The 144,179-nt window shown below is 43.5% G+C and overlaps 1 protein-coding gene across 1 annotated transcript; it reads right to left on the bottom strand.

Annotated features, from left to right (window-relative positions):
• Positions 1-60,061: 60,061 nt before the first annotated feature.
• On the bottom strand, positions 60,062-120,561 carry LOC103672533 (potassium voltage-gated channel subfamily H member 1-like). The gene is made up of 2 exons (XM_008701245.2): positions 120,127-120,561; positions 60,062-60,950 (listed from the first exon to the last, which is right to left on the bottom strand). Exons 1-2 carry the CDS (start codon positions 120,211-120,213, stop codon positions 60,438-60,440), a joined length of 600 nt encoding a protein of 199 aa, XP_008699467.2. The 5' UTR covers positions 120,214-120,561; the 3' UTR covers positions 60,062-60,437.
• Positions 120,562-144,179: the final 23,618 nt, after the last annotated feature.

Genomic DNA, 144,179 nt, shown 5'->3' with positions numbered 1-144,179 from the left:
CTCATCATTGAGAGACAAGGAGAGGATTTTTCCAGGTTGGCAGATGGACAAAGAACACAGATGGCGAGGAATTGAGCTAACAAATGGACGTGGTGAAAAATACCTGTTATACTCTAACCGAAGGTACAATGCTTCAATGAGGTGATCCTTCAGGGATGGTGGAGGGAATTCGAATTCGACTAACACGTACTGAGTGGTTACTAAGGTGTGGGGCGCAGGCCTAGCACCTCTAATCACGATATTTACTACTCATACCACCCTTGTGTGGTGTTACTATTTTCAGATTTTAGGTGACAAAATAGCTGGCATTTCAATAAGACAAGATGAAAAAACCCTCAGTGACGATGAGGTTGACAACTCTGACAGATTACCAGAACCCCAAGGAGCTGCTGTTTCCCAGCTGGGGATGATTGCCCTACCATCCACATCCCCTCATTCATTACATGTGTTCACAAGTCAACAAGCCAGAGTTAAGGAGAAAGTAGTTTTTCCTCTAAAATGCCATAAGGAAACAAATAAGGAATGTAGCCTGCAGAATATTCAAAATCATCCAATATGGACCTACCTACCAGACCTGAGAAGGTAGGAAGAGCTCTTGGAGGAAGAGAGAAAAAGGGTTGATGTAACAGTGTCTTGGGCAACGCTCGGCTTCTACTCAGGCTGAATTAATGTGCTTGCAAGAAATACGTGAGTGGCATTTCTAGACCACTGGACGATTCTGATGGACCCTTAATGGGGCTAACAGTGCTCAGTGCTCCACGTGCGGAGCAATCACCGTCAGGAAATGGACCCCCTAGAGCATCCTGTTGTATAATGTATTAGGAAACCAACCACTAATATGCTTACCTCTTTAGAAGGTGGAGAGACCAAGCTAACCATTTGACAAATGTTTATGCTCCCCCCATTCTTGCTGAACACTGACCTTTCTATTCTGTAACTCCGCTTGGGTAACTGTTATCAGCCAATCTTTGGGTTGGAATTCATACGTGTCTGCAATAAAGTCTCCCAGCACCTGACATACTGGGGATGAACTACCCGTTAAGTGGATATCATTTGACCTCTATGTGTTCTTATATCTTGGCCCACACTAAGGTAGTCCTGGGGAGGCCACGGCTAATTGAAAATAACCAACCGACGGTGTTTACCAGAGAGTCACAAGATCACATTCATTTAATGCACGTATGTGTCTGAAAGAGCACTGCATTAATATTCACATTTTCTATCAGGGATGGAAGGCAATTGTTCACCATCTATTATCACATTTTGTTTTAGGAGCACATTTACTACAATGTCACTTTTTTCTCTCTTTTTTTTCCTTCTTTTTAAGTAGGCTTCACACCCTGTGTAAAGCCCAAGGCAGAGCCTGAACTCATGACCCTGAGATCAAGACCTGGGCTGAGATCGAGAGCCAGTCGCTTAACTGACCGAGCCACCCAGGCACCCCATATTTTATTCCCCTTTAAAAGCAAGACACATTAAGGAGGCAACTTGCCTCTCACTTCTTCTTCACATACAGCTCTGCTTCAGAACCAGCTACCTTGGCTGGGTGAATAGCAATTGACTTAGAGTAAGTAAGGAATAATAAGGATTTGGTAGTTCAGTATGGCTTACTGCAAGTATATCATCTAGAAAATTGTTTTCCCAACAGGTAATGATTTAGTGATGAGACCACAAAGCAGGACTTCTGTTAAACCCATTTTTATCAACCCCTTCAGCAGTATCTGATGCCTTTAGGGATTTCCAGCAAGCCAAGGTGCAATTTCTTTTTTTGCTTCACCTGGCTTTTTGTTAAAATCAACCCGCTGCGCCAAGGGAAAAAACACTTTGATAAAATAAGACAATGTATGTGAAAGCTCCCAAGTCCGTTCCTAGCATAAAATTGGCCTTGAAACACAAAACTCCTCCTTTCTCCCAGCTCTCACCTGGCATGTAGATTGTTGTCTTGTTGATTATGCTAATTCATAAAATACGTGGGGATGGGAAGACTTACAAAGCATGTGTGTAGACTAGCAAATTTAGGCACTGGAGAACATGGAGAGTGAGTTTAAAAGCCACTGGAGTTACCAGCATTGATTTTCCAAACTATGTCTCTACATGTTTGATTCAATTCAACAAACATTTATACTGTACTGGGGAATATAAGGATGAAAAAACACGGACGCTGCCTCATGTGCTCACAAAACCACAGGGAAGCAGCTTCCAGATGCACATTTGGAGGGATGCAGGGAAGAAAAATGTCCTCTCCAGGACAAGAGTTTAATTAATATAATTGAAGCATAATGAAACTAATTATAGCATGCAAATATTGCCAATTAACCCACAAATGTCCAATTTTCCTACAAATTTAAAAATGACAGCCTTTTCCACTATGGAAGAAAGGCAAAGACAGTTGTCAACAAGAAAGGCAAGTTCTGGGGCACATGGCTGGCTCAGTCAGTGGACCATGTGACTCTTGATCTTGGGATTGTAAGTCTGAGCCCCACATTGGGTGTAGAGAGTACTTAAAAAAATAAAATCTTTTAAAAAAAGGCACATCATTTCCATACTTTTACATGGGAAAGTCAAAAGATAAACCTGCCCCTCGAAATCCCTGTATACGATAGGCACTAGATTTCCAAGCAAAATGATGAAATCTCATCATTTATGTGCAGAGTAACACTCAATCCAAAATCTAAAATGGCCTATTTTTCATGTCACAGCCAATGAGCAAATGTAGGCAAGAGCAAAGAAGCACAATGAATGTCTCCATTAGGTAGGGTCAAGGCACTCCCACTGCAAACTGTAATCACTGATTAGAAGTGAAGTTTCATTATGATTATTAGTGCCTATCAGGAAATTGTAATATACTTAAGCTTAAATTTCATCTTTTAATGTCTCCCACAGGGACCTAAATTATGTCAGGTTTCATGCAATAGTCTTGTAACCCATGAACCTATCCCTCCTTTTTCCATTTTTTAGAAGTTTTTTAGCATCTGCCTGGTGATTAAGATGACCAGGAACAAAGCAAGATGGAAAGTAGCGATTCCCCAAGATCTTACAGTACAGGACAGGGATGAAGAGTGGAAGAAGCAATAATAGGCTGGGCTGGATTCTGGAAGGCAACTGTCCTTGAAGGTGAACAACAGTTACGATTGATGGGTAATCTCTACCTGAAGTATATTAAAAGTTGATAATGTCCACCTATGAGTTTAAGAATTGTTGAGGCAGGATTGCCACAAAGCTGTAGGTTCTTGGAAGGCAGAGGCCACATCTTAGGAATCTCAATACCTTTTACACAGATGTAGCAAGGTACCTTTATATGTGGTAGACATTCAATAAATATTTGTTGAGTTACATTACTCAATGCATGATTTCTCCTGCCTATTATTTTACACCTTAGAAGATGACTGGACATAGAGAATTTGGGGCATAAATGATACAAATATTCCAAGGCTCATGTCTCTCTCACTGGCCGGTTGGTCATATGGCTGCTTTCACTTGACCCCTGTCTTAATAAGTTCAGTTCAATATGATAAGAATTTGAGTTGAGTTCTGTCAAGACTCAATAGCCCATATTAACCACCCAGGTCCTAGATCATTGATGCAAGAGTGATCTCTAGTCATCCCACCATATTAGTCAGCTCAGGTTGTGAAAACAAATACCAAAGATTAGATGGATTAAACAACAGAAATTAATTTTCTCACAATTGTTGCAAAGTTGAAAAGTCCAAGATCAAAGTCCAGCAACTTCCGTTTCTGGAGAGATCTCTCGCCCCAGCTTGCAGATGGCTACCTTCTTGCTGTGTGCTTACATGGCCTTTCCTCAGTTCATGCATGTGGAGAGAGAGGGCAAGAGATTGGCCTTTTTATAAGGCCACCAATCCATATCATATTAGGATCCCATCCTTATGACCTCATTTAACTGCCGTTGCTTCCTAAAAGCCCAATCCCCAAATACAGTCACACTGGAGGTTAGGATTTCAACATATGAATTTCAGAAGGATGCAATTAAGTCCATAGCATTCCATCTCCAGCCCCCCAAAATTCATGGCCTTCTTGCATGCATTAATTCCATCCCCAAAGTCCCTAAAGTCTTAACTCATTCCAGCATCAACTCTAAAGTCTTAAGTCCAAAGTTTTACCTAAACATCAGGTAGGTACACAACCTAGCACCTCTTTGGTTCCATACTCTGCCCCTAGGCTCACTGAGACGGCAGTGTCAACTTCACAGGTCTAGATGGCGTTCCCACCCCTGAGGCTTTGACAAGCTGGGGTCCCACCACCACGGTTCTACAGGGCGATCCTACCCCCAAGGTTTCAGGCAGAGGCTATCTGGGCTGGTAAAACTCAGGTGGTGGCGCTGAGGATCTCTGAATTGCCTTTGGGGTCATTTCCCTCTTCCTGAAGAACAGCACATCTTTGCTATCAAATAGCTCTCTCATCCTGTCAAATCTAAGAAGTCCAATAGCCTTCCATCATTTTGCCCCATCTCCGTTCCCATTGGTTCAAACTGGCAGTGTTTCTGTTCGTATAATCCCACAAATCCTTTACTGAGTGAGAGTTCACCCACACCCTTGATGTTCTCCTTAGAACATACTATCTCATTGTTTGCAGTCCGGATAGGCTGAGCATTTTCCAAATCGTCATGTTCTGTTCCTTTTAGCATAACAATTTCTTCTTTACCTCATCTCTCTCCTTTTGCATTTTGCTATAAGCAGGCAGGAGGAACGAAGCCGCTTCTTCAATGCTTTGCTTAAGAATCTCCTCAGCTATATATCCAATGTCATTGCTGGGAAGTTCTAACTTCCACAAAACACTAGAACACAGTTCAGTTGTTACCATTTATGGCAATTTTTTTCCAATTTCGAATAATGTGTTTCTCATTTCCATCTGAGACCTCACCAAAAATGCCCTTAACATCTATATTGCTAACAAGCACCTCAAAACTCTTCCAGCTTCCATTTGGTTCCAAAGCCACTTCTAAATTTTTAGACTTGTTATGGCAAGACCCCATTCCTTAGTACCAATATCTGTACAGATCAGGATTCTCAAGAGAAATGTAACGAAGAGGTTCCAATTAGCTCACACAATTATGGAGGCTAAGAAGTCCCAAGATCTGCAGTCAGACCGTGGAGAGTCAATATGTAGTTCAGTCTGAGTCTGAAGGCCTAAGAACAAGAAGAGCCAACCGTATAATTTCCACTATGAAAGCTGGCGAGCTCAAGACCTATGGAGAGCCAATTTTTTCAATTATAGTCCAAAGGCAAGAAAAGACCAAGGGTGGGAGGGACGAAGACCAATGGCCCAGCTCAATACACAGAGAACAAGTCCTTACTCATGGAAGAGTCCCTTTTTGTTCTATTTAGGCCATCCACACCAAGGAGGGCAATCTCCTTTCTCAGTATACTGATTCCAAGGTTAATTTCAACCAGTCACCCCCACAGACACACCTAGAAAGTCGTCTGACCAAATACATGGCCACCCAGTGGCCCAGTCAAATTGATACATAAATTTGATGCCTTAAAATTAACCATCACACCCACTTCCACGAATTCCCTTATAACACTAACATTCTTGGCCTCCTATAATAAGCCCCACAGCTAGAGTTGTTCTTGCAGTGATGGAAATTAATTTGCATGGAGTAGTCAGGGCCATCTTCTCTGCCCCACCTTGTGAATAACAGCACACATCTGTGAGGTAGATGGCCAGGGTACAGTCCATAGCCGTGTGGCATTTTTTTCTCTATGAAAAGTTAATTAGGTCCTTAAGAGGCCCAAGCAGGAAATTCTGACTTCATAATAAAGTACTATACTATAAAGTACTGATTACTTCATTGCATGTGCAGAGCACATGGCTACGTGTTACAGAGATTACAAAGATAAACAGTTCAGAGTTTCAAACCTGAAAGAACATAGAGTTTATAGGGGAGAAAAATGAACACAAGCCATTACAATTCAAGGCAGAGGGAAATTAAGAGGAAAAAAATGTTCAAGTAGCATGTTAAAAGGCAATGCAAGATTACTTCCAGATGGGAGAATACCAACTGCTTCTTTAGAGATGTGAGCACTGGAGCCCTGTCTTATACATATATATACATATGCATGTGTATTTTGTGCACATCTTAAAATATATGTATATATTAAAATATACCTATACTTGTACAGAATTCTACAAACATTCTACTACATGGATACAATTCAGAATTAATATATAACAATTAGAATTAAAAATAACATGGCATCTGCTGAAAGCTTGACAACTCCATTTAGGTGAAGAACTTCTCTGAGGATTCATTCGGATCACCACTGCTTCTCTGGAGGATTTGAACTAGAACACAGTTCCTCAAACCATGGTTTTAAGTCATGAGTCCTTTGATCAAGCAACATTTTAGATAGAGTTCAGTATGTAAAACAGGTAAAGAATGGCTGATAGGATGAGAAGGAAAGGGAGCCCCATCTGCCCTGCACCTTCCTCCCCCTTGCCAAAGACCCTAGGGCTCCATGTACCGCAAGATGGAAACCCCCTGAGATGATCACCAAGTCCTTTCCTGCTGTCACTGCCTGTGATTCAAGTCAAAGTCTCTGTGGATCAGTGCGTGGTCTAGAAGGAAGAGCATGCTGAGACTTAGGAGTCCTCCCTGGGAGTATTCCCTGCAGTTGAGGAAGGAAGCTGAACACATGTGAGAAGAAAAAAAGCAAAGTATTTGTTGAAGTGCCCATCCCAGGAAGAAGGCCTTTCAGAAAAGGAAGAGAAATCAAGGAAGACATTAGCAGCAAGGGGGCAAAGCAGGTCATCTATTTGTATCTAAAAGCATTTGGATCAGTGTTGAATGCAGAACCCAGAGATAAACTGCTGAATCCAAAGTAGGATCCAGAGATGGGCAGGCATATCGCCTCCCCTATAGCTCTGCTAGCTCGGCCTTGGCAAAGCAGGGACTCCTGAGGGATTTCAGGGCACCAGCTCAGGCCTGACGCAGCATCCCCAACAACAAGCCAAGAGGCAGAACAATGCCACTCTAATATCAGTGATTTACAATGAGTCAAAACCACAACAACAGCCTTTCATGGAAGGAAAGAGAAAATGGGCTCTGCTTGTCAGCATCCAGGGGCAGATCAAAAGCCCACTTTCTAGAAGTTGTTCCAGAGGTCTCTTCCATCTCTGTAGAGAACACTGGCCTCCAATAGCCATGTCCCCAGTGTTTCTCCTTTCTTGTACAAACAGGTCATTTCAGACCAGTAAGAGAGAGGCAGCTTTCTGCCTCCAACACCCACCAAATCAACCTTCTTACTCACATAGAGGGCTATTCAAAATCAGCCTTCCTGGCCTATGCATTCCCGTAAGACAAAGCCATGCGCTCTCTGCTCTGGGACACAGAAAAAGGAGTCAATCCAGACCTTTCTCTGGTCACAGGGCTGCCAGCCTTTGGACAGTGGTGACTCTTGAGCCCAAGGAGCTTCCATTTAATGGAAGATACTCCGTCGTCTCAGTCTGATGTATGCAAGTACCTCGTCCAGCACTTTCTCTAATCCCGAACTAGGACAAACTGTAATGGCTAAAAGAGTCTGTTTCTATCAGCACAATAACGAAGCAAGAAAGCTACATTTCTAAATAAAAGTCACACTGAACTGTAAAGTGAAGTGAGCACTGGAGTTGAGAATAAGGAACAAGAAGAGAGTCCTAGCTCTGACACTTACTAGGTGGGTGACTCTGAAAAGTCACTTCACCTCCCTGCCCTTCAGTTGCACCGACTGGGAATTATAATAGCCACTCCCAAATCAGTAAATGTTCTATTGAGTGCCTGCCTGCCATGTGCGAGGAAGCATGCTAAATGGTAAGGATATCCTGGTGAACGAACTTGGCCTTTGCCCTCACGCAGGTTAAAGACAGGTAGGGGAGAAAGAAACTAAATCAGTAAGCAAACAAATACATAATTACAAATCTGAAAGTGTTCAGAGGATAAAAACAGTATGTTTTGGAAGAAAGGAAGATGGGATGGGGGGCGGACTTTCTTCCAGCTGGGGAGTAAAGAAAGCATCTCTAACGGGAGGTATGTATGAGGCATGAGGAAAAGCCAGCTCAGGAAACTGGAAAAGGGGAATTACAGGCCAAAGGAATATCACAGCCAAAGGCCCAGAGGGAAAGAAGGCCTCAGCATGCTTTGAGAACTCAAAAAAGCTCAGATGTTTGGAGCTGGGACCTGGGGAGCAAGAGGAGACTGCGAGACAGAAGCTGGAGAAGAGCCCATCTAGGGAGGTATTGCACTGAGCACACAGTAGGCCCGCAGTTAACACGGGCTCCACACAAATGCTTTGTTTAGCTGGTAGGGTCCATTTTCATTTCCAAGCGAAGTGATTGCTAAGACCCCTTCTATTTCAATGATTCTAGTCCACAAACTGCTAAGGAAAGAAAAAAAAAATCTAAGAGAGTCCCTCGTCTTTCAGGAACCACAAAATTAACAGAACCCTTGTGGGAAGGGAATTCTACCCTTAGAATTCTCACCCACCGGTCTCATCCACCCAAAGGAAGGACGCACTATTTAAACGCAACTCAGGCAAACATCCTCAGCCCAAGGGAGACAACAAATGTTTCCACAGCTACAAATGTCCTGCAAGGTCAACATTATTTCATGGTTCCCTTTCTTTCATAAATAAACACTAGCCTCACACATCAAGAAAAAAATGCTGAAATTTCTCAGGTGTCCCATTAAAAAGACCCACACGGTCCAAAGCAATTTTGAACATTCCAGGCACAACTACACCATTTGTTTCTGTTTAAAAAAAAAAAAAGGTTTCACAACCACATCTCATCTGAGTGATGTGTTCTCTTTTGGGGATCACGTCTTCTCTTCTTTCTCTGGTTCCAACATTTCCATCATTCAGTGGCTTTCTAAGCGCCAATCAGGCATAAATGCAGGGCCATTGAAAGAGCAGGATTAAATACCACTAAGATATGCCTTTGGCCAGATAATGTCCCTCAGTTACAATAGAAAGTTTGGACTGAAACAGAGCTAGATGGACCCCTGACTCCCCTGCTCACTGGCCACATGAACGTTTGTCCCACGCTGAGTCTGTTTCCTTTTCTGCCAGACAGAGACAACATGTAGCCACCAGGGCCTCTGTGGCCTAAAAGAGATCACGTCTAAAGAAAGGCCCTAGCCTTCTGTATGGAGAATAGGCACGGAACAAAATGCAAGTTTGGAAGGGGGTCCAAGTGCGGGATGTGGCAAAGCCCTTGCTGGCTGGACTGCTCCCCAGAGGCCTGGCCACCGAGACAGAGGATGAACAGAGAGAGCTGGAGCTTGCCTTGAGAGACCTACTCTGCTGAGCCCACCAGTGTCAGAAATCCTCCAATGGACCTCAAATCCCCCAGGGGACTCTGTCCTACAGGAGTCTACAGAACAAGAAGACCAAGGTCTCCTGGGTGGTCAAGGGCACCAGGGACCAGGGTGTCCGCAGAGCCCAGACTCAGCCTAACCAGACAGAACTACACAGAGAAGTATTTGCCTTTAAGAGCTGAAAAGGCTACCACTACCCTAGTCCCGCATCACAGAAACACAATTTGGGGGGGATTTCTTGGGTTTTGCCAGATGAACCCACTGTTTGCTTTTCCTGTCTTTCGGATCAATACCCTTGTCTAAATTCTGCGTATAGACCCAACCATCCTGGTGAAAGTCAGCCCCGCTGTCTTCTGCCTCCTGTGAATGCTTTGTCTAGCATTTCAATCCTTTTACTAGGAGACTGACGAGCCTGAATCAGGCCACGTTTTAATATCCCTGGAAATAAAAGGGCTTCTCTAGTTAAAAAATTAGACCAAGTCTTACCTATTGATATAATGTGTTTGACGTTCTTGATAAGTTTTATCATATAGATAAAATAACCAAGGATCAAAAATCACTTTATTCCGGAAACATGTTGCCTCACATTTTTATGACTCTATGTGAAGTAGGAAAAATTCAGCAAATGATCAATTATTAGAACAGAGGAGCCTTTTTATGTGGAATCTACACATTAATTTAAAATCCACAATTTTATTTTATACAATATAATAATGGATTCTCCTAATCTCCTAATCTCATTTTACTATCAAGTCATAATGAGAAAGGTTTTCCTTCATTTCACAGAATAACGAAAATGGAAGGAAGAGCCCCTCCATTTAAAAATGAAGACATCAAGGCTCAGAGAACAATTTGCCTCAGACAATTCAGCCAGTCCAAGAGGAGGGAAGAATGGTCAGTGCCGGATTCCAGGACAGTCAAAAACAATGAAAAGGAAAGCGACCTAGACAATCCACAACCACTGCAGATTGAAAAGGAAGATGGCAGAGCTTTTGTCAGAGAGGCCTGGAGACCAGGCTGTCAACTGGTGGCTGTCCACCAGCACAACCAGTGACAACTAAGTACATCATCCACCTGGGGCGGACCATCAAGGGGTAAGACGCACCTACATGAGCCTTAATAAGTATGAGCCCGGGGAATCAAGCAATTGTCCTTAGCTGTGGCTTTAATATCATGACAACCCCTAGGAGATTTTTAGCTAATGCTAAAAATGCCTGGGGCTCACCCTTCAGCTTCCCCTTTGCAATTTCTTTCTCTTGAAAAGGATGCCCTCCTTATTCATTCTTTTTTTTTCTTTTAATAATTTTTATTTTGTTATGTTAGTCACCATACAGTATATCCTTAGTTCCTTATTCATTCTGACCCGACCCCACTTGATACAAATGTCTAGTGATGAAGGAGAAGGGTGAAAGTATCAATGTGGGGAAGTTCCGGAAGTCTCCTCTCCAGAGCATCCTCTAAAGCTTTATCCACCTCAAACTGGTCCACAGCCCAGGCCAGGGACATCACCAGCCAAGGGCCAAGGCACCCACTGAACCAGAGGAAGGAGTCACAGTAAGGAGGGATAGAAATTGCAGCAAAGTGACCAGGACTCTGACTTTCTCACACGATGTTTGAAACAAAGATTTTACAAGAAAAGAAATGTGAACTCACTTTTTCTCAAACCTCTCACTATCTTCCGTGAGCTTCAAAGCAGAGTCCGTTTTTCCCAAAAAATAATACCTCCCCCATGGTGGCCAACGGCTCCACCAAAGGTGTGAGCACTGCGGCCGTGGCTACAGGCAGCAACTGGGGAGAAGAAGTAAGCCCGGTTGCTGGATGTCTGCCGATTTTTAAGGGTATGACCTTGACCATATTCTCCCTCTGTAGACTGGGAACTAAACGTAAGACAGAGAGCACGTAAGAGTATCAAGAATACTGTTTAGCCAGAGAGCTGAGAGCTGCTCCGTTGGCACATGGAGAGCAAGTCCAGTCTCAGTGACCCTTATGGGCTTATTCAGGGACCCGGCCCTCCGTACCTACCTGCTGTTCTTCTGTATCAGAGCCTCGTGACTNNNNAGGAAATGCTGGCAATGCTTTCACACGTGGTCTAAGGCACTGGGCTCTGCTGCAATCTACTTTTCCCCTTAGCACTTTCTCCCTCCATGATTCATTCCACCTGCCAGTACTTGAACTGTAGTTAGATAGCTCATTTATTTTCAAAGAATAAGTTCACAAGCTTTTAAAAAAAAAATCAAGCAATTAACTTACTCTTGACTGCGATTTCTTGGCAGGTGATCTCATGCTCCAGGCAATGGTGCTAATGTTCTGAAGGCATCTTTTTACCCTCATCATCAAGACCCTTTCAAATCTTCCTCCTTACTGAATCTTTTTTTTTAAGATTTTATTTATTCATTTGACAGAGAGATAGACAGCCAGTGAGAGAGGGAACACAAGGAGGAGGAGTGGGAGAGAAAGAAGCAGGCTCCCAGCGGAAGAGCCCAACATGGGGCTCGATCCCAGAACTCCAGGATCACGCCCTGAGCCGAAGGCAGACGCTTAACGACTGAGCCACCCAGGCGCCCCCTTCCTTACTGAATCTTGAGTTCTTAGCTGAGCTTTGTTATGGAGCAAGAGTGTCAAACCCTTTGGGTAGCTGCCATCTAAAAACCCTATTTTCCATATTTAGCTAGAATCAAAATTTTTCATTGAACTCATTCTTAGCATGAGTACCAAGCACTCTTGAGAGAGAGAGAGATTTGCTGTGAGGGGTGTTTCATGTACCTTGCACAAACCGAGCCCAATTGGAGTGATCCCTACCCCTATTTCTCTAGGAGAGCCAGAAACACCCTTTTGAAGGAACTGAATGCCTGTTGCTTCTTTGTTCTTTGAATGGATGTTGAGGGAAGAACTATGCTGCCTATCCTCCATCCCAGCCCTGCTCTCCCCACTGACCCCTGCAGAAGCCTCCCTCGGGGATGAGGTGATGAGAAAAAGCCAAGCAGGCTGAAACATGAAGTCACAGAACACAGAGAGAGGCAAGGATCTTTGCCTGGCCTGTTCCTCCTTCCCCGACTCTGCCAGCCATGGGCGCAAGTCATCCTCTTGTTGAATCACTATAGAATTCTAACTTCTCTCTGTTAAAGATGGTCACCCCTCACCCAACCCCCTGCTGGAACATCCCACTAAAAGAAACTGGTCTTTGGGTTGTTCTTACTCAGGAGAGCACATCAGAATCCTGGGTGGGTCTTTTCACTAAGTTCTCGTACTCATGGCTCGTGGTCACTCTGGAGGTGCTCGTCCAGTACATCTAATAATGAAGGTCTTAAATCTAAGCGACACATCATAGATCATTTGGATGAACTCTCAGCTGAGAAACCCTGGCTGAGAGCCTGGATTCTGTTGCTAGGCCCGCCATAACAAAGTACCACACGCAGGGGGGGTTAAACAACGAGCCTTTATTTCTTTGCAGGTCTGGGGGTTAGAGCTCTGAGATCAAGGTGTTCGCAGGTTTGGTCTCTCCTGAGGCCTCTTTTCTTGGCTTGTAGATGGAACAACACGTGTCTCCACAGGGTTGTCCCTCTGTGTGGGTCTGTGCCCTAATTTCCTCTTCTTGTAAGGAAACCCGCCATATTAGATTAGAGCCCACCTGAATGACCTCACTTTAATTCATTATCTCCTTAAAGATTTTGTCTCCAAATACAGTGACATCTGAAATCCTAGGTGTTGGGATTCAACATATGACCTTTAAGGGGACACAGGTCAGCCCATAACAGAGGCTGCCATTCAAAGTATGGTCCAGAGGCCAGGAGCAGAGGCACCACCCGGGACGGTGTAAGAATGCAGAGCCAGGAGCTTCACGTCAACAAGATCCCCGGGTGGTCTGTATGTATATTAGCATACGGGAAGCTCTGGTTTACAGCACATTTGGGTCAACAGCTAACCATTCACACCAATAACTACATTTAATATTATGCATAATGAAAGGCTTTACTTCTATTAGAAGAATTTCTAGCATGTAGAAGCAGAAAAGAGGAACAAGTGAGGGGCCTGAGACCTTATCAGCAGTCCAGAAATCACACCAGGAGGATGGATGCCTGTTTTGCTTATCCATGAGGCCAGACCTTTGGATGAAATCAAGCCATACCGTCCAGACAGTTGAGCCTCTGATCAAGAAGGTTTGCCTGGATATTTTTCCAATAGAGACAGGATTGATGAGTGTTTCTTCATGCTGTACTCAAAATAACATCCATGGGCACCCATTTATGGGACAGGTACCATGCTAGGCATTGGGCATACGAGTAGAAATAAGACCCACTCCTTGCTCATGTGGACAGTACAACATGAAAGAAACACCCAGGGAACACGGAGGAGAGGTCCTTATCCCAACCTGGGAGGCTTCTGCTCATGGCCGATGGGCCGAACCTCAAAAACATATAACCTGATAGGAGTGCCCCCTTCCTCCACAAGGATTCCCAGGAGCCAATGGGCAAGAAAACCAAATGGTAACTGGAATCTACCCTGTTCTCATAGGCGGGAGAAGGAATCTCAGGGCATGCATGTTGCATTAGGCTGTGAGGACTTCAGTGGGAAGATTCACAAAGGGAGCAGCTGGCATGACTTATTTCCTACACAAGTAAAAAATGGCCAAGAGAACTTCCTTGACTCCATGAAGAGCTTCTGAAAAGGAAACTTGTAAGTTTGGAGCTGCCGAGGGCCAGAGAGGCCTGGTCTGATTTACGTGGTGAGCCTATCAGTGCATCCATTGAGCACATGCTTTTTACCGAGCAGGCTCCTGGGCATATACTCTCCCACTGTAAGGTTGTATGTGCCAGCTCTGGACCAAGTATTTTCATATGGCAGCTTGTTAATTTAGTCTTCACAATAATACTGCAAGGTAGTTTATTATCCCATTTTGTACTCGAAACCGAACTCAAAGACTTCAGATCACTTGCCCAAGGTCATGCAATTTTTAAGCACAGAAATAGTATCAAGTCCAGATCTAAATCTGTTAACAACTTACTCGAACTCAAAGCTGCTAATCTTTCCAGTATGTTGTGCGGCAAACAAAATGATCTTGGGTCCTAGGGTGGTGGGGACAAAGTTTTTTCAAAAAGGCAGCCTTTTATCCATCAAAAATTGTTCATTTAATGCCTCAATATTCACAGCGTACACACAATGCCATAGTTAAGCCTTGTAACTCATAAATGCTATTCCTCTTGCTGATAAATGCATTTTATGTAATAAGGAAAGATTTGGAAAAATGGTCTATCTCCAGATGGGATGGAAGCTATGCGTATGGGCTGCTCTGCTGGTCCCTTCCTAGTCCCCTCCGCCCCCATCACATTTTCCAGAGTGGGAAAAGAAAGGCACAGCTCAAAATCTGTTTTTCAAAGTGGAGCAAGGCCCCTCTCTTACTTTTCCCTAACCTCTTAAGATAGATAGTTTTGTTTTGAAATTTAATCTAGATTGTGGGGCACAGCATAATCCAATGAGATGGGAGAATTCCCATTTTGATTCTCATTGTTATTCTCCCTCTCGGGCAGATGATGGATGGATAGGCTAAATATGAATCAAAAAGAATGATAAAGGCCAGGTTTGGTTTTTTTTAATGCATTTATACCAATAAAATTCAATGGGGGAAAGAACTGTATTTTCAACAAACAGTGCTAGGACTACTGGATATCCACATACAAAAGAATGAAGTTAAGCCCTTTCCTCATACCATTACTCAAAATGGATCAGAAACCTAATTACAAGAGCTAAAAAAATATATAGGAGTATATCTTTATGGTCTTGGGTTAGGCAAAGCCTTCTTAATTATGCCATCAAAAGCACAAGAAACAAAGTAAATTGGATTATATGAAAAAAAAACTTTTGTGTTGCAAAAAATACCATCAAACAAGTGAAAATACAACCACAGAATGGAAGAAAATATTTGTAAATCGTGTATCTGATAAGGGATTTGTATCCAGACTATAAAGAACTTTTAAAACTCAGTAATAAAAAGACAACTTAATTATAAAACGGGCAAAAGAAATGTTTAGACATTTCTCCAAAGATATATAGACGGTCAATGAGCACATAAAAAGTTGCTCAACATCATTGGTCATCAGGGAAATGCAAATCAAAACCACGATGAGATACACCACTTCACACCACAAGGTGATAACCAAAAAGACAAGTGTTGGTGATGATGTGGAAACACTGGAACCCTTGTAAACCGCTGGTAGGAGCATAAAATGGTGCAAATCCTTTGGGAAACAGTTTGGCAGTTCCTCAAAATGTTAAATATAGAGTTACCACATGACCGAGCAATTTCACTCCTAGGTAGATACCCAAGAGAAATGGTAACATGTCCATTCAAAAACTTGCACATGAATGTTCATAACATTATTCATAAGAGCCAAAAAAGTAGAAATGACTTGTATGTCCGTCAATAATGGATAAATAAGACATGGTATATCCATATAATGGAATATTATTCAGCAGTAAAAAGAAATGAAGTACTGAGACATGCTATAATATAGATGAACTTTGAAAATATTATTCTTCTAATTCAAACAAGTAAAAAAGCCACATATTATATGATTTAATTCATATGAAACATCCAGAAGAGGCAAATCTAAGCATACATAGAGTGATAGTATACTAGTGGTAGTACTCTTAATCTACTTACGGCTAAGGGATGTGGGGAGAAATAGGAGGTGACTGCAAATTGGTTCAGGGTTTCTTTTTGTGATTATGAAAATGTTCTAAAATTGACAGTGGAGATGGTTTCACAACTCAGGGAATATACTAAAAACCACTGAACTGTAAAATTTAAATGTGTACGTTGTGTATATGTGAGCTCTATTTCAATAAAGTATATATACCTACGTGTATGTCTAATCTTGTATATCTCTGCACATACGTAATATGTACACATATACAGACATACGTATAAAATTTCATAGAAAACCTAGGCAATGTCAAGAATGAAATGAACCTCCCACAGGTGCTCTGCTTCAGCCTGGCATCTGGGTTGTGTGGCAGAGGTAGACTGAAAAGCAACTAGATGGTGCTAATTTTTTAAAAACACCTTTATCGAGGTATAATTTACGTGTGACACAATGTTCCCACTTGAAGTTTACAGCTTGATGAGTTCTGACAAATGTAACCACCAACACAATCAAGATAAAGAACATTTTAATTACCCGAAAAAGTTCCCTTAACATCTTTATCTGTGTCCCAGTGCCCAAGAGGCAACCAGTTATCTGTTCTAACCTCGTTGTAAGTTAGTTTCTCCTTTTCTGTAATTTCATATAAATTAAATCACACTGTATGTACTATTGTGGATCTGGCTTTTTTTTTTTTTTACAACTCAGCCTAATATATTTGATATTCAACCACATTATTATGTGTATCTCTCGTTCATTGCTTTTTTGTTGTTGGTAGGATCACATCATACGAAGAAGATACTACAATTTGTTTATCCATTCGTCTGCTTATGAACATTGGTGATTTTCCTAATTTGATTTATTATAAACATTAATGTAAAAGTTTTTTGTGTGGACATATGTTCTCATCACTCTTTGGTAGATGTACAGAAGTGGAAACACTGGGTCTTACTGTAAGGGCATACTTAACTTTATAAGAAACTGCCAAACTGATTTCCAAAATGTTAATATCACTTTTGCACACCCACCAGCAGGGCTGAAGTCTTTTTAGTTTTAGCCTAGTGGGTATTTCATTGTGGTTCTAAATTGCATTTCCTTGATGACTAAATTGAGCATCTTTTCATGTGCTTTTTGTCCCTCATATATCTGCTTTTGCGACATTCCTGTCCAAATCTTTTGCCTATTTAAAAAACTGAATTGATGTTTTTTATTACTGAGTTGTACAAGTTCTTTATAAATTCTGGATTCAAATCCTTTATCAGCTATTTTATCCTAGTCTGTGGCTAGAAATTTCATTTTCTTAATGGTGTCTTTCTTAATAGTGTTTTTGATGAAGTCCCACATATCCATTTTTTTCTTTTATGTTTCAAATTTTCTGTGTCCTAAGCAATCTTTGCCTATCCAAAGGCTGCAAAAACATCCTGATTTCTAGATGTTTTACTTGTCTATTTCAAGTTAATTTTTGTGCTTGGTGTGAAGCAAGAGTTGAAGTTCATTTTTGAATATGACTAACAAGTTTCTAGCACCATTTGTTGAAAAGACTATTTCCCCATTGAAATACTCTTAGCACCTTTCCCACCACAAGGATTCCTCATGCTTCCCTTTCCGTAGCCATAACCCACTTCCCTCCTGCACTCCTCCCATCCTCCCTCCCTTAAGGCCTGGCAACCACTAGTCTGTTCTCCATTTCTATAATTTTGTCATTTCAGAAATGTTACATAAATGGAGTCATAAAGTATTTACCCTCTTGGGGTCAGCTTTTTTATTCTTTTGTATTTATCCACACATATGCTCTTCTCCCATTTGTGTAGACTTAAGTTTCATTGATACTATCCACCTTGTATTTCAGGTCTCCTGGTGAAAAACTCTGGCAATTTTTGTTTCTTCAAAAAAGTTGTTATTTCATATTTATTTTTGAAGGATATTTTTACTGTATACAGAGTCCAAGGTGAATAGCTTATTTTGTTGTTGCTTTTGTTTCGACACTTTAAAGATACCATTTCATCTGCTTCTGGCTAAAAAGTATCTGACAAGAAGTATGTGGTCACTGGTATCTTCATTCCTCCACATATAATGTGTCTCCGTCTGTATGCAATATGTTTCCATACGTTCTGAAAATTTTCTCCTTATAAATTGTTTTCAGTAATTTGATCTGAATCCCATTGGTGTGTTTTTCTTTTGTGTTTATCCTGCTTAGGGATTGTTGAGCTGCTTGGATATGTGATCTATAATAATTTTCACAAAATTTAGAAAGCTTTTAGCTTTGATCCCTTTTATTTTTTTACCCTCCTCCCTTTCTGGGACTCCAATCACATGCATTTTATAGCTGTTCTAAAGGCCTGTGTGTTAATTCTTTCTTCTCTGTTATTTTGGGTCTGTTTCTATTAACTGGTCTCTCTCCTAATTATAGGTCACTTTTTTTTTTCTCTGCTTTAATGCATGCCTAGTAATTTTGGATTGGATGCTAGAAATTGTGCCTTTTATGTTATTGAATGTTGGATTTTATTGTCTTCTTTTTTTTTTTTTAATGGATTCAAATCCCACAAGAACTTTTTATTTATAAGACTTTTAACAGGTGAAAAAATGTTTCCAATATTTTTCAAAAGTTCAGAGATTAATATTTCAGAGCAAACACATTTATACCACATTCAGAAACAAAATATTTTGTCATCATTTAACAAGGAAAAATCTCTTAGCATCCTTTCTTAAAATGATTTCTCCATTACAAATATTTTGTTGTCTTCTTTAATAAGGGTTGGACTATGTTCTGTCAGGCAGTTAATTTACTTGCATATCAGCTTGATCCTCCTCTAAGCTTTATTAAAACATTATTAAGTACAGTTTACTCTAGGATTCATTTAGTCCTATTACTAAGCTGTGGCATTTTTGTGGTCTCTTTTGTAATGACCTTGATGTTCATCAAAGATCCTCCATTCTGGCTGGTTAGAACTCAAATTTCTACTAACTCTGTATTACCTCTAGGAATTATTCACCTTACAGGTATCTAATCTTCCTCTGCCCACTCTTGTGGTTTCACCCTATAGTTAGTACTTAGCTATAGACGCAAGAGGACCTCTATGCAAATCCTAAGCATTTTCTACATAGCACATTCCAGCCACCCGAGCCTCTCCAAACTCCTATTTCTATCTCCTCAGCTCAGCAGTACCACCATGTTCTGCTTGGTTGTCCAGGAAGTGCCCCAGACAGAAAGCTGGCACTTTGATGGGGCTTACTGCATTTGTTTCCCTTCTTTGAGGGGTCATGGTACTGCACTTCCTGTTGCCTAGTATCGAGAAAAGAGCTGTTTCATATATTTTTGTCTGGTTTTCTAGTTGTTTACAGTAGGAGACCACGTCTAGTCCCAGTTACTCTTCATATATGAAAGTAGAAGTAACTGATGCCATGAAAAGATCCAGTGCTGTCCCTCCTTCACCCCCCCACCCACACCTCCAAAAGTGTCTCTGTGTTATTCAATATCCAAGACTTGGTTTAGGTCTAATGGTCTTCTCTCTCTCTCTCTCTCTCTCTCTTTTTAAAGATTTATTTATTTATTTGAAAGAGAGAGAAAGTGCCCGTGAGGTGGGGAGGGGCAGAGTTAGAGGGAGAGAGAAACCTCAGCAGACTCTGTACTCAGCACAGAGCCTGATGTGGGGCCCAATTTCATGACCCTGAGATCAGGACCCAAGCTGAAAGCAAGAGTCTGACACCCAACTGACTGCACCACCCAGGCTCCCCCGATGGTCTTCTCTTAACCCAGAACAATGTGGACTTCCCAACACCAGGTTTGGGATGAAAAAGCATAGGGTGCTCTCCCAGCCAAGATTCTCAGCTCTCTTTTCCCATTGTGAGTGACGTCACCCAGCTGCCCTGCCCTACTTTAAATATACTCACATCTCTGCTAACAGCTGTAGCCTCTGTTAGTTAGCGAGGTTTTCCCCAGTGTTCTTAGCCTGGTCTTGGCATCTTCCTAGTCATACCTCATTAGCGGACATGTCAAGTCTCAAATCTTAGATGTTTTCTTTCTTAGTTTCTCTTGTCAAGCTGATCATTTCTGACAGGAGGATGAGAACCGGTCCAATACAGAGTGACCCTTTCTAATACCACCCTGCTCTTCTGTGGTATTTATATATTCTTTCTACTGTAGTTGTCTTTTTCTTTGCTTACACAGGTTACCCACCATATTCCCCCTACTCAGTATACTTCATACTTGCAAGATCATTAGGCTTCAGGGGACACACCCACCTTCACTTCAACTCATCACTCCTCCACACCCATCCTTCCTTAGGATGAATAACACTGCATTGGATTCTGGTACTTGTTCTGCCCCTTATTAGCTGGGCAGCCCTAGGCAATTTACTTACTTCCTCTGAGCTTGTGCCCATACTCTGGAATAGGAATAATACATTCTGTGTATCTCTTAGGGTTATTTTAAGGATTAAGTAAAATAATCCATGGAAAGTACTGTGCCTGGACCATAATAAAAGCTTAATAAATTTAGCTATGATACAGTGGTGATGATTAAAGCTGGCTCTTGCACACACTCTACCTACCACCCCTCTGCCTGACCTGACAATTACAATTATTCCCTAACTACCAATTAAGCAACTGCAATCTCCTTTCATTTCTGCTTCTACATTTTCCCAGGTTCCCCTATTTTTTTTTAAAGGCAGTTTGTTCTTTTCTTCCCTTCCCAGCTCTTCATAAATAAGGTTTATCGATTCTATAACTCTTCTACCACTTTATTCTTTTTTTTTTAAGATTTTATTCATTTATTTGACAGAGAGAGAGAGTGAGTGAGAGAGAGCACAAGCAGGTGGAGCAGCAGGTAGAGGGAGAAGCAGCCTTCCCCCTGAGCAAGGAGCCTAATACAGGGCCCAATTCCAGGACCCTGAGATCATGACCTGAGCCGAAGGCAGCTGCTTAACCGACTGAGCCACCCAGGTGCCCCTCTACCACTTTATTCTTAACTACCTTTAATCTATCTTTTATCCTAAACACTTCAATCTTCTCTAAAATCACCAGTGACCACTAAGCCACATTAAGTGGCCTTTTAAAAGTCCTCTCAGCTCTTGGCCTTTCTGTAGCACTTGAGAGAATGGCCCATTCTCTCATTTTTGGCTACTGAATTGTCCTTTTTCACTTCCTACCTGGTGTAAATTGAATCACTGGTCTTACTCCTTCATTCTCCTAAGCAATATTATTATCCAAACCCATGCAATGGCCTTACAGATGCGGGATTATTGAAACTGACTACTCCTTGACTTTGGACTTGACCATGTGACTTTACTTGAAAAATAAGATTTTAGAAAGTATGTGATGAACAAAGGCCTGAAATGTGCCTACATAGTTGGGATTTCCCTCTTGTGCCCCCGACTTTTACCATGAGAAGAACATGACACTGGTTCAAGGGCATTAAAAAAAGAGAGAATACAAAAATAATATATAAAATGAACAAGGAGAAATTTCTCCAGATAAAGAAGACAATAAATCATCACAGAGATTTATGATCATAAAAGATTTAAAGCAAAGAATTTAAAATATTCAAATAGACCAATACCTACAAGAGACACTAGATAATAGTCAAAAGTTCAGATAAAATATTAGTCACTATAACTCAGCTAAGTGAAATTGAGAGCCTATGATTCATTTTTTTAAAGCTTCCAGGTGATTCTAATGTGTAGCCAGGTTTGAGAGTCACTGGTCTAAACAACTTGTGATGGTTTTATTCTCCTGGCTGGGGAGAAGAGTAGGCCTCAACACGTAATAAAATTCTGGTCAGCGAGGCACAGAAGAGTCTGTTCAGGGTGAACGTGGAAGCTTCTGGGAAGTTTCCTCCCTTTGAAAAGGATTCAAAGAAAAGAAGTTGTCTTCTACTTCTGCTGGGCACGGTAGTTACCTGCATGTGAGCCCTGGAACCTGGCAGAGGGGAAACGCCAACGTGGAAGATGACGGAGCAGAAAGATGGCAGAAATCCCATGCTGCCTTTCAGCCACTGAATTAAACAGTGTTGAAGAAGCTCTACATTAGCACATCTTATAATGTGAGATAATAAATTTTCCTAATGTTTATTTAAGCCAATTGGAGTCAGAGATTTCTATATATAGCTAAAAGCATCTTATCTAGTAACCAAGTCGGAATTGTGCTAGAAATGTATGATTTGATCAATATTAGAAAACCTAGCAAACACACCACCCTTTCATCCATTTATACTCCAGAAAAACTCTCCCAAAGGTCCTATGGAAACATGACCAAGATTATTCAGCACAGCATTGTTTGTGGTACCAAGCCTTGGGAGGTAACCTAAGTCCATCACCAAGGGATAAGTAAAATGCAGTTTTATATAACACTGCATTTTGTGCAGAATTACATCAGTAGTAATATATTTCTATCATATTACTAAAAAAATTAGTGGATTTCTATATATTTCCATATAGCAGTATAAGTATAATGCCAAGGACCATGGAGTTGAAAGAGACAAAAAGAAACCATGATATTCATAGCACAATATGTTTTATGCAAATTAAACACACATACATATCCCTCCACATACACACAATACACACAATACTGTATATTTCTCAATCTACACATATTTCTAAATATACAAATAGAAGTTAAAATACTGAGTTAAAGGGAAATTATAATAATAATAATAATAATAGATAGGATCTTGATAGACCAAGGCTGTGAGTGTTCCATACTCTGGGGAATATGAGCAACTCAATTCCCTACACTTGAGATATAGGGAAGGAGGAAAGGAGCAGGGAAACAAGAGAGGAAGAAAAGAATGAAGGAAGGAAGGGGACAGATAGCTGTCAATGTAATTTACCACCCTAACAGATAGAAATAAAATATATATTCTTTTCAAGAGATACTGATGAAGTATTAAGAAAACATACTTTCAATTACTTGTAAGAAGCCAAGATTAGAGAAGCACTGGTTTAACCTATAAAGAGCATCTATCAGAAACCAAGAGTCAACATTAATTCTCAGTGGTGAAACTTCAAAAGCTTTCCCTTTAAAGTCAAGAACAAAGAAAACAAGCTTCCTATGACTACTACTACTGATTGTTATGCTGAATGCTCAAAAAATTCACTAAGAACAAGGAGTGATAATGATTAAAAAATAAGAATTAAAATTGTAGGTGTGAGTTATATATTTATCTATGTAGAAAATAAAAAAGAATCATCAGAGAAAACTAATTGAACTGGTAGGAGAGTTCAGGAAGGTTGCTGGATATAAAATCTGGAAGCAAAAATCAATAGGGGATTAAGAGTACACTCATCACTGATAAGTAATATATGAAGTGCTGAATCACTATATTGTACACCTAAAAATATAACACTATATGTTAACTATATTGGAATTAAAAATTTTAAAAACCAACAACATTATTCCCGAGCCATAATCAATTAGAAAACTTCACTAAAAAAAAAAAAAAAAGAGGGAGAGAGACTATGATGGAAACAAACAGTAGAAAACATCTAGGAATAAACGTAACAAAAATGTACAGAACATTAATGGAGAAAATTACCCAACCTATATCAAAAGAAAATTTTTAAATGCTTGAATAAGTGGAGAAATAAATCATTAAGTATGATAAGACTGAACATTATTAAAATATTAATTCTTCCCAAATGGCTATAAAGGTGATTCCACGCAAATTCCCAAGAGTTTTTAGTGCACTTCAACTAATTTTAAAATTTCAATGCAAGAATAACAGTATATGAAGAATTAAGATAATTTTTTAAAAGAAGAGCAAAGAAGAAAACTGACCTACTGGCTAAAATGTATTAAACATCTATATTAAAGTAGAAGTCAACACAGAGGTAGGGATTGGTAGATCAGGTTAACACTGGAAACATCTCTGTTTCGCATCTCAAATTTAACAAACCCAAAACTGAACCTCTCATCAGTCTCTCCCCTCCCCGCCCCCACCCTAAACCTATTCTTCCCCCATCTTCCCTTTTCATTTGACAGACACTCCCTGGAATCTGGTTGTTTACCCCAGGAGGAAAAGTGTTTCTGCCCATTTCCCTAGGATTCAATTCTTCACTCCTCCATCGATGGGGATGGACCATGATATGCTTCCTGAAACTACAGTGAAATGGCCAGGGGTAACGGGGACTATGAGAAAAACAGAAATCTTTTCATTGCTCTTCTCCCCACAGGTACAGAGGTCCCCTAAGGTTCCTCCTTCTCCATGGAGCCTTTGGTTTTATGGGCTGCTCTCAAGAGCCATAAAAATGCGGCAGCATTTAATGCCCGCAAATTAAAGAGGGTAACCCTATTCTTTCAAGAAGCGCTAAAGCAACAAGGAGCCCAAAGTACCCAGCTCCATATGGGACTGGGAAGGACATCTAGTTTTCTCACGGAATCCCTTGGTGTCCTTAGTGTCACTTAGCACCATCATACCCGTCTAAGTCCATGGCCAAATGCAGGCCTAATTTGCTCTGCCTTTGGCGAATCACAGCAAAAATCAACTCAAAATGGATTAAGTGCTTCAGCCTGCCCTCTCCACCTCTCCTTCCCCAGCATTTAACCTTAGCTCTCAGCCTGAGTTAACTTGCTCCCAGGTAATTTGGTGATTTTTCTTTCTTGGAGAAAATCTAAGTCAACTTAAGGTGTAGTTTTCCCCCTGAATTAAAAAAAAAAAAAAAAAAAAAAAAAAGCACCACCACCACCAAGCCTGATTTCCACCGTTCACCAGTCAGGATAAACGACTTGCTTTCGGAAAGCACCATTTGCTATTGGAGGGAGAAAGCTGCTTCTAGAAATTTAGAAGGATCCCTAATTAAAGGTATATTGATCTAGTCATGTGTGTGGAGAAGAGGGGAGCAGGAGTAGGGGCAAGGGGAGGGGCAGAAGATGGGGCTGCAGAGTCTGAAGCAGGTCAGGAGTGCAGCCCATGGGGAGCCTCCCTGGTGCATAAATCAGCCCGGAAAATGGCTCTGAGGCGACACAGCTCCCAGTGGGAAGGAATGAACCTGCATCCTGAGCAGCTGTGGAAGTCTTTAGTTAGCAGGGCACGTGATGCCCCATTTCCCACACCTGCATCAGGGCCCACCCGCTCCATCAGCAACAGCACTGACAACTTCCCAGCATTCACCCACTACCACCCAAAATTTCCTCCCTCCATCTGCTCCTATTTTCTCACTGCACGATTCCATACAAATTCTTCAATCCTTCTCTTCTGCAAAAGCTAAACAACTCCTATGTGTGTATCGCTGTATTACCTTCTGAGGAATATATAAAAGATAGCCACAGCTTGGGCACTCATAGCCCCCACCACGGGGACTAGTGACTCCTTAATTAATTGTCTATTTCCTCCACTAGACCAAAGCTCCAAGATGGCAGGGGCCTCGTCTATCTTACTCATCACTGTATTCCCAAAAAAAGAGTTACCTAGAACACAAATGGTACCAAAAGAATGAATGAATGAATGACCCCTTTTCTCCTGTCACTGACAATATAAGCCAAACATACAAATGCACAGAAATTAATTAAATGAATAATGAAGTCACTTTATTATCTTCCTGATTATAAGTCTGATGTATGAATTCAATACTGAACTAAATAATTTCTATGTATTGGTCATCTTTGGATTTCACGAAGCCTACAGCTAAAAGAACCCCTTTAAATATTGTTTTTTAAAAAAGGTGCCTAACAGAGCTAGTTTTCACAGACATGTGTAGTCACAGGTGCACACATCAAGCAGGTGAGTAACATTTCTAGAAAATAGGGACTCTCATGTGGGTATAAGAGAAAGACGTTAAATTCCAATCAAGGGAGGAGAAATCAGGACAGATTCAGAGAAAGTTAGCTCCTGAAGGAATCACCTCCCCCCACCACCCACGAACACTTCTCACCTCATTCCCCAGATCTCAAGATCAAAAATAGCCCTCAAGGGGTGCACCTGTCACGATGAGCACCGGATGGTGGATGGAAATGGTGAACCACTATGTTGTATACCTGAAACTAATATAACACTGTATGTTAACGAACCAGAATTAAACTAAAAACTTAAAAAGCCAAAAAAAAAAAAAAAGCCCTCAAGAATCTCAAGCGCTCCGACCCACGCCTGCAGATGATGAACAGGCTGAAATGGCAACCCCGCTGGCCCCTCTGTTATTGCTAAGCATGGAACATTCAAGATTAGAAGAGGAACTTGCCGGCTCCCATGGTATGAGTCAGAGAAGTTTTCGGTGTACTTGTGAGCCGTTGCGAGAAGGAAGAAAATACAAACATAAGAAGGATGAGAAGTAGGAGGGAAAAATCATTCCCATTTCAGGCGGAACGTGCTTGCTGGAAGGCTGCTGAGGTGTTTCCCTTTGTTTGGAAAGAAGAAATCAATGCTTGTATCTAAACTCCATTCTAATGAGAAGCCACACCAGGCAGAATCTCTAAACCTTTTCAGCCCTGAAAAGCAAAAACATCACCACATTATCACTCTGCAAAATGGAGTCATTAATACCCCATAAAACACAGAACTGTGAAAAAAGTCTGTGAAGCTCACAGCCACCGGCATTGAGCAGGAACGCATAGGAACGCGTTTCGGGAAGAGTAAGTCATAAGCTCCAGTAGCAATGGTGGGGTTAAAATCAATAAATCCTGCCCTAAAAAATGCAGTCACCTAATTTTCTTCCTAAATTACAAATCTAATAGACCAGAAACAAGCGCTTAGGTATGAAGTTAGGGAGAGGGAGCATTTAGAAAAACCTTCAATGGGAGGTCTTTTCAGAGAAATGAATTTAAATGAATTCAGACAGAGGCGGTAGGCTCCCACCCTTAGAGAAGTGAATCCGTGCTCCTGAAGACACAGGGCGCCATCGGGGATTTGCTTCCAATAAAGAAAAGCTCTTCCTTCCTGGACAGTGTGTGTGAGGCTCACATCATCATCGTCCTGCCTCGGGCAAGTTGGCACCGGATCTCTGGAGGGACCACACCAGATCTGGGAGCAAAGGAGTTTCTCTACAACCCACTGTCGGCGCTGGAGTCACAGAAACCACACATCCTACAAATGTTTGGCCTTCCTCATGCACAAGACACAACGGGCTTCATGTCCCGTGCTGGATGGCACTGGGATTCTAGAAACAGAAGCTAGGTTCGAATCCCGAGTCCACCACTTACCAGCTGTGCTACCTTGAACAAGCTGCTTCATCTCTTTTCATCCCAGCCAGCCTGACTTCAAGGGCACAGAAATTATATTGCATACCGGGCACTGGGTGGCTCAGTCGGTTAAGCGTCTGCCTTCGGCCCAGGTCATGATCCCAAGGTCCTAGGATCGAGTCCCGCATGGGGCTCTCTGCTCTGTGGGGAGCCTGCTTCTCCCTCTCCCTCTGCCTGCCACTCCCCCTGCTTGTGCTCTCTCTGTCAAATAAAAAAATAAAGTCTTTAAAAAAATTATACTGCACACTGCGTAGTGTTGTTTAGAGCATTAAGGAGGGCCATGCGAAAGCCTTTATAATACATATATATGTACACACAGAAAAGAGCTATCCAAATCACAGGCTTATGATGGTCTGTCTTGAGCAGCCCAGTTTCAACAATTCCAAGCAAGTTTGGTAGAGGCTGGCCTACTGAGGAAAAGAAATTGTCAGAACCTAGTACGGGGTCTGGAATGCAAGAGGGTCAAGAGGAATGTATGGCCCTGACAAATGGCTGCCGAACAAGGGGCATCAAAGGATTAAACGTGGATGGTTAAACCAAGGGCCTGGGTTAGACACGGTCTGATGGGAGCCTCCTCCTCCCAGCCCAAGCTCTGGACAGTGATTCATCAGCCTCTTGAGCTCTGCAGCCACTGACAGCTCTAAGCCATACCCCTGGATGCCCATGTCAGATCAAGGGCGAGGGAGGGACAGAAAAAGAACTAAGAGCAATAAAGAGAGGGCAGAGGAATTGTTGCACCCACAGGCACTGGCAGGAACAGAGCCAGGGCCATTAGCCTTTGAAAAGGAAAAAGCCCTCGATAAGCCCCACTCTAACTCCTCGCAAGGACCGCGCATGGCCATCCTCGGTTCCAACAGCAAGTCCAATAACATGTATCTACACCAAACGCAGGCTCCTTCTCAAAAGCCACGTGAGAGGGCTTCTCTTCCCCACACGAACAGTTAGCACCTGCACAGCATCTGAGGGTTTACAAAGCATCTCCTACCTTGTGAGCCTTGAGAATGCCAAGGTAGGTAGAAAAGTTCTTTCTGGCTCTACTGTATAGATGAAGAAGGCACAGTTCAGAGAGAGGAAGTGTCTTTGTCAAGGGCATACGACTTGTAAGTCATGACCTAGGCCCTCAAACCCAGACCTGCCTTCAGACCCCGAACTGTTCTCTCCTCCACCTCAGGGGTACTCCCACTATGGGTGAGGAAGAGCAGCAGCCAGGACACCTGCCTGCCACCCTCCACCCCTGTCCCCACTCCGCAGGCCTGGCTGGCCAGCCTCAGGGAGGTAAGCTCTCCCCCACCCACACTGTGCTTGGAAGAGCTGCTGGAGGTCCGTTCACCAGCTGCCCTGCTCTCAGCCATGCGCTCATGCCCGTTCACATCACAGGCTCTGAGCTGAGACTTAAGGCCGTTTTCAGATGTCTTCCACCCCTTCCAGAGGAGATGCTAGGCAGATGGGAAGAGGTCAGTCAGTGGCCTATTGTGAGTGAGCTTAATTTTTCCAGGGGCCAGCTTGAGGCCCAAAATAAACTCTCATCATAAACCCCTGCCCTCAGCCCTCATCCCTCACCATTCCCCGAATGCCTAAAATTCATCTGCAAACCGGGCTCACCGTTTCTGCAGACGCAGCGCCCTCGGCAAGGTGCAGCCTTTCTCCATTTTTCTGCTTAAGGATTTGCTTATTCCTTCTTTTAGAAATGCTCAAATGACACCTCATTCCTTCTTTCAGTCACCCACTCATGCAAACAATAGCAAAGTCTTCCTGGGCTCACAGAGGCTCACCACCCCCAATAATGGCTCCCCTATTCATGCCTCCATCCCAGCACTGGCTACAATGTATTCTTTCTTTCAAAAATACAGTGAGTTACATAAAAATGTATGAGTCGATTTAAAAATAATGTTAAGTAAATAATAATATATGTTGAACCTGGATACGACAAAAAGGGGTCCCACAAAGGACTAATGTCTTGGGAAACAAAGAAGTGGATTTCACTACTGCTTGGTCACCAACAATGTCTTACTGGTTTTTGCTCAGAACTGTGTCCAGACAGAGCGACAGAGCCCTTTCCGTCTTACTACCACTACCATGTCTTAGTTCAGAATTCTGATCCGCCCAATAAGCATCTGTTGGTCACTGACTTCCAGTTATCAGCACATAGTCTCAGCCTTCAAGGAGCTCGTAAGTTCCTGGAGGAGCTAGGTACGTGAACAGGCCATTACAATACCTACTGATGAATGCCGGGTAAGGGCTCACCACAGAGTGTCCTGGGAGGGACACAGACTCCAGCCGTGGAGGTTGGGGAAAGATGGCGGTCATCTGAGATGAGTCTTGAAAGACGGGTAGAAGTAAGTCAGCAAAAGAAGAAAAGAAAGTTCAGGCAGAGAGGCAACCATTTCTGGTGCTTTCTATTCTTTATGTAGATCCATACTTCCTCCCAGTACCATTTTCTTTTTTGTCTGAAGGGCCTCTGTGTACATTTTTTTATAGTGCTGGTTTATTGGTAATAAATATTTTTAGATCTTGTATGTCTGAAATGTCTTCATTTTACTTTTATTTTTGAAAGATGGTTGTGCCTGGTGATGGGTACTAAGGAGGGCACATATTGCAATGAGCACTGGGTGTTATATGCAAACAATGAGTCATGGAACACTATATCAAAAACTAACGAAGTACTGTATGGTGACTAACGTAACATAACAAAAAATAAATAAATAAACAAACAAACAAATAAATAAATAAATATTTTGTTGGATATAGAATTTTAGGTGGACGGAGTTTCTTTCTTCCTTTCTGTTTTTCAGTACTTTAACGATGGTGCTCCATTGTCTTTTGTTTGCATCATTTCCGGTGAGAAGTCTGGTATTTTTATTCCTCAGTATAGAACATGTTGCTTGAAAGATTTTCTTCGTATCACTGGTTTTGAACAGTTTGATTATGGTGTGCCTTTGTGAGAGCCTTTTTGGTCCCCCCCATGTTTCTTGTGCTGGGGGTTTGCTGGGATCTTGGATTGGCAAATTCAGTTTTTATCAAGTTCGGAATTTTTTCAGACGTTATTTCTTCAAATATTGTTTCTGTTCCCTCCTCTCTCTCAAGGACTCCAATTACAGGTATATCAGCTCCTTGAAGATGTGCCATAGTTCACTGATGCTCTGTTCATTTTTTCAAAATTCTTTACTTTCTCGGAGTTTCATTTTGGGTAGCTTTTATTGCTATGTTTTCAAGTCCATTAATCTTTCCTTCTGCAATGTCCAGTGTCTACTTCTACCATTAATCCTATCCAGTGCATTTGTTTAACCTCAGATATTATTCTTTTCATCTCTAGAAGCTTGATTTGGATCCAAAAAAAAATCTCCCATGTATCTATTTCATCTTTGGAACATATGGAATAGAGTTATAATTACTAATTTAATTTCTTTCTTAGAAGTAATTCTAACATCTGGGTTAGTTTTGATAGGTCGATTTTTCTCTTTCATCATGCATTATATTTTCCTCCTTTTTTGTGTAACTGGTAATATTTTACTGAATGTCAGTCTTTGTGAATTTGACCTCTTTGGATGCTGGTTATTTTTGCATTACTATAAATATTTTTGAGCTTTGTTCAAGAAAATGGTTAAGCTACTTGGAAACAGTTTGATCGTTAGAGGTCTTGCTTTTGAGATTTGTTACCTGTTTAGTCTAAAGTCTAGAGTAGTGTTTAGTCTAAAGTTGATTATTCCCCACTAGGAAGGACCCTCCTGAGAACACAACCCAGTACCTATGAATCCAGTCTGCCTGGTGGGAATAGGCACTCTTCTCAGCCCCATGTGAGCACTAAGCACTGTTTTCTTAATCCATCTGGGTGGTTCTTTCCCTAGACTTGGGTAGTTTCTTCATTCACATGCAGTGATTAGTGGTCTACTGAATACTCTAGGGGAGACTCTCTACATATCCTGAGTTCTCTCTCTGCACAGTCTCTCCTGTTTGCTACTCTATTCTGTAAAATCGGACTGCCTTAGTCTGTCCCAGACTCTCACCTCCATCTCCTCAGGCCTGGGTTCCTCCTCCTTGGACTCACAGCTTGGAAATTCTTCTAAGGCAATAATTTGGGGCAATCACAGGGCTAAGCTCCTTTATTTCCTGTGTCTCAGAGATCACTGTCCTTCATTGCTTGATGCCCAGTGTCTTGGAAAGCATCGTTTTGTATGTTTTGTCTGGTTTGTTTTTGTTTTGTTTTGTTTTGAGGCAGGAGGCTAAATCCAGTCTCTGTTACTCCGTCTTGGCCCAGTCAGTCACACGGTATTTTAATACTGGGTTTATGTGTCTATGTTCCCATTGGACTTGTAGCTCCTTAAATGTAGGGTCTGTGCTTTATTCACCTTCAAACCTTTATACACGCCAGCCACACAGTGGAGATGCAATAATAATTGACTAAGGGTAATTCAGTATCATGAATATATGCTGCCTTCTGCCATTGCTTTGACCACAATGAGAGTGATGGCAAGAAGGATCCACTCTATAATTATAGCATCTTGGGGTTAAAAAAGAACACACAGGCCCTCCCTTTAAAAAATATGAAGTTCTGCAAGACATCCCTAACAAAGCATCAGAAAGAGGTATAGAGAAGCTGAGAGATGAGGTACCATGTCTCACCTGCAGGTAGGATGCTTTGCAATAGAAGGCCTCTTTGGCCCATAATAATCTCCCTACACACACCCATTACCAGCATGGGTCTGCAGACAAAGACATCAGGAACACTAAGCACAGGGAAGGGATGAAAGTTGAGAGCAGAAAACAGGGTAGAGATGGTATCAGAGAAGAGACAGGCCCCAAACAGAACACAAAGTCTCCTTGGAGGAGACTACTGAAAAGGAAGAAGGGCAGGGGCTCCTCATTCCCCCGGTTTCATCCTCTTCCTCGGTTCTCGACACTGTACTAACTTAGCAGGAGACCAGCTCTCTGCCTTCGTTTTTCCAACACAGCCAAGCCACATGCAGGCACGCGCATGCACGCGCACACACCCTAAGCCACGTCACGGAGCTGAGATGAGCAGACGGATCACCAAGCAAGCGATCTGACAGTAAGACTGCAGACAGCCAGCAGAGATTCTGGGTGACGTAGAACGTCACCAATCGTTATTGGTATCGCTTATCACGAGGAGGGTGTGTGAAGAAACATAATGTAAACTACTACAAGGAACTTGGATACTAACCATCTCCATGAGTCCTCTTCATCCCTGGACCTTAGTTAAGATAGGCTCATGTTCCCTCCTTGTAAAGACAGGAACTAAAATCCAAAATGATTAAAGGACAAAGTCTAGAACTGGTTTTTCCAGTCCTTAATTCTAAGATCTTTGCCTCAACCACCCTAGATCATAGGTAACCGAAGAAGTTGGTGTCATCAACGTATGGGATCTTTTTAAAATGCTACCTGACAAATCCCTGCCATCAAAAACATATGTCCTAGAGAAAAAGCTGGCCAGTACCCAGGCTGTGGGCAGTTACCTTCAAACACTTCTAAGCAGTGCAGAGTAAAGTTGCGATAGATATGAGCTCAAAGACCACCCCAAAAAAGACTGGAGGTTTCTCCTCTTGTTTTTCTTGTCCCCAGCATGGAGAGATTGGCTGAGGAGCTGAGTCCAGTCAGCGAGCAAACGGAATAAGGAAAGAATAGGGTCCTGGACCCTAAACCTCCGCTAAATAAATCTCTAAAAGAACGGAGTTTGGATTACATTTAACCAAGGATAAATGGCTAAAAATGAAAGCCTTTTCCAGAAAGCTATGTGGGATCTGCCTAGCAACCTGAAGCAGGGACATTCTGGATTCCTGGTGTCCAGCATTCCAGGTAAAGTTCAGTTTTCTCTAGGAGAATTCATGCTGACTGGATACAGAAAGAAAGATAATAATGAAGGACAGAAGGGGATGAAGAGAACAGGGAAAGAGAGAGGAGGAAAGAACAGGAACAAAAGAGGAAAAGAAAGGAACAGAAGAAAAAGGAAAAGGTCAGGCTTTGCTTTCCTATTCCTATTAGCCCAAGCTGGGGAGGGTTGTGGATAACTGCACAACTATAAAATCCTATCTTTTTCTGAGTTCTTCCAGCAAACACAGAGCAGTAGCACAGGATCCCCTGACACCATGTCTCCCACAGCATTTCTAAACACGTTTATTTGGTTTTGGCAAACAAACCCTTGCCTGTGACCAGTCCACACCTTCAAATGGGATGGTCTTCTTGGGAAAGGAGCATTCCATGGTCCCAGAACTCTGCCCCATCACAACAGGATCAGAAATGAGCTCTCCCTAAGCCGGCAGTAGGCGGGCAAACAGCTGGGTGCTCAAGGCAACCTGAGCACAGAGGACAGAGAGGGGTTGGCCTTCAGAGGAGGGAGGGGCCATCTGAGAAAGATCAGCCAGGTGTGCTTCTTTCAGCAGAAAACCGAAGTAGAATATCTCACCCCTGGGAGCAGTACATGACCCTGAACAGACTGAACGCAAGACTGGGGAAGCAAGAAAGACTGTGAGGTGTGGCTTAAAAATCTTGAAAACCAAGACAAATAATTAGCCCTTCTGAGTGGGTTGGTTATAATCTCATCCGGAGCCTGGAGATTAGACAGGATCCACTTTAAAGACTGGCCCCATCAGGAACACTCTGTGGAACCCTGCACAGTGGGCAAGGAAGTCGACAGTTCTCTCCCAGACATGTGATGATGACATCCCCATCGCCATCCCAAGACTCCCGCAGACTCCTAGGGAGAAGGAAATCAGGCAAGAGCCCTATTATGATTCCCTAATGAGACAAGATAATTTACTGGGATATTAATTTGGATTTTGCATTTCTCTTGCTATGGTTTTTTCTTCCCTGGTCTAAGGAGGTGCGGGGCCCTTAGTGCACCTGTCTTTGCAGGCCTATAGGAGAAGGTAGTGTGCTTAGAAGGGCAGAAGCAAAACCTGCCTTCACCTTCTTTTCCTGGGCTTTTGTTTCCTGCCATTCTGAGTACTCTTCGGGGCGGGGGGAGTCAAGTTACAGAGGGAGCCAAGAGGAGAAGCAAGGAGAAAGAGCTCATGCTCCAAGACCAGAAGGGGACACAAGTCTGCAGGACCTAAGAAGAGAGGGTTCCTCACAGGGCTGGGGAGATGGTGGAAGCCCCTGGAAGGGCTGTTGGAAGTCGCTAGGTGGTAAGTGGCCAGGACCACCTTTCAGTTGCTTCTTCCAGTAACATCTAGCTTAGACTAATGCCTTTCTACATAACTCTAAGCCACTATGTTTATTTCTCTCTGTGAATTGCATCATACCAAAAAACACCCAAAATATGTCCACCATTGGCAAAGCCTTTGGCAATCTTCGTTAAGCAGATGTGTTTCCGGTAGCCATCTCTTGCCCATGGATCTGATCTGCCTGCTGATTGTCACTTGTTGATAATGTCAGTTTCTAAGAATGACAATATTTCCTCGTACAAACAGAATACGTCCTCCCACCAAACCATTCTTCTGGAAGGGCATCTTCTACTTCTTTTACACAAAGCAATAAATATCTATAGACCTCAGCCCCATGGAAGGTACAGAAACATTTACAGGCACAGTTTTGCCTCTCGTGCTTAACAATCTTTTTTTTTTTTTTTAAGATTTATTTATTTATTTGAGAGAGGGGGAGAGAGCATGCAAATGGGGGAGGGGCAGAGGGAGAGACTCTCAGGCAGACTCCCTACCAAGTTCGGAGCCCAAGGTGGGGCTCGATCTCATGACCCTGAGATCATGACCTGAGCTGAAACCAAGAGTTGGTCGCTTAACCAACTGAGCTACCCAGGTGTCCCATGCCTAACAATCTTGAGAAACTTGTTATGAAACAATACAACCTGGGGCGCCTGGGTAGCGCAGTCATTAAGCGTCTGCCTTCGGCTCAGGGCGTGATCCTGGCGTTCCAGGATCGAGTCCCACATCGGGCTCCTCCGCTGGGAGCCTGCTTCTTCCTCTCCTACTCCCCTGCTGTGTTCCCTCTCTCGCTGGCTGTCCCTCTGTCAAATAAATAAATAAAATCTTAAAAAAAAAAAAAAAGAAAGGAAGAAACAACACAACCTGCAAGTGAGTGGTAAATGCAGACAGTGGCTTTAGGTCCCGTGGGGGTTCAGAGGAGGAGGGGTTCAGTGATGCCCCGGGAGTGAGCTGGCGGAACTCACTGAGTCCCCACTGTGAGCCAGGCCCTGTGTCAGGTGTGGGGCATCGTGATCTCGTTTAGAACTACATGACTCCCTGAGGACAGTCCTGGCAACCAGCTTTCTTTTACAGATGGGCAACCAGTGCCTCATGGTAAATGAACCTAGAATTTTAGCCAGGTCTGACTCCAACATCACATGGTCACACCCAGGAGAGAATCCTGGGGTTCACTATTCAGGAGTGGGTTATTTGAGCCTGGACTCCAGTGGAGACTGGGGAGGATAAAAATGAAAGAAGGCCTTTCAGAGAGCTATCCACCTGCCTGGATGCTGGAGAGGGAGGAAAGAGTGAATTGAAGATGCTCCGGCTTTGAAATTCTCACAGCACTTTATGGGGCTCAGCTCACAAAGGTTTTCAGTCTCATTGATTTCCTCACTCAGATGAGCCCCAAATATCTGACTATGATCTTAATTTTTGGAACCCAATACTTAGAACAGCAGTTCCCAAAATGTGACCAGGAACCCCCGAGAATCCCCGAGACCCTTCCAGAGGGTCCTTAAGTTCAGAATATTCTCATACTAATACTAAGCCATTATTTTCGTTTTTCACCCTCAATCTCTCCCAAGTGTCCAGTGAGTAAAGTTTCCAGAGGTTACATGGTCTGCAATCGTGCAGTGGACTGAACACAGAGGCACATATGACTTTCCAGCTGTCATCTATTAAGGCAGGACTAAAAAGATGTGCAAAGATGTAAAACAACAGCACTTCTTTTACATTATTTATTTTAGACTATTTATTTATTTGAGAGAGAGAGAGAGCCAAAAGGGGGAGGGGCAGAAGGAGAGAAAGAATCTCAAGCCCACTCCCTGCTGAGTGCAGAGCCCAACACAGGGCTCGATCTCATGACCCTGAGACCATGATCTGAGCCAAAATCAGGAGTTGGCTGCTTAACCGACAGAGCCACCCAGGTGCCCCCCAATACCACTTTTGACACTAAATTTTTTTCTGTTTTGTTTTGGAAGATATACCTATTGTCAACATGCAATGGGTTCATTACTCCTATCTTTCAATGACAACAAATACTTTAAAATTTTTTCAGTTTTAATTTCCAAAACAATAACTATTAGTAGATATAAGTCATACGAACAAAAGCTCTTTGGGATTTTTGGTAATTTTTAAGATTATAAAGGAGTCTTGAGACCCAAAATTTGACAACCATGAGTCTAAAAGAACAATGGAAAAGACAGACTCTGAAAATGTATTTGTGTTTAACAATCACTAAAGGGTGGGCCAGACACTGCACTAAACAATTTATATTTGTGATCTCATTGGTTCCTCACAACAACATGTTAGGGTAAGAATCTTGTCCCCATTTTGCAGATTAGGAAAGTGAGGCACAGAGAGGTTATGCCACTTGCCCAAGGTCCTGCAGCTATTTAACGAGCAGAACAAAATTCAAGCCCATGTCTGCCCAGGCTACTAATGGCTATCCCGCTCTTATAAAACCAATACTGCAAAGACATTACATGTTAAAGACAGTTAAAAAAAAAAAAGTTAAAAAAAACAACAACCCATAGGCCTAATAGTAGGAATAGAGCAGACCCACTGGGAAGGAGGAAACTGTAGGATAAAGGGGTAGTAACTAATGCGTATCTAATGAATAACTGATGGGTAAATGAGTATAATTCTTTAACCCTAAACATGTATTGTCTGCCAGGTGCTGTCTGGTGCCTCGAGAAGACAGCAGTAAACAAGACAGACTCCTCCTTCCCTTTAAGGAGCTTAGAGAGCAGGGGGCCGACTTTAAACAAATAATTGCACAACTATAAAGCGGTGCACAAACACAGCGACGTCTGGATGGGAACCGAGCTCGCCCAGAGCCGTCCCCATTCATGACACACGGAGAAGCCGGGAGGGCAAGAGCGGGCAGGGCAGGCACCCGTCTGCACATGCCATCCCAGGTACTCCTGTCCGAGGCTGGCTGGGGCTGTTTACGCAGGGAGTCTGAGCACAAGCGCGTTTAAAAGTCCCTCTGTTTCCTTCTTTATTTTTCAGCTACAGACATCTCTGGACTATCGAATCTAGATAAGCCAAGATTACGGTTTCATTTGAAAGGACAAATATGTTTTGTGAGGCCTGGTGGGCTAGAGAAGTCTGTGGGAGGTGTGAAGCACTTGGGTATGTTTGGTCTGTTTAGAGAATTTCTGGAACAGGACTCTGGGCAGAAGCAGGAATAATAACTAGGCCGGTGGGTGGTATTGAGGTGGGTTTGATGCAATTAGCCATACTCCTAGCTCTGGTGTGCAAACACTGGGCCAAGGTCATGATGGAGTGAGGAGAGGTGTGAATGGCTCACACAAACTGCCTTTCCATGGGACTAAAAGAAGGGCCATGGTCGGGGCGCCTGGGTGGCACAGAGGTTAAGCGTCTGCCTTCGGCTCAGGGTGTGATCCCGGCGTTATGGGATCGAGCCCCACATCAGGCTCCTCCACTATGAGCCTGCTCTTCCTCTCCCACTCCCCCTGCCTGTGTTCCCTCTCTCGCTGGCTGTCTCTCTCTCTCTGTCGAATAAATAAATAAAATCTTTAAGAAAAAAAAAAAAAGAAGGGCCATGGTCATCTTCACAGGCAGTGATTAAAGAACAACGGGTTTCCCTCACTGATGTGCTTAACCAGAGACGGCCCCTTGTTTGCTATTCTCATCGTCCTTCTCCTGAACCTGGCCAGACAGAGAGAGGCCCAGCTTCAGTACCCTGTGATACACGGCTCACACGACCTACATAAAAATAAAACACACACACCACCTCCAAGACCTTTGGTCGGGAAGCTGTGTGTAACAGCATCTGCTCAGTTAGCATCCTGAACTAACTAGGAAGCTATATGCCAGTGGCTCCCAGATTTATATCTCTGGGCCAAACCTCCCTCCTTAGCCCCAGTCCCCAAGTCGACTCTCTACTATGTCTCTCGGATGCATCAAACTCAATATATTTGAACCCAAACTCATGATCCACCCTTAAATAACAGCCCACCCTCACTTCAAGACCTGGGCCACCTCCACGAACCCAGCCCCAGGTAAGGCACTAGTCTCCCAACGAGCCTAACTAGTCCAACGAAGTCAACTAGTCTTACAACCTCCACCCTCAACCCTTTCACAGCCAATCCATCACCTGCTCCTGTTGGTTCCACCTCCAAAGTCTATCCAGGCTTTTCCCACTTCTCTCCATCATCAGAGCCGACCTCAGCTCTCACCTGGACAACATAGTGCCCTCCTTACAGGACTCTGCGTTCAATTCGCCCTCAGTCTCCAATCCAATCCCTGATCGGGTTGGGTGGCCAGCTCTGGGATGGTTGCAAGAGAGAAAAGCAAGAAGTAGGTCAAATCAAGAGGCTCTTATGATATTCCTATGAGGTGTGAAGACGGAAAGGATTGGGGTATGGTAATGAGACCCTAAAGGAGTGGATGGACCCCAAGTTCTAGGGGATGCAACTTCTAGGCTCTCCAGGGAGGAGATGATGCAGAAAAGGATGGAAAAGGCCCAGGGACAGACAGCTGGTAGCTGGGAGTACAGTGGCACTATTAAGAGAGCTGAGGAAGTCAGGAGGAAGAGCTGCCTTGGTGATTTGGGGCAAACCCTGTTGATCCTGAGATAGTAGGGAACAGTTTCACTCAGTGTCTTATACCTCATTTATGCGTTTTACGTGAAAGGATCTAATAGTCACCTGGGTGATGAGCTGCCTGGGGCTGGGACCACATCTCCTATGGCTTGGAACCCCTGAACTCTGAAGGCTAGGGCTTATTTTCAAAATACCTTTTGTTGCCTCTTTTGCACAGCTTCGTACATGGTAGCGTTCCAGCTCAGGGCTCCCGGACGCCCTGTCTTATGCTGGCATTCCTCGGCTGTGAGCTACCCATATCTACTAGCTGCCCAGTCTGAATGTCTTCTAAGCCCATAACGTAGGCAGGACGGACTCCTGACCCGTCCTCTGCTGGCTTGCCTAAGGCCCATGGCATAGCTACACTGGCCAGATGGACAGACATGAAAGGTCCGTCCCCATATCCAAGTGACACAGAGCCTTCTTTCAGACTCCCATCAAATACTACATGGTCCACAAATCAACCTCTGCTTGCCCAGCGACAAGAGTAACAGACCTGTGAGGAGCACGCTAGCGTGAACCCGGTATTCTCACAGGCCCGCTCTTGCAGCCGTAGAAGATGTGTCTTCCTCAAAGTCATTTCTCATTCTCTAAACTCTAGCCCTCTCTCCAGAGATCTCTCTGCAGCATTTATCACACCCACTCTGATGGAGAGTTGTTCGCTAGACCAGCAGATTAAAAACTCCTCGAAGGCAGGCTCTGAGAATGATCCATCTCCGGGATCTGCAGTGCCTACACAGGACTCCAGGCGTGTGTGATTGATGAAGAAATAAAAAAAGCACAGCCCCCATAGACGGCTGTCCATGTAAACTTTAAAACCTGAGTAATGCTTAGAGCTTGGAACTAATGCCGCCGGGTAAAGATTAAATGACACTATAATACAAGTAAAAATCATTAAGAGGAGCACACCACAGGGTGATGACCCAGGGTGCCCTCACGGCCCCTGCTGATCTGGCTGGTCGCACCACCGAGGTGGGGTGGCTGTGCAGAGCAGACGTGCCAAGTCCTCCAGGAGCCAGGGTCCCCTCCCCCTCCTCCAAGGAGAGAGGGCACTAATTTGACCTTCTATGCATTGGGATGCAACCAACCCCAAAACAAACACAAACAAGGTCCTGCCAAGAAGAAACAGAGAGGAAGGGAAAGAGCAGAATGTTTGGGGTGGCAGGAGCCAGGGAGCCACACCAGGCCCTCAAAAGCTGCTGCTTCTGCCACCTGCGAGTTCCCAGTCAGGCCAAAGAACGCCACTGCTCCTGTCTGGCTCTCAGCAGCTGGATCTCAGCAGCCCACGAGACACAGCCAAAGCCACAATAAATACGTCCAACCAGCCCTTCCCTCCGGGGGCTCCCTGGCCTTAAAGCGCGGGAAGGCATTCACCATGGCTACTGAGTTCTTAGAAGCAGGCCACCACACAGAGCCCACACCACCATCCCCTTCTTTTCACACTAGAAGAGGCAATTCCAAAGCAGACCTAAGCACTTCTATTTCTAGTGACTCCAAGGAAGCTCCCAATTTGGGGTATCAGGGCTAGGAGTGGGATAGAGTGGGGAGGGACAAATGGGAGAGTTTCAGGAAAAAAATGCATCCACAGCAGCCCCTGTGTTATAGAAAGGAGATTGGGAGGGGAGGGGCCTCTCCCCAGAAACCGTTTCCTTCCCAAGGGGTCCTGCTGGCAGGCTGGTGTCAGAGCCCAGGATTTGAAGGCTGCCGGGAAAGGCTTCCCAGGTGTGAGGCCTGAAGCCCCCACGGTGGTGCTGAAGCTTGCCGCCAGCGACAGCACGCCATCAACTCTGAGCAAAGCAGCGGAGCCCAAAACCTGGCTGCGGAGAGGGCAGGAGTCTCCTTCCGAAGCCCGTGATGGTGCTGGGAAACATTTCTGCAGCCCAGAATCCAAGTGCTGGACTCGGTCTAGGAAGGGGAGATTGAGGGACAGCAGTGGGGAAGGCAAGGAAGGAGCCAGAAGGGAAGGAAGGCGGTGCTCAGAGATGGGAGCTCGGTCGTCCCCACAAGGCTGGAGGAGAGGAGCCCTGCATGGGAGGAGGAAGCAAGGAGACAACGTGGGTAAAGGACACACACGCCGGTTCAGCCTGGATCACGTGCAGCAAAGTCGTATGGCCCCAAATGAGAAAAACATGGATAGTGATTTCAGAGGAACAAACATCAAAACACCTAGACCTCCCAACCTCAGGCCTTCGGAGGACAGTGGGGAGGGAAGCTTCCGTCTTCCACATGCTGCCCTGTCTCAGCCAGGGCTGAGGGCTGGCCTCCCTAAGGATGTCGGGCACCTTCCAAGATGCACACGTGGGTGGCCCAGAGGGGCGGGGTGGGGTCAGGGGTGGGGGTCTGTCTGGCCAGACCGCGATGAACAGATCCTGAGAAAACATCAACCAGGAGCAAATGAACCAGTGGGGCGGGGGGTGGAAGAGGGGCTCACCCCCGCCGGCAGCCCCCCTCAGCCAGGAGCGGCTGCTCCCCAGGTCTGCAGAGCAGCCATCTGCACGTGGTGCTCGGCTAGAGTGAGCTGACCCATTGTTTCTTTAGTAAAATCGTCTCATAAAGACAGAGCAATTCTTCGGTTGTGCCCCAGAGGAGCTCAAGCAAAGGGCTCTGCAGGAAAAAGAGAAGAAACAAAGATGCTATTCTGCCGCTGACCGTGGTGTCTCTGCCACTGGGCACCCCCGGGCCTTTGCGCACAGCAGCTGGGGGAGGGAGGCTTAGAGGGAAGTCTTGGCTCCGGGAGACGTGCTCATTCATCATCGCTGCCGGCCAGCCCGTCTGTTCCCCACTGGCGCTGCCCAGCCGCCCACAGACCCTCCATATGGCTCAAAGTGGTGCTTTGGGGCATTGTTAAAATGCCACATCCATCTACCTGCCTGGCTGGGCAGGAAGCCCATGGTGAAGTAGCCGTGGAGTGGCACACTCTGTCTCCAAGCCCAGGCGGGGACATTGCCAAGAACTGCCCATCGACTTTCTTAATATTTCTGGAATCCCTCCATCTCGCCCCATCCTCACTACCACTGCCTTAGCTCAGATCATCATGATTTCTACACTAAAATAACACCAATGCTTCCTATTTGTTGTTTCTGCCTCTAGGCTCCCCTCCAATCCATTCTCTAACGGTGAATGTCCCTGCTGAAAATCTCTGGAGAGCTCCTCCTGTCCTCCAGCAAAAACGCAAGCTCTTACCACCTGTGACCCTGCAAGATTAGCCCCTACTTTCTGCTGGAGCCTTGATGCTTGCTAGTTGTTCTCTCTCTCCCTAAGGTCTGGCTGTGTGAACTCATTTCATTTTCTTCAAATGCACTGTGTTCCTTGGACTGCCTCCATGCTCTCCCATCTCCAATTTTTTTTTTCACGTGGCTAACCCTAGTCAGCCTTCAGGGCACAGTAAACATCCATTTCTCCTTGACCCCAAAGACTGGATTAGGAAACTGCTACCCATGTCTTCTTAGAACTCCATCCTCACCAGCAATCATGGAACTTCTCACACTGCATTAAAATTGTCTGTTCTCCTGCTGTCACCTCCTTGCAACTTTTTTATTGTTTTATTTATTCTCAGCATCTAGCTGCTCAATCTCTTCTCAAATGAATGAATAAAATATGCTTGCCAACCACAGGCAGTAAATCAGCAAACTCTCTGGGAAGATTCAGAAGTGCTGATGGCATTATGGAACAATGTCAAGCCTCTGGAAGCACAACTAAGCTACAGGACTTGTCTTTACTTGGGTAGTTCAGAAATACGGCCACCACTCACTCTGTGCATGGATGGTGGACACAGTAGGTATTTCATTCCACCAGCAAACAGCAAAATGTTTTTATCAATATGCAGGCTTAGAGCAAAGAAAGGTCTGCTTGCTACCTGGAGATACCTACGATGTGCCTTGCACACAGTAGGCATTAAATAAAAGTTTAGGGAAAAAATGGAATGCCATAACTAAGAGATGAAGCCCTGTACACCTTCTATACTAAAATAACAGACCTCACATCAACCCTCGATGTTGTCACTGAAGTCGTCTCTGAAAGATCTGGCCCGAGGTTACACAGCAAATCTCAAATGCACCCCATGCATCTACTCTCAGGAAGGGAGACAGGAGGGTTAAGGAGGCTTAGTTTTCCTGTCTCCAGGCGGTGAAACACAGGCACAGAAATGCAAGACTGCTCCTTGGGGGAAGAGACTGAACTGGCCCCTCCAAATATTTGTTGTCTCCTCATCCCCACCCCAAAGAGGGAGCACAGCTGAGCTCAGACAGCCCACCTCTGAGGACAGTGAGCGGCAGTCATCAGGGAAAGGGCTCAGGCAGGTTAGCAGGTCTCTTGTTCTCTCTGTCTCTTTATGTACCTGACCAGGGAACAAGCACTTCCAAGCGCAACTCCTAGCTTCCGAGGAACCGAGTGGAATGTCAGCAGGCAGCTAATACGCATAATTAAGGTCATTAAATTATGAATGTGAGAACATTCGACTAGAGGATATTTAAATAATGAGATAACAGCTTTGCAAGAAGCCTGATTAAAGGGGAAAGCAGCAGCTGAGTGAGCCTAGCAAAAAGGTGACGTCACAGAAGCTTGCACACAATGCAGAAAGGGAGCATCTCTCCTTTCCCAGGCCTCCCCTGTCCCCATCCCGCGCTCCAGGGCTACCGTCTCTAGCGGCTTGCAGCTGGGCAGGGAGGGCTGATCAACTCAGCGGAAGGTGTGGAGAAATTTTCGTTGGTGCACTATTATTTAATTTATCCCAAAGGCCAATGGTTTGAAAAAGAGAACAATGCCTGCCATTTCATACTAAGAGGAGAAGGCTCTGGAACCGGACTGGGTGAGAGGGGACCACCTTCTCCCACTTCACAGGCCTCTGTACCAATTTTGAAAGAGGGGCTGGGGTCAGATACCCTGCAGACAGTGCTCTCTGGGCAGCAGCCCCATCTCCATCTAGGGTGGGGATAGGAAGGAGAAGGAGAAGGGAAAATAATCATAGTGATTAATAACTCCAGCACTGATTTATTTGGAACTTACTACGTGCCAGGCCCTGTGTCAGGGATTTCAGACACCATGTCCTCTCAACTACCCTGCCAAGTAGACATCATTGTCTCCGTTTTGCAGATGAGGAAACAAGCTCAGAAGGTAAACCTTGGCTTTGAGAACTTCTCAAAGTCCCACAGGGAGTAGATAAGGGAAGGCAAGGTGAATAGGATAACACCTCTAAGGCCTATTTTCAACAGAGGGTCTACCCCACCGGGCCCCCCTTCACAACTTCCCACACCTGCAGCCCCGGAGAGAGGCAGAGGCAGGGGTAAAGATTCAGCAGAGCAGGAAGAAAGAGCCATGCCCTGGAAGCTGCCTGTACCCCAGAGATCTGGGTGTCCGGTAGGTCTCCAACCCACACTGAGTTAGGTGAGTGTCTGCGGTTGGAATCTGTGAATCCCAGCTCCTCCCCCTTCCTAGCTGATTTGAGGCTGATTTTCTGTGCCTCTGTTTTCATATCTGTAAAATGGGAATGATGGTAATAGTCCCATCTCATAGTGCTGTCATGATTAAACGAGTCCATATGGGTTAAGAGACCTGACCCGTAATAAGTGTTCAATAAATCCTAGCTCTTAATATTGTTGGCAGCACTGCCATTATCCTGACTAATCCGAACACAGAAAAGCAAGACATCTGAGGTGCCTGCGTGGCTCAGTCGGTCAAGCATCCGACTCTTAATTTCAGCTTGGGTGGTGATCTCAGGGTTATGAGATCGAACCCCACGTCAGGCTCACATGCTGGGCCTGGAGCCTGCTTAAGATTCCCTCTCTCTGTCTCCTTCTGCTTCTCTCTCTCTCCAAGGAGGGAAGGAAGGAAGAAAGGAAGGGAGGAAGAGCAAAGCAAAGCAAGCCATCCGGGTACTGATGTGCTTCTGTACACAGAGCGCCATGAGACTGACCAGGAGCTGAATGGCCACTGCAGACGCCTCCCCCAAAGCAGAGCACCGGCTCCTTCCCACAGTCAGCTATTCAGCCTTCAGTTCCTGACATGTGGCCCTGAGTCCACAGAACTGAGACTCTCACTAATAACACACCGTCCACATTGATTGCTGTGAGCCAGACAGCTCCGTGTGAGACTCATGTCTTTCATCGCAGTGAATGAAGAACAAGGTGGAACTGGCCCAGCCTAGCCTTGTTCTCAGTGGGGTTCCCAAAGGGGCAGCTGTGGGGTGCCGAGGGAACACCTCAGAAGACTTAGGTGTGAGCTCTGGCTCCTCCACCCAGTAGCTGTGCCACGTCAGGAAAACCAGTCAGCACTCCAAGCCTCGCTTCCTCAACTGCGTTACTATGAGGATTAAGTGGCATAATGTGTACGACACACTCCACTTGCTGCAAAGCATCACAGCCACGGAGGGAACTAGAATTCCTATTTTCATTCTCCCTAAATCAAATGCGCCTGCTCCGATGTAAGTTCTTACTTCCCTCCAATCAGACCTCACCTGCCCACTCTTGCTCACGCTTTTGTGCACTCTCTCAGCTGGCTTCAGGGTCTCCGGGGAGCAGCTGGTTGAAAGGGGCAACGTGGATGACAGATGCACAGTCAGGTCTGAACTCCCAAAGACAGAAGCCAGGGAGCTATTTTCAGCTGGGCTGGTGGTGGAAAGGTCAGCATGTGACCTCAGGCGAGTCTTCTCCCTGCCCCAAGCCTCATGCTTGGCTTCTAAGCCTGGGGATGAGAAACAGCCAGGTCTCTGGGACTGAGCTGACTGTGAAAAGCAGGTCGGTGGTTTAATACGGGGTGAGCAGCAGCCATTTTTGGCTGCCAGAGCATTATGGAGGCCAGGGGACCGGATGACAAGATGTGGCCAGGTCAGGTGCCACTGTTCAACACCACATGCCTCCTCCCAGACTCGGGTAACACTCAGGAACACCCACTGGAGAAGACTCCTGGGTGTCATTCCCCATAATGATGTTCTTCACTCCAGCTCTTAGCAGTATCCCAGAAAAATTAAGAGATTTTCATAACCATCTCCCATGACTCCCTTTCACTACATAGAAGAGACATCCAGTGAAATCCACAAAACGGTATTTCCTATCTACAATAAAGCTATGGGTTTATGAGCTACCTCCCTTGCTCTTAATTCCATGCCTTCCTCATATTCGCTCTGATCCCCTCTCTGGTAGATTAGGAAGTCCCCTGCAAGTTTCTAAGGTAGTGGGAGAAGGGGAGGGGTTCTAGAGCATGCATTGCTTTTACACAATGTGCCATGAACAAATGATGAAATGAACCAAAACACCTCAGATGGAAAATGTGTTGATCAAATACTTGGATAACTTTTGGCTAGGGAGGTAATAACCAAGAGGGCAGATTAAAGATTGCCAGCCCTTAACACGGCAAAAGCACAAGCCACAACAAAAACGCCCAGGTAATTGGGACTTCATCAAAATTAAAAACTTTGTGCAAAGGACACCATCAAGAAAAAGAAAAGGCGGGGTGCCTGGGTGGCTCAGTCAGTGAAGCACCCAACTCTTGATTTCGGCTCAGGTCATGATCTCAGGGTGGTGAGATCAAACCCTGCATCAGGCAACATGCTCAGTGCAGTCTGCTTCTCTCCCCTTCTCTCTCTGCCCTTCCTCCCACTCGCTATAAATAAATAAATAAATAAATAAGATCTAAAAAATGAAAGGGCAACCAACAGAATGGAAGAAAATATTTGTAAATCTTGTATCTGATGATCAAAAAGTCATAAAAATAAATCTAAAACTGTAACTTCGCAAAAACTACATCCACGCACATGGGGGCAAAAAGTTGCAATTTATTTATATGTGAGGTCCCAGGAGCCCTTCAGATGAGAGTGGTGCAGGGAACGAATGGGCGCTTCCCAGATAAGACCTCTAAGTAGCTAGTGAACAGTAGCCCTCTGAGTGCCAAGTTGTAGCCAATGGGGAAAGGCTCACCCTACCGGCAGTCATGGAGTTGAGTCCAAACAGCCAAATGCAAAAGCAGAGAACGGCAGAAATATGGTTTCTCCGTGTAGAGATGCTTACCAAGAACGAGCTTTGTTTATGAGCACTGGGATAGGGTGATGAGACTCTGTGAGTGCAGGAGAGGGAGAGCACAGCAGTACATGGTGTCTTCCAGCCCAAACTCAAGAGTCTGACTCAAGAGTCAAATCAAAGTGTTCTATAACTGGCAGCATGATGTGATCCTGTTCCATCCTGATGCCAGAGTCTAGCACAGGTGGGAGGAGGGCATTTCGCCCACACTGGAGTAGAGTAAGGAGCTTCTACGTGTCATTGTGGTGACACAGGAGTAACATCAGAACTTTGGTAGAGAAAAAGATCCACAGCCTGGCAGGGTGGGATTCACAATGGTAAGTGACAGGACAGGACAGGGAAGGAAAGTGGATATTGCCAGGTGGAAGAAGAAGGATCTATGATCACGGCAGAGTCAACGTGAGATCACTAATACCCCTTAAACCAGAAGCCAGGTTCTAAGGATCTTGCTTTAAGCGACAGAAGAAGGAGTCATTGTTCTCTTCCTACTACTGTGACTTGTTCGATGACTATATTCCCAGATTGGTATAGCCAAGGGAAATGGGGAAACACATCTGGAGAAATGTCAAATCACAGAGTTGGATCCAAAGAGCCAACTGGAAAAGCAGAAGATGATAGAAACATGGTTCATAGTAGAATCTATGAAATAATTTAAGACTTGAGCTGGGTGCCAGTGAAATTTTAATCAACAGAATGATGTAGTAGTCAAAAATACAAATTTGAATTGAGAGCAAGCTAGAGAGATGTAGAGATGTGCTAAGGAGTGATGGAAAGTATTCAAACCTTAAAGGATTGGGGCTTGGGGGAGACTTAAGTCCTTTTCTTACTCTGCCACAAAACAACTCAGCTATTTCCCTCTGGACCTCATCTGTTTACCTTCATAAGGATGCTGTTAGGACAAGTGGTCTCTAAGACCCTTTCCCATTCTGATGCTTGTTCAATCTATAAACGTGACTTCAAAGTGAGGGAAGCAAGAGTCCTACTCAGTTCTGCTCTGAACAAACCACAGACAGAAAACCGAGTTTAGTCCTGGGCCCCTCATGAGAGACACAGGGACAAAGGGGAGAGAAAAGAGATCATCACCAAAAAGTTCTCAGAAGCACATGGAAGAAGCTGGTTTTATCCATCTTGGAGAGGTGAAGCCTCCAGGCAGATGTAACGGGTTTCAAAGATTTGAAGCATTGTTGTGCAAAAGAAAAGCTAGATTTGTCACATGAAGTCCCAGGAGTAAAAAGGTAAGAAAACGGGATGGAATCCACAGGGAGGGAATTTTAGCTTTATATAAAGGGGAAATTCTCACCCTTGAACTTAGCCAGAAATGGAATGGTCTCATTCCAGGGACTGTTCAAACTTCAGGGAAAGGAGTCAAGGATCTAACAAGTAGGCTGACAACATCTTGAAGTCCTTCTCAATTCCAAAATTCTCTGAGTGCCCACAATGTAATTGGAGATCTAGTTAATTACCACAAAGAATGGCTGATTAGTCATCTGTCTAAACACCATTTCTAAGTGCTTGGCACACAGGGGTGTAATAAATATTTGTGGAAGGGAGGGAGAGAAAGAAGCAAAGATGGAAGGTTCAAATCCCATGTTCCACTGTGTGTCCAGAGAGGCCCTTGCTAAGAAATCCTGCCTCCCTTCCACTCAAGGCACTGGATTGCAGCCAAGGCCTCCCATGCAGGCGTGCGAGTGCAGCTCAGTGTAATTAAACACCTGAGTTCCCAGGAGGGATGGAATCAAAACGACAACCAGAAGAGAACCTGTGGCTTCTGCCGCTTCCCCCACTTCCCGCTTGCTGCTTGGCAAGGCTACACGGACAGGCAGTCCCACAACCTGAGAGTCCCCCCACTGTGTACTGTCTCTGCGGAGCGTAGTTGGTCTGCTGTGCTCTGTTAAGATGCACATTTGTGCCCTGCTTTGTAAGGACCCTTTAGTGTTTACTGCTGTTACTCCAACAGGTGCATTCTGCCTCCCTCATACCTAACGCAGGGAGCTCAAAGCCGGGGGTGGAGGGCTGGGGAGGGCCTGGCCCTCAGGTCTGTGGTTATGATCGGGAAGAGGGATCTCTCTCCCGGCTCTGGCTTTGCCACCACCCCCATTCCAGCCCAGCCCAACTCCTCTTCCCGCCTCCAGGGAGGAACAAAGGGCCACCCTTCTGAACAGGGTTAGCCCTACAAGCAGGGTATCTGCAGCTCTGCAGAACTCACTGGTGATTTCTCATATATTTGATTTTCTGTTTCAACCTCCAGCTCTTTCATTTTGCTCTTCGTACCAAGACCTCTCTCCCTGCCAAGCTTTCTTGTGGCAACAGTGGGTTTTTATCACCATGTAGCTATGATTCAGAGCCAGACCTCTAGCTGGTGAGAGCTAAAATTATTCTCTCTCTCATACACACTGAGGACCACAATGGGGAAAAGTGAAAATGGAAACATTTTTCGAGTGTGCAAAGTCACTCTCCGGTGAGGATTGGCGGAGTTGGCCCTGACAGCATCTCGTCTGTGGCAGCCTCACTAGCAAATTTTCATCTTGATATTTAGTTCCACAAGCAAACCCTTATCAAGCTTTTCCGTACGCAGAGCATGGTGCTGGCCCCATTCTGTCACCGCCCTCGCACACCTCCTCCTGCCTCTACACCCCCAGCCAACGCCCACCCAAGTCCCTTGCCGAGCTGTGGAACAAACAGCAAAGACCGAGGGTGCTGGAGGAATGGCGTCAACATCAACCAACAGGCCATCTGTGGCTCTGGGCTTGGCACCAGGCAGAAACGAGGGCTCTGAAAGGGGGGAACTTTTACTTTCGTGTACGTCACTGCATTGGTATTTTGTAGATGAAGACAGAGGCTCAGGAATTAAGTAGCTTGTTCACTTGACTATTAAGTAATGGAGCCAGGATTCATTCCCATGCTTATCTCTCCTGCTGCCATGGACGGTCTATGTTATAATGATTTTAGAAATTAAAATGATCTTCCTGACACAATGTCAGTTGCATGTGCAGTTTAACTGGTTTCGTTAGCAATGGAGCAGACTCTCAGAAACCATCCCCATTTCTGAGTTAGTCTCCTTTCTGGGGAGTGTTGATTGGAAAGGGTGGGCTGTCCAGGAAAAGGGGACAGGCTTGGATGGCAACAAGCTGGCCATTAACAGGACTATGGCATCTTTAGCTTAACAAACAGCTATTTGATGCAGAAATCACTGACAATGTCCTCCAAGTAAAAAAAATAAAAACTAAAAATAAATTTTAAAAAATAAAATAGAGTCTGCATTGCAATGATTTTCCTGAATGGTAGACTAAAAGACCAAGATCTGGGTGTTCAAGAAATTCAGTAAAATAGCCTCGCTGCGATTTGTCACCATCCCTGTCTCTTGGCACATGGCGGGTGGTTAGAGATGGTCCCTGAGCACGAGCCTACCGCAGGAAGGAGATGGAGAGGGCTGAGGAGCCAGGAGGCACAGAGCGGGCACGCGGCCCCTCTTGAATTAGCATATATTTCTTTCTGCTGTCCTGTTTGGCAGGAAGGGATGGTGGCTGCTTTCTTGGTAGCCTTCTGCTCCAGGCTATGTCCCCGGTGTCCTCAGGGCCCTTCTCACTGCTGCCAGTGACTGGGGAGGCAGCACAGGTGCTGGAGAGACAATGAACTTGGGGGCCAGGGGTCTGGCTTTGAATTCTGACTCCGCCAATCCGAAGAGGTTGAGCCACGGGAACATAACTGACCGCTCTGAGCTCCAGCTTCCTCACCTGGAAATCTGGGATAAACACACCCGTGACCCAAGAGTGCCAGGAGAGCTCACGAGGCGCGTATATAAAGCGTTCTACACACAGTGCATGCTGGGTAGCTTGCTGTTAGCACAGTTCTTACCAAGCCATCTCTGGAAGCCCTGCAAATCCTACCTCTTACTCACCGGCCAGTAAAATCTCTCTTATTTCAGGCCACTCTCATCTCCACTTTACAAAAAAAGATCACTGTCCTCCCAGAAGTTGGGACGCAAGAACTGGCTCACTGCTCTTCCCCGGACATCTACAGCGGTCACAATCCCACCCCTCCTTATCCGTGGTTTCGGTGACCCGTGGCCAGTCCCAGTCCGGAGGTGGAGGATCCTGCCTCTGACTGTTGCCAGCAGGTCAACAGCAGCCTAATGCTGTCAATCCTTCCCCTCACTTCACCTCGTCACATGGGCATGGTACCACCTCATGTCATCGCAAGAAATTGCGATGTGAGCACAGTACAGTAAGATACTTTGAGAGAGACCACATTCACAGAACTTGAAGTACAACATATTGCTATAATTGTTCTACTTTATTTTTTAATTTTTTTTAAAGATTCTATTTATTTATTTATTTATTTGAGAGAAAGAGAGTGAGCGAGCAAGAGGGTGCACAAGCAGGGGAGCAGGAGAGGGAGAAGCAGACTCCCTGTTGAGCAGGGAGCCCGATGCGGGGCTCGATCCCAGTACCCTGGGATCATGACCTGAACCGAAGGCAGACGCTTAACCGACTGAGCCACCCAGGTGCCCCAATCATTCTATTTTATTATTAGTTGTTGTCAATCTCTTACTGTGCCTCATGTAGGAGTTAAGCTTTGTCATAGGTTCATGTGGGCAAAGACAGTACACGTAGGGCTTGGTACCGACTGCAGCTGAAGGCATCCACTGGGGGTCTTGGAACACCTCTCCCGCAGACAACGAGGCGGGGGGCAGGGGACTATTGCACTACTGTCCAACTTCCCGTGGTCTTTCCTGCTGGCATTTCTATTTCCCAAATCAGATTATAAGCAAATCGAGGAAGGGATGATGTCTTCCCAGGGCTCTTCCCAAATAAATGGGGTGTGAACTCCCTGTCCTCCTCCTTGACCCCTGCCTGGGTGAGGGGCCCATGCTCCCATAATAACCTACCCTTTCCTTAGCAGTGACTCACCTCGCTTTGCAGTGATTTCTTATTTACTCATCCGGCTCCCCCAGCAGCCCATAAGCAACGTGAGAGCAGAGCCTGCATCAGTCTTAAGTCACTGCTCTATCCTTAGTACTTACACAGTGCCTGGCACATGGCAGACGCTCAAAATTTGTTTGTTACATGAACAAAGGGGGTACTCAGGTAAACTATAGACTGACTGGGGTTCCAGGGAATTGACAGGTCAATGTAACATTTGTTTTCTTGGGGACCACACTTCATATTTCCCTGGTGGGTTTTCCTCCTCTCACTGGTTTTAGAAAAGGAAAGGAAAGGAAAATGATTTCTCCCCAGCTGTCTGGAGTCATCAAGCCAGTGGTTGAAAGCCACAATAAAGGCTTGATAAAAAAGCAGCCAAAGAGGTGTGAAACTTGACGAATCAAGTTCTTTTGCTGAAAACAAAATGGAAAGCTTACCCATTCTTCACCCACTTTCACTTCTTCTCATCAAGCTTTGAGGACATCTCATCAAGGGCCCAGCCGCGATAACTTGTGACCTGTGGCTACCAGTACCAGCAACTAGCATGCTGATCTGGAAGAAGGAGAAATACTGAGCCGAGAGCAGTGACCTGGGCTGGAGGCCAGCTCTGCTTCTAACTGGCTGTGGGACTTTCGACAAGTGACTCCACAATTTCCTTATCCAAAAAATGGGGAAAATGCTCCCTGTCCTTTGGAACATGGAGAGTTGCAAAGGCAACAGAGACACGGAAGCAAAAGACTTGATTATAGCGGCGCCTGGGTGGCTCAGTCGGTGAAGCGTCTGACTCTTGATTTCGGCTCAGGTCATGATCTCAGGGTTGTGGGATCAAGCCCCGTGTCGGGTTCTGTGCTGAGTGTGGAGCCTGCTTGAGATTCTCTCTCTCCCTCTGCCCCTTCCCCCACCCTTTGTCTTTCTCTCCCTCCCCCCTCTAAAAAAAAAAAGACTTGATTATAGCAACAGCTCCACATGATCATTTTCACTTGCATGGAGATGATTATTTTTAAAAAGAAAGAAATTTCGCAAATGACATGGGTATCTCCAAGGTCTGAAACAATACCCCTCATCCGGTTGGCTTCCCACTGGCAGAGCTCCTTAGCATCTAAGACTTTTGTTGTAAATTCTTCTGCCCAGAGCAGTAATCCAGCTATGAACAAAGGTGATATCTTCTCACAACACACGTAATCAGATATTTTGTCACTATAATTATAATTCAAAATAATAGAGAAGGATTCCAGGGAAAGCACCCGCTCTCTGCAATCTTTCCACAGCCCCCTCTCTCCCCAGCCCTTTTCCCTGCCTCCCAACACCACACACACCACAGAGAACATTTTCTGCTCCCATATTCCAAAGTAATCAGCAATAGAAGCAACAAGACAAAGTGAAACTTCACTGTTAGATGAAACTGGGTTCAAAACTCAGTTCTGCCCCCTCTTAACCTGTGATCTCGTTACTTCATGTCTCTGAACCTAAGTATTCTTAGCTGCAAAACAGGGATAATAAAGCCTTTTTTGAAGTTACTGGGTAAGAGAAAGTTCCCAGCATGACATCAGGCTCATTTTGGGTGCTCAGTGCACCAGTGTTTCTAGCCCATTCTCTCCTGCTCCAGGGGGCACTCTCACTCCTCATGGTACTATTTCCTGTCCAGGGAAGATCCTACCAGTCTGGTCTGGACAGTGATGCCTGGGAGGCCTTCCAACCACACCGAATCACTTTCCCCTTTTTTTAAGAACTTCCTTTAACTTGTTCTGAAGTCAGGACAATTTTTTTTTTAAAGAAGCTTTATAGTGAAAGAAACTCACATCCAAATACATGTATTTGAGTGACCTGTACTTAAACAGTGCAATGCACCCGATATTCGAGGCAAGCTCCAATTCTCTTGTAGAGCACACCTGAGGAACCAACAAATGGCTGAGAAACATCATCACTTGGTGAGCCCAAGAGATGTGTAGGAAGAGAGGGGCTGGGGGGCCAGGGAGAGAACTACCACTGTTTGAACACCCCAGGTGAGAAGCACTGTGCTAGGGACGCTGCATCATTTCATTTTTTCATCTGCACACTTGGGTCAGGCAGGGCCTGGGGTCTCCATTGTCAGCGGGGTACCTGCCAAAGGGGAAAGCACTAACCAGGAGTAGAGGTGGGTCTGAAAACCAGAACGGCTCAGCTCCAAAGCTCGTGTTCTTCCCCACGTTCAAAACATGTGACCAGGCACAAAGGAGAAGAGGAAGGGCAGGGAAACACACAGGCCCTGCCTTCCAGAAGCCGAGAGTTTCAGAGGAGGTAACAAAATATACACGAGACAAGAAAGATAACTAGGAAGTCACAAGAATATTTAAAGAGCAGCGTAAAGCCTAAGTGCAAGTGAATAAACCCAAAGCAGAGCTCATTAGCCTTAGGGAGGACGAAGACAGCTAAGGGTGGAAAACCCAGATGGGGTAGCCAGAGAGAGTTTTCTGGAGGTGGGGGAGACAGGGATGCAGAAGACAGAAAGTAGCTGGAGGCTGTATCAGAGATGGGGATACCCACGTGAACTGCACAGTGGCGGGCAGAATTTCTTTTAAAAAATCAGGTTCTAGAGAAAAAGTAATCTGATTTGCTGGCTAGGAAAAAACTTGTAAGAAAAAATGAGAAAAGACTAGTTCCTTCTTCCATAGCAGTCAGGACAGTACCCTATTTCCCAGATAAACAAAAACCAAAGATGAAACTTAAACAGCTCCTGAGAAGGAAAGAATGATTTTTTTTCCCGAAGAACAGGAAAGAAAAAATTCACTGGGAAGAGTGAGAAACAATCCCTGCAACTAACAACAACAAAATCATGACATCTGAATGTAAAATTTTCAGCTCTTTCAAAGAGCTATCCTACATCGTGATCTCATTTAGTTCTTACAAGACTAAGTGAGATGTAAGAAGAGCCTCTTACCCCTAATCTGCAGAAATTAAAGAGTCTAACCCAAGGCACAGAGCTGATCCAGGACTTGAACCAAAGTCTCTCGACCAGCAATTTGGGGAATGAAGTTCCAACAGGGGGATGCGTATAATGTTTGCTGGTATCAATGGAAGGGAGGGAAGAGGGAGGGAGAAGAGGGAGGAAAGCTGAGGCACACAGACTCCGCGGCTTTGCTCTCCAACAGCTGTTCTCCTTGTCTACATTACTGACTTTCACCTGAGCACATGACCACCCAGAATAAAGACCATTTCCCAACCTCCTTTGCAGCTAGGTGTGGCCAGATTACCAAATTCCAGCCAAGGAGTTATGAACACAGATAATACAGTACAACTTCCTAGTCTTTCCCTTCCCCTTCTTTCTACTTTCTGGAAAAAGAACATATGGCTGAAGCCAGAACAGCCATATGGGATCCCAATATGGAAGTCATGTGCTGAAGACACCGGAGAAACCTGGGTCTCTGATGATTGCTGAGCAGCCAGACCACCCCTAAACTTGTAGGAAACATATCCCTTGTTGATGCTATTACTCTCTGTCTCTGTCCAGCAGCAGAATCCATATCCTAACTAATAAAGCTTTTGCCCATGGCACTAAAGACTACTTCCAAAACTCTAGAGCCTCAACAAATCCATAAATATGTATTGGGAGTCTACTATGTGTTTAACGTCTCCTAAGAGTATATTTACAGCCTCCTGGGAGATGTGTACCATCTCATTTGTGAAAAACCACAATATTGGTATAGAATGCAAAAAAGCATATTCAACAAAGGTGAAATGGAAAGAAATAAGAAATGTTTGAAAAAGATCACAAAGGAGGCGGGGAAAGTCCCTGTTTGCTTGCAAATAACAATTTCAGCTGAAAGGAAGCCATGAAGGATATTGTAGGTGGGTGAGGTAGTGGGGTCACATGTCCAGGTGTGCAGGTTACTAGTGTGACTTCCCCAGGAGAGAAGGTGATGTACAGAAGCCACCAGCAGTGAGCCCAGTTACTCTTGGGTATCTCCCGGGCTCAGGGGCAGCTTGACCGAAACAGTGACCAGGAGGAGACCTGGCCCAGCAGAAGAACTAGAAGGAGGGCTGCTGTGGGCTAAAAGGACACTCATAGGGTCCCTTCCTCACTGACATTCTGCTGTGGTTTTGAGGAGCTGAGGTAGGGGAGGACTGGCAAGAAAGAAAGGAATCCAAGGAGACAGGTATGCGGTGCTGAGGTAGGAGGCTGATGTTCAGCTGGGGGGGCGGAGAGTGTCTGGAGTAGGAGTACAATGTCTAGACCCCCTGCCATATCAGAGGGAAAGGAAATGAATGTGGCTTAATTATAATGACAGGATGACAGCAATGACATTATGAGGAAAGAATCAGAAAAGTGCAAAAGCCCATATTAGGAAAACGGAAACTGTCTCCTCACCATCAAATTCTCCCTGGAGAGCTCCCCAAGACAGGGTCGTGTCCCTAGGCTGACACATCCCAGATAAAGAGACTCTTTCCTCCTGACAATCCTTCTTCTTGGAGGGACCCCTCAGAGGCCCGGGCAAGGTCTGGCCCACAGAGGCGGCTCCATCTCCAGGCCTCAGTCACCAGCTGTTGGGTGATGGGACCTGTCTCTGTCCCTCCCACTGTCCCCATCCCCTTCAGACCTCGGACTCCCTGAGCGTGCCTCCCACAGCGTATGTGTCCGTAGCACACAGCCGGGGGTCTGCAGGGCAGGCCCTCAGTATGAGCTTGCTGAATGGGGGACATCCTCTCCCAGGCATCACACAGAAGGCTAGCGTGGCCTTGTGATTCTCTCAGCACCGCTGGCACACAGGAGATGTGCAAAAAGATAGAAGGAGTCCCTTCACCACACCTCATGGGGAGCCCTTGCAGGAAACCAAAGACCCACACGAGGAAGGCAGGGAGATCGGGTGCGGGCTGCCTTGCCCCTGGCCCGGGTCTAGATGCCAGAACAGAAATGAGACATCATGGATCACCTACAGCCACAGCTAATCACAAAGACTCATTTGAGCCAATGGTTTTCATCTCTTCCTATTGCGACTTTTTTTTAAAAAAAGATTTTTATTTATTTGAGAGAAAGAGTGTGGGGGGGGAAGAGAGAGAGAGAATCTCAAGCAGACTTCCCCCTGGGTGCAGAGCCTGACACAGGGCTCCATCTCACAACCCCAAGATCAGGACCTGAGCCAAAACCAAGAGTCAGACGCTTAACCGACTGGGCCCCCCAAGTGCCCCTGCAACTTTTTATCAGACCTGAGAAAGGTGGGCAAGCTTGAAAATAGTGTTCCTGCTTCCTAGCATTCTCTGGAGAACTGGCCAAGTTATAATGGATATTCAGTGCCAGAGAGCAGAGATGAGAATCAACAGAAGGCTTCTGAATAATCTGTATTATGGTTAATACAGTGCTATATAATAGCCAAGAAATATTATTACCAATACATACAAAACTCAATGCAAAGAAGGAAAATTCACAAAATACCATTACTTCAAAAGCCCACTGGCTTTTTGTCTCTCTCTACTCCTTAAGGACTTCCGGGCCTGACTGCCAGGGGACTGGCCAGGGAGCAGCATGACCCCTCGGCACAAATGCAGGCTGTGGTCCGTGTCCCCCAATCCCAGTTCTGGCATCAGCCCAACCCTGTGAGCGTGCGGTAAGGAGTCATGTGTGTGCATGTGCACCCACAGGCAAAGCAAGATAAAAGAGAGCCCCATAAATCCAGTAAGACATCGGCAGTTGTCCCGAACAAAGGTTGTTTAGAATGCGAGTTTACGAGGATAATTGCCACCACATTACACAGAGCGCAATAACTTTGTTGTTAGCACAACCATTTGTCAGACATGTCACACGGAAAGCGGAACAGCTGTAACTGTAAGTGACAGATTGATGAGAAATGGCTGATTTCCAAAGCACCCGGTCCCCTGAGTCTGTATCGTAATCTTGTTCTTAAATTAAAACAACGACAACAACAAGCATACAAAACTTTCCACTACAGGAACTATTGGCTTGTTAAAACCGATGGAGAGAATTTGCAAGGTGTCGGTGAGTCGGGGCCAGAGGCTGGCAGTCTGTGCTCTCAGACCACACGACCGCAGGTCGGCTCCATGGGAAGAGCCTGGCTTTTAATTCAGAGGGGCCTGGATCCAAAGCCTGTCTCTCCCGCTTACCAGCCCTAGGTTCGTGGGAAGGAAGTTACCTTTTCTGAGTCCATTTCCTTTCAAGATGGAGATAATACTCTCTAAAGTACAGAGCTGCCACAAGCAGCAGCAATCATGTATGGAGCGCTCATCACAGCACCCGGCACATAACGAGTGTTCGGGAAATGGGGTTACAGTTAAGTAGGCTTGTCTACCTAAACATCGCACTTGGTCGCATAATGCAGAGTGACTGCCTGTGCACTATTACGCTTTTTTAAAAAGAAATGGGAATATCATAATGCTCTGAGAAGATGCAGAGAGAAAAGAGGTGATAATAATCGTTTTGAGGTTTTCCTTGGGGATCATACCCAGGAAGTCATGTTCTCCATAGAATGATTTTGGAAAAATCTGCTTATCTTTTTTTTTTTAAGATTTTATTTATTTGAGAGAAAGAGAAAGAGAGAGAGAGCACACGCACATGTGCGCACACAAGTAGAGGAGGGGCAGAGGGGGAGGGGCAAGCAGACCCCACTGAGCACAGAGCCTGACGTGGGGCTCGATCCCATGACCCTACGATCATGACTCGAGCCTAAACCAAGAGTCAGACGCTCAACCAACTGAGCCACCCAGGTGTCCCTGCTTATCTTTATTACATGCCACCAGAACCATTCTCTTTCTTCTTTTCCTCAACAAAGTTGCAACAAAGTCTCTTCGTATCTGAAAGCCTTTGGAGAGCCCATGGCATGGGGCCCATTTCCCAACTGACCACTTTTAGCACATTTCCTGTCATTCATATAATGAGATATTTCGATTGACAAAATGTCTCCCCTCCCTCTCTTAGAGGCAGATTGGGCCCAGAGCACGGCACATCTGGTTGCTTACCTGGTGCCCCAAGGCTCACAAAAATGCTGCCAGCTCCACCTGGAAAACTAGTGCTGTTAAGGTTGAAATTGTCCTAGAAGAGCGAAGGTCTTAAATCCTTTTACACAACATGAGAAAGCACCTCAAGTCCTAATTAAGCGAAAGCAATTAGCCACCCACAGATACTTAACGCTGCTTCCCATGGTCAGGCAATCACCTCTATTAAGATCCATTTGAAAGTAAGAAGCAAACCCAAAAGCTCCATGAGCACACACTTCCCACAAATTAATTACACCTAGACACACTCAGTGACTACTCAGAAGCGAGCTCCGTGCCTTGCACAGGGGGCTCGTGCAGAAGAACCGCATCAGACACGATGAGCTAGTTGCAGAAAGGGAGGAGGCAAGCAGCCAATGTGACAAGTGGGGGTCATAAAGCCCATTTGCAGAGGGGGATGCTGGATCCCTGGCGGGTTGGACAAAGCAAGACCAACTGAAGCCTCAGGTCTCCTGGTCTTGGAATTCCCTGGTGAGTTTAACGACTGATGTGACAACTCCACTCTGAAGGAGCACAAGGAGCGAGACAGTCTCTGCCTGCTGTAACCAAAGCCCAGCTTCATCGTGTGTGACCAGACTCCTGTCCACACTGATACTTCACGGCAGGACTATCCTCGCCCACGTCACCATTTATCACTGAAATGCCAACAGGGTGCACTTGGCGGGTTCACGGTGAGTCCAAGGCATTTGAAGGCATATGCTTTCCCCAGCCCAGTAAGGCCTACCTCTCCCTACGACTCCCTTCAGTGAAGGAGTTCAATAATGGTTCCAGCCCCAGGCTGTGCCCAGAGCCCCCATTAGCAACAGCTACTCAAGGGTCAATGGGTAAATGACAGATTTAAGCACCTTCCTCAAGAACTAAGGTTGTTTTTGTTTTTCAGTCCAGGCAAGTTAAATCCACCAACCCATTACTTCTCAACTGACCAAGAGCCTTTTTATCCAGTGTGGGGTTTTGGGTTTTTTTGGGGGGGAGGTGTTTTGTTTTTTGGATTTGGGAAATTTCTTAATCATCAAGCAGACATCAAAGATGTATGAAAAATAGAAAATACAATAAAAATATTCCTAAATAAAATTCCTAAATAAAAATATTTCTAAAAAGAAACATGAAATTAATCATAATAGAATATTTTATTTAACCCACTATACGAAAATATTATCATTTCATTATGTAATCAATATAAAAGATAATTCATGAGATATTGCACATTTTTTTCCACACATTCTTTTTCTGGTACCGTATGGGACTGCACAGATCTGGAGCTATGTTCAAACTGACACAGAAAGACTTTCACAATTCACTGTTCTATGAGCAAGCAGGTTACCAAGTTGTATATATAGCACGATCTCATCCCAACTTTATAAAAGTCTGTATCTGTGTGTTCAGATATGGATAGAAAGTAATCTATAAGGGAGAGGCCAAAGGTAATCATAGTTATCTCTGATAGGCAGAATTATAGTTGGTCTCAATGTGCTCCTTTGTGCTATTTTGTATTTTCTAAATTTCTTTGCAGTAAACACTTCGTAGCAATGTTTTAATTATCAGGAGAACTATAAAGCTCATCTTTAAAAAAAAATAAAAGCCTTTCTTATTTGAAGTTATTACACTGATCCTGATCCTGCTAGCATTGTAGTCATTGCCCTATTTCCAGCCAATAGAAGGGATGTCCAAACGGTGTGCCTCCTGCCCATCCCCCACCCAGCGCCAGCAACTGTCATACTTACAGCCAATCATCATGATGGCCACCGCAAAGATTTTCTCGATGTCTGTGGAGGGGGCAATGTTGCCAAAGCCCACGCTGGTAAGGCTGGTCATAGTGAAATACAACGAGGAGATGTAGACTGAATTCTTACTGGGACCGCCTTCCCACTTCCCTGAGCCGGACCCATTAAACTGGTAAGGGCTGCCAATGTCCATCGCCAGTTGGTAGAGCCAGCTGTTGTTGCGGATGGTCTTGGTGTCTTCATCAAAGATCTCGTAGTCCCCGATGCTGTACCAAATGCAGGCCATCCAGTGAGCAGCTAGCCCAAACACGCACACCAGCAAGACCAGCACGGCAGCTCCGTATTCAATGTAGTGGTCCAGCTTACGAGCCACTCGCCCCAGACGAAGCAGCCGAACGACCTTCAGTGAGCTAAACAAGCTGCTGATGCCCTGGGAGAAGAGGAGCAGAGCGTGAGGGCCAAGAACCAAAGATACTACTACTTCTTGCCTCCTCCCCACCTGGGCTGTTTCCTTCAGCATAGTGTATTTCCACAAGATGCAACAGTATGCAACCCTTTAACAAAGGTTTTAAAATACGTCACAATATGGAGAAATGCTCATACATATTTGTATAGTTATGCACTATATAATTAGAATTTTATTCCAAGATAGATGAAAGGGAGATTTCAATTTGCTTTTTTCTACTTCCATTAAAAAGCAGATAACAAAACAAACAAGACAAAATTAGAATTTTATTCTAATTTATACTAATGATTGTGATAAGTACACAAATATATGTGAGCATTTTTCATATTGTTACTATTTTAAAACAATTTTAAGGGTTATATAATATTTCATACTAAGTAATATGAAATATTTTAAGAGTTGTATAATATTTATTTCATATTGTATAATATTTCATTCTAATTACATACTGTACATTAGTATACAAGTATTTATGTGTTCAAAAAATGGCTAGGAAAACACATGGAGAGAAATGTAAAATATTCATAGTAGTTACCACTGCATTGTCGAGTTACAGAATTACAGGAAATTTTTTTGTTATATTTATATATATTTTTGTTACACTTGAATATATTTACTTAATTTCTTAATTGAAATTATTACTTTTACAGTTAGAAAAATAAATATATTTAAAAGCAAACAGTTTTTAAGAAAAAGATAAAAATGAACTAAAGAAACAGCTGAGAAAATAAAGAACTAAGATTCTGTTTTCTCAGGAAAGTTGCAAATTCTTTGAAGCTACATCACTCCCATCAGGGCAGGGATTATACAATCAGACACCATATATTTAAACACAATCAATCAAGGGATCTCAGAGCTAGAAGGAAGCTTCCGATTTCGGCTGGTCAAGCCTCCTGCCATCCTGAAGACCCAGCCAGGGTGGGTCTCTCCTCCAAATGGTGATTCTCTAAGGGAATAGCAGTAGTGAAAAGAACATCAGAGTAGAAATCTGGAAAAGAAGGTCTGAGACCCAAGTAAACCACTATCCTGCTATGTGAATTTGGACAATTCAATTGCCTCTCTCATCTAGACAATGAGGGAAGTGAACTAGAGGAAACGCTAACATCACCGCATAATTCCTATTCCAGAGTGATTCCAAGGTGTAGGGAAGGGAGATTTCCATTAGCTTTTCCCATGTCTATTAAAAGTAAATAAACAAGCACACAAAATAGAGAAATTTCTTGGCACCACAACTTCGGACTCCCTTACACAGCAATAATCCCACAGCAGGAAGATGCCCTCTACCAACTAGAATGAATGACTTACACTACTCTAAACACTGGACAGTTTCCAGGTCACTGCTAGTCTCTCTTGTCCCTGTTCCCTTCATAACAACCCCCAAGGGTCAGTTTATGTTACAGACAGAAAGACAATGTGTAAACACTTTCTGATGAGCCTGTATCAGAGACTCACCCAAGGTTGCTTCCTCTTCTTGGACACCCAGCTAAACTATGTCTCCCAGTCTCTTCCCAGCTGGGTGAGTCTTTGAGACTGGTTCTCAGCAACGGATAAGAGGCAAAGTGTGTGTCATTTCTAAGCCAATGCAGTTAAAAGTAAGTGTGCTTTCTCTTCCCCTTGGAATGCCTTCCAGATGAGGCTAGGGAGACCCTGAGACCAAGTATTAAAGATGGTGGACGTAGAGCATGGAAGAAGCCTGGGTCCCTGAAAGACTATGTGGATGGAACACTGTCCCCACCAATCAATGTGAATCATATTATGATGTGAATGAACAATGAAACCTCTGAAATAAGCCACTGAAACTTCAGGGGATACTTGGTACAGTAGCTATTATTAGCCTTCCCTGACATGTGAACCCACAGACTGTACATAGCACAGCCTTGTCAACAAAGACCACAGATCAGGCTGCCACACAAATTATTTTTGTTAAGGTGAAGGTGGGGGAGGTGGGATTTATTGCACCTTTTAAAAAATAAAACAAATAGGGGCGCCTGGGTGGCACAGCAGTTAAGCGTCTGCCTTCGGCTCAGGGCGTGATCCCGGCGTTATGGGATCGAGCCCCACATCAGGCTCCTCCACTAGGAGCCTGCTTCTTCCTCTCCCACTCCCCCTGCTTGTGTTCCCTCTCTCGCTGGCTATCTCTATCTCTGTTGAATAAATAAATAAAACAAATAAACAACAGTTTTGTGGCCGTAAAACTTAGAACAGAAATAATCACTTCTTGTCCAACATACACCAGCTGATAAATAATAGTGGATACTTCTAGGCCAACAGACTATATCCCCAGGGTCAGCTCATCTGAACTGCTAACTCTGACAAAGTTTATCTTCAGCATGTCCAGTACTCCTCTCCTGGGTTCCCTTTTCCCTCCACATTCTTTTCTTTTCTTTTTTCTTTTCTTTTCTTTTCTTTTATAATAATTTTTATTATGTTATGTTAGTCACCATACAGTATATCCTTAGTTTTTGATGCAATGTTCCATGATTCATTGTTTGCCTACAACACCCAGTGCACCATGCAGTACGTGCCCTCCTTAATACCCGTCACTGGCCTATCCCAATCCCCCACGCCCCTCCCCTCTGAAGCCCTCAGTTTGTTTCCCAGAGTCCACAGTCTCTTATGGTTCATTCCCCCTTCATTCTTCCCTTCCTTCTCCTACTATCTTCCTATTTTTTATGTTCCATAAATGAGAGAAACCATATGATAATTGTCTTTCTCTGCTTGACTTATTTCACTTAGCATAATCTCCTCCAGTCCCGTCCACATTGGTGGGAATACAAGTTGGTACAGCCACTTTGGAAAAAGTGTGGAGGTCCCTCAAAAAGTTAAAAATTGAGTTACCCTATGATCCAGCAATTGCACTACTGGGTATTTACCCCAAAGATACAGATGTAGTAAAGAGAAGGGCTATATGCACCCCAATGTTCGTAGCAGCATTGTCCACAATAGCTAAATTGTGGAAGCAGCCGAGATGCCCTTCAACAGATGACTGGATGAAGAAGATGTGGTCCATATATACAATGGAATATTACTCAGCCATCAGAAAGAATGACTACCCAACATTTCCACATGCTTTTCTTGGCTAAGAAAACGCCCCATATTAAGTTGCAAAAGACTGATGAGGGTAATGGATATCCTCTCTCCAGAGTTGGTTTCTCAACAGAGAAACCAACCTCCAATAGTCGAATTTAAAGTACCCACAGCCTGGATGAAGCAGATATTTTGGGAGGCACAGGAGCCTTTGTGATGACTCAGAAATCAAACACATGTATGCAGCCACCTACTCTCCACCTGCTCATAAGGAGGTTCCTGAGATCATCTTTCAAAGCAGTTCTACTCTGAAGCAGAACTTATTACCCAAGGCAAAACTGCCTTGTCATTTTTCCTCACTCATATTTAATTCAAAGCAACATTTAAGGAGAACCTACTATGTACGCCTTGTGCTAACGCCACAGGGAAGAGGTTAAAATGATGCCGTCCTTCTATGGTGACTAACATAATATAATAAAAAATATTTTTAAAAAAATGATGCCGTCTTTGTCTTCTTGTTCAATGTTGTGGCTCCAGTGCCCAGCGTGGGGAAGAGGCCCTCTGAGTCCAGTGATGCCTTCCAGAGCTCCATTCAGCTTCTCCTCAAAGTCCCCCTTTCACCACTACATCTCTAAGATCCCATTCTGGCTGTCATTCATGGACATGGACGACTGGGCCTCTGGGACCTTTCTTTTTTTTTTTTTTTTAAAGATTTTATTTATTTATGTGACAGAGAGACAGCCAGCGAGAGAGGGAACACAGCAGGGGAGAGGGAGAGGAAGAAGCAGGCTCCCAGCGTAGGAGCCCGATGTGGGACTCGATCCTGGAACGCCAGGATCACGCCCTGAGCCGAAGGCAGACGCTTAACGACTGCGCTACCCAGGCGCCCCCCTCTGGGACCTTTCTTATCTGCCTCTGTTCCACCTGCACTTCATCCCTCCTCCGTTCTCCATCCCCTCCCAGTGGCCACTCAACACATGCGACCGCTACCCAAAGGCCTGCTATCCTCTCGCCGTACACTCCAGATGTCTTGAACACCTTGCACAGTGGACGTACACCTGCATCTCTGCGCCTGCTCAGACGAGACCCTCAGCCCAGAAGGCCCAGCCTCCCCCTCTCCACCAGCTTGTACACTGTTATCCTTCAGGTTGGTCACTACGTCTACCCTAAAGCCTTTCATGACTACCCTGGAGTCACAACCACTCCTCACCCCTCAATGTGTCTATGGTATTCTGTATCCATTACCAACTGAACACACTGCTTTGCTCTATAGTTTCCCCAATTACAGTAGATGCTACTTCTTCCTGAAGGCAGAAGCCATTTGCTATTCATTTTAGAAGGCTCCTGTATTGGGTTGACTAGTGTCCTCTCCAAATTCATGTCTTTCCCAGAACCTCAGAATGTGACCTTATTTGGAAACGGGGTTGTTGTGGGTGTGGTTAGTTAAGAAGAGGTCATACTGAATCTAGTATGACTGATGTCCTTATAAAAAGAGGAGAGCCAGACACACAGAGAGAAAACCAGGTGTTCTTTACCAATGCAGACCGAAGTGATGTGTCTTCAAGCCAGGGAACGCCAAGGATTACCAGCCGCAGCAGAAGCTAAGAGAAAGGCATGGAACAGATTCTCTCTGAGAGCCTTCAGAGAGAACATGGTCCTACTGACACTTTGACTTCAGATTTCTAGCTTCCAGAACTGTGAGAGAATAAATTTCTATTATATGAAGCCGCCCTGGGAACCTAATATAACTACACAGGATCAGCACCTTCTCAGAAAGGGGCTGAAACATTTTCTAAACAGAATTGAGAGTTTGGATTATTACAGAATTCTTTCTCATTTTAAGAAGCCTCTGGAATAATATAAAATAAGCACTTCCTCACTGTGTTATTTACCTGTGTACACTGATACTCTATTACACGGTTTTGTATAAGCTCTCTCCTATTGCACTAACAGCTGGAATTCTAGCTACTTAAAATCATTTCAAGCTATTAATTTGCATTTTTTCTTATTTGCCTGAAGTTCAGTAGATGAGATAAATAGAATACTCCAAACTTTTTTTTTTATTTTAGTATGCTAAAAACATGACGGTACCATATGGTAGAGAATCATATTTCCCCAGGGACTTCTTGTATCAGAAAACCTATCTCACACTCCAAATCGTTCCAGAAAGTTCCTTATCACAACCTTAAAATTATGAAGAACCAAGACTTTCAAGATGAATCAACATGCATGAAGGGATGGTGCTGGGCTGGCGAGCCTCATCACTGAAGCCAACAAGTACAACGGCAAGGAAGCCCTTCTAAATTCTCAGTAACCTCAGCTGCAGCGATACTGATGCCATTCAAATTTAATGGACATTCAAATTCATGTGTATGTGAACTATCAATTTTACCTATTCGCCCAGACTACATAAATTATTTCATTAACTTGGACTATACCTTACTTTCTCAAATAGCCAAATTCACCAACGTCTGGCTCACATTTTTTTTTCTGTCATAGGCATGGAGAGAACAGCACTAATGACAATGTGCTACTGAAAAAACCATTCAGTCTTTCAGGTCCTTGAATAGTTCCCCCAGGTGGCGACATGATGGCATCCATAGCAGAATCTGCAGTTAACTTTATTTTTGCTGCATTCAACCTCACACAATTACTCTTCACCTGCATCCTCCTGCAGCTAAAGGCCCCCATCACATGCCTCCCTGTGAGTCTTCTGGAAGCCATCTTCATGTGTAAAAAAATTCCTAGCCTCAATGTCCTCCAGGACTGTTCCCACCATCTTCTTGCTTTAGTCGAAGCCAGTTCTCCCCGAGCACTCTGCTTTTCCCCATGCTTCTCCCGTACACCCTGGAGTCAGGAGCAGGGAGATTTCAATCTCCACACCTTCACCTTCCAAACAAGAGCTGGGCGGCCCTCAAAAAGAAAAAAAAAATTCTCTTCCTTTAAGATTCATGCCATCCAGCAACAACACCCCCTCATTACGGCCATCTGATTATTGACAGCTAACATCTGTTGAATGCTTACAAATATGCCAAAATTTAATCTTTCGCTAATTATCCCACTTATCAACTTCTTCCTTTCATCCTTTAAAATCTTTGCACCTGGATTTCCAGCCCATTGCCTGCTATCGGCATGGGAACGTTCAACATCCATGGGGAAAACTCATTCAACACTCCAACCCCTCTACTTCCAGTGACCTTCACCCCCTCTCCATGTCCTGAGTCTGATCATCATCAATGGAAACCACTCCCTCTCTGACGTCTTACACACCAGCATTAGATGCAATGATTACACGCTTCTGTTTCTCCGCTCTCTCCGTTATCCCCACCCAACCCAATCTACTCTTTGGCTTCTTTTTGATATCTTTTCTTTTCCAATCATTGACTCTCCAGATTTCACTTCCTTTCCTATCAAACTAGACCCTGTTACATAACTTACAGTACTCTCTCCTTACCTACCAACAACCTTTCTCCTTGCCCTCTTGCCAAACCCAGCACTGCATGAGATCCAACAGCAGGGAAAGAGCTGCCATTTCCATTCTCAGCTGGGTCCCTGGATGCTTCTCACCCATTCTTTTCCTCTTCCTTGAACAACCCTTTCTCCCCTTCACATCGATAGATATTCCAAATCATCTCTACTCTTTTCAAGATCCCACCTGACCTGTGCCATTCTCATTCTCCACCAACATTACCTCCCAACTCACAGAGAAAGTACAGGTCAATAGTATCAACTCTCCCTCTACACCCCACCTCCACAAATACAAGTATGTGCATTTTCACCATCCTTCCACACTGCACCAAAACCCATTCCTCCACCTGCTCACGGACATCACCCCATCAACTATCCACCCTCCTCTCTCTCCTCTGCCTTTGTCTTCAAAACCTCCCTCCCAGGGACTAATTTCTCTTTGACTATAATCACACTGCTGTTTCAAGATCTATGCAACTTTCCAGATATATCAATTTTCCTCCTCTTCCTAATATTCCTTCCTGAAACCATAATCAACACACAAAGGCTCAATTTCCTCATTTCCCACTCATTTCTCAACCCACTGCATTAAGATGTCCCATTCCCACCACTTCCCAGAATCTACTATCTTGAAGGTCACCAACTGCCTTCTAATTGCTATACCTTCAGCATTTGGCACCTGCTATGGACATTTAACATTCTTCATGGCCATACATTGTCTAAACTGTCTTTCTGCATTTGAGGAATGACCACCTTACAAAGCAGAACTTGTCTCCCATCCCAGAAGCTGAGGATAAACACAAATCTTCTTTCTCCAAACTTCATTGCAGCTGAAGTGTGAGCACATGATCTAGAATCTACCACCAGAGACACCCACCCCAGTCACTGAATAGTAGCTAACGGAGAAACTGCGCAGGACCCTTTTTCCAAGAGCATGGCAGCATCACCTAGTTCCCAGAGATAGCAGGTAGTTGTTCCAGAATTGGTTCCCAGGCTCCACTGAAGGTGGTATTAGCCCTGCACACTGCAAGTGCATGTCCAGTAGCAGCGTGATTTATTTCACAGGACCAGTTCTGCACTGTGATTTTCCCAGATAGTCTCCAAATATTTTTCTGGGCTTTCCAAACATTCTCTGAGTACCTAACATCCTTTTAATAAACTTTATATTCCTTATACTTGCCAGACTTGAACCCTAACTATTACAACAATGTGGCCATGGACTGTCCTCCTTCGGTTCCCACAATAACTCTTTCTAATTATTCCTAATTAGATATTTAATATTAGATATCGAATGATTATCAAAAAGGCATTGTCTTTGGCCTTTTTCTCTTCTCCTTATACCCCTTTCCCTGGCAGCTGTATCCATTAATGTGGCTTTAACCACCATACACATTAATAACCTACAAATCCATCTTTCCAAACTAGACATTTCTCCCGACTTTAAAACCCCTAGGAGCTTGTCGGTGGGATATCCCATGAGTTCCTAAGTTTGACACATGTAACCTCCAGCCCATCTCCTACTCCCCAGTGTGGAGAATGTGCCCCAGGTCTACAGTCTCCCTTTTGAAAAACTAGGTGTCATCATCTCAGTTGGCTACAAGAACTTTTTGTAACTGAATTTTTTTTTAAAGAGTGATAATAAGGCATATCAGTATTCCGATGCCTAATTTTGCTGCCGTTGGCTAAAAATAGAAAACAAGGAAATTTTCTTGTCTGTTTATATAACATCTCTATAAGTATAGATAAGATACTAAAAATATTGACTGTCCCAGGGAGAGAGATCCTTTACTGTATATACCCTTTTGAATGTTGTACCATGTGAATTATTGTTTTTCCAAATTTTTTATTAATATTTTTTATTATATTATGTTAGTCACCATACAGTATACCCCTAGTTTTTGATGTAAAGTTCCATGATTCATTACTTGTGTATAACACCCAGTGCACCATGCAATACGTGCCCTCCTTAATACCCATCACCAGCCTATCCCATTCCCCCACCCCCCTCCCCTCTGACGCCCTCAGTTTGTTTTCCCAAATTTTTTAAAAATCAAGTTATAAATATAATTAAATATAAGTTTAAAAATGTGACACAACCCTGCTTAGAACCACTCAATGGCTCCCATTGCCTTCTAGATAAAATTCTATTCTTTGAGCAAACAAAATCCTTTGTAATTTGGTCCCCAACAGCCTCACCTCTCACTGCCTCCCTCCCAGGCATCTTCTGCTTTAGTCCTATCAAATCATTTGTGGTTCAACAATCACACTGTGCATTTATGCCTTTGCATATGCTATTCCCTCTGCCTCAAAACACTATTTCCCTGGTTGTCTTCCTGGGAAATCCTTACCCATCCTTAAAGACATTTCTCAACACCCCAGTGGTAGGATAAGTCACATACCCTCAGCAACTATACAAGCTATTTGCCTTTTAAAATAAGTATTAGAGGGGATGCCTGGGTGGCTCAGTTGGTTAAGCGTCTGCCTTCGGTTTAGGTCATGATCCCAGGGTCCTGGGATCAAGTCCCGCATCGGGCTCCTTGTTCAGTGGGGAGCCTGCTTCTCCCTCACCCTCTGTTCCTCCTCCCTGCTCATGCTCTTTCTCTCTCTCTCTCTCCTTGTGACAAATAAATAAAATCTTAAAGATAAAATAAAACAAAATAAAATAAAATAAGTATTAGAGTGGGAGCACTTGGGTGGCTCACTCTCTTAAGTGTCCAACTCTTGATTTTGACTCAGGTCATGATCGCAGGGTCATGAGATCGAGCCTCACGTGCTGAGCACAGAGCCTACTTAAGATTCTTTCTCCCTCTCCCTCTGCCCCTCCTCCCCTGTTCTCTTTCTCTCTAAATAAAAAAAAATAAAAAATAAATAAAGTAAGTATTAAAGTGAACTCAAACTTATTCCAATAATAGCACTACTCTCTCATCCGAATTTCAATCTGCTTTCTTGACCTGTAGAGAAAGGAGTGTAGGTACGGTAGCACCCTCAAAATCAGAACCAGATGTCACACACAGAAGCCGAATCCTCTCTGCGTAGCTGTGATGCTTAATTTTATGTCTCAACATGACTGGGACATAGGGTGTCCACACATTGGGTTAAACATTATTCTGGGTGTGTCTGTGAGGATGTTTCTGGATTGAGATTAACATTTGAATCCATAACAGAATAAAACAGACTGTCGTCCCTACTGTGGGTGGGCCTCTCCAATCCACTAGAGGCCTGAATAAAACAAAAAGTCGGGTAACAGAGAATTCACACTCTCTGCCTGACTGTTTTCAAACTGGGACCTTGGTCTTCTCCTGTACTCAGATTAGAACATACACCACCACCTCTCCTGGGTCTCTAGCTTGCAGGTGGCAGATAATGGGACTTCTCAGCCTCCATAATCCTTGACAGTGTTAACAGAAGAAAGGTCAAGAATGGTGAGCCTAAGACTCAACACACAGTCATCTCTCTGTGATGCTTCTCCCTGACACCCACAGACAAAGTTCAACATGGCCTCCAGATTCCCATGACTGGTCCTTGATTCATTCTTTCAACAAACACTTATTGAGCACTTTAATATGGGGCACACATGATTTCCAGCACTGATGACAGACCAGCGGCAAACCAGACCAAAATCCTCACCCCTCTGGAACTTTCTTTCAATTGGGAAAGATAGATGATAAATAGAATAAGTAAAATAAATGGTATAAGACAAAAAGATGAAAAATTAAGCAGGAAAATGAATATAAAATGTAGCAGGAAGAGGGGGTGATGTTCAGCATTAAACAGGGTTGTGAAGGAAAACTTCCCTGAGATCTTGGCATTTAAGTAAAGGCCCAGTGGAGATAAGAATGTGGACCCAAGAGTATCTAAGAATCTAAGAGCATCTAAGTATCTAAGCATGTTCCAGACAGAGCAATCGGCAAGTACAAAGGTCCTGAGGCATGAATGTCACAATGTCTTTCTATTAGGCTGACACAGCCCCCTGAGGTCACGAAGCACATCTTTAGTAAGAGTAATAATTAGCATTTCTTGAGTACTTACTAAGTGTCAGGCACAGTAAGGACTTTACAAGGATTACCTCACTTAATCCTCATAACCTTGGGAGGTAAATACATTATACACCCAATCCACAGATAAAGAAACCGATGTTTTCATTTGTCCAGTATCACACAGGTAGAAAGTGATGGACCTAGAATTTGAACCCTGATCAACTGACTCCCCATAATAACTCCTTGCTCTAATTTCCCACCATTAAAGTCCTAGCTCCTCTCAGTTGCTCAATACATGCTTACGGAGTGGAAACCTACACTGACGCTCACATGAAGACCTTGGGACCGTCGCAAACCTAGTGGTCTGGCATGAGGATTTACTACTGTATTAACAGAGCTCGGTGTGTTTGTTGTCTTTAAAACAGAGATGACTTCGAGAATAAATGTTCCATGATGACCCCACCACTTTGAGAACTGCAGATCCATTTCAACTACCTAATGCAATAAATTGGCTTACCAGATCTTTCTGGAAGTCACTCACTGAAGCTTAAACACAATTTGCTTGCCTTCCATTGTTTCAACATTGTACTTTCAGCTTGTTGAATTCAATTCCACAGTCATTTCCTGAAAACCTAGTGCAGGAAGACACAGCCAAGAGCTACCAGGGGTACAAAACCAAACATGCAATGCCTTGTCCTCACGATGCCTACAATCAGGCACAGAGAAAACACAGCCCGAGGAAAAACACAGTGAACAGCAAATACAAGTCAGCTGCTGCCATCAAGGCTGAATTCCCACGAGGCCTGTGGCTGTACGTGGAGGATGTAGTTGCTGAGTTTATCCCGTTCCTAACCAGGAATGGGATAGCCTGCAACCTTGCATTTGTTTAATCCGATAATGTATCCAAACGACACATCTGCAGACTCCACAGAAAACAATCATTGAAAGAAGTTAAGAAACATCGCTTAAAACCATCCACCTTCCTTCTGTTGGCAATTCAAACCTTGAAATAAACTGTGTGTTCAGCTGCAACATTAAAGCATCAAGCTCTTTTTCTTGCTAGGCACCGAAAATTGAAATCTATCACTGGCCAAATAAAATTGTAGGTCTACAGAGTAGAGAATCTGGCTTTGTCAAGCTATGGCTTTGTCCTTCGCAGAATCCTCATCTCAGGTTTTCTTCTTCCAGGGAAGTGAAACGAATCCAAAGAGCCCAGATTGTACTTTCTCTCCTACTAAAAGAAACAATAAATACACATTGTGCTTACAGCTGTGATATTCCTGCAGAATTAGCCATGCCCTTAATTTGCTTTAAGCTGACCGGTTTTAAATTCTCAGAGACGACAGCATGTCAGGGTCCGGTGTAGGTGAAAATCCCAGTGACTTTCGTGAGGGCTGTGTACGTAGTTTTCAGCACTGGGGCCTGAGGAGGACTTTGGTCCACTTATCACTGCTTGGCCAGAGCTCTTGATACAGAACAGTGCTGACATTATGAAAGCATCACCTCACCGAGTGGCATGTGAGCACGCGGCTGGGACCTCCTGACCACACGTGATAACACTGTGGTGAGGGAGGTGGAGATCACTCCCTATGCCGTCTAATTTGGCTTTGAAAAACACACTCCCTCCCCCCTCAGACATAATCCACTTCGGCCTCATCATCACCCAAAATTAAGCTTCCAGTCAGAAGATGGAAGTCCCCAGACGCTATACAGGAGCCCCCGAATGTGTTGCCTCCTGGCAAGCAGCAGGAATCTGTGGAATGGCCGGGAGGCCTCCGCCGGGGTGGTGAGGAGGGAAGGCTCAAGAGGCTGGTTTGGATGTGTGAGGAGTTCCCCCTGATCCGGGGAGCCTGGTACAGTGAGCTGCAGGCGGGTAGCCCAGCCTCTTGGGTTGTAACTGTGAGAGCCGGGGTGGGTGCAAAGTCTCCCCAGTGCTCAGGGACTAGCTCACGGCACTGGGCAAACAAATGCCCGGGGGCAGAGCAGTCTCAGGACAAGAGCTAGACGAGCCACAGGGCACACTTCCGGCGGACCACCGGGGACACCAAAGCAGGGTCCCTGGAGCAGGCCGTGGGGGTGGGCTTAGTCCAGGACATGGTGTGTGACTGACACCCTGGGTAATGGGAAAGGGACAGGGAGAAACAGAAGACTCTCAGGCAGACTGAGTGGCCGTAATTTCAGGGACCTGTAGGTTAAAGGTAATAAGAACCCCCTCCAGCTAAAAGTAGCAGTGCTTCGCCTCTAATATTATTCATGGTTTTAACTCTGCCCCATCTTCACAAATAGATTTAAAGCCCTCGAGGGCTCTTGTTTCTTGCAGCCTCAGCAGTGAAAGGTGATGAGACCGCTAATCATTCTAGACTCTTTCATTCCATGAAGCAACTGACATACACAGAGTTCTACTCTCCTGCCATCTGGCCCTCTGAGGATAAGTCTCTGTAGGAATGTTCTAAGGAGAAGTTATGGCTCCTTTAAGAGGCTTCTGGTAAATACAGAGTTCTAAACTTTCTGGAAGAAGGCGGAAGTAAGAATAGTCACCATTTCGTGTGGTTAAAATAATCGATAGCTACAACTTCAGAGACTGAGAAAAGCCATACAGAAAAGAAATTGTCTTCTCGATAGGAAAAAAAAAAAAAAAAAAGGCCACAGTGAGAAGTCCTACGCACACCCAAAGCCTCTTGTGGGTCTCAAGCTTAGAACCAGGCCCTTGCCTCTGGCACACTTCTTACTATCTCTGTCCATGACCCCACCCAGTCCCCAAACTCTCTGAATTTCACTTCTTCACCTGTCATGTGGGGAAAATGCATTTACACAGGGTTAATGTTCACAAAAGTATTAGTTGTTATCGGGAGGTGGTCACCTCAATCTCCTTCAGCTATAAAAATCCAGCCCCCCCCCCAAAAAAAGAGAAAGACAGTCACAAAGGGGAGAAACTATTTGCCCTCAGTAAAAAGAAAAGATCTGAAATGTTAGAAAGAAGTCACCTCTAAGTGAGGATTAATAAAGAGGGAAAATAATGCTCCTTTCCTGAAAAGTTGAGACCAGCCAGTCAAGGGCATCTGGCCAAAATCACCACGTAAGGGAAAGGAAAGCAAGCAGGGGGCCTCGTGTTTCTGGACACACAGAGCCCCAGGCTCACCTGAGAAGGATAGCAGAGGCCCAGGATACCCGCAAAACTAATAGAATACAATCTATAAATCTAGGTGTTTGTATTTCTAAACTCACTTTAAAAGATCTAGCACTTCTCTGACTACCATGATCAGAAATTATTAAAATTACAAACATGCCACTTACAAGTTTATTTTAACAGAAAAGCTGTACGCAGACCCCGCCTGACCTGTCAGCCTCATCTTGCTAAATAACGGCAAACAATCACAGCCATAATTAACTAAGCACTTGCAACAGGGCAAGGAATCCTAACTTTTAGTCTTATAGGCATCAACTCACTGAATTCTCCTAACTAGTCTATAGGATAAATAATATAATTCTCCCTGCTTTATCGGAATGTTTGGACTTTTGATGAACTAACTGATGGACAAGCAGCCTTGAAGGATGATGTGTGTTGATCGCAATCAGATTTTTTAAAACAAGTTATACGCAACTAATGAATCGTTGAACGCTACATCAAAAACTTATGCTGGCTAACTGAACATAATAAAAAAAATAAAAATAATAAAATTGCTTAAGATCAATGGATAAATAAATCAATGAATGAACAAATAAATAAATAAATAAATATAAGCAATGAAATCAGACTCCTCCATGGCTGTTCCAAAGACAGAAACTAGCCTACTATTCTCCTCCACCCACTCAGGAAGTCCTCCGCCAAAGCCAAGTTGACCATGGTAAAAGAGACTGATGATTCCCACCTTCTCTTCAAGCAGTGAGTAGGCTGGGGGTATATACAGTAAGTAGCAGAATGAAAAAGTAAAAAACAAAAGCAGTGCTAGGATAAATTGATGATGATGCTCCTTCCATTGCCTAAAGATTAATGCCATGAAAAAGCTTGGACTTGGACCCTGCTGCATTGGGACAGACTAAGGATTCTGGACTCTGACAAGGTGACCTGTAGACAGGCAGGATGGCATCCTAGGACTACCCAAGGCAATACCCTGTGTACATTCACCGGGGACTCCACGATGTGGGTTTCCCACACAGAACAGGTCTAGTGCCAGCAAGCTGGCTTCAGTTCTCTACGTGCTGCTGATTATTCAAATGACTTCACCTCGGATGTGAAACAAAATGGACATCAAGAGACTCCCAAGACTCTCAGCCCCACCCCAGATGGGGCTTGTGAGAACCAGAGAGGGGAAGAGGCTGACCCAAAGGCGAATAGTCAAGCTGGGGTGGCTCTGAAGGGCTCTCGACTCCACCTGACTCACAGAACTATAATGAGGCGATAGCAAAATAATTCATGGGGACATCTTTTGGAGAGTTAAAATCAAAAGCTCGACAAATGAGTGCTGGTGGTGGTGGTGGTGTTACATACAAATGATTTTTAAAGTCATGATGCATTTACAGACAATTTAAATCCCTTCCTGGTGGTACCAGGACACAACCCCATCTTTGTACAGAACAGAGCTCTCAGCTGCAAAGCCCTCCAGGCAAGCAGACAGAGCTGCAGTTCCCCAGACCACAAAGCAGATGGCCAAAGGAGGCTGCCAAAGGGTGGGACCGCAGAACGGCCCAGATGTCAATGGAGGGCTGAGGACATGAGCCTTGGCTCAGGAGCCCTGGCATCACAGAACTCTGGGTCAGGAGCTGACCCCAGGGATCGTGGAGCTGCTACTGTCTTCAGGGTTCATCCACCTTGTAACAGGTGTCAGAATTTCATTCCTTTTTATGGATGAATAATATTCCATTGTGCGTAATACCCCACTTTTTCCCAGTTTTATCGAGACATGATTGACATTCAACCCTATAAGCTTAGGGTGCACAGGATGCTGATCTGACTTACTTTGGTATCATAACCACAATAAGTTTAGTTACTATCCATCATCTCATACAGATTAAAAACATTTTTTTTCCCTGTGACACAAACTCTTAGGATTTACTCCCTTAGCAACTTTCCTGTACATCATACAACAGTGTCAGCTATAGTCCTCGTGTGCACATGAGATCCCTAGCACTTATTATCTTATAACTGGAAGTTAGCGCCTTTTGACCACTTCCCTCCCATTCCCCCTCCCCTACCCCCACCTCTGGTAACTACAGATCTAATCTCTTTTCTATGAGTTTGGGTTTTTACAGCTTTTTAAAAAATTCCACATGTAAGTGATCTCACACAATACTTATTTTTCTCTGTCTGACTTATTTCACTTATCATAATGCCCTCAAGTTCCATCTATGTTGTCACAAGTGACAAGATTTCCTGTTCTTTTTACGGGTGAATTTTATGGCTGACTTTCCATTGTATATATACACACCACAATTTCTTTATCCATTTGTCTATCTCCGGACACTGCGGTTGCTTCCATGTCTTGGCTGTCATAAATAATGCTGCTATCATCATGGGTGCAGGCATCTCTTCAAGTTAGTATGTTCATTTCCTCTGGATATACAGCCAGGAGTAGAATTGCCAGATCATAGGGTAGTTCTAATTTTAATTTTTTGAGGAACCTCTGTACAGTTTTCCCTAGTGGTTGCACCAGTTTTATATCACTTTTGCTTATCCATTCACCCACTGATGGACACCTGAGACCTTTCCACTGAGCCGTTATGAATGATGTTCCTATGAGTCAGTGCACAAATATCTGTTTTGAGTCCCCGAAGTTTGCAGCAAGTTTTTAAGATATTTATTTATTTATTTATTTATTTATTTGAGAGAGAGAGAGCATGCGAGTAAGGGGAGGAGCAAAGGGAGACGGACAGGTGGACTCCATGCCTAGCACAGAGCCTGACGTGGGTCTCAATCCCACAACCCTGAGATAATGACCTGAGCCAAAATCAAGAGTCGGACGCTTAACTGACTGACCCACCCAGGCACCCCAAGGTTACAGTAATTTAAAAACTTTTCTGGGGGACTGGGATAGGCCAGTGATGGGTATTAAGGAGGGCACATATTGCATGGTGCACTGGGTGTTATACACAAATAATGAATCATGGAACATTGCATCAAAAACTGGGGATGTACTGTATGGTGACTAACATAACAAAATAAAAATTATAAAAAAATTAGGGGCGCCTGGGTGGCACAGCGGTTGGGCATCTGCCTTCGGCTCAGGGAGTGATCCCTGCGTTATGGGATCGAGCCCCACATCAGGCTCCTCCGCTATGAGCCTGCTTCTTCCTCTCCCACTCCCCCTGCTTGTGTTCCCTCTCTCGTTGGCTGTCTCTATCTCTGTCGAATAAATAAATAAAATCTTTTAAAAAAATTATAAAAAAATTAAAATTAAAAATAAAAATTAAAAATTAAAAAATAAATAAAAAAATTAAAACTTTTCTGCTTTTTTTTTTTAAAGATTTTATTTATTTATGTGACAGAGAGACAGCCAGCGAGAGAGGGAACACAGCAGGGGAGAGGGAGAGGAAGAAGCAGGCTCTCAGCTGAGGAGCCCGATGTGGGACTCGATCCCGAAACGCCAGGATCACGCCCTGAGCCAAAGGCAGACGCTTAACGACTGCGCTACCCAGGCGCCCCAAAACTTTTCTGTTTTTAACAAATATTTGCACAGCATTTGGCATGTGCCAGGCAATGCATGTTATATGCATGAGCTCATTTAATTCTCATTAACTCCTATAAGGTGGGAACCATGATTATCCCCATTTTACAGAGGAGAAACTGAGGCACAGAGAGGTTAAGTAACTTGCACAAGAATACAAAGCGAGCTAAGTTGTCCTAGCTGGATTCAAACCAGGCCGTCTGGCTCAAGGTCGCTAGGAGGGCAGGGCAGAGACAGAAGAGCAACAGGTACACCACATAGGCCTTCCAATGACTTCTGCTCAGAATGAAAGTGAAAGTTCTCACGGTGGTTGCAAGGCTCATCTATTCTGTGCTGCTCTCTCTCCTACTTCAGGACACCTCCAACCTCATTTCCTACCATTGCCCACTCCCTCCCTCCCGCCCGCTAAGTCATACAGAACGTCTGCTGGTCCTCAGGCATGTCAGGTAGGCCCCCACCTCTGAGCCTCTGCACTTGCTTTCCCTCTGCCTGGGACTCCCATACCCCAACATCCCCAGTATACTCATTCACCAAGGGGCCATTTCCCAAATGTTACCTTCTCAAACAAGGCCTTCTCTGACCCCCTGCGAAATCACAACACCCAGGCCCAACATACCCACCCTTTCTGCCTTCCCTATTTCATTTTTCTCCAGAGCATTTGTCAGATTTAACACACGGTAGGCTTTACCTTTTGTTTGTTGACCGTCCCATGTCCTAGCATATAAACACCAAGCTGAGGGGCACTGCTGTATCCTCAGCACTAGAACGCTGTAGCAGACCCTCTATAATGATTCGCTGAGTGAATGAATACATGGCATCCACCCAGCACTTAACAGTTTACAAAGCTCTTCCACAAATATGATCCCGCTTGGTTTTCATAAAATAACTGAAAATGTCTTAGTGCAATCGTACCATGAAGTTCAGGCTTTCTATGTCCCACTGGTCTGGGAGCACGTTCCTGGTGGCCTGAGGCATGGTTTGTACTTTCCGGGGGGGGGGGGGGGGGATTAGGGGACACCAGGCCAGAAAATAGCCAGAGGATACCCTGTCCAGTCCGGGAAGCCTGGAAGCACCCCAACCTGCCTCACGGAGGGCAAGATGCCCTGCCCCTTCCTAGCAAAATCCTGGAGGCAGCACCATGTCTCCGAATCAGAAATCCTTCTCCATTGCTTCACTCTGTGACCAAAATTAGGGCACTGTTTTGTGAGGCAGAGAAACGCTGAGACACTCCTGCTTTTAGAAACTCCTGTATTACTCATCGAGTAATACAGCCTTAGATACAGAAATACATTGGGCTGCCTTCTCTGCGGCATCAGCGACAGCCCAGAGACAGAGCTCACAATAAACAGGAAAGCAGCGTGTCCCCAAATCTGTGTCTTATACTCCACTTGGACTATTCCAATTCACCTGTCCCAAACTTCTACTTACAGTCAGTAAAACCCAGCTCAAACAATAGCTCTTCAAAGAAGCCTGGTCTGAACCTGCCTCTTCCTCCTCACCCCCCAACCCCCAGTCTAGAATTAATCTCTTCTCATTGACTTCCCATAGCATTCTGTACCATTATTACAACATTCATTGTGTCCTGCTTTTGCCGAAGTTTTTCCTGTATGTCTTGATTTTTTACTACATATAGAACCCCTTTCTAAGCAAAAGAACATGGTTCTTTCTCCTTGATATGTCCCTGAGACACGCAGTGCAGTCTTAACACACAGCAGGCACATAGTAAGTGATTCCTGAATGAACAAAGGAATGATCCGCTATGGACAGGGACATGACAAGCTTTGGCTAATACGCCACCCTTAACCTCAGACTTAGATTTCTATAAGAGCCACCCCTCCAGGACTCTCTGACTGAGTGCAACCTACACGTTTCTATCATCTTACACTTTTTTCATCAGATTACTCCCCTACACAAAAACCCATGTGTTGGTATTATAAACTGACTGCCTCTTTGAGACTATAATACCCTCAAATCATATCAAGAATCTTTAAAGATTCATATCCTTTGTCTAGTAATCCTTTTACTGGACCTTAACAGTTGGAAAAAAAAATCTAAAAGGGTGCCTGGCTGGCTCAGTTGGTAGAATGTGTGATTCTTGATCTCAGAGTTGTGAGTTCAAGCCCCATGTTAGGTGTGGGAATTGCTTAAAAATAAAATCTTAAAAAAAAAATCTAGGGATGCCTGGGTGGCTCAGTCGCTTAAGTGTCTGCCTTCGGCTCAGGTCATGATCCCGGGGGGTCCTGGGATTGAGTCCTGCATCGGGTTCCCTGCTCAGCAGGGAGTCTGCTTCTCCCTCTCCTTCTGCCCCTCCCCCTGCTTGTCCAGGAACCTGGATGTCATCTTTGATTTGGTTCTTCCTTCTTGCTGATTCCCCCACATACAGGCAACCACAGAGTTCTATTCATTTTGCCTCCAGTGGTTTCTGGAACCAGCACACCTTCTTCCATCCACACGGATACACTCGTCTCCCACCTAGATTTCTGCAGCAGCTGTCCCAACTGGCCCCTTGCCCATGGTTTACCCCACCTAATTTAACCTTTGTGCTGCGACTTGATCATTTTCTCCAAAAAGGCAGTTCTGATCGTAATCCTCTCCCACCTAGACTCTTCGATGCCCTCGTGGCATAGCTTATGCTCCCCAGTGGGGTACACAAGGCTCTTGTGATAAGGCCCCGATCTGCTCCTCCTGCCTTCTCTCTCCCCACCTTCTCACACACCTACACTCTGGCCACAGTGAACAACATGAATTGCTTAGACATGCCAGGTGCGTCTCATGGCCTGTCCTTCACACCGACTGGTCCCCAGGCCTAAAATAACATCTCTTCCCACTGTCTCCCGTGCCCCCTTTCTACCTGGCCCACTCCCTACCTGTCCTTCATTGTAAAACCTTCTCTGAGCTCCCAGTCAGGGCGGCACGTTCCCAAGCATCCACAGGCGTCCCTGTTGTAGTCGGCACCATGTAGCATCCTGGCCAGCTTACCCATCCCCCCTCTGTCCTGTATATGACTTAGTTTCTTGAAGGCAGGAACTCCGTCAATTTCAATACCAAATGCCCAGGACCAACCAGCCCTGTGTCTGGCACTAACTAACAGGCATCCCACAAATCACTGCTAAATAACTTTGGAAATCAGTTCAGCCTCTGAGAAGGCAGCTTGCATCTCCCCTACTTACAGCTCAGTCCCTGCCTCATCCATACCATTGGTGTTCTCCGCTGAAAAGCAGATGTTAAGACAAATCTAAATTCTTCCCCTTAAAGTACATAAAAGACAAAACAAGTCATAGACATGATGTTCACGAACTGGTAAAAGGGAAGAACTGGGGACAACGTATATATCTGACAATAGAAGAATTATTAATTAAAAATAATTTACATTAACGTGGGGGGAAAATTATATAATTATCAGTAGGCAATTATTGTAAAGGGAAGTGACTAAGGGATTTGGAGTCAGAAATCCTGGCTTTACTTGCTTGCTATCTGTGTGACCTTGATCACTTGATCACTATGACAGTTCACGAAATGGGAGCACTCCCTCTTCTCACATGGGCTGCTATGATAAAACAAGACACTGGATATTAGGCATTTTTTACATTTCAAAGCATTACACAAATTCAAATTATAACTATGAAGACTAATTACAGGAAACTGGGACACAAAGCAGGAAAACCTGTGTACAAAAATGTGTACAACTATGCAAATTATGTGTACATTTAGATAAAGATTGAAAGGAAATAGGCAGAAATGACATTTCTGGGCTATTGGGTTAGGACAGAGGTCAGCAAACATTTTCTGTAAAGTGCCACATAGTAAATACTTTAGGAGTTGTGGGCCATACAGCCTCTGTCACAACTATTCCATTCTGCCCACTGCAGCCCAAAGCAGCCACAGACAAGATATAAATGAGTGAGTGTGCCTGTGTTCTAATAAAACTTTATTTGTGGACACTGAATTTGAATTTCATGTCATTTTCATATGTCACTCTTGAATGTTTTCAACCATTTAAAAAGGTAAAAACCACTATTAGCTCCTGGGCCATACAAAAACAGATGGTAGGCTGGATTTGACCTACAGGCCAGTTTGCTGACCCCTGGATTACAATGACGTGTAGTAAACTATTTTCTTTAATTATAATTGCCTTCAATGTTGTCACATGATTTTTATATTTAAAGGGAAAAAAAAGAAGATGCCACGCATTCCCTCGGATCAGCCAGAGCCATTTAAAACTGACCAAGCTCAGATTTACACATGAGCCTGCTGGCCCTTACTTCCTCTGCAAACTCATGTCCCAGACAAGCTGCCAAAGCCCCAGGAGTCTAGCTTTATCTCTCCTGAGAGATGCTAGTGCATGACTTGCTGATTCCTCAGCTTTGACATTTTAAGTTCCCTTCTAATGTCTTAACCCTGACAGCCCAAATTTGACCCCTTTTTTGAAGACCATAGTCAAGGCTCCCTTCTTCAAGGAATCTCCCCTCACAGATCTCAACCCAAATAGCTCACTCCTTTGCTTCATTAAGCAATGTGAATATAGATTTTTTTATACCATTTCCAGTTGTTACATCGCAATATATATCTCTCTTCTAACAAGAAAGCAAGATCACGGTCAGGACCAATGCTTTCTGCTACTTTTCTACCCCCCACAGCACCTCCCAGAGTATGGTACACACAACAGAACTTCACAAACGCTAGCAGAGTGAAAGCGATCAGAAGAGACCCAGCCAGTGAGTGGGGCAGGGAACACCAGCAGATGGTCCAGGTTTCTGCTGTTGATTTTAGATCTGCTCTCCGCAGATCTGCCACCATGAGCCATATTGCCCATTATAATTGTTCATCTGGTCATTATTTCAACACATTCCAAGCTGCTGCAAAAGTAATTATATTCTGTGCACAGAACCACTCACCGCAATTAGAGGCCTCAGCAATGACATTATGAGGTAACATTAGATAAAGATGCTATGAATCAATCAGTCAGGCATAGAGAAGATTTTTTTTAAAGGAAGAAGGGTAAACCAATCATGGGAAGCCTGCTTTAATCAAACACAGTACTCTTCTGAAACCAGACGTCAGGGAGGAAAAGATTATCAAGACACAAGAGAACAAGAATAAAAACAGATGGACAAGGAGGAGGTGAGTTTCTTCTTTTGCACATACTCCTAGCTCCAGGTAAGAGAACCGCTTGCTGTTCCCCTTCCAGAGCGCCACCTACTGCTCAGCAGGGGGAGGGCGAGTAAGAAGCCGACAGCTGATTGCCTCACTGCTGGACTCAGAGGTCTCCAGGGCAGGCCCTACACACGTGCCCCAGAATGTGTCCAGGTCCTCATACTGGCCACCATTTATTGGGACTCATAACTCACATTCCAAATAGCATGCTAAGTGCTTAATATGCATCGGTTCATTTCGTCTTCACCATGACTCCAGGAAGCAAGTACTTTTATCCTCATTGCAAATAAAAATGTAGGAACGGCCAACACACCCTGGTTTGAGAGATCTACTTACTGAGTGACCCCGTATGCCGGGCACTGTGCAATGCATGGAGGACTCAAGGTTAAGCAAATCATAGAAGTTCTACCTTTATGGGACCAACCCTTCTAGTGAGAGACAAAAAAAAAAAAGAAGAAAAAAAAGTTTAACAAGATACTGTCTGACTGTGTAAAGTGCTAGACAGGACATAAATCGGTTAAATGGGTAAAGAACCATTTTTAATGAAAAGGGGGAGGAAGAGGAGTTGCCCTGGAGAGCCTCGGCCTAAACTTGCAGGGAGAATCTCTGCACTTGAACAGCACACTCTATTCCCAGGGCTGTTACAGAAACCCCATGGGGGCTGATCCCCCATGCAGGGGTGCAGTATGTAAAGGGGGAGACACAGACGCCTATGTGCATCCAGGAAACTGGAAAGACATAAAAAGAAAAGTACAGAAAAGGGTTTGTAAAGCATAGGACCCAGTGGAGAAACTGAAATAGAGACATCCCTGTTCATGTCTGTCAAAGAGAATGTTCTCCGTACCTGAAGAGCATTTGAACCTCTGTACGTGTGATTTCTATAATAGGATGGGGCTCCATCTAGGACCTTGGTTTAAGTTTCTTCGCAGAAGCACTTTCTTTCCAGATATTCTGCTGGTCACGGTTCTGGGGGTGAATGGGATAAGCTTTCCTCGGGCACAGAAAAATGTATCAGTAATGGGATAAAATCCAGTACATTATGCTTTTTCTGTAATGGGATGATTTTATTCTATAATATCAAAGCCTTATTAGAACTATCGACTAGTTATTGTATATAAAAAGAGACTGGCTGCTCAGGGAGAGAGCAAAAGTAGCACCGCTATCAATGTGGGCAGATTAACTCCTAACTGAACTCGGGCCAGCCCCCAATCCCCCACTCTTAACTGGAATCAGGTATATGCCATACACGGGTGCCTCTGCCTTTACCTCCTCTCACTCCCAGCACCCACTCCCAGGGCCATATCTGAGAATGTGTCACTTCACAGGGTTGTACTAATTCTCACCTCCAACCACAGACCCCTTCCAGCCCCTTCACACCTTTGCTCCTGCTTCACTAGTCCTTGAAATGCATCAAATACACCCTACCTCTTTCCTTTTTCCCTGGCCCCCACTCTTCGAATGTAATTTCCTTCCCCATGCAGCCTCGAGCTCATTTACCCATCTGCCCATCCAACAGATATTCATGGAGTCCTGCCTATACGCAGGTGTGACCTAGGCGTGGCAATATAGGGGACATTAAGACCGGTCACTTCTTCATAGGGCTTGCAGCGTTGTGGAGGAGACAAACTAATAATATCCACAGCACAGGGAGGGGATGGGAACACACGGACATCTGAACTAGAACAGGGGTTCAAGTTCAGCCTTCCCACCACCCTTGAACAATCATCTTTAACATTCAGTCCTATGTCTTTCTCCTCCATGCTCCCAAAAGTCCATTCCAAAGATTCACCCTTAGAGAAAAATCACATAAACATGCTGCTGACTGTTCTTACTGCAGACTTATGGTTTCTATTTTTTTTAAAGATTTTATTTATTTATTTATTTATTTATTTACAGAGAGAGAGATAGCGAGAGAGGGAATACAAGCAGGGGGAGTGGGAGAAGGAGAAGCAGGGATCCCGATGCGGGGCTCGATCCCAGGACCCTGGGATCATGACCAGAGCTGAAGGCAGACGCTTAACGACTGAGCCACCTAGGCGCCCCAGGCTTACGGTTTCTAATCTCAGGAGCAATTTTCTGTAGGCTTACAGCTTCCAATCTCAGTCTATCTTCTAATAAGCTTAGGCTGCCATGTATAGTTGTTTAGGTCGCCTATTTCACAATCCTCCCGAGTACCATTCACGTAGACTATTCTGAGAATGCTGGTGCTTCTAGTCTCATGCAGTATGTAAGCCAGACAACCATATGCAATGGCCCTAACTGCAGGTGTGATTTTATGTGGTTTTGTCTGTTTTTTGGTCAATTCCTTCTTTAATATGCTATTAGAGCTATTCGAAACTTCTGTACCCAATTTCAAAAGCGAACCCAGCTCTTGTTTGACTCATATAATCAAAATTATCAACTACCAACTCCCTCAAATTCCTTCTCTCACTCTATCCTCATATCTATACCCGGAGCCAACTTTGCCTTTTTATTCTAGAGTTTTAGAGAAAAAAGTGAGCCTTCTTCATTTCAAGGCTAAGCCCTCCCACTCTGCTCTGGATTCCCCAAGCCAGGGAACTCTATGACTTTCCTAGGTATGGTGCTCAGTCTTTTCTCCTGTTTCTTGAACATACGAATACCATTATAATAATTGCTTTCGTGCCTTGTCTGCTTATTTTATCCTCTGCATCATTTCTGGGTTAGTTCTGATTGACTGGATTTTCTCCTCATTGTGCATCATACTTTGCATGACCGGTAATTTTTTATTTGATGCCAGACATTGTGAATTCACCTCACTGGGTGCTGGATATTTTTGTATTCCTGTAAATATGTAAATATGTAAATAGCGAAATTAGCTTTGTTCTAGGACACCATTATATTACTTAGCTATTCTTTGATCTCTTCAGGTCTTGCTTTTAAGATTTGTTAGACAAGACCAGAGCAGTGTTTATGCTAGGGCTACTTTCCTCTCTCTCTCTCTCCACTTTTAATGTGTATATAAAGCCCTAAATAATATGTTACTTAGTTTTACTTGTTCTTGAGGTTTAGAAACATAATAATAAGTACACCTTATGCATTCCTCCTGAGTTGTTACTTGATTTTACCAAACACTATATTTTTAAGATTCAGGCATGTTACTGCAAATAACTGAAGTTTATTCATTTTTACCACCTAATGACATCCCATTAGGTAAGTGTACCACAGTATATTTTTCCACTGAAGGAGATTTGGGTCGTCTCCAGGTTCTTAGTCTTAGAAACAATGCTGCTAGGAACATTCTTGAACATGTCCCTTAATGCATCTTTGCACAAGATTCTAGGGATTCTAGGATTCTAGGAGTAGGACTGCTGGATTCTATACCATCCCATCACATTATTGCCACTTGACATTGAAAAACTTAAATTTTGTGAGCTACTGAGTAAGTAAGCAACTTCTTGTGGTCTTATTTCTGTTTCTCTTGTTACAGATGAGGCAGGCATCATTTCCTACGTTATCGGCCATTTATGTTTCTTCTGCATAATGCCTTTTCATATGCCTTTCTTATTAATTATTTTTAATTGATTATTTTAATAATTATTAATTTTTTTAATTAATTTAATTAATTAATTAATACTGGGTATTTTACCTTTTTCTTCTTTGCTTTTAAAAATATATATTCTGGGCACCTACACTTTAATGATTATAAGTTTTAGAAATATCTTCTCTTAACTAGTAACCCATCTTTTAATTTTTCTCATGCTGTCTTTGCTGAACAAAAATTCTTAATTTTAACCCTATGACCCAGCAATTGCATTACTAGGTATTTACCCAAAGGATACAAAAATAGTAATCCAAAGGGGCACGTGCTGGGGCGCCTGGGTGGCGCAGCCGTTAAGCGTCTGCCTTCGGCTCAGGGTGTGATCCCGGCGTTCTGGGATCGAGCCCCACATCAGGCTCCTCCACTAAGAGCCTGCTTCTTCCTCTCCCACTCCCCCTGCCTGTGTTCCCTCTCTCGCTGGCTGTCTCTCTCTGTCGAATAAAAAAAAAAAAAAAAAAAAAAAAAACAAAGGGGCACGTGCTCTCCTGTGTTTATAGCAGCAATGTCCACAATGGAAAGAGCCCAGATGCCCATTGAGAGGTATATATATATATATATATATATATATATATATATACATACAATGGAATATTACTCAGCCAACAATAACAACAAAAAGAAATCTTAACCATTTACAATGATGTGAATGGAACTAGAGGGTATTATGCTAAGCGAAATTAGTCAATCAGAGAAAGACAATTATCATATAATTTCACTTATATGTGGAATTTAAGAAATAAAAAAGAGGATCATAGGGGAAAGGAGGGAAAAATAAAATAAGATGGAATCAGAGAGGGAGGCAAACCCTTATAAGACACTCTTAACTATAGGAAACGGAGGGCTGTTGAAGGGGAGGTAGGTTGGGGGGATGGGGTAGCTTGGTGATGGGCATTAAGGAGGGCACGTGATATAATGAGCGCTGGGTGTTATATGCAACTAATGAATCACTGACCTCTACCTCGGAAACAAATAATATACTATATGTTAATTAATTTATTTAAATAAAATAAAAATTTTAAAAACAACAAAAACAAACAAAATTCTTAATTTTAATACGGTCAAACACATCAAACTTTTATGGTTAGCCTTTTTGGTAACTGCTTTAAGAAACCCTTTGCTATCAAAGGTCATAGGGGTTTTTCTAGATTCTTTTCTAAAAGTTTTAAAGCTTTGCCTTTCACATTTAAATCAACAATTTATCTGGGGTTTACACGCAGTATGAGGAAAAGAACCAATATCATCTTACCCATACAAATAATCAGATATCCAAGAACCACCTATTTCCCCAGTGCACGCAATGCCACCTTTGTTCATTACCAGATTCCCAGATGTGTGGGCCTGCATCTATTTGGTTCCATCAATCTGTCTATCCTGTAGCAAATGACACTGTCCCAATCACTATGTTATTTTAAAGAAAGTCTTGACACCTGTTAGAGGATATCTTCCCGCTTAATTTTTCTTCCCCCCCCACCCACTCCTTACACTGTTGATTACTTTTTTTCTCTTATCATCAAGGATTTCCAGTACAATGTCGATCTGAAGCTGTGATCGTGAGCATCTTTGTCTTGTTTCTGGTTTTAAGGAAAAAGCTTCTAAAATATCCCCGTTAGAATGATTATTTTCAGAGGTTTTTAGTAAACATTCTTTACCAGATTAAGGACATTATCATAAATGGGTACTGGCTTCTAATAAATTGCCATTTCTATATCTTTAAGGTAATTTAGATTGGTCATCTCTGTTTATCTGTTCATGTAAATAAATCAAATTTATAAATTTTTGAATATTAAACTTCCTATGCATTCTTTTTTTTAAAGATTTTATTTATTTATTTATGAGAGAGAGAGAGAGAGAGCATAAACAGGGGGGAGCAGCAGGCAAAGGGAGAAGCAGACTCCCCACTAAGCAAGAAGCCAGATTTGGGACTTGATCCCAGGACCCTGGAATCATGACCCGGGCTGAAGGCGGACACTTAACTGACTGAGCCACCCAGGCATCCCATAAACTTCCTATGCATTCTTAAAACAAACCAAATTGGTTATGACATATTACCCTTTCTGTATAGTACAGCACTCTATTTACTTTGTTTGGTTATGAATTCTGCATCCATATTTGTGAATGAGTTTGACCTGTAATTGTCTTTCCGACACCATCCTTGCGTGCTTCGGTATTGTGAATGTACTGGCTTTACAGAATAGATTAGGAGTATTCTTCCTTTTTCTATTCTCTGGACTTTATATAAGACTATCATGATACCTATCTTGAAAAGTCGGTAGGATTAATCTATAAAATCACCTGGTGTTGGCGTTTTCTTTATTAGAAGTTTATTAAATACTACTTCAGTTAGTAGTGGTTATAAGAGAATTTAAGTTTTCTATATTTTTTAATTGGGTCAATTTTAAGTCCCCCCCCCCCCGCAGAATTTCATTATTTTATCCAAGTTTTCAAACATGTTGCTATAAAGCTTTAAGTTTCTCTTACTCTTCTCTCAATTTCTGTTAGATCTGTAGACATGCCTTATTTTTGCTCTTTCGTTTGTGGCTTCTCTGATTTCCTGGATTAATCTCAGCAAGGTTTTGTCAATTTTGTGTGTCTCTTCAAAGAAAGAAATTTTGAGACGGATGATTTTGCCTTTGAATTTTTGTTAATATTTCTGGTTTCATCTTTATTATCTTCCTTCTACTTTTTAAAGATTTATTCAGTTGTTTTTTACTATCTTAAGTTGAGTGCTTACCTCATTATTTTTTAATGTTTCCTATTTACTAATACAACCATTTAATATTTTAAATTGCCAGCTAAGCAATATCTTTGCATCATCCTACAAGTTTTGATATATAGTATTTTTATCATCTTATAGGCCTAAATATTTTCTGACTATGACCTGTAAGTTATTCAAATATTGTGTACTTGAGACTGCTCACACCAGCTCAAGTGAGCAATTATTAGATTTTTAGGAATTTTGAGAGCTAGTTCTTAAACACATTATTAAAAATAAAATAATACAAGCTTAAAATTAAATTAATTATATTAAAAGCAAATACTCAAAACACATTACTTTCTATTGTATTCCACGTTACTATTACCCATTCTCTCAAGGTCATTTACTTTTATTGTGTCCGGATGGTGAAAATACTATATAATGATATGCTACTGTGCATCTCTTCCAATGACATTCAGTGACCTCATTTTAGTAGCCTGAAATCAGCTATGGAGGAAGTATTTGTACCATAGAAATTAGTAAGCTCTCGGGGCGCCTGGGGGGCTCAGTCGGTTAAGCGTCTGCCTTTGGCTCGGGTCATGATCCCAAGTCCTGGAATCCGAGCCCCACATCAGGCTCCCTGCTCAGTGGGGAGTCTGCTTCTCCCTCTGCCCTTCACCTCCACTCATGCTCTCTCTCTCTCAAATAATAAATAAAATCGAAAAAAAAATTAGTAAGTGCTACAAATCAGGATTTTTTTGGAGAGCAAGTTGCTAAATATTTATACATTTTATATTTATTTGCTAGTGTATAATACTTTACCGCTTAAAGGAGTTTAAAAATCCTATATACTGAGGGAAATGGTGGGTTTAGTGTCCATCCAATCCATGATTGGGCCATTAACTAACAGATGTGATAAGGAGTATATGGTGGTTCAACTTCAGGGTCAAGGGAAGGTACAGAAAAGACCCACTGGCCTTAAAAATCCACTCAGGTGCAAATGCCTGCGACCTTCTCTAGGCATTCTATTTATATTCTACTGGCTCATGCTCCCCACCCAACTACCCAAGCAGGGGTTTTAGTCCTTCTATTTTTCCAAAACACCACCCACCAAGTTCTAATAATAGCATCCTATATTTGAGGAGTGCTTGATTACAAAGCATTTTTATATACAATCTCTCTTAATACTAGCAAAGAGCCCGTGAGGTAGGTATTATTGCCCAGAAGACTGTCTCTCATTTTGGTGTCTGGGCTGTCCGGACCAGGTTGTGTTCCCTTGCAGCTTCTGTCAATTTAGACTCCAATTCTGTCCTACTCCACCTCTGTGATTTTAGATGAAGGAGTTGTGATCTTTTTGTCGGTCCTCATCTGGAAACTCCTCCATCTCTTTAATGATTTTCAGCTACCCTAAAGTTACTTTTTTAAAAGGCTTATTTATACACTGGGTGAAAAGATAAAAACCCTGCTTTTCACAAGAAAGCTGTCAAAATTGGCAAGCTAGTTTGTTTTCTGATGAAGACCGTCATTGTCAGAGTCAGTAAAATGAGAAATTGATTTTTACAATTCTTTTCTCACTGCAGTAGAAAATGATCATTAGGGTAACAATCATTTCAGTTACAGAACGCCACGAAATTATGTCTGCTCCATTGGGGAAGGTCTGTATCTGCTGGGCAAGTGCACTAAAGCTGGAGAGAGGCTGACATGCCTTCACAGCAGTGAAGAGTCTCGGTGGTTCTTCAAGCAAAGAAGAACTTCACCCTACAATCTTCAGGAAGACCTCTGTTAACAAATCCTTTCTGCAGTCTTGCTATGACTTGAGTTTTGTCTCACCTCTTTCCTTCCGATTACTGCCAAATGTCTCCTAAGAATGCTTACATTGGCTGTCTGCCTCCTATCTGCTTAGGGCTCTCACACTTAGTGCTTCACACCGGACACCCATCGCCCACCGCATGCGCTCTCACACGTCACGGGGATGCCCGACCATCAACTTCCATGACTTCCTCTGGCTCTAGCGCCCACAAGCATTCGGTCTCCTCCTCTATCCTTTTAGTCCAACTTCTCTCCAAACTTCTGTAAACCTACTTCATGCTGACCCTTGGACATCTCAACCTGGAAATCACAGTGGCACTTCAAACTCAACATTCCAAAAGGGAAAAAGTACTAAGTGAATACCTTTATTTCAGGTGCATGCTCAGTAACATAACAAAAACGGATTGCTGTCTCTGCCGGTGGCCCCTAGACCTCTTTCCTTTTTCTATTAATGGAATCATCATCTTCTGAAAGAGACAGAAATTCACTGGCCACGGAGACTCTTTTCTCACCCATACCCCACATCCTAACCAATCACCAAATCATACCAACTGAATCCATAAAACAAAACTCCTATCCATCCATCCATCTCTTCTTTTCTATTCAAATTTAAATACCTCCAATAGCGCTTGTTACTACTTTTTTCCTCCTAGTGCCATATTTATCTTATTTTGACAATCTTATAGCAAGAGTAATGGAATTTTTAAAAAGGTAAAAAGAGTCAACTACACACAGTTCACATTCCCTTCTAGTGTGGGCCCAATATACATAATTTTACACAATTTAATTATAGCAAACATATAATTTTAAAGACTGTTTTCTTTGATTATGAGACAACTATACGTATCTGTTCATGTCAGTCATAGCTGTTTTTAAATGAAAACAGATATTTCATCTAAATGATGTATCAACCATTTCACTATTATGAGACTACTGGATTGTCTCCAGAGTTACATGTTTAGAGGGAATGCTGCAAGGAAGATTCCATGCACATGAGATTTTTTTTCTTCCTTTGAATTATTTCCAAATAAACATTTTTAAGAGTGAGTGAAATCCAAACATTTACATTATTATATTTTTTCATACCATCTATTGCTGCATTATTTTCCCAAAGGTTCATAACAATTTTCAAAGCATGAATTTGTCAGTTTCACCACACTCTCCCAAGAATCAGCATCATTTGGGGTAAGTGTGCAGTTCAACGATTACTAGTACATTTATAAGGCTGTACAACCATCACCACAATCCAGTGTTAGTACATTTCCAATATCCTCCACAAACATATTCACTCACCAGTTGGACATCTGGGTAGTTTCCAGGTTTCCAGTTATGATGAAAAATGCTACTGTGAACACCTGCACACCTATCTTTGTGTGGACATACACTTTCACATACCATAGGTGGATACCTAGGAGTGAAATTTCTCTGTTGCGTGGGAAATGTATGTTTAACTTTTTAGAAATTGCCCAACTAATTTTTTTTAAAGATCGATTTATTTATTTGACAGAGGGAGCGAGAACACACAGGGGGAGGGGCAAAGGGAGAGGGAGAGAGAATCTCAAGCAGACTCTCCACTGAGCATGGAGCCCAACATGGGGCTTGATCCCACAACGCTGAGATCATGATCTGAGCCAAAACCAAGAGTCGCGCCCTACTGACTAAGCAGGTACCCCTGCTGAACCATTTTCTGAAGTGGCTCCACCATTTTATATTCCTTACCGGCAATGTATGCGAGTTCCAGTTTCATCACATTGTCATCAATATTTGATATTGTCTTTTTTATTATGATGGGTAAATAGACATATCTCATTTTGGTTTTAATATGTATTTCCATAATGATTAATGGTGTTAAGAATCTTTAGTCAAATGCAAAAAAAAAATTTTTTTTTAAAAGAAAAATTAAATCACAGGACCAAAAAAAAAAAATGATCGTTAGTCATGCTTAATAGCCATCTGTAATGGTGAAAAGTGTATCCAAATCTTTTGCCCATTTTGGGGGTGAAGCTTTAAACAACACAGAAATATTCTTTTCCACCTCTGGAGGTCAGAAGTCTGAAATCAGTCTCCCCGCTCTACAGTCTCGGTGACGGTAGGACTGGTTTCTTCTGGAGGCCCCAGGGGAGAATCAAATGCCTTGACTTTTCAGCTTCTAGTGGCCGCCCCATTCCTCGGCTCATAGCTCCTTCTTCCATTTTCACACCACACCGCTCCAGTCTCTGCTCCTGCCATCACCTCGCCTTCTCCTCTCCTGTCATCCCATCTCCCTCTGCCTCCTCTTGTAAGGGCGTGCGTGATCACATTTAGGGACTCCCTGGACAATCCGGGATAATTCCCGCATCTCAAGATCTTTAACTCCATCACATCTGCAAAGCTCCTTTTGCCACATAATGTCACATTCACAGGTTCCAGGGATTAGGATGGGAATCTCTTTGGGGCCATTATTCAGCTGACCACATAGGTCAAGCATCTGGCATGCAGTTGGCACTCAGAAAACAGCAACTCTTACAGCTTTGCCTCTGCCTTCCAGGTTGGGGCTGGAGGCTCTTCTCTGGAAAGGGGAGAAGGGGTAGGTATAAAATGTGATCTGGAAGAGGTCATCTCCATGACCTGGGGATTTCAGGCAGGAGTTCCAAGGTGGAGAGGTTTTCTCCAGGGCCTGAGGAGGTTCTTTTGCCCACTTTTAATTGGATGGTTTAGCAATTACCAAATTTTAAGAGTTCTTCATATATTCTGGATACAAATATGTTATTGGTTATATGATCTGCAAATATTTTCTCCCAGTCTGTGGCTTATATTTTCACTTTCTTAATGGTATGCTTTGAAACACAAATGTTTTTAATGTTAATAAAGTTAAATTTATCTATTTTTTCCCTTCATTGTATTGTACTTTTGGTACTGTATCTAAGAATTCTTTGACTAACCCAAGGTGACTAAGATTTTCTCTTATGTTTTCTTCTGGAACTTTTATAGTTTTAGCTTTTACATTTAGATCTAGATTCAGTTTGAGTTAATTTTGGTGTAGGATGTGAGGAAGGGATAAAGATACCTAAGATGGTCTTGGCACCATCTGTGGAAAACACTATCCTTTCCCCCCAGTGAACTGTTTTAGCACCTGTGTAGAAAGTCAGCGGATCATAAATGTAAATATTTATTTCTAGATTCCCAATTCTGTTCTGATTTATATGTTTATCCTTGTGCTAATTCCATACTCTCTTGATAATTGTGGCATTATAGTTAAGTTTTGAAATCTATTAGTGTCAGTCCTCCAACTTTTATTCTTTTTGATGCTATTGTAAATAGAATCTTTTTCTTAATTTCATTTTTTTTCTGGGACTGGAAAATAGAATTGGGAATAGAATTGAGTTTTGTATACTGATCTTATAGTCTGTTATCTTGTTAAATTTCCTTATTAATTCTGGTCATTTGTAGACTCCCTGGATATCCTATATAAAGAATCATTTCATCTGCTTATAAAGACAACTTTACTTCTTTCTCGGCAATTTGAATGCCCTTAACTCCTTCCTTCCTTTCTTTTTTCCTTTTTTCCTTCTTTCCTTCCTTATTTTGTTTTTTCTTCCAAATCTTAGGATAAAACGTCCAGTTTTTTGCCGTGATGATGTTAGCTGTAGGTATTTCATAGATTCTCTGTATCAGGTTGAGGGGGCTCCTTTCTATTCCTGGTGTGTTGGAAGTTTTTATCATGGAAGGGTATTGGGCTTTTATTAATGCTTTTTCTGCATTGAAGATAACTGTGTAGTCTTTGTCTTTATTCTATTCATATGGCATATTATGTTAATTAATTTTGGGGTGTTAAAACAACCATGCATTCCAGGGATAAATCCCATTTTCTCATAGTGAATAAATCTTTTTATACGTTACCAGATTTGGTTTGCTAATATTGTGTTGAGAAGTTTTGTGTCTATGTTCCCAAGATATTGGTCTATTGTTCTCTTTCCTTGTATCACCTGTCTTTGCTATCAGAATACTACTAGTCCCAGAGATAAAGCATTCTCTGTTTGATGCGTTCCCTCTTCCTCTATTTTTAAAAGAGTTTGTGCTATTATTGTCATATCACATCTATATAAGTTACACACTCAACAATACAGGATTATAATTATTGCTTTATGCACTCTCGTCTTTTAAGGAAGTTAAGAGAAGAAATGATAAGTAGGTATATTTAAAAGTCTTTTTACTACATGTATTTGCCATTTCTGATGCCCTTCTTTTCTTCTTGGGGATTCAAGTTAAATCTAATGTCATTTCCTTGCATTGTGAAGGACTTCATTTAGTGTGTCTTGAAAGGCATGTCTGCTAGCAACCAATTCTCCCCGTCTTTGTGTATTGTGAACATCTTTAGTTTACTTTCATTTGTGAAGGCTAGTTTTGATGGATACAGGATTCTTGGTGGAATTTGGTTGAACAGAATTTGTTTTTGTTTTAAGTTTAGCACTTCGAATGGGCCATTTCATTATTTTCTGGTCTCCATTGTTTCAGATGAGAAGTTAGCCTTTAACTGCATCCATAAGCCCACGAGTAATTTTCTCTTGCAACTTCCATGATGTTCACTTTGTCTTTTGCCACATCCATTTTTCATCTTTTTCACTCTGTTCTCCCTGTTCAGATTAGATTACTTCTCTTGACTTATCTTCGAATTCACTTATTATTTCTTCTGCCATCTACAATCTTGTACTTAGTTCCTCCAGTAAATTTTTTTAAGTTTATTTTTTAAAGTCATCCCTACACCCAATGTGGGGCTCAAACTCAGGACCCCGGGATCAAGAGTCCCACACTCTTCCAACTGAGCCAGTCAGAGTCCCCCCACCCCGCTCCAGTGAATTTTTTTTATCTCAGCCATTACATTGTTCAACTCCAGAATTCTGATTTAATTCTATTTTATAATTCTTGGCTCTTTACTTGTCGAGTCATTGTTGTCATACTGTCCTTCAATTCTTCAAATATACCTTCATTTACTTCTTTGAACATGAATATTACTACTTTGAAGTCTTTGGTCTGCTAAACCCAATATCTGAGAATATTAAGGGGCAGCTTTTACTAACTGCTTTTTTTTTCCTGAGTATGGATCACACTTTACTATTTCTTTGTTCACTTCATCACATTTTGTTGAAAACAGGACATTATAGAGAATATAATCACAGTAAGTTATTATTGTTTGGTTTTTGTTTGTTTAGTAACTTGCCTCAGGTCAATCTGTGAAATCTGTCTCCCGTGTTGTGTATGGTCATGATGTCTCTGCTGAGCTGTATTTAACTATTATTCTTGCTTTTATTTTGAAGCCTGGACTCTTAGTGTTCACTCCTGTGTTGATGTCACTTGGCAGTCAGTCAGAGGATGAGACCAAACACCTCATGCCCATAAGGCTTCCATTCTCTGCCAATGGATCTATACGGAAGTAGGGGAGTGCATCAAAAATTCAAGCTGTTCTAAGCCTGCCTAGTATTTTGCTGGCTGCTGGGGCTTTGAGTGCCTGCTCTGCACGTGCAAACAGCCTCGAGGTTATCCAGACGTATGTAGATAGTTTGGGCCTTCTCTGGTCTTGGCTGCACCTCAGTCAGGAACATTTTGCCCTAATCACAACTGCAACCTCAAGCTAGAGATGGTGGCCTTCCCCATTTCCAGTACCATGGAGATGGTCACTGACAATGCTGGTGGGTGTGGGCATCACCAGCCACTCCAAATGAAGTGACTCTCCTTTGCCCGCAGCAGTACAGTGGCTGTTCCTCACAGCCTGCCCTGCCCCGGCAGAAGCACCGTGCCAATGGAGCAGTGGGGGAAGGAGGGACACAACAGGTACCCCAAGCAAACAGGCCACGTACTGCCACTGTTCTTACCTGAAGTTCTGTGGGGTTTTATGTATAAATGTTTCTCAGATGATTATATAACTTAGTTCAATTTCTAGAGCACTGAAATTGTTATCTTCACCAAGTTTGTTAAGTTTAGAGCTACTTTTTAGCAAGAGGATGTGACAACCTCCTCATGTACCCATTGCTAGCCCATATTTTAAATTTCCCACGATTGTTTCATTTACCATGTTTAATCATTAGAAATTTCAACATTTTCTTGTTTGCTTATTGCCCACTGAGTGAATTTTCCATTTTTCTGTTGTGCTCCCACTCATCTTGATATTTCTCTCATCTCTGATGAGATATTAAAATTTTGCCTATATATTTGATGTATTGACCTCAATTATTTTTCTTATATTATTTTCATAATTTTTCCTCAGAAGCTTTTATTTTAAGCTTTAGAGTGTTTTCTAGTGCTTCAAGCCTGAGAAAGTTCCTCAGTTACACTCTACTAAAACCAGTTATAGTGGCTTCTCAATTAATGCCTCCATCTTCCATCTCTAGCCCACTCCATACACAGTGCTTTCCTTAGTAAACAAGCTATTTATTGAGTGTTTAATGAATTAAATTATTTTAACAGAAAATTAACGCAAACAGGAGGTAATGTTAATTAGTGAAATCCAAATTAAATAATATAATGCAGTTTTATTATATTTATTACACTAGCTGGCAAAGTAACATCAAGAGGTTCTGGAAAAACACTCTTTAATAAATAAAGACATTTTTGGGATGGCTGGGTTAAGAGTCTGCCTTCGGCTCAGGTTATGATCTCAAGGTCCTGGAATTGAGTCCCACATTGGGCTCCCTGCTTGGCAGGAGTCTGCTTCTCCCTCTCCTCCCCACTCAGGCTCTCTCTTGCTATCTCTGTCTGTGTCTCTCTCTCAAATAAATAAGTAAAATCTTTTTTAAAAAATTGAAAAAGACATTTTTAATTTGGTACCAATATTAACATATCACAAGATACTAAATTATTTCAAGAATTTGGATTAAATATGCTCCGTCCTCCTCTGTCCAACTTTTCCATCTCAATTACCCTTAAAATGGCTTCCTTTGTGGTTGACAAGCTTTAATCCAGGCTTTGTCTGAACCAACTGCTAAATGAGTCCAACATGAAATTGGAAGCTGGACAAGGCACATGAGCTCAAATATAAACCTGATCCCCAGATGCAGGTCAAGGCACGCCAAGACAGCCATAATGGACAGGACTACAAGATGGCTATGGGTTGGAGAATATCACCTTCTGTAATGAGTGCTTACAAGAAGCTACCCACTCATAGGGCTTGCTACCTCAAGAAATCTTCCCATAACAGACCCTCCCCAACATGACATTTACAGGCAGCATGTTGTTGAGAGTTCCATGTCCCTACAAAAACATTCTGATGAAAGATAATATAGAAATAACTTGTACAAATAGGTGGGTCAGCAGGAAGCTCAGAGAAAAGAAAAGAATAATGTGGACTGTCTTATGATACAATCTAAGGCTAAAAGAAGTTGTTTGTTATAGCTGAATTGCCTAGTCTTGAGACAGATGTAAAAGCAGTAATAGGCAGAGAGACAGCCCACCCAGTTCTCTACTCTGATCCTAAGCTCTACGTAGGGTGATGGCACCCAATATATATTGAGAAGCAACAAGATAAGAAGCTTGAGAACAGGCATCACAATGTATTAGGTAACTGTGTGTGTGCGTGCGTGTGTGTGTGTGTGTGTGTGTGTGTGTGTGTATGACAAGGCAAGGCAGACAGTGCTTACAGCGTATTTAGGCCAGAAGGAAACTGGCAGGAAGTCAAACTCACATCTCATTCTGCACACAGACCATGTTGGGCTGATATGCCTGGGAACTGATTGATCAAAAGAAAGCTGAGTTTTAGAGATACCATCACTGTAGAACTACATCTAGTCCAAAGGACTCCTCAGTCCATGCATGAGTCACAGAAGAAACAATAACAACAACAAAAAATGAATCATCCCTTTTCACACCATGACTATACGAAGAAAATCACCAGCATATGAGAAAAGAAGAGCCAGTGTTCAGCTTTCTTGAGGATTGAGTAGTAGTGACTGTGTGGCCATCCCAAGTGAATTGGGTCTTTAATACAGGGGAAATTTTTTCAATATAAAAATCTCTCCATTTTCTAGCTATAAATACTAACTCAGTCAGGAATGCCATCATCTGAAACCAGGTTCCCCTCCTCTATAATTATTTTCAAATTGCCCTAAGTCCATCTGTACTGTCAAACTGGGGCAGAAATGGGACCAGCTTTCCACTGACTCAGGCAAAACATGCTGGAAACTTCTGAGCCCCGCCCCCCCCACCATACCAGAATTGTTCCCTTTGCTCCAACTTCCTCCTCCATTTCCCACTTAGCTCTAGCAGTGAAGAATGTGTGAGGACACAGCAAAGAACTCAAATTTTCTAGGTCTCATAGGGGAGCAAAGGAGAAAGGGGAATCCCCATGTGTGGACCCATGCATGCATGTGCAAACATGAGTGTCTAAGTCTGGTGTGTAGGTTGGACAGGAGGTATAGTTTAAAAGAAGATGTCGAAAACAAAGTTCATATTAATCACAAAGAAAAGCTCAGGACCCAATCAGGCAAGAATTAGAAAACTGGCCTAGGGGTCAGGAAATCTGATCTTGAGTTCTGCAGCTGTAAGACTTTGAATAAGTCCATCACTCCTGACCTCTGTTTCCCTTTTTCATAAAATTCTCAACATCCACGTAGGGTTGTTGAGAAAAGAAATAAATAACAGACAGGAAAAGGATGCGAAAACTAATAAAAGCTTTACTGTTGCAAGATAGGCTGAGAACTGTTGAAAAATTCAGATGAAATTAAAATAAACTAAATCCAGCAACACAAGCCAGCTTCATTCTACTAAGGGATCAGCTGGGAAGTCCACCTCCTGCTCACGGGATACATATTTAGAAGTAACACATTTGAAAGGACTGCCTCCAAGACATAATAAATGGTCATAATGATTAATTTGGGGAATCAGAAAATTGGATTGGATTCTGTGAAAACAGAAGACCTATAAGCCCTCTGCACAAATATTTCTGTTTAATATATGAATCCCGGCAGGGAAGTGTGCCCACATTCTAGAAGAGTAAAGACCAAGAAAATCAGATTCTTACCCTAGAAGAAAAACAAGACAATAGAAGCTATACTTTATGTTGTGCTGCCTGCTTGAGATTAGACTTGACAACATTCAATAAAGCAAGGAAATTTCCTTCACCGCAATGGTAGTGCTGTCCAATTAGCTGTGTGTGTCTCCGTCAGGCCCTGGACATGGACAGGTAGGTGTGAATAGGATGAAAATAAGAAATGGTCAATGTATGTCCTTAGCTTTTAGTTACAAGCCGGGAAAAGACAGAATAAATGTGGCAGGTGTCTGATAGGAAATGAAAACTGGGTAGCTCTGTTTCTTTCCTTTTTCTCTTTTTTAAAAGAATGGTGTTACTATCATACATTTCAGGTTCCTCTTCCAGGAACAAGTTGGACCAAGCACTGGCATTTTCACATCCTCTGTCAGTGCCCCTGTGATAGCAAGTGGTAAAAGGAAATGCAGTTGGGGCCAAGCTTTGTTTTGTCAACGCGCCTGCCCCCCAACAAGGGCCACACGCTACCAAACTTGGGACTCTTACAGATGTTAACTTGTGTTGTGGGGGAATTTTTGGACGAACTTGCAATATGTTTAAGGAACAAAAATAAAGGTAAAAGTACCAGGTACTAATTTTCCGATCAGAAATACACATCAAAACCAGCCCATGAGTTTTCTTATTATAGCCATGAGTGGAGACGTGCTGCCCAGCTGGGAAACATACAAACAAACCTAGTATTAGAGCCCATCCATCTGGGTTGATTCTGACAGCTACAACAGCGCTGCCTTCAAGGGCACATCCTCCAAAACATCGAGTGACCCGAGCCATGTACCTCATATGCCCTAGTTCCTCTTAAAATGAGGCTATTAATAAAGGTCTGTCTTGATGCTGAGGACCAAAAATGAAAGGGCTGAAAGTAACTGGGATCTAGAGTATGTTACATGTCGCACTTCCGGCAACTGACAACAGCTAAAGTTCCCAAATGCTATAAAAACCAATAGGTCACTAGGATAGTCTATAACGTGTCAAGATACCTGTACTTGGAGAAAACTCCATCCCACCTGAGAAATCTTTGGTAATTACCTGAAGAATCACTTCTTCTGTTTTCCATTCTCACGTATTATGATTTAAATTTTCTTAGGGGTACTTTGTAACTAGCTCAATTTACTTTGAAAGCTTCTAAGTGCTTTTTCTTCCCCAGTCCCCACTATTTCCTCTGTGCCATTGCAGAAGAGAGCGGCTGTGTTACAAACACGTGCCCCTGCTCTGTATATGCAGCTGCCTGGGAAAATACTCAACTTAGGTATATTTAATGTGTGTTTCCTACTACTGCGCCTTCAGGGTGCGGCCTCCCCCACCATATCTAATAAGCATGATGGATTGTATTCAATTTAGCGAATGCCAACCTGTAACTAATTATAGTAGCATCCTCAGATCAGGCTAGAGTTATAGCCTTGTCAAAGACCCTTCATAAACAGGCTGTTTCTGGAGATTTACACAGCAAGTATGGGTGAATACATGAGAAATATGAGAAGATGGTATAATGACTAAGCTGTCAACACTAGGAGGGAGCTTCGAGTACCAACTACTGAGGGAGGGAAGACCATATGCCTTTGGACAAATGACGAAGAATGAATATTACAGACTCCAGAGGGACCAGCTGGCCAGTAACTCATGGGATACTAGGGGTCATACTAAGGGTACCTGGTAGCCAGCAGGGTGCTCGCAGCTCAAGAAAAGACTCACAGTAACCTGGACAAGCTGCTGTCTCACCATTCCAAGTGTGCCCTGGGCAAGATACCTTCTCTGAGGGGGGTGCCTGGGTGGCTCAGTCAGTTGAGCGGCCAACTCTTGGTTTCATCTCAGGTCATGATCTCAGAGTCCTGGGATCGAGCCCCTCGTTGGGCTCCATGCTGAGTGGAGAGACTGCTTATGGTTTCTCTCTCTTCCTCTGCCTTTGCCCCTTCCCTTGTGTGTGCACGTGCACTCTCTCCTCTCTCTCTCTCCCTCTCTCTCTCTTAAATAAATAAATAAATCTTCAAAAAAAAAAAAAATGCCATCTCTGGACCTTAGGTCCCCCAGCAGTAAGACAGAGGTGGCAGCAGAGCCGGATGGAAAGAACATGGACTCAGCAGTAAGGCACGTTTGGTTTCTAAACCTGGGGGTGGGGTTCTATGAAAGAGCAAGTTACTTAAGCTAGTTTCTAAGCTTTGGCTTCCTCATCAGGCAAACAAAAAACTGACAACTACCTTGCACAATGGTGGGCATTCGGTGATCATGTCTGTGGAGCACTGGCACGGTGGGAACACATATCAGGAACTCAGTAAGTGATAACTGTTACTGGATCCAAGAGCGATATCCCATCCATTTTGATGATGAGAATCAAACGTGAGATTTCACATGGAGACAATGTAAAGTGCTAAAGCATCATAATACAGAGTTCACGGAGCCTCTTTAGAACTCCGCAAGGACCTGGACAGCTTATACTTTATTACAGCAACAGGGATGAGGGAAAAACAGGCAAGATAACCATGTGGGATGCTCCCCAAAGGCCCTTCCTTTGGCCCCTACTGGATACGAGGATATAAAATCAATCCCCTGTGCTGGAATTGAAGTCTAGGATGAATACTGTGTATATCTCCATCGAAAGGGTACCCCGAATTCAAAGCCCTCCACAATCCCACCTTTTTTTTTTTTAAGATTTTATTTATTTGACAGAGAGAGAGCACAAGCAGGGGGAGCGGCAGGCAAAGGGAGAAGCCCATGCAGGGCTCGACCCCAGGACCCTGGGATTATGACCTGAGCCAAAGGCAGACACTTAACCGACTGAGCCACCCAGGCAAACCACAATCCCACCTTTCAAGCCTCATCGCCCACGCCCTTCCTCACACACTATGTTCCAGCCCCCTGCAGGCCAGCCCCCCCACACCCCTGTGCCCTGAATGCACCATGCAGCTTTGTACCTCCAGGCCTTGGCTGTCCTATTTGCTCAGGCTAGAGGGTCCCACTTCACCCCTACCTCCTGATACTATTTTCCCCTGGTTAAAACTTCCTAGTCTTTGGCATCCCCGACTCCTCGTAGAGAGGGATCAGCTCCAAGATATGCTTCTTCAGGGGACCCTCAACAAACACAAGGCAGTCTTTTAAAATCACCATCTTTTACACTGGGAACCCTCTGTTTCCACCTCTGTTTCCTCTGGAAAGTTGTAAAATCTAAACATTTTTATATGTTTTCCACATTTTAAACTCCACTTTGTAAACTACGGCTCAAGGAAGACAATTATCAATATTAGCACAATCATATCAACAAGTACCAAAAATAGGCTAAGCCCCACCCAAACTCCCCAGATATGTTATGACACTGAAGTCCTGAATCATTACAGCTGTGGCAGTGGGGAAAATCTGCTTGGTCACAGCGTCATCTATCAAAACAAGCCTATTCCCTTAAGGCTTGGCCCATCTGCCTCCTCCTCCATGAAATGGCCGACCATCGTGCCCATTTAACAACTCCTTCCTTGGGCTCTCAGAGCATTTTGACTCACCTCTGCATCCTTTCATTGACTAACCCAACCTGTCAGGTGCATTTCTCATATGAAAGAGGTTGGAGGGGGGAGGGACTGGTAGACTAAAGTTTCAAGTCCTCCCTCACGTTATCTGTAGAGCTTGCTACAAATACCAACCACGGGATCAACAAAGTGGTGAAGACAGAACTTCCAAGTCCCGCAATGAGAATGTCAGCTCTGCTCCCTAGCAGACCGCCACTCTAAGCCTCAATCTCCTCTCCTATAAAATGGGAGTGAGTCGCCTTCACTGAACTGTGAAAATAAAATGAGATGAGAGGCATCAAGCACTTAGCCCAGGACAATCCCCGCACGTGGTAAGTGCCCAATAAACAGGAGCTATATTTTTTATGGAATAATTATTATCATCACTAGAGTCTGAAGAGGTATGTGTCACAGAGCAATGCACAAAAAGCAAAAGAAACAAGAATTCGTTCTGCTTTGTTTGCACACCTTGCCTCTCTGGAGCTTAGTAAGTGTTTGCTGATTCAAATATGGTGGTTAGCGCAGGCTTCAAGAACTCAGAGAAGGCATGGCTGTGAGAGAGGAGGATAGCCAAGGCAGCGGCAGGTCAACGTTCAAAGACATTCCAAGATCCAGGAAAACAGGGAACACGCAGGTAAGGCCACTCCCAGCCCATTAGGAAAGTTTCCAAATGGTCTGAGGTGACTCCAAATGCTAGTCTGGAGCTAGGATGGCCCCAGAAGAACCAACAGAGGAGAATGTTAAAAATACGAGTTTGTGGAACAGAGGATCAACACACTGGAGTGGAGCCTGAGCATACGTATTTTCAACAGGCAACCGAGATGATTTTCATGTGCAATCAGACGGTGCTCAGATCCAGAAAGCAGAGTGAGCCGTCAGCATGGCTGTTCTGGTCTGGCCTTGAGACCTCTATGCAAAATCTATGCAAAATCTCTCTTGCGACTGGGGCCTCTCATTTTTAGCCAAGGCTCCATGAAGGGTGGGGTATGAATGGTCATCGGATGGTTCAAACCTATGTGCTCAGGAGTAAAGACATGCTTCCCAACAGCAATACTTCCCAGGGCCAAGAATCTTCATGAGGGGGCACTGGAGGAGATAATGCTAAGTGAAATAAGTCAAGCAGAGAAAGACAACTATCATATGATTTCTCTCATCTATGGAACATAAGAACTAGGATGATCGGTAGGGGAAGAAAGGGATAAAGAAAGGGGGGTAATCAGAAGGGGGAATGAAACATGAGAGACTATGGACTATGAGAAACAAACTGAGGGCCTCAGAGGGGAGGGGGGTGGGGGAATGGGATAGGCCGGTGATGGGTAGTAAGGAGGGCAGGTATTGCATGGTGCACTGGGTGTTATATGCAACTAATGAATCATCGAGCCTTACATCGGAAACTGGGGATGTACTGTATGGTGACTAACATAATATAATAAAAAATCATTAAAAAAAAAAAGAATCTTCCTGAGGGAAATAATCATTACTCTTTTAGAACATCTCCTGAGCTAACAACAACAATAGGAATAGCAGTACTAGTTACTAAATGCTGGCGACATGCCAGCACTGCACTAATCTATACACATTACCTAATTTAATCCCCACAACACCCTGCAAGATAGACACTGCCCTCATTAAAGATAAGAACACCAGGGTTTAAGGGCGCTTGGGTGGCTCAGTTGGTTAAGCATCTGCCTTTGGCTCAGGTTATGATCCCAGGGTCCTGGGATGGAGTCCTGCCTCGGGCTCCTTGATCAGCGAGGAGCCTGCTTCTTCCTCTGCCTGCCACTCCCCCTGCTTGTGCTCTCTCTCTGACTAATAAATAAATAAAATCTTTAAGAAACAAAACACCAAGGTTTAGAGAGGATAACTAATGTGCTCAAGGTCACACAGCTAGTCAGAGACAGAGTCAAAGAGGCAGCTGGTTATTTCATCATGAAGTTACGCTGTTTGGCCAACTGACAATTCTACCTGCCAGTTCCCGGCTATACCTTTCCTGCAGACCTGGCTCAAAACCCTCAACCTGAAACCATTTTATTTCCTCTAAAATTCCCAAAGCACTGAACACAGAGCTCTATTTCTGGTGCTGTTCAATCAATACCCGGTGAATAAATAGAGGTATATTTCTGTCATACCTTTTCCCAAAGAGCACAAAACACAGTCACATTTACTCTCTCATCTGTTCTAGTGCCTGCTTTAAAAAACAAAACAAAACACTTTTATTGGAATAAGACGTAAGGGGCTCTGTAAAACACTGAAAATGACATTATGTACAAGGTCCCATTCTTTCCTCTAAGTGTTGCCATGCTTTTTGTTGCTTTTTCTATTCAAATAGAAGCCTTTCATTTATATACATCCCTTTCAAAGAAATGTGGTTATATAAAAATGTAACTAAAAATGCAAGTCTTTTCTGTTGCTTAGTACTCTTTATTCCCTATTTTTTCTTTACGTTTCCTTTCAATGAGGCTTCATGTCTCGTTCCTACATCGCCCCACATGGACCTGGCATTCTATTTATAGCATGCCTGAATCTACATTCACTACCTGCACCATCTCTGCCGGTTCGTCTTTGGACCATTGGGAAGCAGACAGCCCATCTCTGGCACCATCATCCATGTCTCTGGCGAAAGCCATGCTTCCGGAAACTCCACAGTAGGCCCTCACCCCATAAGGCCACGGTCTGACAGCGGAGCACACACTCCTCTCTTCCTCACCAAAGGTCATGAGAGACCAACCCCCTACCACTACTATCACAATTACAACTGTTTTGATTTGTTACTCTGCTTAATAAGAAAACATAGAACAAATAACAAGGAGAAAAAAAAAAAGTCAGAATTTTAAGCAGGCTAGTGGGAGAGATGATATTTGTAAGAGACTTTTCTGACCATCTCGTATCACTCTACTGGGGAGCTTCTCATTCAACCTAAAACAAGTGCTTCTTAGATGCTCTAATTCAAATATGTGGACACTCGTGTTGTCAATTAATGAGCACTAAGTATTACTTTTGCCTTCAAAACCTTTCAACATATTAGGAGGGTAAGAACACATGCACCCAAAAACTACTACTTCTTAAAGGAAGGCTTAGTCATGAGTTCTTACAAAGGCCTCCACCATCAGACAGGCAATGCTCTCTTGCCTCCTAACCAACACCTTGAGATACACTTCAGCTAATCCTCAAACCTTGTCTTATCCACAGAGCTTTCCTGTACTTGGAGAAACCCATAGGATACTAATTCCCCAAGAAGGTCTAATTCTCAAAACCCTTTAGTATAGTTTCCGTATCCTTCAGACTCCCTTTCCTACAAATGTGGCCATGGATGCTGTTATTGGTATGGGCTAGATAATTCAAATAAAAGCCACAATCATCTAAGCTAAATTGGGCCCTGAGGCTGTAGTGAACTCAAGGTTAAACAAGTCATCATCCAAACATTTCAATACTTCTGGAACCTCAACTGGGAAGACAAGATCTGTTCTGCCTCTCACTAGCTATGTGCTTTCCAATAACGGCACCAACATCTCTGTGTCTCAGACTCCATCAAGAGTCAGAAGTTAATACATATAAAACCTGTATTTACGGGGGTGGATGGGGATTTATTGTTTAATAGGTACAGAGTTTTAGTCTTGCAAGGCGAAAAGAGTTCTGTGGATGAATGGTAGTGATGGTAGCAAGACAATGGGAATGTCCTAACGCCACTGAGCTGTATACTTAAAAATGGCTCAGGTGGTAAATTTTACGTTATGTGTATTTACCATGATTAAAAATTTTTTAATATTCTAAAATTGATTCAGGTGATGGTTGCACAACTCTGAGAATATACTAAAAACCACTGACTTGTACACTTTAAATGGGTGAATGGTGTGGTATGTGAATTATATCTCAACCTGTTACAAAAGGGGAGAAAAAAGGATCAAATGAGTATTCTGGGGGGAAAAAAAACCTATATTTTAAATTAATCAGACAGATTTACAGCAGACTGGTTACAGCAGAAATAGGATTAGTGAATTTGAATATAGGTCAATAAAAATTAGTCAACCTGAATCATAGATGAAAAGAGAACAGAACATACCCATAAGAGACATGTGAAATATAGTCAACAACAAAACCCAACCCAGGAACTTAATGGTCAAAATGTTAAAAACAAAAAATATACAGGAAATTTTAAAAGAAGCAGAGGAATTTACCCAAAGGATACGAAAATGCAGATTTGAAGGGGTACATACACCCTGATATTTATAGCAGCATGATTAACAATAGCCAAACTACAGAGAGAGCCCAAATGTTCACTGACCGATGAATGAATAAAGAAGATGTGGGATACACACACACACACACACACACACACACACACACACCGTGGAAAATTACTCAGCCATCAGAAAGAATAAAATCTTGCCATTTGCAATAACATGGATGGAGCTAGTGTATTATGCTAAGTGAAATAAATCAGTCAGAGAAAGACAAATACCACATGATTTTACTTATATGCAGAGTTTAAGAATCGAAACAGGTGAGCATTTGGGAAGGAAAAAAGAGAGGGGGAAACAAACCATAAAAGACTCTTAACAATAGAAAACAAACTGAGGGATGATGGAAGGAGGTGGGTGGACAGTGGGCTAAATGGGTGACGGGCACTGAGGAGGGTGTTTGTCACGATGAGCACTGGGTGTGGTATGTAAGTGATGAATCACTAAATTCTACTCCTGAAACCACTATTACACTACACGTTAACTAACTAGAATTTAAATAAAAATTTGAAGATAAATAAATAAAAGAAGCAGAGGAAAATAAGACAATTCACATTCAGGAGAACAACAATAGAATGACATCTGAATTCTCATCAGAAGCAATAACATATTTACACTGCTAGAAGGTTTAAAAATAAAAAAGCAAGCCTATAATTTTACACCTTGCAAAAATAATCCAAATAAAGATGTTTTCAAACAAATGATTTAAAAAAATCATCACCGAAAGAACTGTACTGTGAAAAAGAATGAAAACAGATGCTTGGGCTGAAAGAAATTGATTCCCCTCCCAAAACTATGAAACTAAAAAGAAGAGTGAAAAACATATGAATAAATATAAAAGAGTATTGACAATTTAAAACAAGAATGATAACAAAGACCTGTATGTGTATAACAAAAATAGCACAAAGGGCAAAAAGGAGGTTAAACAGAATTAAACTACTGTAAAGATCTTACGTAGTTTGAGAAAGGGTAAAAGTACTAATTTAAATAGCTTTTAATATGCAGAGATTGCAGTTGTAATCTCTAGGGTGAGCACTAAAAGAATAATAAAATATATACGACTAAAAAGCTTAAGTTGGGAAATTAAGTGAAATAATAAACAAATAATTAATCCCAAGAAGGTGGGAAAAACGGAAATAGGAACCAAAAAAAAAAAACAAGTATGAGAAAGAGAAAATAAATAGCAAGATGACAGACTAAAACCCAATGACAGCAACAAGAGTGACAAAAGAAAGTGGACTACGTGTTCCAGTTACAAGACAATTATTGATGGACCAGATTTTCAAAAAATAAAAAAAGACCCAATCCTTTGCTATCTATTTACAAGAGATATTTTTTAAAAATAAGGCCACAAGACTATACATAAAAACCCAAAAGACTCTACTAAAAAAACTATTAGTACTGATGAATGAATTCAGTAAGGTTGCAGGATACAAAATTAATATACAGAAATTTATTGTTTATCTACATACCAATAACGAAGTAGCAAAAACCGAATTTAAGAAAACAATTCCATTAACAACTGCACCAAAAAGAATAAAATACCCAGGAACAAACTTAATCAAGAAGGCGAATGACCTGTACTCTGAAAAGTATAAAACTCTGATGAAAGAAATTAAAGACGACACAAACAAGTGGAAAATATTTCATGCTCACGGATTGGAGGAATTGTTAAAATGTCCCTACTACCCAAAGCAATCTACAGATTCAGTGCAACCCCTATCAAAATACCACTAGCATTTTCACAGAACTAGAACAAATAGTCCTAAAATGTGTATGGAACCACAAAAGACCCTGAATAGCCAAAGCAATTTTGAGAAAGAACAACAAAGCTGGAGACATCACAATCCTAGATTTCAAGATACACTACAAAGCTATCTATAATAATCAAAACAGTATGGTACTAGCACAAAAATAGACACATAGATCAATGAACAGAATAGAGAGCCCCATAAATAAACCCATGCTTATACGGTCAATTAATCTATGACAAAGAAGGCAATCATATACAGTGGAAAAAAGAAAGTCTCTTCAACATATGGTGCTGGGAAAACTGGACAGCTACATGCAAAAGAAATGCATGTAGACCACTTTCTTACACCCGACACAAAAATAAACTCAAAATAGATTAAAGACCTAAGTGTGAGACATCAAACCATAAACCTCCTAGGAGAAAACACAGGCAGTAATCTCGACATCAGCCTCAGCAACATTTTTCTAGATATGTCTCCTCAGGCAGGAGGGAAAAAAGCAAAAATAAACTATTGGGACTACATTAAAATAAAAAGCTTTTGCCCAGTGAAAGAAACCATTAACAAAATGAAAAAGCAACCTACTCCTTGGAGAAGATAAATGCAAACGATATATCCATTAAGGGGCTAAGAGCTAAAATACATAAAGAACGTCTACAATTCGACACCAAAAAACCCCCACATAATTCGATTAAAAATAGGCATAGAGCCTGAACAGACATTATTCCAAAGAAGATACACTGACGGCCAATAGATACATGAAAAGATTCTCAACATACTAACGATCAAGGAAATGCAAATCAAAACCATAATGAGATATATCACCTTACACCCGTTGGAATGGCTACTATCAGAAAGAAATAACAAGGGTTGGTAAGGATGTGGAGAAAAAGGAACATTCGTGCACAGTTGGCAGGAATGCAAATGGTGGTAATTTCCTACTAATCTTTTTATTACTGATTTCTAGGTTAATTTCTCAGTGGTAAGAAAGTACACTATATGATTTCAATCCTTGAATTTTGTTGAGACTTCCTTTACGGTTCAGTATCTGGTCTATTTTGGTAAATATTTTATATGAAATTCCAAAAAAAATATGTATTTTGAAGTTGTTAAGTGTTTATTCCCTATAGGCTAATTAGGTCAAGTAGATAGAGCTTTAAAAAATTATCTGTAATTACTCAATATTTTGTCTGCTTGTTCTATCAGTTACTGAGAAAGGGGTATATGCAGACTTCAACTTTGATTATGGAATTGTTTATGTCTATTAATTTTTGCTTTGGGGAGGTGGAATCTAGTAAACTTAATGCCCCAGAAAAGTAGAACAAAGAAAACATACAAATAGGAGCAAAAATCAATGAAATAGAAAACAGACATTTAACAATTAACAAAGCCAAAAGTTGGTTCTTTGAAAAGATTACTATAATTGAGAAAACTCTACCAAGATAAACAGAGAGAAGATACAAATGACCAATGAAGAATAAAGGGAAAGAAAACATTATAGATCCAACATTAAAAAAAAAAACACACATACTATGTATAACTTTTTGCCAATACATTTGACACACTAGATGAAATGGCCAAATCTTTAACAATGCAAAACTGACACAAGAAAAAAAAAAAAAAGAATACCTGAATGGCCCTATATTCCTATATGTCTGAATAGTCCCATCTTATACAAATTCTTTCAGAGAATAGTGATAGAAGATACACTTCCCTGTATATACCTAACAAGGATATCACACAAAAAAATTATTAAAGGCCAACACCTTCATGAACATAAATGCTAAATTCCTAAATAAAATATTACAAAATAATTTACAGTTATGTAAAAAAGTACAAGACATCATGGCCAACTAGGGTTTATTCTAGGAATTCAGCGATAATTCAACATTCAAAAGTTAATCAACAGGACACCTGGGTGGCTCAGTCAGCTAAGCCTCTGCCTTCAGCTCAGGTCATGATCCCAGGGACCAAGCCCTGAATCTGGCTCCCTGCTCAGTGGGGAGCCTGCTTCTCCCTCTCCCTCTGCCACTCCCCCTGCTTGTGCTTTCTCACACACACACACACACTCTCTTTCTCTCTCTCAAATAAATAAATAAATCTTTCTTTAAAAAGTCAATCAGTATAATTCACCACATTAATAAATTAAAGGAGGAAAAACATTTTATCTCAACAAACGCAGGAAAGTATTTGGTAGAATTCAAAACCCGTTAATGGTAAAAATTCTCGGAAAACCAGGAATATAAGAGATCTTCCTTAATCTAACAGAGAGTATTTACACACAACTAAAGTCAACAATATACTTGATGCTGAAACACTGAACATATTCCCCCTGAGATTAAAAATAAGAGAAGGACGTCTACTGTACCCACTTCTATTCAACATTATATTGTTGATCCCAGACAGGACTAAGAAAAAGAAATAAAGGTATAGATTTTGCAGAGGAAAAAAAATTAAATAGTTTTTATTCATAAAGACATGATTGTGCATGTAAAAAATTCTAAATACCCTAAAAAACCTTCAAATTAATAAGCAAATTGGGGGTAAGTCTGCTGTAAAATCAATAAACAAAAAACACTTTAAACCAGCAGAAAACAAATGGGAAATGAAGCCAGCCATTTACAGAGTGCCAAAAATACCAGGTGTCTAGGAATAAGTTTAACAGCAAGAACAAAAAAGAATGGCAGCAAATATTGTTAAGAATATTTTGTTAATATAGTGATAATTAAAGAAGACCCAAATAAATGGATATTCTATGGTCAACATTTGGAAAACTCAATAATTAAGACTTCCATTCTCTCCAAATTGTTTTTTTTTTAAGATTTTATTTATTTATTTGAGAGAAAGCATGCATGTGAATGGTGGAAGGGGCAGAAGAGGAGACTACCCAAGCAGACTCCCGCTGAGCACAGAGCCCCAGTCGGGGCTCAATCTCAACCTATGAGATCAGGACCTAAGCCAAAACCAAGAGTCAGAAGCTTAACCAACTGAGCCACCCAGGCTCCCCTCTCCAAACTGGTTTTTAGATTTAATGTAATTCCAACCAAAATCCCAACAAGTTTTTGGGGTTTAGGTGGAAACTGGCAAGCCAAATCTAGAATTTATTTGGCTATACAAAGGCTCTTTGGCCGTCTTGAAACAAAAGAACCCAGGTAACTGATTCTAATACTTACTATAGTACTATGCTAATTAACACAGTGCGGTAAAGGAGTTAAGAATAGATAAACCAATGGAACATAATAACAGAGTCCTCCATATGCACAGTCACTTGATTTATGAGCAAGGCTCAGAGCAGGGGTGGAGGTGACAGCCAGACCTGAATGGGTTGGGGGAACAAAGGACCTGCCTTGGAGGGCAGTGCCTGGAGAAACACAGTAAGCATCCCACGTGTACTAAGGGTGGGTCTACATGGTGATGGAGTTCTCCATTGACAGTGAGGCACTGGAGCACAGCCCAGAGGAGCCAGAGAACTGGGTCCAATCAGGGTTCAGGGTGGGGGCTTGGCCAGGCATTAAGAGTGAGGGCCAGAGGATCAGGAGATCTGGGGCAGAGAGGTGGTGTTGCTTCGGTGCAGTGGCGGAGAGAACAGCCTAAGTGCTGTGGACTCAAGGGAACTAGAGGAGGGGAGACCTGCGACATTTTCCTCTCATTCTCACCACTGCTGCCTGCATACACCTTCAAAATCAAAGTCAGATCATGGCACACATCTAATGGAAACCCTTAATGGTTTCTTTTTGACCACATGATAAAATGTAAACTCTTTGGCAAGACTCTGAGATTCTAACACTGGATCTTGCCTCCCTCCCCCAGTGCTGACTTGGCTTTGGACACAGTGAATGCTTGTTCGGCCCTAAGAGCGAACTCCTCTGCATATGCTCTCTCCTCTTCCAAGAACACCCTTCTTACTCCTCACCAAACTAACTCGCCTCATCTCCTCCAGGAGGCCTTCCTGTATTCTCTCGCTAGGCTAAGTACTCCCCGTTAGTAAGCCATAACACCCTGAACTGAGCCCTGGAACAGCACCTCTCACATTCTCCACCACTGTCATTTACCTGTGACCCCCACCAGACTGCAAGCTTTGAAGAGCTGTATTCTCATCCCCTAGCACCCCAGTCAGTAAGATCTCTTTAAAGAGGGAACAACCTTAAAGAGGTACCAAGAAAAGTTGGTGGAGAATTAGAAGAGAAGCAGGACTTGGCTTGGCTAGAATGGAGGCTGGGAGAGAACAGACAGTAGGGAAGCGTTGAGAAATGATGCAGGGTGGCTTGAGTCTAGTTTGCTCCAAGGACCTCCATGGTCCTTCACATGCTATGAGCACAAGTTTGGAAGAAGAATGATTTTAAAAATAAATAAAAATAAGAGGGAAAGATCTCAGCTGGATTCCCCTGGTGGGTAAGATGGGGAAGACAACAGCATTGCCAGCATGGGGACAGTGGCAACATCGGGAACATTACTGAGATGGGACCTCGGCCCCTGGCCACCACGGCAGGCCGTCAAAAGAGAAACACACCCATCAGCAGCACTTCCTGCCCCTAACGAGACACGGGGATAAAAACTATAGTGTGTCTGCTTGTGTCCTCTTGCGTTTGCCAAAATCAGATGTAGAAATGGCTCCAAAATAAAAGAGAGAAATGCCAAAGAAAAGAGTCTGAAATGTGAGGGAAGTATAATGCACGATCATTTTGCTGTCTGTCACAGTAACAGACTAACAACTTGTGCTAAACGTTGTCAGTTTTTACCCAGGAGACAGCACAGGCCGGAAGCCAGTCTGCGCACCAGTGTCTCAGCTTCTGTCTGCTCTCCGTGTCCAAGAGACCCAGAGGAGGAGGAAATCCCAGACAAGGCCTCAACTGATCAGGCTTGAATAAGCAATGGCTTTCAGTAATTTTTTTTAATTGCTATTACTGAAAAGATTATGGTACATCCACTCAACAGAATATTGCTAAGCAATGAAAAGAAATGAGCTATCAAGCCATGAAAAGACACGGAGGAGCCTTAAATACATATCACCAAGTGAAAGCAGCCAACCTGGAAAGGCTACAGATTGTATGATTCCAACCATATGACATTCTCGAAAAGGCAAAATTACAGAGACAGTAAAAAGATCAGTGGTCGCCAGGGGTTGGGGAGGAGGGTGGGATGAACAGGTGGAGCACAGAGATGTTTAGAGCAGTGGAACATTATGTATGACACTTAATGATGGAGCTCTGTCATTAACAATTTGCAAAAACCCTTACGATGTATTCTACAGAGTGAGTCCTAACGTTCACGATGAACTTAAGCTAATAAGAATGTATCAGTATTGCTGTCATCAATGTACCGCACTAATGCAAGATGTCCACGATAGGGAAACTGTGGTCTTTGTGCTCTTTGTTCCATTTTTCTATGAACCTAAAATTGCTCTGAATAATTCTTAATGTTAAGTGCTACTACAAACCATGGACATGGCCTCTATGGCTGGGACTCTATAGGGAAGCAAATTCCAGGTCACCTTGTGACTTTCAGCTGACAGCAGAGGAGTCACCTGTGTCCATCCACCTAAATCAAAACTACAGATTAGGACTGACAACCACCAATTAACGGGATGAGCAACCCGCGGGGGTCCAATTTGCTTTCGGCATCAGGGAAAGCCTGGAAGAGCCAGGAACAGTGAACCTAGGAGAAAGTAGAGGGGAGCCCATCTGCCAAGGAGAGAGAAGTGGGGGCGGTGGGGGGGGGGAGTAACTTCTGACCTTCACACTCACTGTCCTGCCCTGTACACACAGACCAGCAACCTTCGTGGAGGCTTACCCACGCCGGCCACTCAAACTTCTCACCTGTCGGCCATGTAAGAGGAGAGCGGAAGTGACCGTGCCAGGGAACAATTCAGAAAGGGGGACTCGGGAACTAAAACGCACAGCTTGGTTCACTCTGGCTCGAGATTCTGTGATGAGGCAGCATGACCTGCCTGGAGAGAAAGTCAGGCTGAGAATCAGAAGCTTGAAGCCCAGCTTCGTTGCCTGGACAGCCGGGCCCTTTCCCCTCAGCTGCAACGCTGGGATAATAGTCGCCCAGGGTCCTCAAGGTTGGAGCTGGGATGGACCCCTCTTGCAGGTGAGGCAAACAAAGTCCAGGGAGCTGAAACGCTTGCACAAGTTTGCACAGCTGGCTGGCGGAGGGACTTGCCACAGAAGAATTAGAATAAAGAACCTCTGTGTGAAGTGTTTTAGAAAGTTTAACGCCCTAGCTAAAGGGAAGCCGTTGTCAATACTCTTCATCTTTCCACTCCTTGCTCCTGTTCTGCTCTACGGGGAGCATCTCCTGTGAGAGCGGGCTCTTGGCAAGGGTCAGCTATGTCAACACCACCAGCTGCTGTCCAAGGTCACATACAGAGCCAGGGATGGAAGGCGCCAGAACTGTGACCTGGGAGGTAGCCTGATTGGCTCCATTCACCTCCGGGCACTTCCACACTCCAATGGCAGGAGGCAAGAAGGCTTCCTGGGGAAAGGGAATATGTTTTGTGAATAATAATTCCATCTTTAATCCATGAAGCACCCGGCCAGTAATCCGCTAAGCGCTTGAGAAAGACTCATCTGGCTTTTGCTTCAGCAGACCTATGGCAAGCTTCAGTTCACCCGGTTTCCAGACCTTTTGTCCTCTCACCAGCTTAACTAATGTGCAAACATATTCCCAAACAGCCTCCAAAACAGATTATGACCAACAGACTGGAGAATGACGCAAATGTGGGCCATCTACATAAGTGAAACAAGTTGAGTCCAAAGGGATCGTTTGTGTGGCTTAAATCACGGAGGTGGGCGACATCCACAGGACTGAATTCACAATTGCTGGCATTAGCAATTTAACCCGGTTCTTTCTTGACCCAAGCCTTGGGTGGATGTAGTCCTTTCACTTCAAGAGCCCCCACCCCACACCCACACCCCAGCCCCCGCTCCCGACACACACACAGATGGCAAAGCCACCACCGCACATTCCTCTCTTCTTTGGTGGTCTCCACTAGGACACAAATCCATTGGGATAATTAGGAGGACACCCGAGAGGATTCAGCTCCATGTATTTTTTTATGAAAAATGAGTCAATAATTTTTTTTCTTCCCCACACTCTCCCAAAGAAAGGGACTAGAGCAGAGGGAGTTGCAATCTTAGATTAGCAACTCTGCAACAGAGCATGGCCAAGAAGACAGCAGGCAGTGGATGGGAAACAATTAATCGGAATTCTCTCACCCAGCCATACCCAGGATCAACAAGTGGGGCACCCTTCATGGCCTCTCCAACCTCCTCTAAGCCCCACCAACCTTCCATTCCCACTAATTTAATGGTGCCTTTCAACAAAGGCCTATGCCTGGAAAACCATACGGGGTCTGTCCCTCCGTGAGCGTGCTAAACTGCCTATCTCATTACCAACATGGCTGCTCTGGGGGAAGTGCAGAGCCCCACCTCCTGTACACAGTGCCCAACGTCCCACTACCAGGCCAAGGGCTTTGCCACAGACTTTGGAAGCTTCTTGGTCAGTTTTGACTCAACTGTGTCCGTCAGCATTTTGTCCCTATGTTATCCACTCTGTCACCATGAAGAATAGAGAGGAGTCAGAAGGGGGACTCATTATCGCCGTAGTCATATGATTTGCTGTGTCATCCTGAGTGAGTCACATCCCCCCTGTGTCTGTTCCCTTATTTGTGAGCTAAGAGGGTTGAACTGGATGACCTTCATGGTCCTCCTGGGCTCTGAACCCTCATCCCATCCCACCATCCTCCCACCCCCACTACAGGTAGGAGCTCAAAGTGCTAGGCTTCTTGTTTTTATCATTAACTCCTGGAGGTAAGACGAACGCAGATGAGATTTTAGAACTCACCAAACTCACTTTGCAGCTAGCAGGGAACTCAAATAATCTACTGCCCAAATGCCATGCCTTCAGGCAGGAAAGGTAGCATGATCCCCAAGGTGTAGATAAGAAAACTGATCCACAGAGGCTAAATGGCATGCACAAAGTCCCAGCTGTCCTAACAGGTGATACCAAGAGGGCCAGAAGCCAAATCTTCAGTTTCCTGGCACTGACTGCCCGACATCACAATAAATGTTACGAAAAGGCATTGTTTTAGGTGTCAGCCAAAGCCTGAAAAGAAATTACTAAACGTAAAATCAAGTCTTTATGGAAGCAAATCATAACAACAGTCCCTTAATACTCATATTATTTATGACCAAGAGATGGTAATGAGAGCTTTGATGCTAAACGCCTTCCAACTAAAAAGCTACGGATAACTGGCATTTTTCCTATCCGCCAACCTATTTCATGACTGTGGAAATCAGAAACCACACCAGGGGTACTCACAATTGATAGCAAAGGACTTCCAACGTGACATACACAGTGCTTGAGGGGAGGCTCTCTGTTTTGCTAAGGGACAAGGTAATCTTGACACATTTACAAATGTGTTTATGGCTCTGCCAATGTTTAACAAGAACCTGTGGAAGCCGGAAAACTGTTCTATTTATCTGCAAATTTTCAATGCTATTGCTCTAAATAGCAAATGGTTTATTTTAAAAACCCGAGAGGTTTTTTTTAAGTTAAATTTCATTTCCCATATGTGTATAAGAAGCTTTTTTAGGTTGAAATAATTCCGTTGAGTTATCTAAGCCAAAATGATATTTTCCTCACCAACTAACATAAAATCTTCTACAAATGGGCTCACAGAGAAAAATATCATTCCCAATGTGTACTCAGATTCACACTAAAGAATCCCAACATTCACTTTAGGGATGTTTTGTTCTTGTAAGTGATCAGTCTCACTCATTCAATCCCCCTACAAAATCCACACAAGCCACCCAGAGCATTATTCCCTGCGATTTCAAAGTAAATTAAAACACACCACATAGATAAAAGCAGGGGTTGTTCTGAGTTTAGAGCATCTGAACATCAGCTCCTCTTCTCTGGAGAGGGAAGTGGTAGGTAGCTGGGTTCTCACTGAGGAAGGGGCTGGAGTCCTCACCTACTACTGATACTGATCTGAAGGCTGGGAGGCATCATTACGTCACCAGCAAGTCACAGAGTCACTGGCCAGATCTTGTCTTGGCAGGGAGCTGGCTGTTCCTTCCAATTATCTCAAGGCTAGTCCCACTAGCTCTCTAGCCCTGACAGTGAATCTTGCCTCAACTCAACTTCCAGATGGCTTCCTGAATTACCCACCCAGTTAACACCTAGCCAGACCGAGACTTCTGGGACCCTCTGTAATCCAAGACAGTGAGGGCCCACTGCTCTATGAGGCTGAAGATTTACCAGACAAACTACCTTATCTTCATTCTTTTGGAGCATCAACTAGGCAGTAGGAAGAAGGAAGAACAACTCCGATAGAACATTTAAGAATAAGAATAAGAATCTGACATTTTCCTCTGTGATGACTTGACATCCTCACTTTTTCAAAGGAGAAAATCACTTGAACCAGGCCAGTGGTCCCTTCCTTAGGCAACATGTCGCAGGCATCTGTTCACTGACCATTTGAGCATGTCCTAATTCCAACACACTTACGGAGCATTTGTCTCCTTTTCATTCCTTCCACTGATGGGAAGACTAACAATCCAAAGCAGCATAATCCAGCAATAGTACTACCCCTCCTAGTCACAGGGCCGGACTTGACCGTAGCCTGACTACCTCAGCAAATGTACGCAAGGGAGAGTATGGACCACTGAATGCCAGTGGTCACCGCCAAAACTCATTTTAGCAAAGAAACAACTACTTTTTCCAACACTTACCAAAAAAAAAAAAAAAAAAAATAGCAAGCAAACTTGGGGGGAAAATAGCATCCCTGTTGCCAGGAGTTCATTAGTTATGAAACAGCCAAAGGTCAGCAGCAGATGATAGAAAAATCCCCATAATTAGAACAATTAATAGGGAGACATTCAGCCATTGCATACCAAGTGAAAGATTCACCAAATGCAGAGGCAATGCATGCCTGCTTCTGCAGCCCCACCACCCCTGAGCCAGTGGCTTGCACTCCACGCGAAATAAGAGGGAAGCCTCTGGTCTCTTCCACATCCATTCACAGACATGCAGGGCCTCCAATCCTCCAAAGGACGAAAACAGCAGGCGAGACTATCCATCAAGCATGCTCCCTCCGTTCCAGACATCAGCCATGCCAGTTCCCACCCACGGAATTACTCTTCTGTTGACCACCCACATTTATTCAGCTTTCAAGACATGACAACAAGGTCTGAGATTTGAGGCATGTACCTGACTCTCTCTCCCCTCCAGGGGTGGTGGGATCTGATCAGCAAAACCAATCTTCCCTGGATCACCCATAAAGGCACTAACCTCATCCACGTTCTCAAAAGCGTTGATGACATCATATGGCAAACAGGACAGAAGGTCAATCACAAACCACGTCTTCAGGTAGTTCATGCGGATGAGTTTGGGGTCAGAGATCACCTCCCCAGCTGGTCCAACAAAGGTAGTATGAAAATTCAGCACAATGTCCACCAAAAAGATAACATCCACGATGCTATCCACAACCAGCCAGGCCACGTTGTTCTGCCTGGTCTTAAAGGAGACGTTGTAAGGGACCAGGATGGCTGTGTAGAAGGTTAAGATCAAGATGATCCAATCCCACGTGGTCTTAAAAACACAGTAATGTAGGATAATGTGAGGGGGAGTCTTCGGTGCCTCCTGCTTGTACTGAGGAAGAATGTCTGAGCCCAGCTGCAGAACCTGTAGAAAAACACGGTCAAGAGAGAACTAAGTTAGGATTCCATTGCGAGCGTCTAACCAGTCAGCATCCGCCACTGGCAACGAATGCTCATGACACTCCAGATGGATCATCAGGAGCAAGAACAGGTACTAGAGGAGTGTAGGAGAATGGAAATGAACATTATAATATAAAGAATCGGAAGGAAACAATGACAAACCATTATTTGGCTTATTGTGAGCCAAGCATTGTAGTAAGTACTTCACCTACACGTTTTATCTCACTTAATTCTAAATACAACCTTGTACTGTTAGCCATTATTATTCTATGCAACAAGGGAGAAACTGAGGCCCCAGAGAAATTAAGCAACTTTACTCAACAAATATTTACTGTTCTGTGGCAGGAACTGTTCTAGACACTGGATGTACAGCAATGAAGGAAACAGCATGATGCCTGCACTTGTGGAGCTCGGTCTAGGAGACAAATCCAGATAATTTCAAATTATGGTAAGAGCTAACTAAGAGGCAAGGGTGGGGACCTGGCGACTAGCTAGAATGTGACATGAGGAGCAGGGGAGGGACAGCGTTTGAACTGAAACCTGAATGAATGACAACCAGAAACCAGCCTTTCAAACTTGTTCAGAAAATTATCCGAGGCAGAGAGCAGAACCGGCAATGGCCCCAGGGTGGGACAAGCTTGATGTGCTCAGGCAGAGAGAGAGAAGTCTGGCATGACTGAAGCCCACTGGATGGGGGGAAAGGGACGCCAGATGAGCTCAGAAAAGTGGAAACCAGACCACCCAGGACCTAGTGGACCACGAGGAGGGTTAGACTTCATTCTCAGTATGTCTGAGCGTAACCAGAGGGGTTTAACAAAAGAATATTAATCTGGTGCATGTTTTTAAAAGATTACCCTGGCTGCTGTGTAGATAATGAATTGAGGCAAAGGATTAGAAGGAAGAACAGAATCAGGGACCTTACTCTAACAACCTGGGAAAGAGATGAGGGAATGAGGAAAAGTAGTCCAATTTTTTAATGTATTTTTGAAGTAAAACCAGCTGATGACTTGCTCATGCCCAGAAAGTAAAGCAAAGGGAGCAATGAAAGGTGCCCATGACTTTATCCCCAAACCCAGCATGGTGGCTGGCCCAGAGTCAGCACTACAGGATGGTTTTTAAGTGGACGACTGAATGTCAAGGTCATACAGCTAGCAAAAGATGGAACCAGATCCCCAACTAGGTCTAGCTGGATTAGAAACACATGCCATTCCACGTCGAGGTTACACTTCCCTAAGGAAGGGGCTTTTAAGGAAGCTGACTCATGAAGGATGAAGTCCAGAGAAGCTTGGCTCCAAGAAAATATCACAGATGGGTTTCGCCCTCAGTAGTCAAAAGCAAAAAGCCACACTTTCAGAGGCCAGGCCAAGCTGGAAGCGATCCTCACCCCCAATCCCGAGCTACTCCTCTGGGCCACTTACAGGTTCTTATAAATCTCTGGGTGAAACTTCCTCTTCTGTCCTGGGAACTTATTTTTTCCTCTAGAGGATAAAGACCCCTTAGTGAATATAAAATAATCTGAATATCCCTGTCTCCTCTATGGTTGACCCCAGGCCTTAAAAGGTGAGTAAAAGAAAGCCAGATCCACAGAGTGCCCAATGTGCATCTTCGTGTATGGGAACTGTTTCCACCCCTTCCACCAATGCACAGAGCTCTTCTAGGCTTGGGATTTTAAGTTCTCTCCCCATGAAAAGAAATTTATACAAGCGTGATTAAAGAAGCTTGGGCCCTGAGATCTCAAGGCAGTAAACTAAATGGGACTTCCACTTCCAGAAAGATCAAAGTAGACACACTTTTCTCTATTCCTCCTCTAAGTACAACTAAATGCCTTGGACCCTGCATATAACCCAAACTTAAGACTCTGAAAGGTGGAGAGAAAAAAGCACACTGCCTCGGAATAACAGTGAGGGGTTCTCTGGGCGTTCTTTGTGCCTCAGACATTCCCAGACTTAGAGCTGAAGAAGCCAGGAACCTGGAAAGACCCATGAGTACAGACCCAAAAAGTCCCAACAAAAGCCCACTCTCTGTAGCAAAGGGACTGGGAAAAGGGCAGCCTAAAAAGACAGAAAACTTATAGGTAATAACCACTCAGACACAGCTAAGCAGCACAGTAAAAGCCTTGGCCCCATTCCCTCCCAGGCCAGCAAAGGCTACTAGGAAGCTAGATTTCCCCCATCTCAAGGCTGCAATAAAGCACCCAACCTCCTTCTCCTCCTCCTTCTCCCTACAGGGCTAGTGCTGGAAAAGGCCCAGTGAGGAGCCTGGACTTCCATGTCCACCCAGCAGTCATGAAGCCAAGTCTGCCCATAAGGCAGGGAGGGACCAGTGTAAGCTCAACAGGCCACTGGAACTCTCACGCTCACCCAAAGATAACAAGGAGCGCCCCTCAGGTGTCAGCAGAGGCTGAGTTAAAAACCTGGACTTCTACCCCAACGTGGAGGAATGAGGGGATGCCTACCCCTTCCTCTGCCAGGCCCAGATCAAAGGAAGGCACTTAAAACAAAAGGTTTAAAGGAGATCCAGGGTCTCATTACTTAATATCCAAAATGCCCAAGTTTCTAGCAAAAATTGCTCGTTACGGGGCGCCTGAGTGGCACAGCAGTTAAGTGTCTGCCTTCGGCTCAGGGCATGATCCCAGCGTTCCGGGATCAAGCCCCACATCAGGCTCCTCCGCTATGAGCCTGCTTCTTCCTCTCCCACTCCCCCTGCTTGTGTTCCCTCTCTCGCTGGCTGTCTCTCTCTGTCGAATAAATAAATAAAATCTTAAAAAAAAAAATTTGAAAAAAAATTGCGCGTTACACCAAGAATCAGGTAAATCTCGAATGAAAAACAATTAATAGATACCAACACCAGGATGACAGCGATGTCAGAAATATCTGATGAAGATTTTTAAACAGCCATCCTAAAAAGGCTTGAACAGGCAATTACAGATATGCTTGAAACGGAAAAAAAATAGTCTCAGAAATAGCCAAGAAGTAGAAAGTCTCAGCAAAGGAAGAGAAAATATAAAGATGACCCAAATGTAAATTTTAGAACCAAAAATACAATAACCAATTTAAGCATTTCAGTGGATAGGTTCAACAGCAGAATGGAGGGGACAGAGGAAACAGTAGAAATTACCCCGGCTGAACAACAGAGACAGAAAGGCATCTTACATCATGATAAAAGGGTCAATTCACCAAGACCTAGAAACCCTGACGTGTATACCAGAGAACTCTAAATACAAGCAAAGCAAAAACCGGTAGAACTGAGGAGCAGACAAATCCACACTATCCTCTCTCAACCTCTGCTAGAACAACCAGACGGAAAATGAGCAAGGATATAGCAGCACTCAACAACATCCTCAACCAACAGGATTTAGTCGACATTTATAAAACACTTCCACCCACCAAGAGCAGAACGCTCTATTAGGAGGATGAAGTGACAAACTATGACTTGGAGAAGATATCTGCAAACCACATATCCCACAAAGAAAGAGTATCTAGAATATATAATTCACAATATATAATCTCCAAACTCAACAATAAAAAAAAAAGACAATACAATCGGAAAATGAGGAAAAGACACGAAGGGTCATTTCACAAAGGAGCATATACAGAAGACACATAAGCCTGTGAAAAGATGTGCACTATCATCGGTCCTTAGGGAAATACACATGAAAATGACCATGAGATATCACTACACACCTATCAGAATGGCTACAAGACAAAATAGTGACAATACCAAATGCTCATGGCAATGTAGACCAACTAGAGCGCTCACATGTTGTTAGCGGAGATACAAGATGGTACAGCCACTCCAGGGAAGAATTCTGCAGTTCGACAACCAAGTATGCAACTACCCCCTGACCCAGCAGTTACACTCCTGGGCATTTATCCCAGAAAAATGGAAACTCACATTCACACAAAAACCTGTACGTGACCGTGGACAGAGCTTTACTCGTAAGAGCCAAAAACTGGAAATAACCCAGATATCCTTCAACAGGTAGACAGTGACACACACTGTGGTATATCCACATGATGGAAAATACTCGCAATAAAAAGTACAGACTAACGATACATGCAGCAAGCTGGATAAATCTCCAGAGACCGATCAACAATCCCCATAGATAATGTACTGCATGATTCTATTCACACAAGACCGTTGAAATGACAAAATGGTACAAATAGAGAACAAATTAATGGTTGCCAAGGGCTTAAGGAGGGGGTGAGGGCTGGAAGGAAGGAACTGTAGCTATCCGAAGGCAACGTGAGATATTCCCGTGATGATGAATTATTCCGTATCTTGCCCATCTTGTACCAATGTCAGTATCTTGGGGGGGATATTGTACTATAGTTTTGCAGAAAGCTACCACCAGGGGAAACTGAGTAGAGCCCATGGAATCTCTATGGATTATTTCTTCCATGTGAATCTACAGTCATCTCAACAAGAAGTTTAATTTTTTTAATTTTTATTTTTTATTATGTTATGTTAGTCATCATTAGTTTTCATGATTCCATGACTCATTGAAAAAAAAAAGTTTAATTTTTAAAAGTCAAAGAATATAGATGAATTATAAGCCTTGTAAGGAAAGGGTCGTGGGCATTCAGCTAAGGGAAAGGCAGAGGAAAGGGAGCTGAGTTACTTAGGGGTTTATTGTATGTTTGCAAGACTATTCAGCCAGAACTCAAAAGAACCCACAGGTAAGCAGCCACCTGCTGACCGCACACCAAAGTCACCTGGAGCTCCATGATTCTCCGAAACAAGCCTCAGGATGAAATGCCTTTTTAGAGAAAAATGGCTGTTCCTGTGACAGTTTAGTATAATCCATAATTGTTTCTAAGTGGATTCCCATGCCTTCCAAGGACACTATTAAGACCTGCTTGAATGAAGCTTGAGTCAATGGTGTCTTCATAGCTCCCCCAAACTGCCAGGTTGACCACAGACTCCCCACCACCACCACCCCACTGCTATTCCCACATCAGGGATTCAAAGGGGATTGACAGAGGTGTGAAGCTAAACAGAGAGGGTTGCTGGGGACTTGTATTCACTTCTCCCCTTCCATCTCTGAGATGCAGCCTTTTATACTGAAACCAGAGGGTACCTGCATTCTGGGAGTAGACTTGGATGCTAGGATATTTGATCAGAATAAATGTGACACGTAGTCCTTCCAAATCTTTATGTTAAAGGCTACAAATGGGGGCACCTGGGTGGTTCAGTGGGTCAAGCATCTGTCTTCATCTCAGGTCATGATCTCCGGGTCCTGGGATAGAGCCCTGTATTAGACTTCCCTGCTCAGTGGGGAGTCTGCTTCTCCCTCTCCCTCTGCCCCTCCTTCCTGCTCGTTCTCTCTCTTTCTCTCTAATAAATAAATTTTTAAGAATCTTTTTTAAAAGGGCTACAAATGATTCCTAGAAAGCCAAGTTTTGTGGTTTGACTTGAGATCCTCTGTTAACTCTTCAGCAATTACCTATAGCAATTAGAAGGCAGAAATAACCACGTAGTTCTTCATTACAGACAGTCAATATTCTTTGGAGAAATTTCCTGATCAAAAGAACATTTTGCATCGACTCCAACAGTCTTTTCAGAGTACAGTGGCAGATGACTAATTATGCATGTTGATCGCAAAGATTCCTGGGAGACTGACCTACCTGCCTTCTCAGAAGTCTGTGTGGCAATGGATTCAGACCTGGACACCACTCTGATGAGCTCCATGACTGTCATCCTCAGGAAAAAAACCTTCTCAGAGTCATTCAGAATATCATTATCTGGAAAGGGGTCAATGTCCTCCAAAGGGAGGAAGTCTCTGGGTACAGAGTCAAAAGAGATGGGAAGCCAAACTTGCATCCAGCCATAAGGAATTTGCCTTATGTGAGATACTCAGTGACACCTCAGAAACTTTGCAGAGGAACAGCTTCACCAGACATGGAGACACAATGACCTGGTGCGGTGGTCCTGGGGGCCACAGCGGCCTGTCCTCTCCCCCACGTCTTTTCTGCACTTATCAGTGTGACACGTGTTTCTAGTCTCTTCCATTTGATTAGTCTCGTACAGTGGAAGCTTTCGAAGGCAGAGAGCTGGCAGCCCTTCCAAAATGCACTTCCAAGGGTGGGCTTGTGTCTGTCCTACATGCCCAATCAGACCGGGAGTCCCCCAAATGCAGATACGACTTCACCAAGCGTAATGTTGCTAGTTCACCCTCTTCCTGTCCCTCCCCCTACAACACCCAGTCCCAGGCTTTGCCCACAGGAAGTGCTCATTACAGTCCATTATGGATGACGCCAAAAAATGCTCATCTTGTAGACTAATTCTGGAAGGAAAATAGAGGAAGGGCTTTTCCCAACATGAAGAATAGGGACGTTGGTCTGATTGTCACATTTCTCTAGCGCTTTTACTTCCAAAGCCCTCTATTGTACTTTTGAATCCCCATAATCACCCTGTGAGGGAGTTCTACAGATGGGAAAACGGAGGCTCAGAGAGGCGAAGTGACTCAGCCTGAGTCATACTGGGCCTGAGTAAGCAGAGAGCGGGGAGCACAAGCCTGGCTGCCAGCTCCAAGCCTTCAAGTGTTTTCACTAATCTATTTGTACAGCCTGAAATACCTTTCACAGCACAGTGACATACGTCATCACATCTCACACAAACTCAGAAGATTGGGGAGACTAGTATTTTCCTTATTTTACAAATGGGGAAAGTAAGCTCAGAACGTAAACGGCTTGCTCAGTCATACTGCAGATAACCAAACGGGACCTTAAGCCTGAGCCCAGTTCCCTAATTCCATGCTTTTCTTCTACTGCATGACTCTTGAAAAACTACTCTTTTCCATAAGACCTCTGCATGACGGCAACATGCCACCCTGTCATCTTATGAAGTCAGCTCCTGGTCAAAGGCAGCATCCCCCAGTGTGGACCTTCTCTAAGCCTTCCCAATGCAAGTTCCAAACCAGCCACACTGGCCAGAGCCCGTCTCCCTGAAATCACCACCCTAGTCCCCAAGCCACACTACCCAGATTAAGAAAGAAGCAGGACCAAACCACCTTACCCAGAAACGCTTCTGTGTCAAGAGACAGTCACCATGCAAGTGATTTCTGCTGAAGTTGGTCAGAGATGATAACATCTCACTCTAAGTTCTTAAGTGCTGCTTTCCACTACCTCACTCTTAGCTCATGTTTTCTCGTTGCGAATCATGGAAAAAAGAGAACCAGAGAAAGTCTCCTGATCTTCCAATGGTCAGTGTTTACAAATTGGCCTCCAGCCTTAGCCACCTACCTCCTTCTGGTTTCAACAGAGAAAGTACCCACCTCCTGTCAAAGGCCAGTTCCTCCCATGTGCTCTAAACCTCATTCCTCTCCCCTACCTCAAGTGCTTTACATACCCACCCCCTGCCATGATGCCCTCTCTTTTCATTCCACCAACCTCTCCTTGGACACAGGATCATTCCATCAGCATCTTTACACATCAACCAACGCCCCTTTCTTGCTAAGCTCCTTCTGCTGTCCCCCTGTATAGCCAGACTTTCTGAAAAAGTAGTGTAAACACAGTGTCTCCACCTTCCTCCCTTGCCATCACACCCCATATGCCCTGACTACAGCCTCCTCTAGCTAATGAAATACTTTCCCAAGGTCACCAAGATCTCAATGTTGCTAAATCCAGTGGGCTCTCCCATCCTGATCTAACTCACTCTCTTGGCGGCTTTCTACAGATTTTTACACATCTTCCTGCTTGAAACACTTTCCTCACCACTCCTTCCTGCTGTAGGGCCACCAGCAGTACAGCTCAGGTCCCCCTTCAGGAAACCCTTCAGAACTAACCCATCAGGGAGTTCTGTTGCTTCTACCACCAAAAGCACACAACTCAGGATCCACTCACTATTCTCAAACTTCCTTCTACAAGTCCACCCAATGCCCCATCCCTTCCCACTGGAGCATGGCGACAGCTTCCCAACGTTTCCCTGCTTCAACGCTGGCCCTGTGAGTCCCTGTCTATCTTTCCAACTCACCTAAGCCCTTTACCCTCACCAACCACTCCACCCCACTGCCTTTCTGCAAGAATGCTGAAGTGCTTTTCCTACCTTGGAGCAGCTCACATTGCACCTCCCCAGCACAGACGGGTTCTTCCCAACCTCTGAGTCTTGGTCTAAGTGCCATCTCCCCACAGAGGCCTTCTCTGACCACCCAGTCTGAAACAGACTCCCACCACTACCCTTCCTCTGTTACTTTCCATCACATCATCAGATTTGTTCCTTTCCTAGCATTTATCAGGAATCACAGTAATACCGTATCTATGTACTTGCTTACGAATGGCTCTCCCACTGGACTATCAGCTCCATGACAGCAGGAGGCTTGTCTTCTCGTTCCCCCACTGTCGGGCCTTACACAGTGCCCGGCACACAGTAAGCGCTGAACAAAAGCCACTTGAATACATGAATGGCTGAATGAATAAAATCAAAGAAGAGGCTATAAAAGAAGACCTAAATAATAATCTAATTCTTGCAAAAATACAGTATCAAGAATGTTCTTAGAACACTACAGTAACCATGATAAAGACAACAGAAAATATTATACCTTAAGACCTTATTCTAATTGCAAGTACAGTCATAAAGAAATAAAAATAAAAACCAAAGTCCACATCTACCACTTGATAGCATCAAAGTTTCCAGCAGATGCCCTTCCCTAGATATTACAGTATTGGTTATCATTGAGTGTCAACTATATGCCCTACCCTGAGCTAATAAGCCCTTTACATAGATGAACATGTTTAATACTCCTAATTCTATGAGGTTCATATTATTATCATCCCTATTTTACACTGAAGAAACTGAGGCTTGGGGAATTAAAGTAACTTGTCCAAGCCCAGAAAGGTTTTACGTGGCGCAGCCAGCGTGGCTAACCTTGTCAAGTTTAACGCCAAGATGCGTATTTTTAAACCCCTCTGCTCCCATGCCGTGTTCTGGCCTGAGCACTTTATGTGAAAAATACAACTTAATTCTTACAAAAACTGTGCAAGGTAGATGTTGGTTTTTATTTTATAAATAAGAGAAATGATTTCGGGGATGCTAAGTGCCCAAAACCACAAAGCTAATGAAGTGGTGGACCTGAGATTCAAACCCAAATCTGATTCAATAGCCCACAGTCCAAACTGGATTCGAATAGGATGCAAGCCACAGTGTGACTCTCATATGCAATTTGAATTTTCTAGCAGCCCCATAAAAAGAGGAGGGCACGTATTGCATGGTGCACTGGGTGTTATACGCAACTAATGAATCATCGAACTTTACATCGGAAACCGGGGATGTACTCTATGGTGACTAACATAATATAATAAAATATCATTAAAAAAAAAAGAAGTAAAAGGAAACAGGTCAAATTAATTTTAATATTTTAACCCAATAATTTAACCCAATATATCCAAAAATGATGACTTTAAGATATAATCAATATATAAAGTTATTAGTGAGACATTTCACATTCCTTTTTTCATACTAGGTTTGAAACCCAACGTGTGTAACATAGTTTACTGTCTCTCCATTCAGATGAGTCACATCCCAATTGCTCAAGAGCCACATGAGGCCAGCTGTCACCATACTGGACCGCACAAGTCTAAACTAGGACATTCTACTGAGCCATAGTAATGTCCTGAACGAACTTACACAAATGCAGACACTGTCTCTAAAGCAGATTTGGCATGGATGAACTAACCGCACATCAGACAACAAAAAATACATTCAAAATGTGAACCACAAACGTGTGTGCGCACGTAAAAACGTATGCAAGACAAGGAGGGAGGGAGACAAGGACATGTCAGAAAACAAAAGGGTGGTTGGGGAAATCATTAAGGAGGGGGGCTGCGAACACAGGAAGGCAATCAAGATACAGCTGTGGCAGACGGAACCCAGCAGAATCTCCACCTGACGGCGTTGATCTTGGCTCCACAGCTGATCAGCCAGGTCCCCGTGCCTCAGTTTCCTCAACTGAAAAATGAAGCTAATACCACTTACACCAGATAGATACTGTGAAGGTCAAATAAAAATACAAATGTAGATATATGTGTGTATCTGTATACACAAATCTATACATCTTTCTTGTAAATCGTTAAATAGTATCCAAACATGAGTATTTTTGTGCAAATGAAGAAAAAATTGTTTCAGATCTTTTCAAGTGTCTGTTGGCCATCTGTATGGGTTCTTTGGAAAAATATCTATGAGGTCCTCTGCCCATGTTTAATGGGATTACTCGGGAGGGGGGTTGGTGTTGACTTATATAATTTTTTAAATGTAGTTTGGATATTAACCCCTTATTGGATAGATCATTTGCAAACATCTTCTCCCATTCAAGAGATTCTGGATGACAACCAGGAAGGCTCCAGCAATCAGTTCAAGGAGTACATCCTACTTGCCTAAAGCTCTTGGCTTCCTCAAAGATCAGGGACCAAGAATGACAGAACTGAATGGCCTGGGAAGAAAAGAAGACTGCTAAAAGTACATTTATTGGGGGGGGGGGGGAGACAAAATAAAATGGCCACACAGATCCCATCAATTCTGTGGATCCTTATAAAAGCAACCATGGACACTCAGACACCGAAAGCGGCGACCCACGAGGATCCGAGGATCCCATAGTTTAGAAGGGAAGAGACATGTGCAAGCAAACTACTAATACATAATATGAAAGTGGGAAGAGATGCATGGATGAAAGTACTGCAGGAGCAGAGGAAAAGAGGCAATGAACGGGCTTAAGGAGTCAGGAAAGGCTTCGATGCGAGGTGACTGTCAAGATCTCCCCAGAAGGATGGGCCACAGACAAAGCTCAGGCAGGGCATTTTCAGCACACCGTGTGTACAAGGCTTGGAGTGTGAAGGAGGCAGGGTAAGAGCTCGGTGTGGGAGGAGCCTGGTGTGGCTCAGGCCCAGGAGTGGTTTGCCTTTGTTGTTGTCATTTTGTGTTTTGGGAGACGGGGGTCTACAGAAGACAAAATTGGAAAATGACACTAAATATAAAGGAAGGGGAGGGCAAGACTTGATGCGCCCCTTATGTAAACATAAGAATTTTAAGGAAGGGAAGTTCATCATCAATTGCTGTGTGCAAAGGTACTCAGGTATCCATGTGGCAGAAGGAACAGAAGAGGCAGGCCTGGAAATACAGGGAGGCCAGCTAGAGGGACCACAGACCTCCAGGAAAGAGAGGATGCGGGCTTCAACACGGGAGTAGCAATGGATGAGACCATGGGCAGACTCTACAGCCTTCCTGGGAGGCTGAAGACCTGGCCAATCCACCATGACCAGGATGGGTCCTGACAAGGGTCAGAGGAGCCAGCAGCCTCAAGACTGCTGGCTAACGGGGAGTACCAGCCGTCATCTCTCCCAGGATGGTATCAGCAGAAGGACCCAGAGTCAAACACAGGGAGCGTCCTCTTTGAGAATGGCCCCGGGGTACTCAACACTTCACCCACCAAACTGGCCTCACCAATCATCTCGGGACACAGGTGGGAGCACCCGCAAACACCACCATCCCGTCATCCACCATGACTGCCTCGAACATCCTCCGCCTATGGGCGAAGAGAAACCCTGGTTCTCCGAACCCCTTACTCCAGGTGACCCCTCCCTCTTCCCAAGTACAGCTCCTGTTTCTGTTGAGAAACTACTTTGGTTTTCATGACTACAGAGTGAGAACAAACTAGTCCCCGCCAGAAAAAGCACATTCAAAGGAAAAGGGAGAGCAGGATGTTAACGAGGTTGAGAATGAAGCTCCGGCCACAAAATAAAAGCTGATTTGGGGTTTCAGACATCCCGAGCTAAACAACTGCTTAATTCCTGTCATAAACACCCTTCTCCATAAACCAGACAGGCACTATTTTTAGAACTTTTTCCATGATGCACTTGCTCTTTAATGGAAGAGATAAAGGCAGTGAGAAGCAATTAGAAGTAGGAACCCATATACTTTATGTCACAGTCGAGTACCAACCCACATGACACCTTCACAATTATAAGCACGTATTGAAATGTAATAGGGTCACGATCTCGGTTTCTTCTTATTTTGCCAAGAAATTCTTTTAACTTTTTACTTTGAAATCCTCAGCTATACTTCTCTAAATCCAAGTGTTGAGAAGAAGTGATGTAGTTGAGATACGGAAGTGTCACCATCATTACCAAATCTGCTAGCCATGACCAAGGCAGACAGCCGTCATGAGGGCAGGAAGGGCTTAATGTGAAAGGGAATCAACACCTAGTGAGGACCGACTAAGTATCAAGCACTGAGTGAGGTTCTTGCTTCCTTCCTCCTTCATTCATTTAATGAACATTTTACCAAGCGCTGACTACGTGCCAGCCTCGTGTTTGATGGCAGGGAGGTAGAATACATAAACTGCCCCATCTTCACAGACCTTCATCTACCAGAGGAGGCAAATATTCAACAACAGCACTCCCCATGGCATGAGTGCTCAACATGGAAATTGCACATGGCGAGGAAAGTGTCTGAGGAGACTGAACCGGCAGGGGCAGTTGGGAAGGGAACTAGCCAAGCCAAGAGAAGGAGCAAGAACTTGCAGGCAGAGGACGGGCACGTTCCAAGGCCCAGGGGCAAGAGAGAGTTTGATGCTCCCAGCGAGCGGGGAGCCGCCAGATAGAGCTGGAGAGATGAGCTGAGTCTTGTAAGTCATGACAGAAATTTTAAGTTCATCCAAAGAAGTAGCAAGATGATACTAACAGATTTTTAAGCAGGGAGTAATAAGATCATACTTGTCGTAAAGCATCGCAAATCCTCACTACCGTCCTTTGGGGTAGGTCGTATCCTATTTCCCGAGGATGAGGAAAGATGAGCGAGGCTTAGTAACATTCAGAAAGTCACACAGCTGGAATGCAGTGGAGTCTTGGAGGAGAATTCGGGTCAGTCTGACTCCAAATCCCCTTCTCTTTCCACTACATCATCCTGTCTCTTAAGAGAAAAAAAAGAAAGAAAAGAAAACAGCTGTAGAAAATCCTCAACCCTCATTTCACCTGGTTATTTATAACTTTTTACCAAAATCAAATATACGGTTGATCTCTGGTATCACCAAACATTTGAGTTTTCCCAGGCGTGTTTTGAGTAAAACAGTTTATTAAAATATCATAAACACATACACAAAATGATCCTCCTAAGAAAAAAGCCGAGAATCCTCCCCCCACCACAAGATCCCAGTCCTCAGGCACGAGAGAGCTGGCCAGTAGGAGCCCCATGGACTGTGAGTGCGCACGGAGCGACCAGGCACAGGCTGGCCTTCGGGGCTGGAAGGCAAGGGCAAGGCCATGAGTCCAGCTGCACTTCCCAAGCTCATGTTCAACAGACATCAAGTGGTTCTCCAAATACCTCTGGTAAAGACAAACTTACTACCTACAAGCACAGCCTATTCCACTTTGAGACAATTCTGAGTATTTAAAAAGACTCTTTACAAGAGGCAAAATTAGCCCAAAACCCAGATGCTTGTGGCAGAAGTTCCTGTTGCCAAAGTTAGACTCCTCTCCAAAGCAGGAGAGAACCATGCAGCAGTGAGGCACCACTGGAGTGTTGTCACTTTCCCCTGAGTCTAAAGAAGTCACATGAAGTCCACACCCAGAAAGCAAAAAAAAAGTGGAGCAGGAAATCTCAATTTCAAGACACACAGAGTCTGTTTCTAGGAAGAAAGGATAACACCTTTGCTCCCATACATACTGGCAGACTCTGGCCCGTGAGACTGGAAACCTAGGCACTGTGACACAGACTCATATCCCAGACCTGGTACCCGCCTCTGCTCTCCCTCGGCAGCAGACGGCACCTCCATACATCCCTTGCGAGTGCAGACAGCAAGCGCGGCCCTCTGTGCGTGTGTGCAGCGAGCTGACTTCAGTTCTCCGCATCTCTGTCCTGCTGCCTGGGGAGGCGGCTGGCTCGGCACCACCTCACGTGCCCCAGGCATGTCGTGCCCTTGGGCGGCTGTGGCAGCGTGCTCGTGCATGTAAGCGAGGCATCCTCTATACTTATCATGTCAAATCCCTGGGCAGTGCACAAAGTGCTCTTCCTTTAAAAATTAATGAAAATGTTAAAACTTTAGGGGCACCTGGGTGGCTCAGTCGGTTAAGTGTCTGCCTTTAGCTCAGGTCATGATCCCAGGGTCCTGGGATCGAGTCCCGCATCGGGCCCCTTGCTCAGCAGAGAGCCTGCTTCTCTCTCTCCCTCTGCTGCTCCCCCTGCTTATATGCTCTCTCACTCTCTTTCTCTAACAAATAAATAAATAAAATCTTTTAAAAAAATGTTAAAACTTTACAGTGAGTAAAACAATTGTTAGCACCAATTCTCAGTAACAGTGAGAGAATAAAGTGGCACGTGTGATTGGACAGGCAGCATAAACGGGTAATACCTTGTTCTGTGAACTCAGGCAGTTTCTACCAAGTTTTAAATGGTGGCTCAGATGGTTAAGTATCTGCCTTCGGTTCAGGTCATGATCTCAGGGTCCTGGGATGGAGCTCCGCAACGGGTTCCCTGCTCAGCAGGGAGCCTGCTTCTCCCTCTCCCTCTACTGTTCCCCTTGTTCCCCCTGCTTGTGCTCTGTCGCTCTCTCTGTCAAATAAATAAATAAAATCTTTAAAAAAAAATGTTTGTACCCTCTGTCTCTTTAATTCCATTTCCAGGAACCTATCGTATTCACAAGAGCCCAAGTGTTTAGAGAGCCAAGAGTCAATAGAATGAACTAAGCTCTAACATGGCAAACTTCCAGTTACACCAAACATGTTGAGATGCTATTTAAACATTAAACATTTAAGGGGCACCTGAGTGGCTCAGTCGGTTAAGTGTCCAACTCTTGATTTCGGCTCAGGTAAGGATCTCAGGGTCATGAGATTGAGCCCCGAGTCAGGCTCCACACTCAGCAGGGAGTCTGCTTGGGATTCTCTCTCTCCCTCTCTCTCTGCCCCTCCCCCTCTCACGCACGCTCTCTTGCTCTCTCTTAGTAAATAAATAAATTCTTTAAAAAGTAATAATAAAATAAAAATTCGACATGTAAAAAGAAATCGAAAAGTTCAAAATCTCAGGTACCAGAAACAAAGCAGGAACACAAAACCAAAGCAGCCAGGAGCTGACACCAAACAGCCCAGGCATTTCTCAGAAGCAGGGGTTATCAGAACACACACACTGTAGAGGGCGGAGGGGAACACACGTGCTCTCACTGGGGTGACAACGGGCTGCCCTGACAGACGAACAGAACAGAAGACAACTAGCACATATGTCAGAGACGTAAGAAGGAAACTGGACACCTGTCTGGAACTTTGCGTGGAAAAATTGTTATCTATGAGAAAATCAGAGCCCCAAACGTGTGCCATACCCAAGCGTGGAGCCAGAGTTCACACTGTTCACATGGCTGGGAGGCCCAGGGCCAAGACTTTTACAGAAAAGCTGGTCTGAGCCAGGTGAAAGTTTATGACAGATGGCACAGGCAATCTCAACCACCACACCCAGACGCCTCCCCAACTGGGAACCCGATGGACTTCCACCAAAAACCTCTCGTTGTAGAGAAGCTCAACACAAGAGGAAATGAACCACCAAGGGAGAAGATTTAAAGCATGCCTACATGTTTAATGCAATGAGAAAGAAAGAAATGTTAGCAGGATTGAATTTAAAAATGGGCAAGAGACATGAATAAGCTTTTCACCAAAGGAAATATGTAGCTGGAAACAAACTCATGAAAAGATGTTCAGCATCTTGAGCCATTTACGAAAATGCAAACTAGGACCACGATGAGATATCACGACACCCTCATTAGTAAGAAAAATGAAAAAGAGTGGCAATATTCAATGTTGGCAAGGATGCAGAGAAAATGGATGTGTCCTATATTACTGGTAGGAAGATAAAGTGATAGAACCAACTGCAACTGGCAAATAGTTTGGCAGCTTCTTACAAAACTAAATATACCCTTACATGCGTGCACACGCACACAAACATAAACGAATGCGTGTAAAAACTGGGGAAGCCCAACGACAATCTTTAATTTAATTAACACTATTCTACACATGTCGCTTTCTTGGCTTTGCTACTGCAGGATAGTTATATAAATGTTGTCATTGAGGGAAGTGGGTGAAGGGTACCAGACACTCTCCGTACTAGTTATGCAACTTCCTGTGAATCTGTAATTCTTTCAAAATAAAAAGCTTTCAAAAATCAATATTGGCTGTAAAATGCAAGCTGTAAAATATCACAGTATGATATCATTTGTGCAAATATATTTTTTTAAAACACAATTTTACTGTATGTGTTTTCTGGATAAATACATAGTAATACAAATATTAAAACATCGATAACAAGGAGACACACAACTTCAGGGTGATTTACCTCTATGAATAAGTTCAAAGAGCACCTCAACTTTATCTTTAATATTTTAATTGTTACAAAAGGATTTGAAGAGAGAAATCACTATCTAGATAGTATAATCAAAGGAATGCTTGTTAATTACTCTCTACTATTCTGAATATTTAAAAGATTTCTAAATTAAAACCGAACATATACATACAAGGAGGGGCGCCTGGGCGGCTCAGTCTGTTAAGTGTCTGCCTTCAGCTCAGGTCATGATCTCCGGGTCCTGGGATCGAGCCTCATGGCAGGCTCCATGCTCGGGGAGGGGGGGGGCAGTGCTTCTCCCTCTACCTCTCCCCCTGCTCGTGCTCTCTCTCAAATAAATAATCTTCAAATCTTTTAAATCTTTAAAAAAATATATACATAAAGGAGGTTCACTGAAGCATTACCTGAAATAGCCAAAGACTAATAACACTTACATATCCATTAACAGGGGATAGCTAAATAGATTTGGATATAGTTATGCAGGGGAATACAAAGCAACCATTAAAAAGAATGAAGGGGATATGTACTCTTAGGGAAATACCCCGAATATACTATTAAGTGAAAAAAAAAAAAGGTAAATTGAAAATATAGTGTGACCTCATTTTTTGTTAAAAAAATCAATATAAATATATACAAACATATTATAATAAAACTCATACACTGTTTTAAAAATGGTTACTTCCAAGAAACAGTGAGCATTTCACTTTTTACTTTATATGCCTCTGCTTTAAAATCTGATAAAAGGGGCACCTGGGTGGCTCAGTCGGTTAAGCATCTGCCTTCGACTCAGGTCATGATCTCTGGGTCCTGAAATCGAGCCCCACATCGGGCTTCCTGCTCAGTGGGGAGTCTGCTTCTCTCTCTCTCTCTCTCTCTCTCTCTCTCCCTCCCTCTGCCCCTCCCCACTCCTCTCTCTCTCTCAAATAAATAAAATCTTTTAAAAAAATAAGATAAAATAAAATCTGATAAAGAAGAACCTGTTTTATTTCCAAAAATTGAAATTTTTTTCTTATTGAGATATAATTAACATATAACATTAGTCTCAGGTGTACAACCTCATGATTTGATATATGTGTATTTTGTGAAATGATCACTACACATAGTTAAGCATTTCTTTTTTTTCTTTTTTTCAAGATTTTATTTATTTGTCAGAGAGAGAGAGCAAGTGAGCACAAGCAGGGGGAGTGGGAAGCAGAGGGAGAGGGAGAAGCAGACTCCCCGCTGAGCAGGGAGCCTGGTGTGGGACTCAATCCCAGGACCCTGGAATCATGACCTGAGCCAAAGGCAGACACCTAACCAACAGAGCCACCCTGGTGTCCCAAGCACTTTTTTTCCTTATGATGAGAACTTTTAAGATCTACTGTCTTAGCAACTTTCAAATATCCAATACAGTATTGTTAACTGCAGCTACCATGCTATCTGTTACATCTCCAGGATTCATTTATCTTTTAAGTGGAAGTTTGTACATTTTGAACCCTTTCACCCATTTCTCCCACCCCCAACTCGGCAGCCACCAATCTGTTCTCTGTGTCTGTTCCCTGTCTCTATGAGCTCAGGTTTCTTGTTTGCCTGTTTGCTTTTAGATTCCATGTATATAAGTAAGATCACAGAGTACTGGCCTTTCTCTGTCTGACTTATTTCACTTAGCACTCCCCTCAGTGTCCATCCATCTTGTCCCAAATGGCAGGATTTCTTTTTTGAGAACTGTTTTAAAACAGGACTTAATGAACTAAAAATCTTAATATTAAGCTAAAATTATTGAGCATTTACTATATGTCAAACTGTTTGTATTCAGAACCTTCCCTGCTCTGAACAAATCTATGGGTATCTATTACTCTCATTTGAACTCACTACCTCCACTTGAAGAGAAGGAAGAGGAGGACACGGAAGCTCTTAGAGCTGAAATGACTCGCGGGAAATCACACAACTGAGCAAGTTGCTAAGTGGGTTATAACGTGCCGTGCTGTGCCAGCCCACCACTCCGATCGCCTGCATCAAGAACAGCAGCAGAACATATGAAGAACATACAGCATTGACCCGATCTCCGTATGGTGAGACGGAGAGCCTCGTGAGCTGGACCACGCACCCCGCGGGGCCTGGCTGAATGATGTGCCCGTGCTCCAGCCACCACGATGGCATATCTCAGATTATATCTGGACCTGGCTCCCTCATAGGGAAGAGCTAAAAGAGGAGGTGACAGGGAAAGCTGGTTTCCCCTCCAGGTCCTCCCCACAGCCGTCCCAGGGAGAGAGAGGGGCTGGCACGGCAGCACAGTGCTCCCAGACAGACCAACCCCCCACGGGGTCCCCCCTGCGTGAAAACCACAGTGAAATCCTGCAGAGCAGGAGTGGTGCGCTCTCATACGCCCACCAGGACCTTCTGCCCTACAAAGGTGGAAAGCGTTATAGCCGGGTAGTAAACTCAGAAATGCGCCCCTTCAAATCCCACTTCAGGAAAGGATTCTCTACCCCGCTGCAGGTGCAGGTAGCAGACAGCCTCCTGGTAGCTTCCTAAGGGATGGAAACCCGACCTTTCTGCTGAGGCACTGCCAATGGCTGAGCAAGACGGTGGCTGAGCGGCCTGGCCCTTCTGGCCCATGTCGGCCTCCTGTAGCTGGCCTCTCTGCTGCAGAGCTCGCGTCACGCTGCAAAGCCGCCCTCGGATTTGCGCTGTGGTCTGATGCACCCCCGGCCCAGGGGCTGCCTCTTCCCCGTTTTCTTTCATAGATGTTACCCAGCGTCTGCGTCCCACAGAACTCAACCCTTGACAAGGGTCCTCCAGCCTGACTTATGCACTAAGATACTTGGAGAATCTGAAAATAAACTGGCCCCCTAAAAGAACAAATGCTCACGCCAAACGGAGGTCAAGGCAACAGGGTGCTCAAGAACAGCGGACAAGATGGGCTTGGTTCTCTATCCTGAGATGAGGGAGATCACAGATCCCCAGCAGGTCTAAAGCCAGAAGGTCTGGTAACCCTGAGATGCGTAATAGCAGAGGACTGGGATGAAGAGAATGCACAGAAGGAACCGGCCCAAATGGGAAACGGGTTGAGTTAAAGGCACATAAACCTGGTTCTCAATCCAGAGCCTACCATGTCCTGCTGGGTGACCATGAACAAGTTAGTGACCCTCCCTATGGCCCCATTCCCCCCTCTGTAAAACTGCTCTGACTTGTCCGGAGTATTAAAGATGAGAAGCACAGAGCCTAGCACACAGTAAACGTGTGCCTCCTTCTTTCCCACAATCAGTCCAAGAGGGAGACGTGAGGAGTAAAGCAAGGACCAAAGCCACATTGCCCGAGCTCAGGGAAAAAGAACAGTCTAACAAGGAAATACGTGGGCCTTGAAAATACGAAGTGCAATCCATTTAAAAGGAAAACTATTACCAGTCCACTTGTGTATTGTGTCGAATTTTTCCTAGAAGTGGGAGAGGTCTGAGGTATCCATACTCTTACTCAATCTACATTTGGCCAGTGGCACCTACCAGTGAGAAAACCGAGCAGGAAATCGGCTGTAGGCTATGGCACAGAGTTTTCTCTGTTTCAACTTCCAGTTTCCAGTCCAGGAGGTAAGGAGCTTGGAAATTGTCACCATCCTAACAACAAGTGAAAAGCTGAACCAGCCCCTGAAAATGGACAATTCTTAGATCCATCAGACAAGTGGAACTGCAGGGCAAACCACTGCACCAAAAACTAGAGAAGCAGGCAGGTGAATAAAAAAAATGACAACCTGCCACAGGAGAAACCCAGGAGCCGAAGCTTCCACAAGAACCCGTACCGGATAGGAAAACCTACCCCATAACCGGCAAATATCTGGTGGCTCAGTGTGGCCAAGTCTGAGAGTTACAAAGTGCAGGGAGAGCCAGGCATAGTTTGGTGAGTTTTACCTCCAGGAGCCGTACCAGATCCTCACAGTGAAAATCAGAGAAAAATCCCCTCCTGCTTCTCGAAGAGGAGAAGAAAGGTAACTATATTGAAATACACCAGAGCATTCTGTTCTCTTTCAGAAAGGCCTGCCCTCAGGAGAAACTGTATAATCAGAGCCTAATGTGTTGGGTTTCGTGGTGCCTCCCTGACCTGGGGGGAGGGAAACACCCAATTCTAGCCCCCTCTATACATTTTGTCTGGCCGAAGTAGGGGAAATACTCAGAGCATTCATGAAATTCACATCCCAGGGGCATAAACTCACTAAAACAGCTAATCATAGGACTATACAATGCTGCTTCTCCCTGACCCTTCACCCCCACACCATTAAGGGCCTACTTACCCATGAGCCTTTTACCCAGTACATCAAGTTCAGCTTTCAAAACATTGCAAGGCATACCAAGAGCCAAAAAACACAGTCTGAAGACACAGAGCTAGTAGCATCGGAACCAGGCCCAGACATGGCAGGGGCATTGGAAATATCAGACCAGGAATTAAAACAACTATGATTAATATGTGAAGGGCTCTAATGAAAAATGTAACATGCAAGAACAGATGGGTTATGTAAGCAAAGTGATGGAATTTCTAAGAAAGAACCAAAAGGAAACATTAGAGATCAAAAACACTGTAACAGATATGAAGAATGCCTTTGATGAGCTCATTAGCAGACTGAACACAGCTGAGGAAAGAATCTCTGAGCTTGAGGATATGTTGACAGAAGCCTCCAAAACCAAAAAGCAAAGGAAAGTGTTAGGAGTTAGTTGGACAGTTGGGTAGACAGGGCCAGGGTCCCCAACAAGAAAATATAGACTCAGGACAGCTAAGACAGAACAGCACTAACATTCTTTCTGCAGCTTAGACAGGACCACACTGGCATTCCATTTTGCAGCCTTTGCAGAAATGATTTCTGCAAAACGTCTTAAAATAAAACAATTAGCCACAGAGCATTTGTCACTATCATGAGCAAGGGGCAGCTAAGACCAAAGCCCTCAGATGTCAACCCAAAAAGACCATCAGCATGTAGACATGAATCTAATAGGTAGACAGATACGTGATCAAAGCCCTGACTGGCACAACACATCCTGGTTGCTTAGGCTCGTTCTGCAATAGAGCTCATAACAAACCCTAAACTTAGAAACTCCAACAGCAACCCTCTCCAGTCCCCTTCCTCTTCGAGAGCATTGTACTCTTCCTCAATGAATTTTGCCTTGTTGCCCACCATTCTTTGTCTGGTCTTCCTCTTCCTTCTTTGAAGGAGTGTGACCAAGAACTGCGGGTGCTAAAGGAATAGAAATCCAGTAACAAAAGGACCAACAAAATAAATAAATACAACAGAATATCCAGGGACTGTGGGACAACTGCAGAAGGTGTAACATATGTGTAATGAGAACACCAGAGGGGAAGAAAGAAACAGAAAAAATATTTGAAGCAATAATGACCGGGAATTTCCCCCAAATTCATGTCACACACCAAGTCCCAGGTGCAGGAAGTTCACAGACCACCAAGCAGGATACAGGCCCACAAAACAAACAAGTAAACAAAACACACCTAGGCATATCCTATCCAAACGGCAGGAAATCAAAGGTCAAGAAAAGATCTTGAAAGAAGCCAGAGGAAAAAAACACCTAACTTATAAGGAGCCAAGATAAGAATTGCATCTAACTTCTCCTCAGAAACATAAACAAAAGAGAGCAGACTGAAATATTTAAAGAGTTGAGAGAAGAAAAAACACCAGCCTAGAATTCTGTACCCCATGAAATTATCTTTCAAAAGTGGAGGGGCGCCTGGGTGGCTCAGTTGGTTAAGCGTCTGCCTTTGGCTCAGGTCATGATCTCAGGGTCTAGGGATCAAGCCCCACATGGGGCTCCCTGCTCAGCGGAGAGCCTGATTCTCCCTCTCTCTTTGCCCCTCCCCCCATTTGTGCTTTCTCTCTCGCTCCCTCTCAAATAAATAAATAAAATCTTTTAAAAAAAAGGTAGTAAAGGAGAAATAATGACTTTTTCTGAAAAAATTAACGGAATTTGTTGCCAGTGGAACTGCCTTGCAAGAAATGTTAAAAGAAGTTGTTCAGAGAAAAGGAAGATAATACAGGTCAGAAACTCAGATCTACATAAAGAAAGAGCATCAGAGAAGGAAAAAGTAAAGGTAAATAAAAACTTTTATTTTTCATATTCTTTAATGATATAAAAGGGAAAACTTTGTTCAAAAATAAAATAGCAACAATGTATTTAATTCTGTGTATATATATATATATATATACACACACACACATATAGATATATAGATATGTATGCTTACTTATGCTCATGGATAATGACAGCAATGATACAAGGAACAGAAAGGAGGAATCAAGAATTAGGATTATTAGCGTGATACATCATAACAGAAGGAAAGCTACCAAACTCATTCTATGAGGCCAATATTACCTTGATCCCCAAACCAGGCAAAGACCCCCTCAAAAAGGAGAATTACAGACCGATTTCCCTAATGAATATGGACGCCAAAATCCTCAACAAGATACTTGCTAATAGAATCCAACAGTACATTAAAAGGATTATCCATCATGACCAAGTGGGATTCATACCTGGGATGCAAGCGTGGTTCAACATTCGCAAATCGATCAGCGTGATACATCATATCAACAAGAAAAGACTCAAGAACCATATGATCCTCTCAATCGATGCTGAAAAAGCATTTGACAAAATACAGCATCCTTTCCTGATTAAAACCCTTCAGAGTGTAGGAATAGAAGGTACATTTCTCAATCTCATAAAAGCCATCTATGAAAAGCCTACTGCAAATATTATTCTCAATGGGGAAAAGCTGGAAGCCTTTCCCTTAAGATCAGGAACTCGACAAGGATGCCCACTCTCGCCACTATTATTCAACATAGTACTAGAAGTCCTTGCAACAGCAATCAGACAACAAAAAGGGATCAAAGGTATTCAAATCGGCAAAGAAGAAGTCAAAATGTCTCTCTTCGCAGATGACATGATACTCTATATGGAAAACCCAAAAGAAGCCACTCCCAAACTATTAGAAGTTATAGAGCAATTCAGTAACGTGGCGGGATACAAAATCAATGCTCAGAAATCAGTTGCATTTCTATACACGAATAACGAGACCGAAGAAAGAGAAATTAGGGAATCCATCCCATTTACAATAGCACCAAAAACCATACGTTACCTTGGAATTAACTTAACCAGAGACGTAAAGGACCTATATTCTAGAAACTATAAATCACTCTTAAAAGACATTGAGGAAGACATAAAAAGATGGAAAGATATTCCATGCTCATGAATCGCAAGAATTAACATAGTTAAAATGTCCATGCTACCCAGAGCAATCTACACTTTCAATGCTATCCCGATCAAAATACCAAGGACATTTTTCAAA

The sequence above is a fragment of the Ursus maritimus genome, unplaced genomic scaffold (assembly GCF_017311325.1).
Source record: "Ursus maritimus isolate PB19 unplaced genomic scaffold, ASM1731132v1 scaffold_2, whole genome shotgun sequence".
NCBI classification, from domain to species: domain Eukaryota; kingdom Metazoa; phylum Chordata; class Mammalia; order Carnivora; family Ursidae; genus Ursus; species Ursus maritimus.
The sequence above is the reverse complement of the archived record's forward strand: the minus strand, read 5'-3'. Positions and strand labels throughout refer to the sequence as shown.

Coding starts and splice junctions, on each gene's coding strand:
- LOC103672533 (XM_008701245.2), bottom strand. CDS start 120,213: ATGAACTACCTGAAGACGTGGTTTGTGATTGACCTTCTGTCCTGTTTG. Junction 60,951..120,126: donor CTTTTGAGAACGTGGATGAG/GTTAGTGCCTTT, acceptor CTCTTCTCCCAG/GGCATCAGCAGCTTGTTTAG.